At 38.2% G+C, this 144,179-nt stretch overlaps 1 protein-coding gene across 1 annotated transcript; it reads left to right on the plus strand.

Annotated features, from left to right (window-relative positions):
* Positions 1-4,665: 4,665 nt before the first annotated feature.
* Positions 4,666-59,844, plus strand: MTNR1A (melatonin receptor 1A). The gene is made up of 2 exons (XM_009902219.2): positions 4,666-5,110; positions 58,960-59,844. Exons 1-2 carry the CDS (start codon positions 4,918-4,920, stop codon positions 59,826-59,828), a joined length of 1,062 nt encoding a protein of 353 aa, XP_009900521.1. The 5' UTR covers positions 4,666-4,917; the 3' UTR covers positions 59,829-59,844.
* Positions 59,845-144,179: the final 84,335 nt, after the last annotated feature.

The raw sequence follows: 144,179 nt of genomic DNA on the forward strand, positions 1-144,179 counted from the left end.
GCTCCTACATGTGGTCCTCCTGCAGGAGGCTACAGGTGGATATCTGCTCCGCCATTAACCTCCATGGACTGCAAGGGGACAGTTTGCATCACCATGGTCTTCACCATGTGCACCTGCACTACCTTCTCCCCCCCTCCTTCTTCACAGACCTTGGTGCCTGCTCAGTAGTTTCTCCAGTATATTCACGCTCCTCTCTCTGGCTGAAATTGCGATTGCACAGTTTTTTCCCCACTTGTTAAATACATTATCACAGAAGTGCTAACACCATCACAGATGGGCTTGGCCTTGACCAGCCATCAGTCTATCTTGGAGCCAGCTGGCACTGGCTTTATCAGACATAGCAGAACCTCCTAGCAGCTTCTCACAGAAGCCATTCCTGTAGTCCCCACTGGTACTAAACCCTTGCTAACCAGTATAACGATTCTGCCAGCACTCTGTGAGAGCAGCCTGAGAGCCTGGCAGAACTATGATTTTTTTTAGCTAGTGTCCAAGAACCAACAGCACCAAAATTGTTCTTCAGGATAATGTGGGACATCTGAGTCTCAAAATAATACGCTTTACTATAAAGAGCAGCACCAAACAGGATCTGTATCCACATAATTTGATGCTGAGCATTCTCACTACTGCTTACAACAGAAACACACTGCTACGTTGTTTACCTCATCGTTTCTGATTCAACTCTCAGATAGTTTGTACATTTTACTACTGAAATGCTTATTAGGACTGACCAGAATGGAGTATGCAGCTGCTAGGCTGCTCTGCAGAAGGTACCATAACATAGAGAATTTCAGAAGCTGCTGGTTCACTGCCACAGACACCACAGCTTACCTACCTTCTTGTCCAGGCTTCCTCCTGTATTTGTGTCCAAATCAGTCCCTTCCCAGGTATGCTGTGTCATCAACCTCCCCAGCTGCTCACTCTGATGGATGAAAAACATGCAGTACCCTGATGAAGACTTCTCCAGATGGAGACAAGTGTTACAAATTTTGCCCTCCCACTCCATTCTCTGCCTGGCACCCATACCAGCACACTCTCAGTACATGGTCCTGTTATTGACCATCACATATTCTAGTCCCACCTGCCAGACAGGCTCTATTCTCTTACAGAGAGATTTCTTCTCATTGATTTCTTCTCATGCTTTCTACTCTTCCACTTTTAAGATGGATGGATTGGATCCATTACTTCCCCCCACTCATCTGCTTGGTAGCAGTAACAGCTTCTCCACAAAGTAAGGCAAGCCAGGAGCCAATGGAAACCCCAGCACAGTCCCACAGGACATGAGAGCAGCAGGCAGACCTAGATGCTGGCAACAGGATCAATCAGCAGCCTTAGACAGTGGAGAGAGATGAGTCAGGCCCAGCACCCATCCAGAGAGTCCACAATAGGATCAACAGGAGCCAGGACTAAAATCAAGACTGCAACATCAGTCCAATGTCAGCCAGAAATCAAGGCTAGAAATAGGACTGGCAACAGGCACTCAAGCAAAGACAAATCATGGCTCTTCTAAGACAACCCAGACAGGTTCCTTTGTTTCTTCTACATTCACCACAAGCTGATTCAGATCTCCACTAACTTTACTGATTACAGTGAAGTCAATCCTGATTGAAACAATTATAATAAGGGGTGACTGGCCCTAGTGATTTGCTTGTTGTCATGCTTTAATCACCTCTATGCCAGTCTCATGCAAAGCATGATTTAACTTTACTTACTCTTTGAAAATGCCTATCTAGAAAAAAAATGTAGAAAATGTGTGGAGAGACCAGCCCCAGAGATCTAACAGACAGTACCAGACAGGGTGGCATCTTAAAGTCTCCAAAACAGGAGTCAACAGCTTTTTAATCTTATGTGGTACTTTGATGTAATGTTGAGGGTGGTGGTAATAGAATTTCAACCCACCACACCTTAAAATGCATCATGTTTTGTAAGAAGAGGTATCTCTGTCAAGGTGAGAGAATGACAGCCCAGGGGAACAGGAAGGTAGTCCTAGCTGGAGCCTGACCCATGTATTGATGCTCAGTCCCCATTCACCAGGAGGCAACATTGGCACATGAAGCAATAGCATAAGGCTTCACAACATACTTTGGCCCTTGTTGGTGCTTGGGTCTCCCTCAGCTCTTGTAGAGTTTTCTGACAGGACCTCTCCAGTTTCTTTCTCAGGAATCATTCCTTTTCCTAAGCATTGCTTTCACCACCGCAAGCAGCCTTTGTGCCCAGGATATACTCTTGTCACAAGACTAACATGGGACTGAGTGACATCTCCATTGCCCTGTGGGCATAAATTGCAAACATGTGGCTGAATGAGACAAATGACAGCAGTTCCCCGGTGGACCAGATTCCCTTTCTTTGAAGTAAAATCCTGGGCTGATCCTCATTGCCATTCTACCTTCTGGTTAAAAATATCTGACCTTGTAAGACTTCACAAGTCTCTCTCAGCAGCACCTCCCTGTCCAGTGAAACACCCCATGAGGTCTACTGAGGACCAGGCAGTTCTGACTGGCTACACGTGTTCCTACCCTTGATCTCACGGCCTGCTGATGCTGCTCCCCTTAATTTTAACCTTGTCCAACAGACTGATAATGCATTTGTTATGCACCTACAAGGACTTTCTCGTCTTTCTCTCTCTGCAACATCAGCTCGGGGGATGGGGGCGGGGATGAGGGAGGAGGGCGAGGGTCGCTGTGTGTGGCAGAGTGCGCTCGCCAGTTCCTTATGCTAGGGGCTGCGGCGCCGCGGTGAGGGAGGGATCGACTGTAACCCCCCTCTCGAATGAGAGCTGCGTGCCCAGTGATGGGCTTTGCTCTCCTCGAGGCAGCAGCTGGAGGGACTGCTCTGCAGTGCCGACACATCTCCCCAGCTCTGCTCTTCACCGAGACGCGGGGGGAGAATCACGCTGCTGGAATATTGATCATTTTTTAAGTTAGTAAGTGATTAAATAAACCAGCCCTGTCCCCCCCCCCCCCAAAATGCTCAGCAGCAAGGCAGGCTGCTCGCGGTGCCGCCTACTCCGCTGGCAGCGTTGGGGCGGGAAAGCTCCGGGTGCATCGACCCGTGTGGCTGGGGCTACGGAGCTGTCCGGATTGGGGGCCCGTACGCTTTTATCCGTGGCTGCACTGGAGGCGACTGCGGGTTCTGTTCCCGACGGGCCCCTAGACGGGCGTTCAGTCCTGGGGGTATGAACGCGACCGTTGATACCGCATGGGGGTACGAATAGAGGCTGGTGCTTTAGCCGAGGTCCCTGGGGCAAGGACCGACCACGGCCCCTCTTACCAGCGACCGCCAGTTTTCTTCTCACACCCGCCGCTGTTACGTAACATGGAAGTCGGAACTCCCGTTGGCCACAATGGTTTGTAACTGTTGATAACGGTGGGTTTAGTTACTCGTTACCAAGGACTGCCATTACAGGTACAGCCCAGCAGCCAACTGAGCGGAGGTCGCGGTGACTGACCTGGTTACAGCAGCAGCCAGAGCCTCCCCGCTCCGCGCAGAGCCGCGCAGTGCCGCTGCCCTCGCCCCGCAGCGCAAGCAGAGCCGGTGCCATTCCGGGAGGAGCCCTGCGCCCCTACTGCGTACTCCCCGTCCACTCCCTACTCTATTTCCCCCTCCTCCCCCGCCCCCCCCCCGCCCGCTAAGGCTTCGGGTACCCCTAAATTGCTGTACCCCACCGTTTCGGGTGGGATGGCAGTGCGCGGGGTTACCCGCGGCCGCCAGCGCCGCTCACAGTCCTGCGCTCAGCGAAGCAGGGCGTGAATTGTCTTCCCTGCTCCAGCCCGGGATCCCGAGCGGGAGAGTGATTCCCACGCCCAAGTCAGATATTTTAAACAGCTTTACACCACGCGGGCGGAGGGGATTTGCTGCTGTCATTACACTCCGAGGAAAGTGCCTTTTCTCCTTCTCTCCCGTACGACACCGTACGATAGGCTGAAGAGAACCCCATTCACCCCAACGGTTCCTCTGCCGGGCTGGGCAATGGCTGCCTGTTCCCTCTGAGCTGCTTTTTGGGAACAGCAGAGCCAAACCCCACCGTCCTCATAGCTGTGGCGTGTGGCTGGCCCGCGCTGCCGAGGCGGAGGCGGGGAAAGCAGGGAAGCTGCTGGGGCGGTGTGTCTCCCCCCTTCCCCGCCACCACCGTCGCCACCCCCGTGCAGCGGCGGCACGTGGTGCTCCCGGGGCGCGGGTCCTCAGACGCCCCCCCCCCGCCCGCAGCGAGAGCTTTTTATAGCAACACCGACCCGCTCCCCGATGGGGGTTTTCTCGCCGCGCTCACGTTACCGAGCGAGTGCGATGCTAAATAAAAACGGGGGATGGAGGAGGAGGAGGGGGAGGAAGTTCAGCGAACGCCTAATTAAGAGACGGCGTTAACCAGGAGAGCTAAAAATAGCCCCGAGCGCAGCAAACCGCATAGCCGCAGACAGCAAACCCCCATTGATCCCGCTCGCTCCTCTGCCGCTGAATGGAGCGGCCGCCACTGAATGGAGCGGAGAGCCCGGGCGCATGAATGGAAGAAGCGGGGCGCGGTCGGACGCCGCCCGGGGGCGCTGTGGCGCCGCGCCGCCGCCGCCGCGCGGCAGCTGGAAGCCCCGGCCGTGCACGTGCCGGCGCGGGGGCGTCTCGGTGTCACCTGGCGGCAGCGGTGGCGGCGGCGGCGGGCGGGGCGGCTGGCGCGGGGCAGGCTATAAGAGTGTCCCGCCGCTGCACATGCACACTTCGGGGAAACTTCCTCGCTGGAGAGCCGCGGCGGCCATGGGAGAAGCGCTCGCTCCCGCCAGCCCCGCTCCGCCCTAAGGCGGGTAGCCCCGCGGCGGAGGGGCGGCTGCAGCCGGGACCCCCGCCCCGACCTGTCCCCGCGTTAGGCGGTGCTGGAAGGCGTGCCTCCTTCGCCAGCACCTGGCTCTGCCCTGGAGAGGCTGTGGCGGCAGGATGAGAGTGAACGGGAGTGAGCTGAACAGCTCCGACCTCCCGCGGGACCCACCGTCCGAGGACTCCCCGCGTCGCCCCCCGTGGGTGACCTCCACCCTTGCCGCCGTCCTAATCTTCACCATCGTGGTGGACCTGCTGGGCAACTTCCTGGTCATCCTCTCCGTCTACCGCAACAAGAAACTGCGGAACGCGGGTAAGGGGCGGCGGGGAAGCCCGAGGGGATCACCCGGAGCGAGGGAGGGGGCCCGCGGCGCTTAGTGCCGGACCCACTTCGTCTGCCGACGAAACTTTGCCGGGGCGCGCAACTCCAGGGCTGGGCGCGCTCTGCCTTCATCCCTAGCCAGCGGTTATAGGCTGTGACAGATGCCAAGGGCTTCGTCTTTCCTTCCGAGTCGGTGATCGAGCGGGTAAGGGTATTTTTAGCGCCTGCTACCGAACCGTGGTGCTATTTTTAGCTCTAGACAGTCCCCACCTAGCAAAAATGAAAGGCAAGTAAACCTTAATTAAGAATGAAATTTAAACGTGGTTCTGGCGATGCTGCTGTGACACACAGTGTGTGCCTGTGCATGCCGGATGATGTTTTTCTCATTGATTTTCTTTGAGTTAAAGAAATGCTTCAAATAACGTCTGTTATGGATGGAGCTTCAAATCAAGCAAATGCTAAGTAATAGACTTTGCAGGAGTCAGAAAAAAACAGACATCCAAGGCAGCTGGTTTATTTTCTTTGTTCACCTCCTTCCCATCTTTGCGGAATGGGAAACAGCTGTCAGAAAACACGATTTAGGCACATTCTTTAAAAGAAATAAATAAAAATCTTGAATTATTGACAGGCTATAACCTGTGATGGTCTGTTGAGTAAATCCCTCTTAGTTCATGGATTATTGGTCAGGCAGGCAGGAAGTTCTTCAGATTCATTCTGCTTTATCGTGTTAGACCAGCTGCTGCGCACGTGTACCAAATCTGTGCACTCAAAACCCAATGCATCTTTCATTGAAAAAAATACAGGAGCATGTGAAGGGAGCTGTGTTGTTAATGAAAGCAGGGTTTCACTCCATGGAGACTGAGATCCTGCTTTTGGTTGTTTTTTTCGCCCCCCACAACTGTCTGTCAGCTTCTTTACTATAATTCCACTAAGTTCGTTGGCTAATGGTTTAAAAATAATCTGAGAGGGAACCTGAATCCAAGGCTGGTTATAATCTAGCCTAATAAAGATATCTTTTGTTGGACTCTGGCAAACAGTGGCTCTTGTAACTTTCTAAGGTTAAGTCAGGTTATTCAGATGTTTTGTACGTTTCAGCCACAGTGGAATGCCAGCACCAGGATCAAAACAAAGACTAACAACTTGATTTCTCTTCTCCTTACAATTGCCACTCATGTGAAGTCTAAAACCTATATTCTCTTCTTGCTTTCATTGACAAAAAATTTCATTCACTGGAGCTGGCAGGGTTACACACTACAACACTGTGTGTTTGAGAAGAGAATCAGACTCCAGAAGTCCAAGTCAGCGTTTCACTACCCCTGTTCCCTGGGAGGTTTTCAGATGGAGGGAGGAAGGGTTGATGTAGGCATATTACTGGGGTTACTCCAGGGGAAAGGATGATACTGTGCTCCCCCTTAACTACTAAATAAATGCTTCAGCACTTCTGTGGGGAGTTTGCAATATAGACATGTCTGGTAATAAGCCTGAAATAAACATGGTGCCTGTTTTCAGGAAACATAACTGAATCATTGGACTCTATATATGTGTGCATATTCTCTGCTGTAGATCTCACATAATCCCTCTTGAACCCCAACACGTGCTCACTTGCTCACACTTACTGCATTTCTTGTTCTTGCCTTTTCTGTCATAGTGGTTGTTAAGAGCTGCAGCAAACTGGCAACAGTTACCTCCCACAGCTAGGAGAATAGAGCATTCTTCTGAACATTATTTATTTTAGACTGTAACTTGAGCTAGATACTGGTTTAGCCTCCGAAGTTAAGGATTAATTAGAACAAGTAGGTACTTTCTAAAGGACAGGAAATAGCTGATATTCCATTTTAAGGAAAAAAAAAATAGTTACAGTTTCTAAAAGTTGTAAAGTAGTTTTTTTTTCTTCCAAGTAAAGATCTTTGGGTTTTACTTCCAGTATATAGATAAAAGGCAAATTTGGAAAGAACGTAATTAATATGCTTCAGAGGCGTGTGAAGTGTTTTCTGACTAATCCTGCAGAAACCTATGCCTGGGTATAACTTTACTTATGAACATCACTATTAAGCTTGGCATTGAATTAGGGTGGGCCTACTCAGGTGTGTAAATTTATGACAAGGCATAAGTATATAGAAAACTCTGGCCTAGTATTTGTAAGTGTGAAGAAGAAAGTTTCCTAAATCTTGTTGAGACCAATTCAGATTATTGAGGAAGAGATTATGTTGAAAATAAACTGATTTATACTTACAACTAATATGTAACTTGATAGTTATGAAGACAATTACAACTATTTACTGATCTGTAATAAGAGAAAAAACACTTATGATTATACAACAACTGATACTAATAAGCCTTTTGCTGGCACATTTATTGAGAAAAAAGAACGCAGGATGAAAATTCCACTGGAAAATAAGGTCAGGGAGGAACAGAAGATACCTCCTGAAGAAAATGTATCTCACTGAAGATATTCTTCTTTGCAAGAAAGGCCTAACAGAAATAAGGAGTATGTAACACTTTACCAAAAAGGTGGATTTGGTGGGGGAAAACACCTTTCATCTCTGTCACACTCTGTATTATATACATATTTTTCGAAGATAACTACAAATTGAACCCGTGGACCTATGATTTTAAAAAGTGCTCTGGGGAACAGTAGGAAGGCCTAGAAAATCCTTCTCAACAAACCTTCCTGGCAGTCAGAAGGTTAGTAAAAGCCACTGATCAAAGCAGAGATGTCAGTATCTCAAAGAAGTTTGTCTCAGCAAGCGAGGAGTGTCTGATACAGACTCCTTCATAGTCACAAGCATGGCTTCAGTAGATGCTCTTCTAGACACAGAAGCTGATGATGCAACTGGTAGGATTCTCTTTTATTTAATGTACTTGACTTATAATGAGTTTCATAATTCTGGTCTGGTTTGGGGGTTTTATTTTGGGGGGCGTTGTTTGGGGGTTTTTTTTGCTGTTTGTTTTTTTTTGTTCATTTTTTGTTTGTTTCATTCATTCAATGGTGGCTTTGTAATCTAACAGGCGCCTGACACAATTCAGTCCTGATGGGAGCAGCTGCAATTTAATGCTGGCCTTCACAAAGACTGAATTTGGTTTATGATGTCTGTGATCTTTTAACTTTGAAACAAAGTTCAAGGGAAACATTCAAGGCATAAGGATTTTAATGCCCATATCTTGATAGCACATTCACACAGCTTGAATTTTAAACTGATGTGCTTTCCTGAATAATTAATTTAAAGAATGAGAATAGCTCATTTTAAAATGAAATTTGATGTAAACCATCCTAATATGTCTAATTTTCCATATCAGAACAGGTCATTCAGCAGTTCTACCCTGAAACATGAAACAACTAGCCTTAGGGAAGACATATTAAAGAACTAGTAATACTTTTTGCAACAAGTGGAATTTTTAGTTGAAATATTGCATTAAAGCATCTCAGTAAACTGAAGACATCATTTGAAGTGATTTATGTAATATACAGAAATTCAGTGACTGCTAGTGTCCTTATGCCTTTGTTGTTACCCACACCAAGAAAAAAAACAATGCATCAAGAACAAGATGAGGGAGCAGTTGCAGGTCTTTGTGGAGATTAGTTTACCACTTGCTACATTAAAATGTCAGTTAATGTGCACCTGTCATTTTGGTGATGAGAGGGATTTGGGAACTTGGTGATTGCTGGACTGGACCATTCTTCAGGTCAATAAGGAAAGTTCTCTAGGTGCTATTACACTTCTTGCTCTTCTTTCTCTTCCTTTTGAAACTGTTCTCTTTGGCATGATGAGTTGCTTTTTCCTGGGTGCTTTGTGTGCAGAGGTCCAAAGGTGCCCTGACTACAGCTCCAACAGCCCCGTGTTAGAAGGGAGCCTGAAGCAGGCAAAAAGGGAGCCCCAGCAGTCTCACATTCATTCTTCTCTGCCTGTCCTGTCTGCTAACACCTGACACAAATTGGGATAACACAGGGACTTGTGCCAAGCTGGTAACCAAGCACGTGCCACATCAGGGCAGAAAGCTGCATTCACTCCCTTCTCACCCATCTCTGTTCTGTGCTGGATGCGTTTGAGTTTTTGTACTTTTTACCAGTTTCCCCCTGCCTTTCACCCAAATGTTTTGCCACTAAAACTTGTGGTTTTGTCCCTAGTGAAGAAGGCAGAAAGGAAGCCTAACATTCTTGAGGTGCCAGGGTCCTCAGCAGCAAGATGCAGTTAACTTCACTAGGACTGCACATGTGCTTAAACTTACCTATGTGTTATCTAATTTTCTCAACAAGATGGCAATGGAAAATGGAAAACCCAATCTTTGTATGCTAAATCTGCCTTGGCTGCATTAGGTCTGCAAGATCTAAGGAGCACAGCTACTAACTTCTTTTTTTTTTTAATTCACTCTTTGTTAAATAGTACAGACATTGCAGAATTGAGGGATGAGATCTATCAGTAAGAATCTTATTTTAGAGACTTTTCAAATTGACCCTGGGATTTGCTTTGAGCAGTATAAGGATCTGATTGGAGGGTGTTCTTCTCTTAGTGCATTTCCTAGAAAATAAATTTTAAATATAAGAATGGGACTATCTTTTGATAATCAGACTGGGGGGCTCATCAGCCTTTTCAGAATATGATTGTTCTTGATGATGTTTTGTTTTTGTTTAGTTTTAAAATTTTATTGTTAAAGCAATCTTTAATAGAGTATTTATCTAATGAATGAAGCTCCTGTAGTGAATTCAGACTAATGGAATCATTGTTTTTATTACAGGTGAACCTTGGATGCCTTTTTGTGCCCTGAGAGATGAGTAGCCCAACAAATATTTGACTCAAGAGAGATAACGTGTAGAAGACCCAAGTTGTAGCACAAATTCAGGGCTCTGATGAAAACTGAGGTGTTGATGACTGAACATTATTTCAAACATGAATAACTTCCAGTATTAAAATGGTAAGCTGTTTGGGAGAAGTGAAAATGTCTAGTGGAGATGCTGAGCTTTTCCAATTGTTGAATAGAACTGAGCATAAAAATATAGTTTAAATAAACCTGTTCCTCAGACTGGTTTTGATTGAATACTTTACTGAATTGAAGGTTTACTTCAAAAACCTGCTTAAATGGCACTGTCAGTGAGCAAAGGTAGGATGAGTATTTCAAGTGAATACTCTTCGTACTGATGTCTGCCAAACTCACCTACTTATTTCTGCAAGATTCTGCATTCTGAAGTTTTTAGAGGCACTGCTTTTTATAGTTTACTTTTACAAGCAGACAACTGTACACTAGATGCTGTCTCTTTCAGGCTATTCTTTGAGGGGCTGTCCCTTGTCTCCTTAATTTATCTTTAATTTTTTCATTAGCAATTTCTCATCTGCTTCTTTTACCTCCTTACTATTTCTTCTTTACACTATCCACTTTTCTGTCTTGTTATAGCTACTTTCATGTACTAGCATAAGACATCAACAGCAAGTCTAGTTTAGTGACAGAAAACACTACCAACAGTAAGCATCCATTGCTGATGTGGCAATGTTCATTCTATCTGTACAATGAGAATTGTTTTCCTAGGGCAATAAAAATGTTGCAGTGCCAGTTCAACGCTATGTATCACAGTTTAATTTTGCAACCTCTTTAAGAACCTTATTACCCTTGCTGTTGGCAGTTTTTTCCTTATACTCACATCTGTGACCTCACTCACACTCCACGTTTTCCACTCACACTCCACGTTTTCCACTCACACTCCACGTTTTCCACTCACACTCCACGTTTTCCACTCACACTCCACGTTTTCCACTCACACTCCACGTTTTCCACTCACACTCCACGTTTTCCACTCACACTCCACGTTTTCCACATTTCTGTTTCAGGAAAACAACGGTTACTAAGAATTCTTTGGGATAACTGAAAACAATTTGTTAATGCTCTAATGTTTACTTATTTAATGAACAAGTAAGATTGTATTTATGTGTAGTGAAATAGTGCTTGGAACTGTAATAAAAATGCTGCTACTAAAGAAGTGTTACTTCAAAATCTAGCCTTCCTGAAGTCACAAAATGGGCAGTGTTATAGTTCAGCAGGATAATCAACATTGCTACCTTGTGTGACTGAAAAAGAGATCTGATTACCTTCCTAAATTCAAGAACAGATAAAATATACACAAATTTTTTACCAATACACTTACATTCAGATAAGCCTGCTGCAAACTTCTTAATCTTTTTCAGGTGAAGCAGAAACTAAAGTATAATCAGTAAGTCTATTTACAACTTTGAGATAGTGACTTCTGTAGCATCTAAATAATTTTGGGGTAAGGTAAGGGTAGAAAGTTTTATGGCCTATTGTTCTTTTTATATGAAGTTTGTTATCCATGTAGAGAAGGTAAATGTATACCCCTTCTTTGAAGAAGCACCTTGAACCAGATGTGAAAGACTTTCAGCTTATTTTTTTCACCTTATAAATTATCTAATATAGTACTAAGTCATATAGTTAGATAAGACTTTTGAAAAATTGTTACTACTTTATCAGTCATCCTAAAAATGCAGGTCTTGATTGTTGCACAGGGTCCTATACTTGAGTAAGTGGCTCAAATTAGGTTGTCTGGTTTTTGAGGAGGGGAAGTAGGTTGGGTTTTTTGACCATGGAGGGCTCCATCTTTTCTGTTGCTCAAGTTCCAAGAAAATTCTTCAATGCTTTACCAAGCACTCCAATCAACTCTTAACTCCTAAGGTTCCCTGCCCTCTAAGAAAGAGAGAACAGAAACAGCTGATTTCAAATCCCGCTATGTTTGCTAAAGCACGGTAATTCTCTATTCAAGTACATACTAAGCAGTTACATGGATGGTTTTATGTTAATTATATTTTGTTTTTCTGTCTGCACCTTTAAAGAGACTAGCTACTTCTGGTGTGCAAGTTGGGCAGAATATGTAACTTCTCCATTTAGGCTTAGAAAAACACTAATTTGCACGAAGTGTACATGTGATTCTATGTGTGATGCTAAAATACAAGATCTATTTATTTTGTAGCACTTTGACATTTCTTTTGGGGTGGGGGTGCAAGGTTAGTAAAACTAATGGGTCTTCAGGGGGAGTTTACCAAGCAAAAGTACTCTGCTTTGTGTTGACAAAGGCTGGCTTCTTCCAGGGTGCTTGGTATTGTCTGAGGTGAGTCAGTGATATTATTTTTGTTTCTTGGCCATTTAATCTTTACCTGAGCATTAGCTTAGTGTGGCTATGGTGTGCCTGTTAGTACCATGTTATTTAGACAGGTGAGGTGGCCGTCTCTATATCTGTTGGCCAAAGTAATGAATGGGCATCAGCCTTGCAGACAGGTATCCAGTCACACCATACAGAAGTTTCAGCAGATACTTATCTTTGTGTGTGTTTTGGGTAAGAATTATGAATGTTCTTTCCTCCCTGGTAGTAGCTATGTATCCCATTTGATGTTTCTGTTTCCCAGACTGAGGGATGAGCAATTTTCTTCTCCTTAGTCTTGTTTTTAAGGACACATTCAGCTTCCTATCTGTGTCTGGGAGAAAAGAAACTATTTCATTTTTAGAGATAAAAGAATATTCTTACCCCAATACAGTTAGGGTATGGGTATTTCTGTGTTACAAGTATTGAAAAGTGCCTAACTCTTTATGTGAACTTTATTTATTAACAGCCATTATTTGCCCCTTCAGTCAAACATAGAATCATAAAATCAATAAGGTTGGAAAAGACCTCAAAGATCATCAAGTCCAACCTGTCAACATAGACCTCATGACTACTAAACCATGGCACCATGGTGCGACGTCCAATCCCCTCTTGAACACCTCAAGGGACGGTGACTCCACCACCTCCCTGGGCAGCCCATTCCAATGGCTAACAACTCTCTCAGTGAAGAGCTTTCTCCTCACCTTGAGCCTAAACTTCCCCTGGTGCAGTTTGAGACTGTGTCCTCTTGTTCTGGTGCTGGTCGCCTGGGAGAAGAGATCAACCCCCCCCCGGCTACAACCTCTCTTCAGGCAGCTGTAGACAGCAATAAGGTCTCCCCTGAGACATGACAGTGCCACTCATAAAATGGAGAATTGCAATACCTTTTTATACTCATTCAGAACTCTTTGAGATGCCTTTGTTTTATTTTTCTTAAGTGAAAACATCCACAGACTTATTTTGAGACTAGATTTTGTTGAAAATAGAGGAACTGCTGTGTAGCCAGCAGGACCGGAATGTTGATTGTCCCACTCTGCTCAGCACTGTGAGGCCACACCTTGAGTACAGTGTTCAGTTTTGGGCACTGCAGTATAAGAGAGTCATTGAGGTATTGGAGCAGGTCCACAGAAGGGTCTTGAGAATATGTCTCATGAGAAGCAGCTGAAGCAAGTGGGGTTGTTTAATCTGAAGAAAAGGAGGCTGAGGAGAGACCTTATTGCTCTCTACAACTACCTGAAAGGATGTTGTAGAGAGGTGGGTGTTGATCTTTTCTCACAAGTCATAACTGATAGGATGAGGAAATGGAATCAAGTTATGGCAGGGGAGGTTTAGGTTAGACATTAGGAAAGAATTTTGTACTAGAAAGGGTTATCAAAGACTGGAACAGGCTGCTCAGGGAAGTGATTGAATTGCCATCCCTGGATGTATTTAAAAGCTATCTAGATATGGTGATCATCATAACGGTTGGATCTTAAAGGGATCTGCAAGGGCAACAAGGCTGGTGAGAGGTCTTGAGCACAAGCCCTATGAGGAGAGGCTGAAGGAGCTGGGATTGTTTAGCCTAGAGAAGAGGAGGCTCAGGGGTGACCTCATTGCCCTCTACAACTACCTGAAAGGTGGTTGTAGCCAGGAAGGGGTTGGTCTCTTCTCCCAGGCAACCAGCACCAGAACAAGGGGACACAGTCTCAAGCTGTGCCAGGGGAAGTTTAGGCTCAAGGTGAGGACAAAGTTCTTCACCAAGAGAGTCATTCATCATTGGAATGGGCTGCCCAGGGAGGTGGTGGAGTCACCATCCCTGGAGGTATTCAAGAGGAGATTGAACGTGGCACTTGGTGCCATGGTTTAGTCGTGAGGTCTGTGGTGACAGGTTGGACTCGATGAATCTCGAGATCTCTCTTCCAACCTTAGTGATACTGTGATGTAAAGCTTGAAAAACCTCCCCCCAGGCCAGCTCAGCCAAGGACAAATTAGCAAGAGAAGGGCCATGAGGATGATTAGAGGGCTGCAGCACCTCTCCTATGAGAGGGGATTGGACGTGGTACTTGATGCCATGGTTTAGTAGTCATGAGGTCTTAGGTGACAAGTTGGACTTGATCTTTGAGGTCTTTTCCAACCTTATTGATTCTATGATTCTATAAAGGTCTTTTCCAACCTGCATAATTGCAAATTAATCTGTTTCTTCAGTTGCATTTGTGTTCCATTTTGGAAGAAGTATCAATGGGATGTAAATACAAAACCTCACCTGTTTTTATCACCAGTTTGTATATTTCACATTAATATGTTCTGTCTTAATCATAATAATTATTTACATCAAAGGTATGTTTCCATATCTGTTTGTAATTCTGGGGTCTGTCTTCTGTAATTGGAGTATTGTAATGTATTGTAATGCAGGTTCACATATTGTAACTTCACAAAACCTATGTTCTTCCCCTCTTTTCTGTTATGCCACATTACATCTTTGAACCTTCCCTGAATCTCTGTATTTTTTCTCACTTCGAGCAAAGAATTAAGAGGGAGCTTCTCTATCATCAAATCCAATTTCCAGGTCTAGTGTTCATACAAATCCTTTCAGAATCACCTTTCACCCTAAGCTACAGCTTTTTCTCCTTATTCCATCTCCAGGAGGGTGTTCATACTGCCTAAATGCACTGTCTGTCAGTTTATGTACTTTTGCTATTGTACCAATGTTACTCAATATTGCTTAACATCTCTCTAGTCATGTAATTAGAATAAAACCATCACCTCTTGGCTGTCATTAGGCTAGTCCATAAAAGGTGGATATAAAATTCTATTAAGTTATTTAGCAAATAACCTTTCCACTTCTGTGAGAGAGCACTACCCCTAGGAGTATGCCTCATCTCTGGAAATACCTTCCCTAAAAGAGAAATAGGGTTTTACTGAAATCAATAACAAGCAGCTCCTGTCTGTTGAGATTCCCTGCAGTGCCTCACAAACCCATCTTATTCTCCCATCCTGATGATGTGATGCATTTCAATACCTGTTGCTAAGGATTTTCTTAGCATTGGCTGTTTCTTATTTAGGGGATATACGGTAACACATTTATGTTAAAGCATATGTAAATCCTACTGGATTTTAGCATGTTGCAGAAGGTACTCATCAAATTTTGTTTCATTTTGTGGTATACTTTGAGTTTATGAATTTACAGATACAGCTGCATCTAGAAATATTTCCTCTAATTATTTGGGTATTTTTTCAGGACATGTTTTTCCGTTTTCCTTTTTTCGTCTTTTTTTCCCCCTAAAGCAGCATCCATTGGCACGCTGTAACCTGTATTTTTCTATATTGCTTGTGGATAAACACACTCTCTGGAAATGAGGATCTCTTGTGTGAAGGAGAAAAATACTCAGCATGTCTGACAGGAAGGAGAGACAGTAGTCTTTCCTTAGCTTTCCTCCTAGCTACATGCGGTGGGTTTAGTTGGTGGTATAAATTAGAACAGCTTCCATGTTCCTGTAGTTTGTAATCTTTGTATCAATGAGTGTCATGTAAACATAGCTTTCACTGGCTGTGCTCATGCCATTCTAACCTTTCTGCATGCAAGTGTCCAGGACTTCAGAGTTAACCCAGAAATCTTCATCAGACTGGGTAGAACAGCTTTTCATCTCTGTGTACTGGTAAGTACAGAGAAGATAGAACCAAGTTTGTGTGTTAGCATATGTTAAACACCTAATGTAGAGCAGAAAAAAACGCAGGGTTTTGAACATTCTTTTTAGCAAATAATTGGGCATTTCTTTTGCAGCTTCTTTTACAAATTTGTGTACATTCTGCTCCTGTTTTTTTGCAGCCCTTCTGATTCCTTTTTCTCTTGCTTGTTCAGCATATCCCACTACTGAGAATCTCTGCAGTGCCTGGTACGATTGTGAACTCTCAACATTTTGTTGGTGGCCAGAAATCTGCCTTTATTCTCCTAGTTTTTATGGCATAATATTTGTCTTGTCAATATATTGTCTTCTCCCACATAATTTTTGTTCAATTATTTTTGGACATTCCTAGAATTCTGTTATACTTCTGTTCATCAAATATTATGCTGAGTATAGGTGAAAGTGACTACTTCTGTATTCTTTGCTGCTGAAATTTTGGGGGTTTTGGTGGTATTTTGGGTTGGTTTGGGTTTTTTTGTGTTTTTACACCCCCCACCCTCCCTGCATTTTTTCATTGAGGGTGGATATGTCAGGTTTTGCCTGAAAGGATCTTGTTTTAGAGTTGCTACTGACTTGAGTCTCTCCCTTCTGGGGTCCATTACACATTCTGTAAGGCGGTTTTTCATATACTCTGTAATAATAGAATAGTGAGGGGTATTATGAATGCTCGCATTTTAAAAGGAATATTGAGTGCTGGTTTTGCAATTATTCCTGGTAAGAATTTATTATGCATATTTAGTGATAATCTAGGGAAGATTATACAGTTACACAAAGATTGCATTTGCACCTTGTTAATACTGTTTGCAGCAGTAATTACCTAAAATGTGCTGTGAATATGTGGCTGGGTCTGATGAACATGTAAATGCACAGGTACGAATAGGGGGAAAAAAGGAAGAAAATACCTGAAGTTGAAGGAACATAGTGAATGTAGAATTTGCAATCTGCTTGTTGGTGCTTATTTTGTACCTTTGTCGCAACAGTGATTCATCCCTTTGTGGTAAACTTTTCTAGCAGGTTTTCTCTTGTACTTTCCTAAAGCTCTTGCATTGACAGGACTTCCCTGCTAGAATGCTTATTGGAGTATAGCTCCCTGAACACATCTTTATTATGCAGTGAAAACAGCATGGATTACCACCAAAGCAGGGAATGGATTTCTAAGATCCTTTCCTTATATTTGGATATTCATATTATCTCCTGTCCTCAGAAAACTTTCTTCACCAGTTTCAAATTTCACAGAGATTTCACCTGTTTCTCTCTTTTGAGCTGCTGACCATTCCTTGTGATGACTGAAGAAAATGTTTGCTTACTTTACTCAAAAGCATGAAACTTGCTAGTCTTGCAAATAAATCTCCAAATACTGAACTTGCTTGTGTTGGTTTTTTTCCGGTCTGCTCTCTCATACAGGTGTGCCAATGAAGTAAATGGAATTTCCAGTAGTAACACTGGGTGGCAGCTTCAGTATGTGTTTAATTTAACTTGAAAAACATTCTGAAAACATGTTTATTTATAAAGAGTTTAGTTTGTAGGAACATTTCTACATACTCATGTGGTAAGTGCAAATGGAGCATGTGACCAACTGCTTTTTCTTGAAACGCTAAAAAATTGACATTTTCAGTGCATGGGAATGTTACTGGAAATCAAGGACTCTGTAATGATCATCTGTGAGTTAACAAATACTCCCTCTCTATTCAGAAACTCTGAGCCTCTGCTGAGGTAAGAAAAATATCAAATGAGCCAATAAGTTAGGAATAACTGGAAAAGTTAGATTTATGTCAGTTATAATAAGACACTAACTAGGCAGTAATCTTGAGATCCACCTTCCTCTCACAGGTGTCCGTGTGGAATTAGTTACTAGAAGTAAGCTACTTCTCTATATATGTGTACCTGCATGGTTACTTAGGTCTGGAGTCAGTCTGTCCTGCTGGAGACTGTTCTCAGGATTGGAAGCTGCACACCCCACCCAGTGGTGACAGCTGCAGTAAGTCACTCATGGTGGAAAGGACCTCACTGCAAACTTTGGCATTCAAAGGGATTTTTATCAACAGGGTGTCATTCAGTTAGCAGCCTCAAAATGGTGCTGCTCTCTCATACTTTCTTACTTCCTTTTATTTCTCTTGCTCCTGAAAAAAGACATTTGAGCCCAGAACATTTTGGGTTGAGTTTTTTTGCAGTTACTATCGTATGATAAATATCCTGAATTTGGTAAGTACCCTGACTTATTTTAGTTTCCAACTTAGTTTTCAGTTGTTTTTTAACTTCTATTTGAAATAATATCTGTCAACCATATAGGACACTGCCACTACTTCAAGGATACTTCTTTACCATCTCTGAGATGGATGTGTGTGGTACGAGACCCCATCATAATACTTGTCACAAGGAGACTTTCTAGAAGGACCTCCTCTCTTAGGAACATCTTAATTCCACCAGGATTCTGACCGTGTTAGGTTGCAGTATTAAGAGAATACATTTGATTAAATTCTCTTACCTGTTCATTAATAATGGTGTTACATTTTGTTGCCCATAAATAAAACTAAACTATATTTTATCCAGCATACTTAAAGTGCTGAATAATAAATGCAGGTGGGCACAGCTCATTTTGCCATTTTCTCTTGCCCTTTATTTATCTGGAGTTTTCAAGCAGTTTTAGGTTGTTTTACAGCTCATTGACAACAAATGGTAGCAAGCTCTCCAGTGTTGTTATTTGTGCTTCTTCAGAAGATCAGACTTAAAACATCTACCCAAGCTTTAACAAAAGGACATTGATTCCCTTTCCTTATTGTCTTCCAGAACAATCTTCCCAGTCCTCTATAGACTTCATTGACTATATTTGTACTCAATGTTCAGAAGTGACCTTTTCTTCCAGTCTGTGTCAATACATCGAATTTCTGAACATTTGTGTACATGACCTCTATTTCTTGGTTTCCTTGGGACTTTTCCCTTTTACTACTCTTTAATGTCCTTCTATCTTTCATGAGTTTCCTTCCATATTTGTTCCTAGCCAAAGCTTGTAATTCCTTAAATTTCATTAGATTCCTTTATAGATCATGCTTTATTGTTACAATTTTTGTACTGTCAGTGCAGAAAATAGCTAAATCCATTGGCTCCTATCACTTTTTTGCAGTGCTTGGCCAATTTTTTCTGCATGTATCCTCTACATCAAATCTCACAAATCTGCATAATTTTAAACTGTGACAACACTTAGGAAACAATGATTAAAAAAAAAATTACATGTTAGCATTTCATGTTTATTCTGCCTCTACATCAAATCCCTTCCATTTGAAAATCATTGTGAAATGCTAGGAATGTTCAGCTGTGAAGGGGTTTTCTACATGGATAGATAGGTTTGATAGCATTCCAGTTAATAACTGCTACCAATAGTGTCTGAAAGAAATAACAATAAGGTAACTTTAGTAAAAAAAATTTTCAAAACACAAGTATTTTATAGTAAATTGAAAAAAAAAATATCAGTACTGCTCTGCAAGTGTCTGACAAGAATTTGAGGGAAAATGTTCTTTCCTTTTTGCTGTTTCAAGTTCTAGTTTGGATTTGGCTACTGGAAAAAAAAAAATACCCAACCCCCCCACCACCACCACACACAATTAATGAGTCTAGAAATAAGTCTTAGTTAAGTGGAGCAAATGGTAGAATAAATCCGAACCTGCCTCTTTGCACCTGAAATTCCCATTTGGTATTTTTGTGAATCTAGAAAAGAAGAAAAGTTGCTGACAGTTTCTTCTGTCACCATGGACTTTTACTTACACATCTGACTATTGTTTGGTTCCCAGCTGTTTTCTTTGATACACTGGAAAGCTTTTTGAGCAGTAGTGTATACATTATGCAAACTATTTACAATGACAAAAGATGCCAGAAGTATATAATGAAGTAAGATTTAGGCTTTTCTAAGTGTGGAAGAAAAAATTCCAAACGTGTTTTCCAAAATTCTGGTGTTAGAAAAATCTGGACATATCTATAGTTAAAAGTAATGACTCTCTTTAAAGCACCTGTGTATTTCATGGAGATGATTCTGTCCTAACCTAATTGAACATGAGGCCTCTCACTTTGGAACTGAAGATGCTACAGATGCCAAAGGGTCTTGTAAATACTCAGCTTTCAGAGCTTGGCAAGTTTTGTAGGCGTCTGTAATGCTTTGTAAAAGAAACTCGGTGTCAAAAATTAGTCCAGGACAAGAAACCTGTTAGATCACATGCTGATCTAAGATACAGATGGAATAGGCATTTATGTATAGGAATGCCATAGGCAGGGTTAATCAGATATTTGAAGAAGAAAAGGAACTATGGTGACCTCTTTTTACTCCCTCTTACACAAACTGCTTTATGGTCTTTTTTGACCCATATAGTTTATGTATTTGTTGTTGATTTGATGACTTTTGAGTCATATGCAATGGTAAGTAATTTCTTCTCATCTGAGAATATATTTCGTTTTCATATTACAACTGTCAATGTCCTATTGCACCTACTGTAGTATTTCAAAGCCCAGTTCCCAAGCCATTTTGAACTTCACTGTTTCAGTGATACTGGTTTGGGTGTAGTATCCCAGTTCTGATATTGAATTTACTTGTTCCAATACTTTTTGTCCCCATGAACATTTTCCAGCTTCATTCCGGAACAGTGTTTTTGTCTCAGCAGGGCAGTAAGTAATTCTTTATCTAAAATAACTGGGCAGGGAATATAATTTTCCACAGCACCTCTGTGCCATATAGAAGCCCTGTGCCAGACTATGACTGCGGCTTTTTTGTCATCAGCTCGGTTTCCCATGGAGAGAACATACAGTTAATGCATTTGATTTCTTTTGTTGTGTCCTTGATGTTACCTAATCCAACTTACTATTTTCTATCACTACTTCAGTGCTTCCTCAGCCTCTGGGTTTGTACCGTGGCCTCAGCTGTTGCACAGATGCCTGTGATGTCCCTAAATTAGTCTCTTAGTTCTTCTGTCAAAGTACTCCACTATTTCACAGTTGACTTTGTCCCTAAAAGAATATATTAAAAAAAAAAAAGGGGGGGAGGGAGAGGAGTTAATGCCATGTATCTAGTGTGCCCGGTTTTGCTGACTCTTCAGCATTTTTGTTGTCAGAATGCATCTTACTTATCCAGAATAGTTGGTTTGTTTTCACCACCTGTTTGACTATTTGATTTAAATATTTGTGGCTAAGTGCATAAACTCTTCTTATTTATTGATATCTACGTTAGGACCTTCAAGATCAATACAAATTGTAGCTGAAGGCTGCCTTAAGTCTGTGCTATAATGCCAACTCATACTAATTACGGTTCTTCCCTTTTTAGGTGTATCTCTGAATCTATTGACCAAAATTACTTCTTCTGAAACTTGTGCATTTTGAATCATTACAAATGTGCAGTGCTCAGGAATGCCCCAATCCCCTCAAACAATTTCAGGCACTGCACAGTTAGATTGATTTTATTTCTTTTCAGTGATGGATGCATTTTTTCAGTGAATGCCTAATTTGGCATATTTAGCTTTTCAGCTTTGCTAGCACTGCAGAACTTTTTAAGAACAAGTATTAAGAACTGTCCTTATTCTGGACTGTTGCTTCCACTAAGGTCATCTGACCTCAGGCTTTTAGGATCCCTTTACGTCTTAAAGGCAAAATGTCAGATTACCTTATCTGAGGGGCACCTATTATCTCTATAAAGTGAGTATTCCTAATAATGAAACACATTAGCTTAAGTCCCTTAAATCTTTAGAAATACATTCTCTAAATACACTGAAGAATACTAAGTTATGTTATATATGATTTATTCTGTAACACTTTAAAGATGGGGTAGAAAGATGTGAATTTATCTTTTGGGTAAGTAAGTAATTCTAATTATAGCAGATTGTGATCCCCTGCCCCCCCTTCCCATATTCATGACCCATTACTTATATAGTCTGTTTATAGACTTGGTTGTTCAGACTCTTGTATATATAATTACATATATTAATTTCTGAATTTCAAATTTGGTACTCTTCCTGCACTTTTGTGAGTAATCTGTGAGTCTGTCGGTATGTAACTCAGTCTCAATCTTCCTAAACATTTTAAAAGCACTTGCCATGCTGTTTGTGAAATTCTGGAAATGGACCCTGCCTATTGCAGGATTATAACTTTAAAAGGAAATATTTCAATTTTCCCTCCCAAAATACCCATTCTTATAAATGTATTTTGCTCACAGAAGTGTTTTATTCAGAGAATATATGTCGAATGCACCTTCAAAAAATTGCCTTGAAATGAACTGTGTAGCTGGATGTTCTTTCATACTCACACATTGGGGCAATTTCCTACTTATGTCTGCCCAGCTGTTTTTGGATGAGATGATACAATAAAAATGAACATTGGAAAAATTTGGGGTTGTTTTCTCAGGAATGGTTTCAAAAGTTACAATTTTGAGAGGCATCAGTTAGATGGCGTATCTAGTGGAGTTCATGAGTCTCTGATTGCTGGGTTCCACTACAGTATGGTCATTTCAGTATCAGTGTAACTAAACATTTCTTACTGGATTACAGGTATTACAGGTATGAGGTGTCCTCCCTTCAAAAAGTCTTTATTTACAGCATTTTCTTATAGTGGCATTTAAAACTTTTTGAGGTAAGTACATCATGAAGGTCATTGAATTAAACATGTAAGGTGGTAACTAGTGATACAAAGTTCAAAAGCCAATGTGAATACTTTTAGATTGCTGTCCACCCCTTTAGCCATGCCATTTAATTGATTTTTCTGCCTCGTATCGGCTAGCGTCAGTGAAAATACACCTTTTGGATATTTCTGCTTTTCATGTCTCCCCTGATAGTGCAAGTAATGTCTAAAATGTCCCAGAGTGCATATGTCCTTATTTCTTGTACTAGTTTCTGCAGTTCATGATGTTTCTTAGAGAGCTGGCCCTAAATTCTCTGTGAAGTGGTGTCATCTCTTCTACCACATTTGCATAGCTTACCATACTGTTGAAATCACAAAATTCAGAGAAGATACTAGGCTCTGCTGAAAGCAGAAGATGGGCTTGAGTTGCATTTTTCTTCTTGCTAATATGACTCATATAAATAAAGCTAATATATATGTGTAATTGGTGATGAACCCCTCAGTCTGGCCAGGAACCACTTCACTGTAACTGCTGGGAAAGCCTACAGTGCTTTTTATTTACTTTCAGCTTTGTCTGTTTTCTCTGAAGACAAGCATGTCTAGTAGCCATGCTCATGTTCAGAAAAACCTGCAGGTTATCATCTGTGACTGGATTTACAGCAAGACATTCAGGCCACTTTTAGCTTGTAAATTTTAAAACTTCTAATAAAATTGTTTATGTCCTTGTAAACAAGTTGAAATACCAGTCAATGGTGAATATCCCTGTGTGAAAATTCTACTGAGAGCAGAATAATAGAGCAGTCACAAAATACAGGCATGAGACAATTTAAAAATCATTACAAGAGAAGACAGTAATGCCTTCTAATACACTTAAAGCCTTTGCTACATAAACTGCAGTCATCAAAACTTTCCAGAAAGTTTCTGTTCTGCTGATGCACATTTATCCCATTGATTTTAAGAGACAATGAGTGACTTTGACTTAAGTCAAAGTATTATCATCATAGAATTAACATGCTTTTTACATTAAAGTATTAAAGACATTTTACATTAAAGTTCAGGATTAGCAGCCAAATATTTGCTATGACAAAGGAACAGCAAATCAGACAGATCCCTGAAAAAAATCTTGTCCTTGAAGAAACTAAATAGCAAAGTGAGGTTGCATAGAGTAAGCCACAAATTGAGCTGCTAGTGTGACTCAGGGATTTGTTAAGACAGCTGTAAACTGTAAACAGATTTTCTACAAAGCGTTGGAGTGGTCCCTTTGTTGATAGGCAGCGGTTTAAATATTGAAAACATCACTCCTAATATAAGAGGAAAGAACAGATTTGGAAACAGTCTCTTGTTTGCATTTCCATGAGCCTAATTTGAAAATGTATAGGAAAAAGATGAAGGAGACTTATGTTTATGACAACAGAAATGAAATTACACAGCAATAGGAATCATATTTACTGGTTTCATGCTTATCTACACTGCCTCTGTCATCGATTGAACTTCCATGCAGTAAACATTGCAAAAGCACCAGAAAAGATGGCCCTATTAAAAGGATGGCAATCAAGTAATTATGAATTGGGTTCATGCCATTATTTGTTATTTGAGGTCTGATCACAGCAGTTTTCTGGAACTCTTTGCAGATTATTCATTCCAGATGTGTGCCACAGCTGTGTCCCGTATTACAGTTGGGTAAGAGAAATGACAGACCAAAAGGCTGTTTAGTGCACTATGTATATCATATACTGACAGAAATATGTATCCCCTGTTACATGACAATATCTTTGATATTGCTCAGAACAGCACTCCTTACAATAATAATTTAAATTTTAATTAGCATCTGTTTAATTAGCATTAACACCTGGCTGCAGATGTTTAGGGTTTTGGACCTCTCAGTAGTGATGATACATTTGTTAGAATACTGATATATTTATCTTCAAACTTAACTTCAAATGCATAAAGTATCTCAAAATGTTCTTTTCAGTGTCCTATTTCATGTATAGGAGCTGTCTGATTTTTTACATTGAATTGAGAGTTTAACAGTAGATTTTAATAGCGGTAGCATTGCCCATGTTTTGTTTTGTGAAATTGGGGTGTCTGTGCCACCAGAGAGTTTTGTAGTTTCCTCCTTAATCTGCTTTAAATCAAGCAAACAGATCCTTAACTGATGTTAATGTTCTCAGCTCCTACTTCTGTGACAGTGAGATGCAGCTGATGTTGCTTCTGGCCCTCCTCCCTGATGTTATCTTTGCCTGCTTAAATTCCATTTCAAGCCATAAGAAGCTGTGGTACTTTCTTATTCAATACATCTGCCTAGTCAAGCCAAAACAGAACTTCATTGGATACTATCTGGTAGATTAAATGTCTCTCTTCAAAAAGTCTTTATTTCTAGTCTTTCCATATAATGTCATTTAAAACTCCTTACATACTTTCATTGTGCTTTACATCGTTGGAGGGGCTTCCAATAGCACACTGGGATTGGCAGTCCTCTAGGCATCTTTGTTTACAGTTGCAAACTGTGTAGGGTGGATGAGAATCACCTGTGATAAAATATGCACATGAGAAACTTTTAGAGGTAAAAGACTAAGTTTCATACCAGAAGCTGGAACTTTGCAATGTGGGTTATCCATGTGCATGTTCTGCATCACTTTTCATTCTCCCCATCCACTTATCAAAGTCCTTGATGCATCAGGACTCTGCAGTTCAGAACAACTGAGAGCTGGAAAGGAAGTACCAGCTTCCCTACCCTAACTGCAGATCAGAGCAAACAGCAGGAGAGTTGAACTCTGCAGGAATAATGAGATAAACGTTTCAGCTCAAAGGTGTAGGATGCATGTACCGCCTGTACTGTTATGAGCATGCATAGAAGTCTGGACCTCTGTCATTATTACTGTCTTCTTTTTGTCTCCCTAAGATGGAGAGAATTTTTGTGTTATGGGAATTGCTAATGGGGGAACAGTCCATTCTGTCCACTTCAGGAAAACCTGGGTAGGTTAGGAAGACTTTATAGTTTGCTAAGGACCTTTTTAGAAACTTGGTTCCTGCTGTCTTTCAAATATAGTCATCTCACAGAGGGCTCCACTGAAGTTTCTTTTTCTTTTTCACATGACCTTTTCTGTACAGTTGAATAAGGGGGAGGGTGGTCATTGCTGTTTTTTGTTGGTTGCTTGCTTGCTTTTTGTTTTAGTTTGGTCTGGTTTTGTTGTTGTGTGGGTTTTTCTTTTTCTGTGTTCTTTTTCTGTGCATTTCCATTGCAACACAAACATTTTCAGGATGCAAATGCCCCAATCAGGCAATGCTTATCCTTGAAGCTGACTTATGATTAAATGTTTTGCAGGTCTAGGGGCTCAACTGTGTATGTCACTACTGTAATGTCTGAAATTAAAAGCCATTATAGATTTTTTTTTTTTCTGCCTTCCTTTTGTTTTCTTTGTCTAACCTGAATTTCAGATTCAAATATTTTTGAGAGCAGAAACTATACAGGACACTCAAAATCCTGCTTCTGAATTTGCAACAAGTCCCACAAATACTTCAGTTACTTCAGATAGTTCTGTCTTCGTTTTATTGCAACACCTCCACAAAAGCCAAGTATGATTGATGTATTAAACATCTAGGGGGAAAAAATTGGCTTCAGTGCCAGTTACACTTGAGAAGAAGAGACAAATGTATTTTATTTTGTATCCAGATGCTCAAGGCACTTTCTGCTCAAATGAGCTGACTCTTCTGGTAAACAAAGTATTTAAAATAAAGTTCTTAGGACATGTTTTTAGTAATGGTAACTGGAAGATTTCTTATGTCACTGTATTTACGTGCCTAGTATGTTCCAGTCACTCAAATCCATGGGTTTATCTAAAATCAAAATCAGTTCCAACACACTGCATTCCCCTTTGGCTTATCCTTAGCTGCTTGAATTGTCACAAAAGTCATATTAATAGAGGCAGCTGCTTTCCATCACGGTATCACAGTACATTAGAGATTGGAAGGGACCTCCAGAGATCATCAGGTCCAACCCCCATGCCAAAGCAGGATCACCTAAGGTAGTCCACACAGGAATGTATCCAGGTGGGTTTTGAATGTGTCCAGAGAAGGAGACTCCACAAGCTCTCTGGGCAGCCTGTTCCAGTGCTCCATCACCCTCACTGTAAAGAAGTTTCTCCTCGAGGTGAAATCTTCTGTGTTCAACCTTGAACCTGTTGTTTCTTGTCTTATTATTGTGCAGCACCAAAAAGAGCTTGGCCCCCTCCACTTGACACCCACCCCTCAGATATTTATACACATTGATGAGATCCCCTCTCAGTCTTCTCAAGACTAAACAGCCCCAGGTGTCTCAGTCTCTCTTCACAGGGGAGGTGCTCAAGTCCCCTAATCATCCTTGTGGTTCTCTGTTGGATTCTGTCCAGCAGGTTCCTGTCTCTAACTGGAGAGTCCAAAACTGGAAACAGTATTCCAGGTGTGGTGTCACCAGGGCAGAGTAAAGGGGGAGAAGTACCTCCTTAGACTTTCCTGATGCACCCCAGGGTACCATTTGCTCTCTTGGCCGCAAGGGCAACTTTGTGGTGCTGTTCTGTGAGTACTGACAGGCCAAAGCTGTGCACATCAATTGCAATCCAAAGTTCAGAGTGGGCTTTCAGTGCTAAATTTTCTGGGGTTTATTTGTTTTTGTTGTTTTAAAGTTCATTTCCAGGTGATTTTATTCCACAACTTTAGCATCTATTTTACTGCACTGAATGTTTTTCATATGAGAGCTTTCATTGATGTTGTTAACTAGCCTTGTTTTGTTGTTGGTTTGTTTGTTTGTTTGTTTCTGGATTCTAAAGGCAAATGAACAGTTTACCAAAGACAAATGTGACCTTCACTGTTTTGTACCAGTGCTTTCTTTCACTAACCATGTCTTTTAAGCTAAATGGCACTTTTTTTTGCAGATTTTTCCCTGCCAAAATTTTCAAGAGCATGGCTGTCGTAAGAGAACATCTCTCTTCAGAAGAGAGATGAGATTACCTGTTGGACTGTCAAGCCAAATCTGCCTGACATGTATGCTTTGCCAATGATAACATTAACACCTTGCACAAAGCAGGAAGTCTTTTTAGACTCCATTTCTACAGTAGTTATCCAGAATGGAAAAATGTCTCCTATCAGTATTTCAACAATTTGGAAACTATATAGCCACAGTGACTGCTCTTTGACTTCTACCTGCAGATTGCAGTGGCTGAAAAACATTCTGTGGCATTATAATGTCACTTGGATTTTGAATGGGACATGCATGTATGATCTTAAATAATTTAAGGTGCTTGAGAACTTAAAATAGATGTCATTTTTTTTTTTCTAGTTAAAATTTTTGATCTGTTCTACTCTATCTCCCTTGAGCCTCTTTTATGCACTCAGAGTGGACTATTAGCAGCTATCAAAATACTAAATATGTCAAATTCTAAAGATGTGAGGGGAAATAGCTGTTGTATCAATTTCAAGGGGTCATCCACTCAGCTTCCTATCCTACCTAACACAGCATCAGCTTTACCAAAGTTACCCCGAAAAGCATCTACTAGGTCAATTCATTATTGTATTCCAAAATCTGCCTGCTTTTTTTCCTGTGCAGTAAGATTATGGAGTAAAGACTGATTTTGCAGCTATGCATGCAGTAGCTGCTTTCTCATTCTCAACAGAAGGAGCTGCTTTCTCAACAGAAGGTGTTTTGCTTCTAATGGCATGTGGAATTGATAAAGAGAGCTCAGAAGTATTATCATCAGTCTCTGTGTGGCCTGTCTTTGTCACATATCTGTGTTATATACAAAGATTAAAAACACATAATCATTTTTTCCAAGAAAATAATAAGATAAATATTCACTTGCCCTTTATCCTTCACTTAAGGTTTTAGGAATAAAATTCTCAACAGAGTTTGACCAATTACAAACTTTCTTTGGCTCAACATCTTACTGAGGTTTCTGACAAAAATTTCCTGCATGTTAGTGTTCTCAGTTTTGGAAGGCAAAATCTTGAAGTTCAAAATACGTGCGTCAAGGTAGGTTAGGATTTAATTAAAAAACCCAAACAAACCAAACCAACCAAACAAAAAAACCCCAAACAAAACACAACCCCCTCCAAAGGTTTTTAATGTTATTACATCATTTTTTTAGAAGAGTAAGGTTTTTTTAATCTACAGTTTGGTAGTGGTAAGATATAATCTCTTTTCTTTTTGGTTGAAGTTTTCTTTGTTGTTTCCAGCACCCTACTGTTATTAATGATCCATTTTCAGAACCTCATTAGGAAAGCTTTCTAAGTTTGCTATCTTGCCTAATTCACCATCAGATTCAGATTCTGTTTTGGTTTTTTTTTTTTTTTTTCTTTCTTGTGGTTTAGGTCTGTGAATTATATTTTTTTTTCCCAGTCTTTGTAACGATGACAAGAAAAACACCTTGGTCTGTTGATACTTCAGTAGTGATGGTAGAATCCAGCTTTGGCTGATTATAGAAGTCACTGTCTAGAACAATTCAGTGTGCTATTTGCAAATGACATCTAAAAACATGACATTAAAAAAAGGAAAGAAAATAAGTATCTTTTTAATTGCTTTTCATTTTGATAATGATAGAAGGGGTGAATGGTTTTTCTTCTGTTGCTGGGCTTTGAAATATGAATACCTTTAGAAGCAAAACTTTCTTTTCTACCTAACAGGCCTTACATTTTTTTCACTGATTCTGGGCCCAACAAAAGTTATCCACCCTTTTCACATAGGTCTGCTTACAAGTCTTACTTTCATCAGCCTTGATTTTAAATATACAATTCCTTCCTTCTGGAAGGAAAACTGTATAAAAGTACTTTGTCAGATACCTCTTACTGCTATATAACTTGCTTTATCTCCTGGAATCTGATTTCAGGTACTCTGTTTTAGAAAAAGTTTTCCAACAAATTGTGCAATATCTCTTTGTGTCTAACTGAATCAGAAATTATTTCAAAGACAGTGTTAAGATGATGAAGCTAATTTTGTGTGACCCTTCATATTTGGGAAGAAGGAGTGAGTGGCACTATTAAATAATCATGAATTACGTAGGAAGTCATGATACCAGTGTAAAACTTCAGATGCTTGAATTGGACTAACACATCAATCTTCACTAAAGAAACTTCTCCCCTGCAGTTCAGGCCCTAAATCAAATAAATCATTCCTTTTGATCCAGTCTTGTTGGGGTGTTTTCCTGAAGTCTTTTACCTTAATCAGCTTCTGCTTTACAGTCAGTGGACAGCTCAGCCCATTATCTTTGCACCATTCAACCTGTCAGAATTCATTAGCTTGCCATCTACAGAGAATTCCCTCTGCAACCAATCACTTGTTAATTCATCTACAGCAAACTCTGAGGGATTTTGTTAAAGAGCCATTTTAGGCAAAGAATTTGATTTATACTTCCTTTGGCACTATTTATCCAAAGGTTCAGCACTCATCAGGTTTTTACAGATCACTCAAGCTTGGTAAGATTTTTTTTCTTCTTGAGGTTTTGAAAGTAATCTGTTAGCAGTGATTTTGGCAATGGGCAAATGCCACAGCAAAAATCTTGTGTGTTATTGCATTAAACTGTTTAGAAATATTCTCTCTGTAGGGAAATTATTTTCATTGGAGGACACTAAAAATAGTAAGTTGCAGTGTCTTTCAATTTGTAATTCCATAAGGGACATTAATTACTTGATGTATATAAAGCACATTCTTTTGAGATTGCTAGAGGGCATTGAAACTTTCTTCTCTGGGAAGACCTTTTCTTCAGTTTTGTTCAGCCTGATGCATTGTTGTAAGAATGTTTCCATCAGAATTACCAACATTCACTTTAACTGATAACCAGCTATTTTATTTCATTCTTATACTGGAATGCTAAACACTTTAAAGAGCAATGGACTTCAGTATTGTATTTAAGCTTATATATAAAATTTCTTTTAAAATCTCACACCTTTGCTTGTTGCCTTGTGGTGGGCTATGCCCATCCTGAAAACAGGGGGGGGAAGGGCTTGTGAGAGTTTTTTGCCCTCCCTGGAGGGTGTTTTGCCCCCTGGGAAACTGACTTGGTCTCTTCCACTCCCTCCCCACCTCCTTGTCCAGCAGGGGTGTAAAAGGGAGGACATTGCAGCTATTGCTCTCTCTCTTCCTTCTGCTTCGTGGGGATGAAAGAGAGTTGCTGCTGGGTTGCTGCTTCCCTGCCAAGTGGTCCTTCCTGCTGCTTCCACACTTTGCAAAGGACTGGTTCTTTATCTCATATTTCTTTTCCTTTTCCCATCCATCCTTGTTCCTTACCCTTGTGAACCCTGCCTGTCATTGTTACATAAATATATATATATATACACACACACACACTGTGTAAAGAAAGTTCTTTGCCTCTCTACTTCCAAGTTGAACCCAAATTATTTCTTGGTGGATTTGCTCCCTCCCATTTTTTTTCTCTCTCTATTGGGAAAGTGGATGGGGGGAAGCAGGGGAGGGATTCTCAGCCTTGCCTCTATCTGAGCTTTTAAGCCCCAGGTAAGGCTCAAACCACCACATGCCTTCGTAGGAGACTCATAATACAGCAATCAATCAATCAATCATACAGAGGTGTTCTTTTTCCTGAATGTATCATCTTCCATGAATATTTTTAATTCCAAAAAATGTTTAGGCAGTAGCCTGAACAGGGAAAATACAGTGTTGTATCAAAGGATTAGCAAAGGACTAGGCACAAAAAAGTCTACAGGTCTGTGGCATATATGGACTTTTGAAATTTGAGTAATATGTTTAGGAGATTAAACAGCAGTGTAGAAATATTACCTTAGACCTGTATAGTGGTTTTGTTTATTTAATTTCATACTTCTGTATCTCCATTTCTTAAAAAATAATTCTTCTGTATCTCTGCTTCTTAAACAATAATGGGTAGTATTTGGCATTCTTATTTTCTTGTATCTGTGATTTACATCATAGTTTCCTTTTTTCTCGAGCATCATTTAAGTCTTCTGCTATATAGTACCAACACAAGTACCTCAGTTAAGAGTACAGCATCAGAGGCCTCTATAAAATCAGTGAAAATGCCTCAAGAAAGCTGGTCACCAGAGACAGAATTCTCCATCCTGATTTTGCATAAGGCCTAAGAGATTCATAAGAGTGACTGATAATAATGAGCACTATTACGACTTTTCTAAGAGCTCTCTTTCTCATTAAACAAATGTCTGGCTGCTGTTTACTCCATACCACTAGTAATTATTTCTGGTTTTTAGTATTGTTAGTGGGTAACTACTCATTCATGCCTGAATCACTGAGAGGAAGAGAAAGGCCTGTTAATCATAACAGAGAAGGAAGAAGGTGAGAGGTTTCATTAGAAAGGTATGAAATTTCATTTTTCCCACTAAACATGGCAATATGAGGCACAATTACCATGATATCAGAAGCCAGAACAATAAATGTTAGACTTGCACGTTGGAGCAGTGGGAAGAAAGAGAGGAAGATATCACTTATTGCTTCTCTTTTTGCAAAATGAATCAGAAAATAAAATAATTTAAGCTGACACTCTTGTTTTTCACCTCTGAAATTACGCACGCAACTTTGGAGTCAGGATAAAGACTTTTCAGACCTTTTCCCATTATAAAGAAACATTTTTGACTGCAAAATATATATTTTAAAAAAAAAATAATTGGTTTTGACAATGTTCCCCTCAAATAATATGAAATAAATATTAATACCCCTTAAATAATATGAACACTTTTTTCCCTCCCTCTTTATAGATGATCAATTATATTGATCTTTTCCTCCACTTAAAAGCAGAAAAGTGAAAGGAGATAAGTAACAAGGTATTGATAATTTAGCTAGAGGAGCAGCCTGATAAGACCCTCATGAAGTTCATCAAGGAGAAGTACAAGTTCTGTATGTGATTTTAACTCACTACTGCATAGCCCAAAAGAGCTTTATATTGTCTTAGTCCTTTCATCAGTCTGAGAAATGTGTGTGTGTACTCATATTCAATGAAGAAATGCATATTAATACTCTTCAGGTCAGCTGAAGGGTGTGAGTATGTAAGAATGAGCTTGATTTCCTTGATAGTCAGCACATCTTTAGCAAAAAAGCCAACAACAACAAACAAACAAACAAACTCCAAGAAACCCAACAGGAGAAACAATGTTTACTAGTTGCTATTAACACCAATTTGGAGAAGTTACAGAAATTTGGTTAGCTGAGGTAAGATTTATGAAAAGGGATAATCCATTCCACTAAACGGCTGGAGAAAACAGAAAGACTTACAAGCGTACACTGCTCTCATGAGATCTAACAAGAAAGGCCAAAATCCAGGCTAAGTCTCCTTCACACACAAAGGCTTTTACTTTAATGTAGTTATACAATAGATTGTAAGTCTGTGGGTGTGTATGCTCCATGCAGAAGATTAGAAATATTCCATTGCTTAGTCTGATTTCATTTTAGTAATATATACCACTTACTGGAAGTATTCAGAGAACAGGATCTCAGGCCCATGAAAAATTCTGGTCTATTTTGACATTCAAAGCAGCATTTAATGGTTCTGGCTGTCAGTTCTCCAAGTGCCCTACACAAATAGGAAAATGTCATATGCAAAATATCTACTATGGGTCCCTAGATTACATGCCTGCTTTTCTCTTTATTGACTGTATAGGACTCAAATACAACAGATACTGGTAGCAGTCACTTTGAATTGCTCTTGATTTCTTGAATTTAGCTGCTCTGATAAATGCCAGTACCGATCTATGGCTCCACTGTATGAAAATTCTAAAGCCTACAGAGGCAAGCTCCAATGGGGCAGACAGGCTCTGACTGCAACTTAATGTGTTAGCTATTCCCAGATACCATTGCTTTGTACTGCAGATAATATTGATACAATTGAAGGTGTAGAACTTCCAAAAGTTAAAATATAGAACCATAGAATCAATAAGGTTGGAAAAGACCTCAAAGATCATCAAGTCCAATCTGTCACCCAACACCTCCTGACTATTAAACCATGGCTCCAAGTGCCACATCCAATCCCCTCTTGAACACCTCCAAGGACAGGGACTCCACCACCCACATTTTGATTATGAGTTCCAAGCTATATTTGCTATAATTGCTTCTACTCAGTAGTATGATGTTACCTTAACTCATCTGGAATTTCTGAAGATATGTTTCTGACTTTAGTAAGGAATTTAAAGCCCATTGACATCAACAGTAACAGTTCCCTTGATTTCAGTAGGAGAATTCTGTCTGATACTAATTCTTAACTAGGAAAGAATTTCAAAATAACCCATTAGGTCTGACTAACACTTTAACACCCTCATAATTAAAACAAACAAACCAACAAAACCAGAACACTCTTGTAAATGAACTGAAATGTTGTAATTATTTTAAAAATGCACTCAATCAGTTGTAATTTCCACTACCAGACACTAGAGGGGAAAAATGTTTCGTTTTTTTCAGACCACCAAGATGCAAACCAAACTGTAATGTATTCCATTTTATGCATCACTTCTCAGAATAAGAATGCAATTGCCTAAAATAACCTTTGTCAAAGATTTTCTGGTTGTATCAGGAAGTGATTAATTATACTGTAGTAGTGTTGTTATTGAGTCATTGAATTAACTCTCAGATCTGAGAGAACACAGAAGAGCATCATTCTTTACTAAACAGCTGGTATTGAGATGTGATACAGTCTGGTGACTAAAACCTTAGAGAAGTTGAAAATATGTTAAAATACAGTAACAATTTTGTCCAGTTAATGGCAGCTGATTCATTTCAGTGCCATCTGCAGATGAAATTCTCACAAGCATTTTCTAGGTGCATGTTCATTCACAGAAACTGTGGTTCATTTTTGCTAGGAAACATAGTTTAATTTTTATAAGCACAAAGGATTCTTTTATGCTTGTGATTGTTTCTCTCCATGTGAACCCCCAGCTTTTTAAATTAATTGCTTACTCTCTGTGTTCTGCTTTTCCACAAAAACCCAAGACCAACCAACCAAAACCGACCAGCCAACAAGAACAACAAAGCCACCACAAACACACACAAATAAATTTGACATACTTAGACCTTTGCAGAATCCAAATATTTTGGATGTATATCTAAAAATATATGCCCAGATTTGAAATTTTATTTGCAATAATCTAGACATTTTAGAAAAATCAGTGTTGTTTTCTCTATACAGAAGTATGTAACAGTCATGGGTAACGAGGAGCACAAGTGCACTCCTCAAACTAAGCCAAAACCCATCCTAACCCAGATGTTAGAATGTCTCCAATACTGAAAGTCACATGGCATTATGACACTGTTAGAATCAGTGAGATGTTAGCTTCTCTCTCTGTACTGTAAGTTATAGGTCAGTTATCTCCAGAGTTTACAGAACCAGAACTTTTTAATCATAGATGCTAGTTATTTTTTTTTTCTTATTCCTTTTAATTGCTACAGTTTTATAAACTGTCCTTATGGTTGGTTCTATTACAACTGCTGCAGTGTTTTACTGCTGAAAAATGTAACTGAGATTCTCAAAGAAGCCCAAAGAAACTACATTTCTGGTTCCTGATGAACTTCAGTGAAGGTCTGGACACCCATATGCCTGAGGTACATTTTACAACCTCAGTCCAAGATCCACCTGTGAAGACATCTGCCACATTATTAGTTTCATTTCTTATCTTAGATTGACCAAATCTCAGTAGATTAGTTTCAGGCAAAGGTGTAGGAATGCTTCATGTGGGACAGAGATTCATATTAATCTATTTTTTGTATCAGTAGATAACAAGCAATGGAGTTAAAGGGAGGAATGACACATGGAAGTGTTGGCCAGGAGAATCACTCAATGTAATTGCTTATAAGGCCCTTGTCTGAGTGCTGCAGTACAGTGAGAGATTATGCTGTGCTAGCTCTACTAGGTGACAAAAGATGAACCGACAAGTGAAGAATAGCATGAACTTTTGTTTGATACTCATTTGGTAGGTGAGAAGCCAAGGATGAAACTTCATTCAGGTGCTGGGGCTGGAGAAAAAGGTGATCATAGCAAGCAAAAGGCTGAAACCTTTCCCCCAAATGGTTTTGGTTTGTTTAGTTTAGATTTTTTAAAAATAAGAAATATTAAATGGTAAGAATGGCAAGATTTTCAGAAGTCCACAAATTATTGATGAGATTTTATTCTAAAGTGCAAATACATCTGAATGTGAGGGAAAAGAGCTCTACAAACAGATCATGTAATTGTGGTTGGAGGGGACCTCAAGGATCATCCAGTTCCAACCCCCCTGCCAAGGGCAGGGACCCCTCACACTAGATCAGGTTGCCCAGAGCCACATCTAGCCTGGCCTTAAAAACTCCCAGAGCAACCTGTTCCAGTGTCTCACCACCCTCATGGTGAAGAACTTCCTAACATCCAATCTGAATCTACCCATTTCTATTTTTTCTGTTCCATTCCCCCTAGTCCTATCATTACCAGACACCCTAGAAGTCACTCACCTGCCCCATTTCTCCTCTTTTTCCCCTCAAACCCCAGGGCACCTGGGCTCTGTTGGAGTTTCCTCCCATCCCAGGTGTGGCCACTTGGCCCTCCCCACCCACTCCCCTATTTAATCCCCATCAGGAAAGGCAGAAGCCCTAAGCTGAGCCCATCTGGGCTGAGGGATCCTCCTCTCATCACTGGTGAGTGCCCATGGTGCACACTGGGTGATGGTGGTGGTGACAACAAAGGCCGGGGGGCCTGGTGGCCCCCCGGTTGTTAGGACCAAGATTGTTGACTACTCCAATATCATCCACGGGTGCTGGCTGGGCCTCCTTACTGGGGCTGAGCTCCTCTGTGTGGTATCTCGGCTGGTTGAGGGTCTTGCCCCTGGCTCTGGGATGTGTGCAGAAATGGTAGTGGTAGAGCAGGAGCTGTTTAGTCATAGGATATTATGCTAATTACACTGTTTTTACCTGGAGACCCCTTGAGTCTGCTCTCATCAGTCAATAAAAAATTCTGTTACCTGTAAGCAACTGGTAGCACTCGTGGAACCTTTAATAAGGTTCTTCCCTTAAGTTTTCAGGATGTACTTACATGGAGCCGCAGTATAACGGCAGAGGGAGGGGAAAAAACCCCTCACTGACATCTCAGCAAAGCATTAACTCCACAACGTGTGTTCTAGTTCCATACCGGAGCCTACGCTGACTAGAAGTGCCTTTTTTTCCTCTCTCCAGCTTAATTTTGTCCTCTCTGGGTGCCCCGTGACGAGTTTGTCCTACAAACTCCAGGTGTGCATTCAGAGGAGAGATCCAGATCCCAGGCTGGAGGGCAGCCCCTATTGCCCTGCCGGGGTCAGAGTAGCTCCAATCCCGGTGGCTGTGTGGCACTGTCATCGCCTGGCCCGGGCGATGGCAGGGCTGCAGAGCCACCGGGGCTGCACCACATCCCCTTCACAGCATCCTGAAATGGCGGCTAAAGAAGGAAGAAGAGGCTCATCTGGTTTAGTTGTCTGGAATTAGATAACTTAATATTGTGACAGTCAAATACAAGAGTTTAGACAGGATTGTGTACAGCTCCTTTAAATAATTGGAAAGATTTATTACCCTTGGAAAGACTGAAAAGATTATTTATCCTTTGACAAATGTAACTTTAGAAGAGATTTTTCTCTTTCCACAAAATCCCATTCCCACTTACAGAGTAAGAGCTGGATGATTAATCAAAATGTGTAACTAATTAGCTAAACCAAGGCACCACATATTTAAAAGCAATATATCTATAATGTAATGATACAGAAGGACAGCTTTATACATAATGTATAGCAAACATGACTAATTAGCAAGGTTGAAATGTTCCAGATAATGATTTCCAGAAACAAGTATTCAGATCATCTGAACAACACAATTGTTGATGGAATTATTAAATGTCATCCTCAGTTTTGAACATCCATAAATCACTCAAGTGATTAATGAGGCTGAAGTATGCTCAGGAAGGGGAAAATATATCCCTCATGAATAAGACTTCTCAATGAGTTTTCCTAATACATTAAATAGCTTAAAATTGTGCTATGCTAGCACATTGTTTTCTAACATTATTAAACAACTTTGGCTATACTATGGGTTATGATCAAATAAATGTACCTAAGATAATTAAGAGTTCTGCTGAGTTTGTGATAGATTCAGGCCTCTGCCATAAACTTGATATGGACTTGAACTTCTCTGACGTTCACAGAGGTACCTGCCACAGCTCCCTGCATTTTATTTCTTCCACAGTTTTTATACCAGGCACAATTTGGCACTATGTAGAGGTGTATAATACTATATATGTGTATGTAAACATGATTGTGTATATACGTATAACTACAGACTTCACTAGAAGGCAAAAGAGTGGCAACTGTGGAAATGCCTGGAAACCTTAATTTTACTCTGTGACTTCTGATTTTCTGTGTCATTTCCTAGAGTCTGTCAATTGCAAATGCAGTGTTTTTCCAGTGTTGAAGTCATAACCAATAAAGCTTTTGTTACTGAGCCCTAAGATATGTCAGTTATTAATCTCTACAAACATTTCTGTGTAATCTAGAAGAAACAGGAAAATATATTTTGTTAATCTGCTAACACAGATTAAGTGCAATTCAAGATGGATTAACCTGCATTCCACAAAATTGAACTCTGCTGTAGTCAGGTTTAGGCCTCCTGTTTCATAGTACTGCAGAAAGTCCTTGAGGGCACGAATTTGTAGGACAGTAGCTGAGAATCAGTACAAAACTGTAAATGAAAGATTTGGCATAGTCTTAGTTTCTTCATGTTGCTACTACAGCGTTCCTTTCTTTCCTGATGCAGAAATGTGTGCATATATAACACATAGTTTATATGGAAACATTTTTTTTTTTCTCCTTTTCTAATTAAAATGCTTTCTAAAATGAAGCACTTCTACAAAGACCATTTAATGATATTCTAGGAAAGTTTATTTTGAGTCTAGTTCATCTCATTTTTCCAAGAATGTCTCACTTTTGTGTAGATATAACACAAAGCCACTTTGTTAGGTGATGGCTGGAACTGATGATCTGAAGGTGTTTTCCAACCAGGTGATTCTGTGATTCTATGAAATGGTCTGAGAGGAGGAATTCTCAGGATGCTTTCAGAGCTACCACAGGTCCACAGTGGAGCTGGAAGAAAGCTGCTGGTGAAGCCAAGGGAGAGGAGGACAAAGTTTTAAATAGGATGACTGAGGCTGCTGGATTAAGCTGTTGGAGAAGGCTGAGGCTATAAACATCAGATTTGGATTTTTACAAGTTCAGGGGAGGACAACTCCCATTACTTTGAGTCCCTCTAGTACAGAGCTGGGCTTAGAATGGAGTTAGTAATGTTTACTGAAGAGCAAAGTGTCCAAAGAATCCTTCACCCATAACTCCATCATTGATCTAAAAAAAAAAATAAAAATCTGAGTATATGATGAAAGGTCTAAGGAGGTTGAGACTATGGAACTATTCCTGGTTTCTGAAGAAGGCATCTGAAAGCATCTGAGACACTTGGATGGTTTTGCTTTCCTTCCCAAACCTAACCAGAGTGTTGCTCTAGTAAACTACAAAATCCAGATAGAGTGTGGGAGCAGCAGGATCCTCAATTAAACACCTGGGAGGTTGATAAATGCTTCCAGTAGCATCTTGGCCTACAGATGGAATGATTTGACTGCTTGACACATCACAGCCCACTTGCTGGGGGCTTCCCAAGGATCTCTGTGCTACATTAACTTCATCATAACTCCGATCAAAGGCCACAAGAGCCAGGGTGGCTTCTTTTGCAGAGCGCTTTCAAACAGCAGAGATAAACATTCAAAGATTCTGGCGTTTCCCTTCCCTGCTACTAAATGAGAATCAGATGGAAGGCAGCATTATTCACACAAAGATGAGCATGCAAATTCCTTCCAAGGAAATAAAAAAATAATAAACCTTAAAAAAGAGCACCAAAAAAATGCACTTGGCCAATAAATTCAAAGACACAAAGAAGGTTTGTTCAAGGCTGATGGATCTCCATTACAGAGTCACAAAATGGTAAGGGTTGGAAGGAACCTTGAAAGATCATCCTGTCCAACCCCACTGCCAGAACAGGGTCACCTAGGACAGGTCACATAGGAACACATCCAGGTGGGTTTGGAAGCTCTCCAGAAAAGAAGGCTCCACAACATCTCTGGGCAGCCTGCTCCAGGGCTCTGCCAACCATGTTGGTCTGTCCAGTAATCTTCCCCTATTATGAGTGAAGGCTCCAATCATTCCAACTGTTCTGTTACCTAAAAGGGAGCTCCCACTCCTTGCCTTCCCTGCTTGTCTCTCCTAAAGAGCCTGTATACCTCCACTGCAGCACCCCAGCCCTGAGAGCTGTCCCACCACATCTCCATTATGCAAGTGAGGCTTCCAGCTCCTCTTGTGTATTCTCCATGCTTTGTGCATTACCACAGAGGCATTTCAGAGAGGAACCTAGGTGTTGTAGTTCCCCCAGACAGGCTTGAGAACTTATCCCTCAAGGATTTGCTGCAGGCATTCTTTCTTCATGTGCCTGTCCTCAAAGGGATTCCACTCCAGCCTTGTTGACTGTTGTGTCCCTTGTGTTTCTGTGACATTGGGCACTTGGCCTTTTTTTTTTCATTCTTTTAGCCAGCTACAAGTGCCTTAGAGACCCTCTTTCAAATTTGATTGAAAAGTTTCAAACATTGGAAAAGGGGGACATCCAGATAGGAGTGTCTTTAAAGCATTTTTATTCTCCAGTTTTTATGATACCTAAAGATCTTACCTTTCTTAATATTTAGAAACTGAATTTTCTGCTAGCAAATGTATTTGTCAATATTTTTTATCTCCTCTTGTTTTCCTTCAATGTCTGTACATCAAAAGACTGTATATATATATATATATATCTCTCCAGTAATTTTTTTGCTTTGCTTTCTTCATATAGATGGGGAAAATACTTTTCCCTCTTCTTATTTCTTGTGCTGTCATTTTGGTTCTAATCCAACAGCCTCAGGGTAGTATCTGATATAACAGCTAGGACAGTTTAATAGAAGCTACTGGTAGAGCAAAATAGTAACTGGGTAATATGTGTAAAGCCACTTCAAGATGCTAGATGAACAATTCCAGTGAAAACTGATGGGCAATGTCAGTCAAAACATTAAATGCAGCTTTAAAAATCTGAACTGAAGTTACAAAAGAGTGCTATGTTTTAATCTTCCTCAACTTCTTATTGCTGTTGCCTCTACTGTTAAATCACTAGTAAACACACTGTACAAATGTTTTATGTTGGCTCTGTAGCCAGCCTAAATATCTGGCTTTTTATGTACAAACTTAAAGCCTACATTATGCTTAGTTCTAGCACATCTGGATGGTCCTTTCTGAGGTCTGTATTGTTTGTAAGTGCCATTTCATGCAGCTGAATTGCCTGCAGACTGCTTCAAACAGTTCCCCACAGAGTAGTAAGAATCATAAAATCACAGAATTATCAGGGTTGGAAGGGACCCCAGGGATCATCTAGTTCCAACCCCCCTGCCCTGGGCAAGGACACTTTCCACTAGATCAGATTGCCCAGACCCACATCCAGCCTGGTCTTAAAGACATCTGGGGATGAGGCTTCCACCACCTCCCTGGGCAACCTGTTCCAGTGTCTCACCACCCTCATGGTGAAGAGCTTCTTCCTAACATCCAATCTGAATCTACCCTCCTCTGGTTTGTATACATTCTCCCTAGTCCTAAAAAAGTCCCTGACCAGCTTTCTTCTAGGCCCCCTTCAGATACTAGAATCGTAGTGATGATTGTGTCCTGGCTAGCAAATAGGCTGGAAAGTACTTCTTTTATGACACTATATAGTCATCTTTCCACTGCATCTCATGGCACAAGAAGCACATTGACTTGCTCCTTAGAACAGCACAGTGAGCACTGTCAAATATTACACACAGTTTTCACAATACCCTAGTTTAAAAAGTAAAAGTAAAGATTCAGTGGTGCCATCCACTGTTTTACTGCTTGTATACCTGTTTGGTCAGGTCTGGAATAATGGCATACTATTAAAGACTTTTCCATAATGATTTCTTAGATAAAAGAAACATACTACTACTACTTGATCAACTGGTATCCAGTATAGAATTTCTCTTATTAAAAACTGAAACCATTCAGTTACCTGCATACTGAAGTCATCTCTTTTGAAGATGGAATGCATTTAAACTGAAGATGCAGACGTGAGAGGGTTGCACCGTGTTCAAGTCATTAAATTACTACTAAATTACTGCTGTATTATTTTGTGTGGTCTCATTCATGGATGCACATTTAAATTGTTAAATTTAAAGAACATTGCCTCAGAAAAGATTTCTGACTTCAGCTTGGACAGTTTTGTTTTAGAGATGTCGTTACTATACTTGACTTTTCTTTGAGCACTGAATTTTGAGAGCACATTGGTCATTAGTCTCACTTGAAATGAGCTTGACAGCTGTGTAAATATTAGGTGTAGATTATTGCACAAGATAAAAAGTGCCTAGAATAAACTCTTTCTATATATTTTAACCCACACTTGAAAGCTCTCTAGTATTTTTAAAGAACATTTTACAAATGTAAGTGTAAACTTCATGAAGCAACAGAAAACTTCTTTATGGCAAAGTTTTTCACTGAAATGGTGACATCCTTAACTAAACAAAAGAAGTTTCTAATGATGGCTCTGGCTGGCTCATTGCAGTCTCTCATAACTACTAGGATACTACATTAAAAAAAAATATATAAATCAGAATTCTGCTGTCAAATATACACATTTAGACTGATTTGATCATTTTGTCTCAGAAAAACTTGAAAATGAGTGAGGATCCTGAAGTTTGTCTCCCTGGGATGTGACTAATTCCAGATTCATGTTTTGCATATAGATACAACCTGGATCTGAACCAAAGCCTTTATCTGTACACTTTCTAGCTTAGTGGAGAATGAAAGGGTTTTAGAAGCTTAAGTACAATTCCTCCAACCTTGATCCCTGCCTATATCAAATATTTAGGCATATTGTGGTTAATAGACTTCCTTTGCCTTACCTCTACTACATATCTCTTCCTTCTGTACAGATCTTCTTACACTCATTCTGATTTAGCTGACTACAAGGACTGTTTATTTTTTTCAGTGTATAACTCTTGGTTCCAGTTCACAGTTGTCTACCAAGAAAAGCATTATGGATTAGCAATACCAGCTAAGAAAATACTTTTTTTCCTGAATTATAACATAAGCTATCTCCCTATTAAAAAAATAATAATTATCTTTGTTTAAATACATGGAGCAAGATCTGAGCCAAAATTATTGCTGAAGAACAGGATTCCAGCTGTTGATATAATTACAACATCCTCTGAAGTACTGTAGTATTTGTATGTGCATAACATAAATAGCCTGGAGAAGAGAAGGCTCAGGGGAGACCTTATTGCTGTCTACAACAACCTGAAGGGTGGTTGTAGCCAGGAGGGGGTTGGTCTCCTATCCCAGGCACCCAGCACCAGAACAAGAGGACACAGTCTCAATCTGTGCCAGGGAAAGTTTAGGCTCGAGGTGAGGAGAAAGTTCTTCACTGAGAGAGTTGTCAGTCATTGGAATGTGCTGTCCAGGGAGGTGATGGCGTCACCATCCCTGGAGGTGTTCAAGAGGGGATTGGATGTGGCGTTTGGTGCCATGGTTTAGTTATGAGGTCTGTGATTCTGTATTTCACACACCTGTAGCTCAAACTGGCCAGAAATTTCGTATGTGTTGAACTGCTTCTGTTCCCAATAGCAGAGGATTTGTGAGTAACAGAAATGAATAGACCTCTAAAATCTCAGTGTTTCATAAAATGCACAGCTGTTCAGATTATAGAACTGAGAGCTGTTACTCTGGCAAAAATCTGTGACCTTTGAGTTTTTGCTTATTTCAGCAGATAGCATATATCACTATGAATTGAGAATTATACATGCTTAATTTTTTAGTTCTTTTTTTGGTTGTGGATATTCTTCTAAATAGCCAAAGTCCAAGAAAAATGGCTATTTCACAGAATCACAGAATCACCAAGGTTGGAAGAGACCTCAAAGATCGTCAAGTCCAACCTGTCACCGAAGACCTCATGACTACTAAACCATGGCACCAAGTGCCATGTCCAATCAAACACCTCCAGGGATGGTGACTCCACCACCTCCCTGGGCAGCACATTCCAATGGCTAACGGCTCTCTCTGTGAAGAACTTTCTCCTCACCTCGAGCCTAAACTTACCCTGGTGCAGCTTGAGACTGTGTCCTCTTGTTCTGGTGCTGGTTACTTGAGAGAAGAGACCAACCCCCCTCCTGGCTACCACCACCTTTCAGGTAGTTGTAGAGGGCAAGGAGGTCACCCCTGATCCTTCTCTTCTCCAGGCTAAACAATCCCAGCTCCCTCAGCCTCTCCTCGTAGGGGTTGTGCTCAAGGCCTCTCCCCAGCCTTGTTGCTCTTCTCTGGACACATTCAAGTGTCATGTCCTCATTTCATGATGGATGAGGTGAGGTGAATAAAGAACATTCTCACTCATTGTCTGCACATACAAAGAACAATACAGTTGAGAAACAAGCTATAGAACCATTGGATTATTGTATTATCTTGAATTTCTGAACAAGCAGCACACATGGATATAAAAATGCTCCTGGTGTTTTATTTTTAACTTCTCAAGGATGTGAACATAATTTTTAGTCAGAGTTTCAATTTCCACCCAGGCATTATTCTGAAATAATAGGATACTGTATAATAAAACACATCTGTCTGTATTTGGCAAGTCTGTGGGAGAATAGTAGTGTTTGATCTGAGGCCTTGATAAGAACATGCTGTCAAATGCATGCAACTTTCAATTCCAGAAACCACAGAACAATTTCATTTTCAGTGGCTTTGAACCTGTGGTTTCCTTAAAGTTACTGATTATGTTGATTAACTCAAGCAAAACTAATTGGACCTGAAAGTTTTCCTCCAGTGCAACAGTAGGAAAATACATAGAAATGGTGTTTAACAGAATTATCTCTTTTTGTCTTGAATGTACCAAAGGGTGGATAAATATCCAATAGCAATACTTTCCTTTCAGTGATCATGACAGTTAGAATTCCATTCTGACACGCAGCCCTTTTTAGAGACGGTAACATGAATACATACTAGCCCAAACAATGGCTCTATCTTTTTGTTTTATGGCTGTCTGTACCATAAAAATCACTCAGGCTGATGGCTCTAATTGCATTCATTCTTAAACACAATTGAGAGCAAATAAGTCAATTCTATTCATGGAACAGCTACAAATGAAGATGCCAGGCTTGACAGATTTAACTTCAGTGACTGCACCAACGTTACCTGACATACAAAGTATTTGCCACTTATAATAAATAATCACCTGAAAGGTTGGATCTAGGCTTAACAGTAAACTCTTCCTAAAGAACATATGGATTTTTTTGCTTTTTCACATCTTAGCAATTATAACTTTTTTATAGTATTTCCAGTACAACCTCCATGAGATACTGCCATGTGCTTACAATGTCAAGGGCACCAGTATAGGGTATTTAATATATTAGAGTTTCTGAAGATTTCCAGCAGCTAAGAAATGCAATCAAACTCACTTTGGCTTCACACATGCCATTGGCAAAGGCACCTATTTTTCCTTTAATTGCATGACATAAAAACTTCAGCACAAAAAGGTGTTCATCACTGAGTGATGGACTCTGGTGTCTTCTCACATCTACCATCTGCCACAATTTATCAGTAAGAGAAACAAAGGAATCAAAAGAGTTCTTCAGAGAAAGGGTGATTAGCCAGTGGAATGTGCTGCCCAGGGAGGTGGTGGAGTCCCCATCTCTGGAGGTGTTCAAAAAAGAATTAAACGTAGCACATGAAGCCATGGTTTAGTTGTCATGAGGTGTTAGGTATGAGGTAATGGGTTGGTCTTGATCTCTGAGGTCTTTTACAACCTAGTTGATTCTATGATAAGTGTGATTAAGGTTGTTTACAAATGCCTCGTTCCTTGAGGTTTTGAAACATCTGTGCTCTGGAAGCAGAGCTCATCTTCTTGAGCTAGCAGGTTTTCTGCTACTTGTACCTCAAACTACAGGAAGAAGGGGAGAAGCAATCAAAGAATAGACAAGGAAGCAGAAGAATGAGAAAAGCCAGCACACTCATGGAAGAAATGCATTAGTTTACCATCTAATAATATATATTCAATATTTTCTTCTGACCCAGGTCAGGCTGGACATAACCACGCTGCAGCTCTCTTAAGATTACTGGAAGCTCACATTTTGTTACAGCTCTCTCCTTGTGAATACCACTATTCTTTTGAAAATAAAAGTTTTCATTTTCTGATCTTCTTTTTGCAAAATCTGAAAGACACAAAGTTGGATGTACTGAATGCTAGGGTCTTTTTAATTAACCTCATGATCCAGTCTAGTAATCAGGGGGTTTTAGGAAAATGATGCTTTTGCATAGAATAGAATAGAATAGAATAGAATAGAATAGAATAGAATAGAATAGACCAGGTTGGAAGATACCTTCAAGATCATCATGTCCAAGCCATCATTCAACACCACCTAATCAACTAAACCATGGCACCAAGCACCCTATCAAGTCTCCTCCTAAACACCTCCAGTGATGGCGACTCCACCACCTCCCCAGGCGGCCCATTCCAATGACCAGTCACTCTCTCTATGAAGAATTTCTTCCTAACATCCAGTCTAAACCTCTCTTGGTGCAACTTGAGACTGTGTCCTCTTGTTCTGGTGCTGGTTGCCTGGGAGAAGAGACCAGCCCCCACCTGTCTACAACCTCCCTTCAGGTAGTTGTAGAGAGCAAGAAGGTCTCCCCTGAGCCTCCTCTTCTCCAGGCTAGCAACCCCAGCTCCCTCAGCTTATCCTCACAGGGCTTGTGCTCCAAACCCCTCACCAACTTCATTGCCCTTCTCTGGACACGTTCCAGCAACTCAGCATCTTTCCTAAACTGAGGGACCCGGAACTGGACACAGTACTCAAGGTGTGGCCTAACCAGTGCAGTGTACAGGGGCAGAATGACCTCCCTGCTCCTGCTGGCCACACTGTTCCTGATACAGGCCAGGATGCCATTGGCCTTGGCCACCTGGGCACACTGCAGGCTTGTGTTCAGCCTGAACTGTGGAAGCTAGAAGAAATTCTACATCAAGCACTGACTTTATGGTATAGCAAGGCAAATCACCACCCATCAGCAAACAGTATATTGTGTTTAAGAAACACTATAAATAAGCATTTAAGCTGCAACTTTTCTGAAACATCTTCCAGAATGAGGGACAGGTCTCCATTATCCATTTCTCTGGTACTCCATGTTCAGCTTAGAAAGGGTGTAACAGCTTTGCTTTCTGTGATAAGCATCAGTGGTTGCAGCTGAAACACACTATTTCATTAAAAATTTGAGAGAGATTTTTTGCATGTTACCAAAATAGTACTGTATCATGGACTGACTGGTTTTCCTTCACGCAAATGAAAGCTATTACTCTGGGTTTACATATTTTTTGAAAGAGTGAAGAATTTTCAGGTCTTTTGGGGACACCCTTCTGTTGTTATACAAACTGCATTAATCTGCTAAGGCAGATATTGTGGTCATACATAGAAACAGCTACAGTGGCTTTCTGAGGACCTCAAGCTGTCTTTCACTTCCAAAATTATTGAATCTTCTCACCTATTAAGCTAAATACAGAGGTTTCTGAGGCTAAAATAAGGAAATTTAGGAGGCTTTAATTGAGGTTTGGAAGACACATTCTCCCCCTCTCCCTTTTTTAATCATTCAGTGACCTGTAGAACATTTTAGAAGAATAATGTTTTAAAAATGAGGTGATTCTTTCCTCATAGATCAAAGTAAAGCAAGCTGACCATTCAGTGCTGTCTGAAGCTATGTCTATCTTGCCACTTGCTCACCATGCCATCCTCTTCATAGTAAACTTCATGTCAGGTTTTGCAGTACAGTATAAATATATTGCATCTTTGACATACGCTGATTGTACAGAACCTCTTCTTGCTGGCATCCTTTCAGCATAGGAATATTTCTTTTAATGTTAACTCTGATAATTATACTGCCTTTCTTTGGGTGCCTTCTTTATTTTTAGCTTTCAAAATAGAAGTGTTGACTTCTAGCTTGTTAAATTTTATTAAATAATGAAATATGTTGGCACACTAAAAACCTGTGCCTAAAAAAAGATGAAGAACTCAGGAGTAAGGTTCAGAGGGAGCACAGGCAAAATTTTAGCTGAATATTTAAAAGGATACTATCTTTAGCTGTCTATATTTAGCTTGCCAGCTTGCTTAAAAGCTTTCTTGTAAGATTTTCTCTTAACATTTAAATAAAGATAGAAACTACTATAAGAGGGGGAAAAAAAGGCACAAAAAAGTAAAGGACCTTAAACAACCAAGATTTTGCATACATAATATTATGAGACTAAGACTGGTTGTGTAGCTTTCCAAATGTATTATTTTCACACAGGGAAAAGGTTAATATTTTTCACACTGGAGGTACTGAACTTGATTTTACAAATTGTATTTGGATTCTAGGGATGAGCAGTTAGGGTATTTCTGAGTCATAACAGAAATCAATGAGTACAAATGCTTCAGATGAGAGATCATAGCACAACTTTTAAATACTACCATACTGAAATTACCATAATACAAAATCCAATACTTTTGACAGCAAGAATTGGTTTCTGCATTTTGTTTCATTGTACTGGACAGATTTTGCTGTGCTTCAAGTTAAGTAAGAACCTGGACTGATAATTTCTGAAGACATCTGCATATACTGAAAATCAACAGCATTTATGCATTTCTTTGCTATTACCTAGTCCCCATAGCCTCATTATACTTTGACTACATTTGTGGAAAGTTTAGACTTAACCAACAGAAAAATAAATACTTTCTGAAAAATTCCACAGCACTCTTCATGAGAGAAAAACCCAGCAAACAGGTAACTAAAATAAGATGAAGAGGAATAATAATTCAATAATAAAATTATGCAATGTATTCCATACAGACAGCCACTCATTGGCTTACTTACAGTACTTACAACTTGTCTGAAGTCAGTGGAGCTAGCTAAATTATTATTTTAGCCAATTGCTTCTGGTTGAAAGCCTGCTTCTAAGGACATATTGGTCTAACCATTTGATGAACATCCTAGATTACATGATTCAATCTAAGTGAGCTCATGGAAAAGAACTTCATTTAATACTGCTAAGATAAAAGGTAAAAATCCAACCCCTTTTCATTTCTAATAAGCATTAAATATAAAAGTAATGTATTTGGTAGTTAAATAACCAAGAGGGTATTGAAAATTTTTGTAGTTGTATGTAAACATTTACTAAAGGAAAATTCTTTGAGTTGCCTCACTTATGTAAGCTCATCATAATACATTGTGGAAATACCTGAAGTCATCTATGGTGTCAAAGCGCAATCATACTTGACAGTTTCTCTTACCACTTCCTTTCAAATTATTATTGCTTGGAAGTTTTATTATGTACTCTGTGAATAATTCTATCTAGAGCCTTGTTGAGCTAAAGCAAACACCTGTGGAAGTTTCATCATTCAGACTGTTGGGGAAAACCCCCCCTCAGATTATTCAGTTAAGACTTAAGTGGAGATATGTTAATGAATTACAAATATAACACCATATTTAAGCCATCTTCTTTCCTGTTCTGTTGTAAGCAGTAACTATTAGTTGACCCATTTGTCATGGTGCCTGGAGGATATTCCAAACAAAAGGATATTCCAGTCTTAGGTGGGATTATAATTCAAATAAATATATTTTAAATTCTTTAAATAATTTTAATGCTTTTAACCACCATCATGAAACGCTGCAGAAAACTAGCTGTTGTACATGTGCATTATTACTTCTCATATGCTGTGTACTGTAAAGGTATTGGTATTCATAGAATCATAGAATTCTTAGGGTTGGAAAGGACCTCAAGGATCATCTAGTTCCAATCCTCCTGCCATGGGCAGGGACCCTTCACACTAGATCAGGTTGTTCAGAGCCACATCCAACCTGGCCTTAGACACCACCTCCCTGGGCATCCTGTTCCAGCATCTCACCACCCTCATGGTGAAGAACTTCTTCCTAACATCCAATCTGAATCTACCCATTTCTATTTTTTTTCCAATCCCCCTTGTCCTATCATTACCTGACACCCTAAAAAGTCCCTCACCATCTTTCTTGTAGCTCCCTTCAGATCCTGGAAGGCCACAATAAGGTCTCCTCGGAGCCTTCCCTTCTCCAGACTGAACAGCCCCAACTCCCTCAGTCTGTCCTCACAGGAGAGGTGCTCCAGCCCTCTGATCATCCTCATGGCCCTTCTCTGGACACATTCCAGCACCTCCAGACCCTTCCTGTAATGGGGGCTCCAGAAATGGATGCAGTACTCCAGGTGGGGTCTCACAAGAGCCGAGTAGAGGGGAAGAATCATCTCCCTCGACCTGCTGGTTATGCTTCTCTTGCTGCAGACCAGGCTCTGGCTGGCTTTCTGGGCTGCAACTGCACACTGGTGGCTCATGTTGAGCTTCTCATCCACTAGCACCCCAGGTTTTGTTTGGTTGGTTGACTTTGTCAGTTTGTTTTGTTGGGGTTTTTGTTGTTGTTGGGATTTTTTTTGTTGGTTGTTTTTTTTTGTTTTGTTTTTTACTAATCCTGAATAGGTTTCTTGCACATGCTCTAAGAAAGTTACTTGAAAATTAGTTTTTGCTTTGGCATATTTTTAGCTTGACACTAAGTGTAACCAGTTTAGGTTTTGTTTGTATTTCTTACCATGTTTTGACTGCAGTGTGGCAGAGGCATAAACCTGCAATTTGTGTGGGTGCTCACCAAATTACAAAGGCACGTGCCGTGAAAGGGATTCTCCTGGCAGGCTGCAGGTGTACACATGCACAGAATAGTGTAGGTGTTCTACAGTTGGACTGGAACAGTCTATTCTGGTCTGGTAGCTGGAGTAAATATGTCTGGGTTTATAAAACTTTTTGTGGAGGAAAGGAACTATACATCATCTTCTAGTTTCCACTGCTAAATGCATTTCTGAGGCTGAAGAAAAGCAAGAGCTCTTGATACCATCAGTTCTTTCATCAACAAACCCCTCTAATACTGCAATTAAAATACACATTTTTCAAGTGAATTCCCCATGATGCTTGATAATATTTCACTTGCCCTCTGATCTGGGACCATTCAACTTCTACATTTTTGCTGTAGCACATGAAGAAATGAAAGGGAGGAAGTAAGAGCTGGAGGAACCTTATTCCTTGATAATTACATGATGGAATACCTCCTAAAAATCATCAAACTGCTAAGATGGGAGTGTAATATGATAATCACCTCTTTTTAAGGATCATGGGACAAACAAAGAGCAAAAGAGGGGAAAGAAAAAAGCTTCTGTCATAAATGTGAAAGATTTTGGGCAGGCAATAAGGAGAGAGAAGAGGTGGAGATATAATAAAGAAGTGAAGGAAGAAAAGGAATACATAAATAGGAAATGGATAGAGGAAGGGAGAGCTAATACACGCGTTATACAAGTTTATAAGTGATATTTTCTATAGTGCTATTTTCCAGTTTCCTGGCAGATGTCCTACAATTACTGATTTTAGAACAAACTGAGAATACTGTTTTAAGAACTCATTTCATTAGCTTTGCTGTATACTGTGGACTCTGTAGTTACACGTGGGATTGGCTGAAATACCACCTATACTGTACTGCTCCTAATAGAAGGAAAATGGGTTATTTTTTCACTCTTGAGTCATCTAAACTTTCTTTCCCATGAATAATTCTATTGACAAATTCAGACAGAAAATCCTGTGACTTTCAAAGAGACTGAGGAGAGGGATTTCATGTTTGTAATATAAGACACAGTATAGAAGTCTGCTGTCAGTTCTGTTGTGGCACCTTCACTCTCCTATACTTCTTTTCTCAAGAACCTGAAAAAGAATAGACTGTATCTTCCCATTTTCTGACTGATCTGTGAGATTTTGTTGAAATACAAAACATAATTATATTTCACAAGCAATCCTCTCTGCCTTTTGCTGCTTTTCTCATTTGTTTTACTCTTGAAACTGTATTATTAATTACCTGAGCTGTGCTATTACTGTTATAGTACCATTTTTGTCCTTCCATTTATTTCCAGTCTCTAATGCAAATACAGTTGAAGGGGGAAAAGCACACTTGCACTGATTCTGTTGTGATGCAGTTCAGCAGAGTGGTCCTCTGACATCAGCAGCATTGTTATTCTAATCGGTTTCACACAGCCTGCTGAACTGTGATGAAAACCTTAGTGTTCTGTAACATCTAGGCAATACCTTGTTGGAAAACAGGCTGTTCCCCAGCATTTATTTTTTTCTCCCAAATGAATCACAGAAATTAGAGATAGGAAAGATCATATCAGAAGTGATAATATAATTCCCTTCTGTAAAAGTGGATAAGTTATTCAGGCATATCTATTTGGTTTCTGAAATATTGTCATCATGGTAGAAGTGCTGATGTTCAAAGGGAATAGATATCCTAACCTTGAAAACACACCAGCCCAATAAACTGTAGAAAGAACAGTCCAGGTAAATACCAGAGCCAAAACTAGGGTCACAGAACTCAAGACATACACCACTACCTCTGCCTGCCTTAATTTCTAACTTTCACCTGTGACACCGAAAGGTTTGTTGAGTCCCTTCAATGTCATTATAAGCCTTTTTGACATTTTAGTTCATCCTTGTCTGGGTGTACTAATAAAGCCTAAGTCAAAAATTATTTAAACAATATTACATCTGACTGCATTACTTGTCATGACTTTGTGTTTTGGTGAAAAATATCCACAGAACTGAAAAAACCCACGTATTTACACACTGAATGAGACACATAACTACAGCAACCCACAGTGATGGGTTGGACTTGATGATCTTTGAGGTCTCTTCCAACCTTGATGATTCTGTGATTCATTCAGCTTGACAGGATGCTGGCCCATCTCATTCAAACTGTGCTATCACCTAGAAAGGCTGGACCACAGAATCATAGAATCATAGAATCAATAAGGTTGGAAAAGGCCTCAAAGATCATTAAGTCCAACCTGTCACCGAAGACCTCATGACTACTAAACTATGGCACCAAGTGCCACGTCCAATCCCCTCTTGAACACCTCCAGGGATGGTGACTCAACCACCTCCCTGGGCAGCCCATTCCAATGGCTAACAACTCTCTCTGTGAAGAACTTTCTCCTCACCTTGAGCCTAAACTTCCCCTGGCGCAGCTTGAGACTGTGTCCTCTTGTTCTGGTGCTGGTTGCCTGGGAAAAGAGACCAACCCCCTCCTGGCTACAACCACCCTTCAGGTAGTTGTAGAGAGAAATAAGGTCTCCTCTGAGCTTCCTCTTCTCCAGGCTAAACAACCCTAGCTTCCTCAGCCTCTCCTCTCATATGGCTTGTGCTTGAGGCCTCTCACCAGCCTCACTGCCCTTCTCTGGACACATTCAAGAGACCAGACGATCCTTGAGGTGCCTTCCAACCTGGCTTTCTGTGATTCTATGGATATTCATTCTGAGTATAAGGAAATATGTATATGGCACATAATTTTTTTTTTCAGACAGCAATTAAACTGTTTATTTTGTCAACATCTGCTGGAGATTTGTCAATGAAGTTTTTTTAAAATGAAACTGTTCCATTTCAAGACTACTTATTTCATAGCCACTTTCATCTTTTATTTTTGTATTGTAAAGCTACAAAACTGTATGACAGTGACAGTTTCATGTAGTCTTGTCACCAAATTAAATATATATTAGGTAGATAGTACTCTGATACAGTTAAATAGTTTCCATAAAAGAACAGATATCTTGTTCAATTTGCTGCTGCTTCTACAATACAGTATCTTTGATATGACCCTACTATGTAGAGTCTCAAAGCACAATATTTCATGGCACTGCACAACGTAACAGAAAGATTGCGTCCAGTTCAAATGCCTCCAACACAAGAAGGACATTGACCTGTTGGAAGGGGTCCAGAGGAGGGCCACAAAGATGGTCAGAGGGCTGGAGCACCTCCCTTATAGGGACAGGCTGCAAGACTTGGGGCTGTTCAGCCTGGAGAAGACAAGGCTTCAGGGAAACCTTGTAGCAGCCTTCCAGTACCTGAAGGGGGCCTACAAGAAAGTCAGGAAGGGACTTTTCACAAGGGCCTGTCGTAACAGGATGAGGACAAACAGCTTTAAGCTGGGAAAGGGTAGATTTAGACTAGATATTAGGAAACAATTCTTTACAGTGAGGGTGCTAAGATACTGGAACAGGTTTCCCAGGGAAGTTGTGGATGCCTCCCTCCCTGGAAGCGTCCAAGCCCAGGTTGGATGGGGCCTTGAACAACCTGGTCTAGTGGAAGGTGTCCCTGTCCATGGCAGGGGGTTTGGAAATAGATGCCTTTAATGTCCTTTCCAACCCTTGATTCTATGAAAGATGAGTGTTGAGTTTCACTGGTCGTTACAACTGCTGTCCTTTAATGTCCTTTCAAAACCTGTACTTCTGAAAAAAAACAACAGAACACCCAAACCCTGACCACCTCTAGATTTTTAAGTTTGGGGCCAGAAAATATTTTCAGTCAACTCCTTTCTACTCTTACATTAGGTGGCTAAATTTGCAGTGATAGTCTAGGCTTTTTCTTTACTGCTGCCTTTCTGGGCTGATTTATATTTATGTCACATAAATTCATCCAGTAGATAGCACCCTTCTTGGCATACCCATAAATACCCCAGTCTTGCCAGTACTGAGATATTCAACATCCCATGCAACTACTAAATCTAATGCCTAGTACAAACTAAGTACTCCTATCATGTGAAAGGTCCAGTACAAGAGACATTTTCAAAGCAGCCCTGACATGTCATACAAAACTGCCAGAAGCAAGGTACATCCCCAAGTCTGTAGCACTCATCCAGCATACAGATTCAATTTCTTTCTGTGCCTGAGAGTAAAACTCACATCACTTTCCTTTCATGATTGAACTACCTAGAATAGCACTGAAAAATATTTTTAGACTGTAAGGAGAACTGCAACTGTCTCACAAATGTGCCACAGGACTTAAGAAAAAAATGGCAGGTGATAAAGTCACAGAAGATTGTATGGCATGTGACATACATGCAAAACTACTTAACCACATGTACATACTCCTCAGCTACAGCCAGCTTGGACATGCCACCAAAATCCTCCATTTCTTTATTCTGAGTATTATATAATTTCTCACTGCCATTTTCTGACAATTAGACTTTCATGCATCTAATTTTCTTGGCCAGAAGATGGCATAGGTATTTCAAATTAAACTGTTGCTGGAGCTTCCCTGGAAGTTTCTGTCCCATAGTTATTATAATCTACACACAGTGCAACATTTTATTTTCAGAGTACATCAGTATAATTTTTCATTTATGCTGTGCTGATTATGTAAAATTTTCTTCAACTTGCAGCACATTAGAATAAAGAAATACAATATGGAATATTCTGATAACATGGTCCTTTACAAGTCTATTCTTCCACATCTCTCAAATATACTGTTACTTAGTTCTCCATCTGCCTAGACCTGTGAGATTTAGCACCCTGAATTTCTATCAAGTGCAGTTAAAAGTTGAGATTACTTGGGTCATTGCAATGTCTGAACTTGTCTGTGACACTCAGAATTTTTACCTTGGTAAGATTATAAATGAGTATTTAACTCTCTGTCCTTCATACTAACAAGCTACCTGACTGACATCACTACAGCTCTAGGCAGTTACTATGCCTGTAATTACACAGCTGGCTTCATTAGTGTCCCAACTAGATGACAGAGGTTCTGAAAATCCCTTCTATTATGTACATGTGAATGAGGTTTTAAGAAATTCGCTGAATAATACAAGATCTTTTCTTTTCAGCTTAAAAGGAAAGAGAAAGGTTTTCTGACATGTGCTTAAAGCTAAAAGGTTCATTGTGGGCTTTAAGCCGTTCACATTTCCCTGCATCACCACCTGCAGCATCAGGGTTAATTTGCTAATGAGAAGCAAACCCACAGGCCCATTATGCTATTCAAATTTAATGTACACGTGGACTTTTTGATTCAGGGCAAGTTTATAAATAGTACCTTTGGTTTAAAAATAGAGTTTTCAGATCTGGGGGAGTTGATATTATGATCTGTAAAGTGAATGAAGCTCCCAGGAGTAACTGGAGCTTATGCAATATTTATTCCAACATTTTTGCTCAGCTGTTTTGTGCCATTTTGATGGTGAGCTGCAAGGACTGTTAGTTTCTTAAACCTTTCAAATCTTTCTTCAGTGAAGCTGGGACTGTCTGAATGCTTGCTTCCTTGGTAACCTTACTTGGCTTTGGGATTTTGCCTAAGAAACAGCGGTCACTGAACCCACTTACAGGTATTTTGTGATAGTTTTAATTGCCTGTGACCTTTGTGAAATCCCAAACAGTTCTGCCAGTTACAGCAGTTCCCCAATATTAAATTAATCCTGGAAAGGTGATAGACAGACCTTACTTATCTTAAAGTTCCCAGGATCTCCTGTTTGCCTCCAGTGTCCATATGAAACAATCTGCGCATCCAAGACTTTCAGTTTGTCACTCTACAGCAGCTGACTGAGAAGTTACGCCAGGACAATCACAGCGTACCAGTTTAGGGAAGCCTGAAATTTGGCTGGTTCAGAGAAAGGGTGCCTACTCTTCCTAGACTTAGCTGTTTCCAAAGCACAGGGTTGCTAAAACTATTCATAGAAATGTTTACCCCAGTCCAGTCTTCTTTTAACAAAGGGAAAAACCCCACACATTTTTAGCGCTGTTCTTACAGTTGTCTTTTGACTCAAGTGTGAAAATCAAGATAATATAAGCAATATTAATGGAGAACAGTTCTTACAATTGTCTTTTGACTCAAGTGGGAAAATCATGATAATATTAGCAATATTAATGGAGAACAGCAGCAGAAGTTTCTGCGGATGACAGAGAGAGAAGCTTGTGATCGGTAGGCATCAGGTAGGAAAAAAATGTGTAAGCAAATATAAATAGTATTCTTTAATGTATTACATTTAAATACGTGTCTGGTCCTTTGTCTCATCCAAAGTTTATATGGTACCATTTCATAAAGCCTGCAATATTCCAGGAGAAAAAAAAAATTGCCAGCAGCAACTTTTCATTCATTTTCCAATTCTTGATTCATAAAATAAACACAGAGCTCTCCTTATCCATTCTTGTATCGCTTGACACTATGTCAAGGGTAAATTCTGAAAGCAATGTTTTTCAACTTTCTCTTCTGCTGCTTAAAGGAGCTCTGCTGTTTGTGCTGAAGTGACCTGAAATTCTGCCAAAGCCTTCAGGACAAGCCTGTTTTCAGTGGCAGTGAAATCCTGGGCAAAATAAAACGAAACTACAGACAGTATCAAGAGAAAGTTATTTATAAATGCAAATACAAAAAACAGTGTAGTAATGTTTTAACTGAGGATATTTTACCCAGCTGACATTACTATAAATATCAAATGTGGTACTTTGTGCATGCATTAAAATGTAAACAAAAGATAATAAGTAGCATCCTGAGCCAGAAAATTTCTATGTTTTGATTTGTGGGTGTTTTCAGATTTAACATTTTCACCAGGCCATTTAAAGCACAAGATCATCAAGAGAATATGGATCCTTAAATGTCTGAAATTATAGATTTAAAAATTAGTTTGGGGAATTAGTGCAGTTAAAATGCTCTATTGGTCCATAGATACTTTTACTTACTTATTTTTTTAACACTTTTTTACATATTTGCATTTTGCCTGCTCAAAATAAATTCATAAAGCAATTCACCAAGCCCACACTGGAATAATAATAAAATTCTACATGGTCTAAAAGTAGCAATATGTTCTCTTATGAGTTGCAATAGGTGTGTTGTGGTGTAATGGTTTAGCCCAACTGCACCAACAAAAATCACAGCTGAACTCAGCCGGAGAAGCGAGTGAAAGCTGTGTCTTACAAGCAATAATGAAATACAATGAATATATACAAAATATACAGTATTTACAATATTATACAGGAATTTAGAGGAAAGCTAGCAACACGGAAATCCTCCTCTTCAGAGGATCCCACCTCGTGTTCCTCCCAAATCTCTCTCTCCCCCCTTTCCCTCTAGTTAATTAGAAGAAAAAAGAAGACAAATATTAGGGAAATTCCAGTTAGCTCAAAGCAGTTGTTAAGAAGTTAGCTGCTTATCTTATCAGTTTCTGTCCAGGGTCAGCGTGCATGCCAAGAGAAAGACAGAAGCTGAAGTGAGCACAGAATGTGATATCGTAAAACTACATCCCACTCATCTACCAATGAAATTCATTTAGAACTATCTTCCTTTTGTTTTCCTTTTTACACCCAAATGTTCAGCTGGAGAATTCTGCAGCTATCCTTTCTTAAAGGCACAGCCTAAACTGTCACAAGGTCCTTGTATTTCATCTTCAGTGAATAATCTCAGAATTCTAAAATATAATCTCATCAGAATTCCAAAATATAATCTCAAACACACACATGTCTATGTATTTCTGTGCACATATGCACTTCCATGCCTACATGCACGCATGTGTAGATATTCATTTATTGCTTTCTATAAATACAGACATGAACAACTAGAGCAATACATGTGGTAGCTTTTTAAATAAATAAATAAATAAGAGTTATATCAGTGTACCTTGTGATCTTCTCCTTAGAAACTAGAATGGCTGCAAGGCGTTCAGATGATTTATTTAAGCAACTAAAAATATATATATAATCGATGCACAACAGATTAATCCAAAACTTTTAGTTATGATGGGTTCCATTATCTTTGAAGAACAGAGAGGGGTTTTATCAAGAACTAACACAAGCCTAAAATAATCTCTCTTTGTGTTATTTTAAAAAATGAAACAAGAGAATTTATCATTGCTTAGTTTTCCAGTTTGGAGGCAGAGAAGAACCTGGCATCAATAGTGTATGGGAACTGTCTAGGTCACTGACCATCACCACTTCTCTTACTAAAGAATATGTCTCTCAGTTTAGGAAAGACATCTAAGCTTGTGTTCAGCTAGACTCTTAGAAGTTGAGTATAGTTAAGTGCTGGCCAGCAGATTCAAACACAGTCACCTTGAAATAGAAATGTAGAAAACAGATTTTCATTTCGGGCCTGGAAAAGTTAAGGAGTGATGTAAAGAATTAAATACAGAAGATAACTGCAAGTTTTGAAATTTATTAGCAATCATATTATTTATGCTGATTTTTCAAGAGAGACTATTTAAAACCAAAGCAAGGCTTAAAGTTATGAATATTTTAATTTTACATGAGTTCTTAGTCAGTGTAATTGGAAGAATCCAAATCAATGAGATGATATTTAAACTCAAAGATAGTCTTCTTTAAAAAGTTACATCTTTAGCTACTTTCTTTTTAGATTAAAACCGACTGTCTTATTTGTGACAGATGACAATCAATTTTGATCTAGATAGTAAAAACTAATTAGATTGAAAGGGTTCCACTAAGGCTGCTCACTAACATATTGAGAGCAGAAGTAACAGAAAAGAGCAAAAGAAAAACTAATACTTGCCTTTTTATATTTATTTTACAGGAAATGTGTTTGTTGTAAGCCTGGCAGTTGCAGACTTGGTTGTAGCAATCTACCCGTACCCACTGGTCCTCACATCTGTGTTTCACAACGGATGGAATCTGGGATACCTTCACTGCCAAATTAGTGGCTTCTTGATGGGCCTAAGTGTCATTGGATCAATCTTCAATATTACAGGCATCGCTATCAATCGGTACTGCTACATCTGCCACAGTCTCAAATATGACAAGCTGTACAGCGAGAGGAATTCATTGTGCTATGTTGTTCTTATCTGGGTCCTAACGTTTGTGGCTATTGTGCCCAACCTGTTTGTGGGATCACTACAGTATGACCCTAGGATTTACTCGTGTACATTTGCACAATCTGTGAGCTCAGCATATACAATAGCAGTTGTATTTTTCCATTTCCTGCTTCCCATAGCCATAGTTACTTTCTGTTACTTGAGAATATGGATCCTCGTTATTCAGGTAAGGCGAAGGGTTAAACCAGATAACAACCCCAGACTGAAACCACATGACTTCAGAAACTTTGTAACCATGTTTGTTGTGTTTGTACTGTTTGCAGTCTGCTGGGCTCCCTTGAACTTTATAGGCCTGGCTGTGGCCGTCAACCCAAAAACTATAATCCCTAGGATTCCAGAGTGGTTGTTTGTGTGTAGTTATTACATGGCGTATTTCAACAGCTGCCTTAATGCTATCATATATGGTCTCCTGAACCAGAACTTCAGAAGAGAATATAAGAGAATTATTGTCACTTTTTGTACAACAAAGGTTTTTTTCCAGGACAGTTCTAATGATGTGGGAGACAGGATGAAAAGTAAACCTTCTCCTTTGATTACAAACAACAATCAAGTGAAGGTGGACTCTGTCTGAAAATTAAAATCTTTCTATTGTCACTCAACAGCATCCAAATAAAGTATCTGTTTTATTAGACCTACTGTTAAATATTATAGTGAAATATCTCTTCTACACTGAAAGCACTTTGATGCATGGTACTTGGGAGCTCAAGTTACACAGCCTTGACATACAGATCCTGCTATACATTGGTGTATCTCTCATACAACAACACGGTGATATCCTTGAGAGAGTATCAAAGTTATGCATGGATACTTTTTCCTTCAATGGAGATAAACAACTAGAAAGAGATTAAAATGACTAAAAAGGGATTGAAACAGAAGTATCCACCTTGCCTTACTGTGTAAGGGAAATCATAGAACTATTCCCACCACTTTTTTGCTAGCTTCTTTTGGCCAGGTTATAGTCCTGATTCTAAAACCTCTGAGAACTTCTTTTAAATGATTAAATCAGACCTTTATGAGATATAGCAGGAAATGTGAACAGAAAAAATGAAGTTAATTGAAAATTCATTAGTTTTTGTTTTGGTGTGTTTTCTATAAATGCATCTATCTATATTGCTTTGCTTGTAACATGGACAGAATTATTCATCTTTTGGAAATTAAACCTCACCAGCCCTCCTAGGAATGACATTCTCAATTGACTTCTCAATTTTAAAATAGCTTTCAGGAGGAGAAATATACCTGACTCATTATCTTCAAAGCTACAAGGGCAGGAGGATAAACAGCAAAGAAAGAAGAAAGCCATGATTTATCAGCTCAAGCCATCTGGGCATGAAAAATGGTACAGGAGGATTGGGAAGAGATATATAAACCACCATTCTTTCTGAAGAGAGAGTAATTCATGAAATTAGGAGGTGTCCCAGAGGAGATTCCGGGGAAACACCTTGTAGAAACATAAGCAAGGAAGGGCCATTATTTCTCACTTGTGTACATTACAGAAGTTCTAAAGCTCTGTGAGAAGATGATTAATGAATTTAAGAGAAGCAGTGGGTGAGGATGACAGTTTTGTCTGGTTAGTGAAATCTTAACCTCATGAAACACTGGGAAATGGAGTAAGAATTTAATGCCTTTCTCAAAGTGCTCTCCTGAGAATAGCCTGAGGCAGTAGGTTATTTTGTAATTTGCCACAGATAAGCTTTTCAAGATAATAATCAGGTGTTTGCTGCAATGATGAACATAGTGTAATACCTAGAACAATTAGACATCTTTAAATAATAAAAAAGGAAAATGCTACTTATAACCCTGGTGCATGGAGGAACACAGGATTCTCAGGACAGGACCTGCTATATGGACTTTATACAGATAGCAGGCACCTCTTCAGTGATGGGAAGCATACTGTGAAGTGAGGAAGAAAAGCTAGACAGACTGTCTCCTGCAACAGTGCACCTCTGTTTATAATGGAAGTCCTCTGATGGAGAAGAGTAATTCATAACAATAGGGTTCACCTTAAAACTGACCTTAAAAAGAAAAAGCATTTAGTTCAGGAAAGATTCTCCAACTGTTATACCTTTTAATACTCAAGTGTTCATACCTACAATAATGTTCGAGTACACTTGAGCTTTTCCAAGCCAATTCCAATCATTTCAACTGATTCAGAGTTTCTGAATGGCCTTCAGACTTCTGTTAACCTGTATTAAAATGAGGACTTTACCTAAACAGTTAATTTAAACTTTTACTTGCTGTAATGGAGATTTTCTTGAGCTTATACGTCTTAGAAAATCACAGTTGCTCTTTGTCATATAATCCTTTTAAAATGGCATACAGATAAAACGGCATTTCATCTCTCTTGGATCACAGATTAGTGTGCCCTTGAAGTAATAACGAACTACAAGGGAACAAAATCATGTTTACTTGAAAACCCCACTGACGATTCACCAACTGACCAGTTTTTTAACTTAAAAATAGGTGCCTCATATCAAGCAGACAGTGGAACTAATGAGTAACATTATAAAACCCTGGAGATGAACTAGCAAGTCAATGCATTGCTGAGGTGCTTGACTCATCTTTGTTTACATTTGCCAGTCAGAACCACTGTGTATATAACCAGCTCTCTTCTATTGTGGTATCATCATATGATGCGGTATGATACAACATGATTAATATAATAAAGAATTTCACAGCTTTCTTCACTGTGATTTCATCCTTGGAGGATGCTTAGCTCTGTAATTTTATTGCTTTGTGTGTAGTGATTTCAGAATATCAAAGGAGGCATGACCAGTTTATAAGAAAATAATTTTTTTAATGTAAAAAAACCCACGTTATTTAAATTCTTACAAACCTGCCTTATTTAAAGCATATTTTCAATGAAAATAATGTCTTATGATGCATCTAATAAAGTAGCATAGAGGTAGTTTAAGTAGCTTAATCATTAGTGAAGTTAGACTTCTTGAAGACCTCTCACTTGCCATTTCCAGCAGAAAATGTTCATGTCTATCATTCTACATATTAACGAGCCGGTTCAAGATACTGTATGCGATATTGTGGGTTATCTGAGGAATTCAAGTCCCCTGTAATTCACATGTGCTAAAATATATTTTTGATGATAATGAAAATGGTTTGCTATATGCAATAGAACATATTATACCAAAGGTATATATTTTATTGAGTAGGCCTGTAATAAAAAAATGGAGAGCATTTTTTCAGATCTGATATTTTGAAATATTTGTATTAAATCTAAATCACAGAAATGTGCATGCAAGTGATGTTACGATCTGCTAAATAGAGCAATAATTTTAAGAAACTAATCTCTTCTTCTTTGGGGGGAAGGAAAAATATTAGTCTTTAGAATTTAATTTAAATTAACGGTGATGAAAAAAAAAAGGGGCAATATCTATTGCTCTCTTCAAATTAATTTTGCATTTACTGCCGTTCTGAAGTATGATTTAGGTACAGTTTGTAAAATTGAAATAATAATAATGATGTTTAACTATGCAGCAATGATTTCTTTTAATCAGATTCTGTTGCTTCAAAGGAGTCAAAGTGATTCATGTAAGACAATCAGCAGTCTCGTCAGTGTCTCATTGTCAATGAGCATGACAATGTAAGTCAGCACCTCACAAGATCAGATTCTTTATGGCCAACATAAAAATGACTGATGAAAATAACTGTGACTTCTGTCCATTCCGAGGAGACAGGGATGGAAACTTAGCCAAAATTAGTTGCTTCTGTGCAAGTGACATGTATTTTACGTTCACAGTCATTAAATTTTCCTCTGTATGAAAGGCTAGCATAGCACAAATGCATTTTTTAGAGTTCTGTCTGGACATTTTAGATAATGTACTCGTCCTGTAGCAGTCATCCACCCTGGATAGATATAATTCTAAAATACAAGTCTCAGCAGTCTACCACACCTGCAGGGACCCATCCTTATTGTAGTTTCCTATCCATTGTTCGGTTTGAGCCCCAGTGAAACGGAAGGACATCTGTGATGGAGCACTGATCCCCTAGTGTGCAACACTTTGAAGACATAGCCTAACTGACTCCCACCTTATCCTACAATAATTTCTTTCTTAGTCTTGGTTATGCTGACAATCTGAATATGAACTTATGTTAACATATCTTGAACCCTTACAGATAGTTTTGTTGATTGTTATCTTCATTGCAAATTTCACATTAAGAAGGAAGCCTGGCACTATTTCATATTTACCAGCAAAGACAATATTAATAAATATATTAATATAAATTAACAGGGTATTTATTGTAGTTGAACTGTAACTGTATGCAACGATGTAATTTTATTTGGAATAGCTCCATTAAGAGTGTTTTGCACATTTTCTTCTTCCACTGAGCCAGTGGGAGTGCATAGATATGAAGCAAATACATGTTATTTCGATAGGAACAATATATAGCAGCAATTTTACTATTTTTCTTTTTTGTCTTACCTGTTTTAGAAGGCAACTCTTTGAATCGTCCATAATAAACATATTATTATAATCAATCTGTATTTCAGTGTATAGTGCATCCTTCTATAATCAGTTAAAATTGCACCTTTTCCTTTTGGACCACTTTTGGAATGCTATCACGTTAAATCTGATTAATTATGACATACTGAAAGGAACTGTTATTTCCCTTAAACTGCACTGAAAAAAAAACCTGATAAAAAAGCTCCTACAAATGTAATACACAAGGACATAATGAGTATAGGTGGTCACCAAATTTAAAATAGCATTGCAGAAACTCTTCTATGTGAGCATTTTGTTCACAAACTGTAATAATACAGATGGACTGTTAGTCTTAAATTCTTTTCTAATACCTGCACTTTCTAAGTATCATTAATGTGGTTTACAAATAATTAACAATTAGAAATGTCTGTCGTCTCACTGAGGCTTGGGAAATCACATGTGCTAAAGTTGGATTTCTTAGAAGAAAAAAAATAAAAATAAATTATGGCCTGGCTTATGGACCATATCCTGTATCTCTAATCTTTGCCTGTGTTAAGAAGGAATTCCATCCTGTGGTTTAATGAATTTACTCATTAAAAATATTATTCCTATCTCAAGCGTGTCTGAGAGATTGCAATAAAGAATAGGGTAGAAAAAGACTTGCAAGCACAAGTCATTAGACATTACAGTTTTTAATGGAAAAGTAAATTCAGTAAAGAAGTACATAAATTAATAATGATCACAGAAAATATTTTCCCAATTCAATAAAATACTCATCAAACACTCACCCACATATGCACATTTGGAGAAGCACATTACTCATAAATGTATATACCAAGCCTTCCTATAGTTATGCCTAAATAGTATTTCAGACACAGTGTCTCATTTTCAGCTCACATAAACCAGTGCAGCATTACTGATTTGTGCCAGCTGAAGATTTTGGTCTTTTCAGTTTCATGTATTTTAAAATTTTATATTATTACACAAGCAATATGTATTTTATTTCTAAGGAACTCATCAACTGTTATCTGAGAATGTGTTTGCCTGCTAATTATCGATAAAATTAATCTCATCCACTGGAACTCTGGGATTTGGCATTTTTATAAGTAAATAAGACAGCAGTCTTTTATTTCACTTAGTTCTTAACTGCATCAATAGTATCTATTTTACAGAAAATTTTACCAACACAGGGATTTTGTTAATCCAGAGGCAAGAAGTCAATTCACTGTTATTCTTTCTGCTTATATACGTACACAAGGGTTTGATTTCATCTCATCGGAATTTTACTTTGCATGCTTGTTTCCAGATTCTAGAAGTGCACATAAATAAATATTGTTCACTCTTCTTTAATATGTACAAATATTCCATTTTTCACAATGCATATGCAATACAATGAGATTATCAGGTGTGTGATTCGCACCAAAACATTTTTCTGTACAACTGAAGATGTGGAATTTCTGCCAGAAAGCACTACTTATACAAGCCCTAAACAGGTACACAAACACCAATCACACTGATTCATAGAAAGAAGATTGCCTAGAGCTGAAAAGCACAAAAATACAGCTTCAGCATCAGGAAATCCCTAAGACAAGGATTACTGGAGTGAAACATGGAAGAAGTACCACTATATTATTGCTCTTATCCTCATCCTTGGTATAGATACTGGCCCCTACTACCCAATAACTATGATTAATTACTAGTAACTAATCCAGTAAGAACTATATGTTTAAAAGTTAGCATAGTCAGATCCTAGGAAAGTAGGGTAGACTGGCTAAAATGCTAATATGACTATAATTTGTTTTCTCTCTCAGCATAAATCTTACTTAGCTTGAAAGCAGAAGTATTAATTGCTTCATTATCATTCTTCTTCATCATCTTTCCCAAATAGTTTTGATGTTAATGCAATTTACCAGGTCTACAGCTAGAAATACATCTCCTTCTCCAAGCCCATATGACGAGTTTTTGTTTCTCTCTTCTTGCCATGCTATCAGCTTGACTGTTCCTACTCCATCTGTCCGTAGCAGTGAATGTATGCTGTAATGTTCCTGATTCTGAAATATCCCCATCACATCATGATGTATTATGACCACTTGTGTTTACTAAGAGGAGTTCCATTTTTTCATGTCAATCAAAGACCATCTTACAGGCATATTAAATACAATAATTTAAGTGCTACTCACCCTCAAGAATCTATGATTTAGCACAAGAATTTACAACATGAGTAAAATTCAAAGGGACTCTGTTCTCTAAATATACACCTTGCTTAATAATCTTCAAAATAGTTTTATTTCTTTTAAATGTTCACAAATCTCATTATTGCCCCAACTTTTTCTCCACATGTCAGGAACGCAGCTTCTGTATTAAGGGAAGAATTAGTCATCAGAAGAAGAAGGATTACAATTGAAGCCTCCTATGAGTTGTGACAAGAAGGGAAATCAAACTCAGGGTAGATACTACTAAGTAATAAAGCATTTGATTAAAAAAAAGTGTCTGTTAGAAAGATTTCAAAGAAAGAAATTAGACCTCATTTCAGGAACTGCTAGTAAGAAATCATCACCTACGTCATCATCAAAAGATTGTAGTAGGAAAAAGAGAGCCCATCTTGTATATGAAGCCAAGATTTTATTGCTAATCTAATTAATGTTTTAATGCTCTAATGAAAATGAAATTAAAAAAGTAAGTTCTTCTTAGTCAAATTTCAATTAAACTAACACTCCAGGTCTAAATAATGTAACTATTATAGAAAATCCTTATTGATGATATGATTGAAGTCATGTATATGACTATTTGTTAAGTATAGTTTTATAAGTTGTCATTGTTTAAACCCAGCTGTCAACAAAGTACCATACAGGCATTCCCTAACCCCTCCCCTTCCCAAAGTGGGATGTGGAGAAGAATTTGAAGAAAAAGGTAAAACTTCATGGACTGAGATAAATATAACTTAATAGGACAACATAAGGAAAGAGAGAGAAAAATTGTTAAAACAGTATTAATAAAAGAATATACAAAGCGAGCGATGTACAATGCAATTGCTAACCACCTAGATCCTGTTTCTAAATCCGTCCAGAGCTTCAATCTTCCCTCCCTACAGCCAGCTCCCCTAGTTATAGGAGTATGACCTCATGTGGTATAAAATATCCTTTTGGCTAGTTTGGGTCAGCTGTCCTGGATGCATCCACCCACAATTTCTTGTGAAAATTAAATATCCCAGACTAACCCAGGACATACATATAACCTCTTTTTCCTGTTTTTGTGCTCACCCTTCCACAATATGTCTGAGTCAGTTTTACGTGATCTGTTGAAATGAAAGTGCCTATATTGTTTTTTGCAACCTATAAATCCAATGAAACCTTCAAGTCTGAAGGAAACCACCAACATGGGTGCACTTTCTTTGTGTGTAAATTTGTTTATAATGTTCCTTTGTTCTGATTCTTAAGAGTACATCTGATAGGAGCAGGGGAATAGCCACTCCCTTCTTCCCAGCGGAGACAGGGTTTGAAACACAACAGTAATAGCCCATGGTGAAAACACTTATATTTATTGCTACATTTTTTTGTCATGTGACATTGAGGAAAGTGTCAGGGTAGGCAATTTGTCATCTGTGACTGGCTTAAAGATCTATCACTCATATGTCAGCTATTAGTTGGGAAACTAAGGCCTTGGCAGTCAGTCTAGCCCTGAATGAGGCTCTCCCATGTATTTTCTTTATTATTTCTGGTTTAGTCCTTCAAAACAGTTTTCACATTTGACTCACATATTGCTAGAAAACTGTTGCATGGGAAAATGGTACTCAAAACCCAGAAACCAGCTTCTGCAATTACTTCACTTAGAAATCAAGTGTTTTCAGAGCAATTAGGACAGCATCTTGAACAAATTAGCTAATCAGTAAGTTTCCTTATTAATATAGAAAATCACAATTCTTTCTATTCCCAGTTAATTCATCTTCTCAGAATGTTTCCTTGACGTCGAAGAAGTGTTTTCACAATCCAGATAATACTACCTAATGAATTATTCTCAGCAAGTAGAAATATTCAGAATAAAAATCCAACTGGGTTTCAAAGAAACAGTTGAGTAACATTTGTATTGAAACTTGAAATAAAAATGTGATCAGATCTCCAGAATGACTTTCAAATAATGAGAATAATTTTTCATACTCTTCTTATTTGCTTGCATAAAAACACGAATCCACTGATCAAAAAACCAGCTGTTGCTGTTTTTTACAGATGCCTCTGTATGCTCAGAAAGGCAAGCCAAGAGACTGTTGAATGTTCTCAATAAATAACTGTGCAGGGTATTGTTGAGTCACATCTAAAGGCAATTAGGTATTACAAACTAACCATACTTAAGGGCAGAATGATGACAGTGTGGGCAGATGGAATGAAACAAAGTTCAGCTCATAGTAGAAATTCACAAAAAAGGAAACCCAATCCAGTGTCTGTAGCCATATAAGAACATTCTTAAACATGAGTTCACTTTCAGCCTCATTTGCTGCTTTATTTTTCTGTTTTCTACTTCAGTATCACAATCTTTGGTCAGTGTTCCATGATGAGATCAGACATTTAGCATTAGTCAGTTAACGGTGTACTACCCAAAAGCTGAAGTATAGTCTGAGCAGTGAGCATTTACTGAAGAGAATCAGTAAATACGGTAAGCAGCCCATGAAGCAGTGGGTTTCAGCTTGATCAAGCCACAGGCGAGTCAATGGATTATTTGTGGAAATTTCCTGTGATTTGGCATGTGGGGTTCCCTGACAAGAATGTGAATCACAGAAAAGTGAAGGTCAGTCTGTTATGGGAAAAGAAACAGGGGAATTTTTGGTTAAAATCCAGCACATTCTTTCAGACATACCATGGCAGTCAAAGCAAAGGACCTGCTCCTGCTGCCCCCCAAAAGCACTCTGAGGAGCCAGCTGCAAGCAGCATCACCTTGGCTAAAGCAGGAGCTGAGGGTATGTTACAAACAGAAATTTCACTGCTAGGAACCAGGCATAGGTCTCAGCGCTGGCAAGGTGGCCTTTGTTTCCCTGGTGTGTGTCTGCTAACTTCATCAAGGTGAGCATGTCAGTACTCTGTGCCGTTAGCAGAGCTTTCATGACGCATCAGCTCTGCTGCCAGACCATCAGGTGAAATTTAGATACTGATGACACACAAAAGGTGGTTGGACATGACCTAGAGCTATATTGGCAGAGTCCTTGATCTGCATGGGATACTTTAGATGATAAAGGATCTATCTGTAAATATTTGAATTTGTTCACCTCAATTTAGTTTCTAAGTTATTGTGGGGGAATATGGGTGAGTTTGTAGGAGCTACAAACTGCTCAAATAAAACAGGTGGCTGGTTTATCTTGATTAATTTTCATTTTTTTCAGAAAAAACCCATGCACTCAGCATGCTTGTATTATTAGCTTTATGCCAATACTTAGAAATCTAGGGTGAAAAAATTTTGAGGAAAACATACCCCAAATTTATAAATAGATTACTTGTTATTACTTATTATTACTTATTTTAAATATAAATTTTAAACTAAGAGGAGAGATTGAGACACTGTCCAGCATCTTAGAGAGCCTACCATGTCACAGAATTCACCCAGACACCTTGCAGTGGGGGCATATCCTTATGTACTCCCACAAATCCTTGCCTCATCACCATTGATATTTGCATAAAGCTGTCATCATATTTCTTGCAGGCTCAGAATTATCATGATAATAAAATGAACCATCTGTAGAAATAAGGATGTATCTCTGTATTTAAGATGATGAGGAGGAGGTTCATGTTCACAAGCATTTACTGAAATACATACATTTTCTTCTCCTTTCAAAAAAAGTAATTCCCCTTTGTGGTGGTTTGGCCATAGCCTGGAAGCCAGAGGCCCACCAAAGCCTGTCTATCACTTCCTCTCTTAAGTGGACGGTGGAGAGGGGAAAAAATATAACAAAAGCTAGTAATAGGATAGGAGCAATTTTAATAACACTAATAAGCAAACAGCAATAGACCACATGGAAGCAAAAAGCAGAGAGAGAGAGGTATTAGCCTCTACTTCCCATCAGAAGGATGATGGTCAGCCTCGGGAAGCAGGACTCTCTAAGCTTGGTGATTACTTGGGAGGATAGATGCCATGGATGAATCCCCACACTTCCTTCTTTCACTTCATTCTTGTATCTGAGCTGACGTCATATGGTATGGAATTCCCCTTTGGCCAGTCTGGGTCAGCTGGCTCAGCCATGTCCCCTCCCAAGAACTTGCCCACACCTTAATGTACTCTTGGGGCAGGAAAATATTGAAAAGACACAGACTGGATATTCATTCAACAGTAGCTAAACCACTGCTGTTATCAACTACTGCTGCAAAACATAGCTCTAGAAAGATGGTGTGAGGAGAATTAACAACAGCTCAGTCCAACCCAATACACCCTTGTATCAGGGAAGACTGTTGCCACTCAAAACATACAGATGTGCATTACTCTAATATTAAAGGTTATTTATAATATGCTGTGTACTGCTATATATCAGAGGGGCAAATAATTCAAAACAAATATAATTGATTTAAAGCAAACAGGCTTATTCTACAGCAGGTACCGCCAGATGCGGGAGTGTGTGCCAACTTAAATGTATTTTTAGAATTCTCTGGTTTTCTATCTGGTGTACTTATCAAGGGGATATCTGGAAACAAGTGTCACAGTGCAATTATTGATAGCCTAGCTTAAAAAGAAAACCACCATTAGGAGGCCATGGAATCCTTTACTGCATTTGATATAATGATGTAGTCATGCATTTCTGATTTTGACTGAGCTGAGTGAGAGGATGACTCCAAATCCTTGGGGAGATATCTGTGATTTTTGCACTACTTTCCATATCATGTGGGTTTTGGTATTTATTTTATTTGGATTTCTGAAACAGCAGGAGTAATATCAAAATGAAGAAATCACTATGTTTAATTATGGCATGTCTGATGCATTTGCAAAGAATCTTAACTGAGAATTTAGGTTTTTCTTTTGGAACACTTGTGGAGAAAACATGATTCCCTCTGGCCCTATTTTTGTTTTTTTACACATTCTTCTACTGATTTTTCTATTGCTCAGGGAAACATAGTACAGCATGTCAAATTAAATTGTTTAAATATCAAGTGCTACCAAATAGTTACTTCTGGTTGACACACAACATTGAACTGATAAGTTGAACAAGAGGACACAGTCTCAAGTTGCACCAGAGGAAGTTTAGGCTTGAGGTGAGGAGAAAGTTCTTCACAGAGAGAGTTGTTAGCCATTGCAATGTGCTGCCCAAGGAGGTGGTGGAGTCACCATCCCTGGAGATGTTCAACAGGAGATTGGATGTGGCACTTGGTGCCATGGTTTATTCATGGGGTTTGTAGCGACAGGTTGGACTTGATGATCTTTGAGGTCTCTTCCAATCTTGGTGATTCTGTGATTCTGTGATACCTTGGTATTGGGACTACCAGGTTGTGAATGCAGGTAATCTCAATAAAAGTATTCCCTGTGTACACACACACACACACACACACACACACAAATAATATATTTTCAGGATCTTCAGCTGTGCATTTTTCATATGAGATTCTTGTAAATATTCCCACTAGTAGAGGCTGATCAGAGTGTACTTGAAGAAAGTAAACAGAAATAGAATATGGCCACAGCTAACCAGAATTCACTTAAATATTCAGGAAACTATCAAAAGAAAGTGCTGGTAAAAGCTGCCCAGTCCTAACATCTGGATGTCTTGGGTAAAAAAAAAACCCAAACAAAAAAACACATTAAATGCTACTTTGAAATATAACAATCACAGAATGTTAGGGGTTGAAATGGACCTCTAGAGATCATTGAGTCCCACACCCCTGCCAAAGCAGGATAATCTAGGGTGGGCTGCACAGGAACTCATCCAGGAGGTTTTGAAAGTCTCCAGAGAAGGAGATGGTATCAAAAGCCTGGCTGAAGTCAAGATATACAATACCCACTGCTCTCCCTTCATCTATCCATTTGGCATGCCTTTGTAGAAAGCTATCAGGTCAGTAAAGCAGCATTTACCCTTAGTGAATACATGCTGGTTACTCTTGATAACTCTTTTATTTCATGCGGTTAGAGATGGCCTCCAGAACAAGCTGCTGTGTCACGTTTCCGGGGATGGAGATAAGGCTGACTGATCTGCACTTCACCAGGTCTTCTTTCTTGCCCTTTTTGAAGACTGGAGTGACATTGCCCATCTTCCAGTCCTCAGGCACCTCCCCTGTTCACGATCTCTCAAAAATGCTAGAGTGATACAGCAAAAACATCAGCCAGCTCTCAGCACTCCCTCAGCACTCATGGATGCACTCCATCAGGGCCCATGTGATCTCTAATCCACACTAACCATTGGAGAGTCTTTCTCTCTCTCTTCAGTTTTGCTCTCTTACCTCCAGTGTCTGAGACTGGTCTTAGCAGTAAAGACTGAGAAACAGAAGGTATTCAGTAACTCCACCATGTCTGCATGTCTTCCACCTCATTTAACAATGGACCCACTTTCTTCCCCTGTTCTTACCTTTCCTACTAATGTATTTAAAGAAGCCCTTTGTGTTATCTTTCACTTCCCTAGCCAGGTTTAGTTCCAACAGAGCCTTGGTCTTTCTTGTTGCATCTTGACATGCTTTGACACTATGTCTGTAACCCTCCCAACTTCCAAGACCCTTTTTCTACTTATTGTGGACATCGCTCTTCTGTTTGATTTTTTCTAGCAGCTTGTTTCTTATCCATCCTGCCTCCTCTACTAGATTTTTTTTTAAAGGCTATACATTTTTTTTTTTACCTTGGAAGAGGTGGTGTGTGAATATTGACCATCTCTCTTAGACACCCTTACCATCTAGAGCCCTAGCCCATGGGACACTTTTAAGTAGTTGTTTCAATAGGACAAAGTTAGCCTTCTTAAAGTCCAGGGTAAAAGGTTTACTATTTCCCTTGCTTCTTTTCCTAACAGCATTAAACCCTATAATTTCATGGTTACTACAGCTAAGGCTGCCTCCTACCTTAATGTCCTTGACCAGACCTTCTTTATTTGTTAACACAAAGGCCCAACATCACACTTCAACCACCTGCATCAGAAACTTACTACCAATGCATCACAGGAACTTTCTGGACTGAGTATGCCTGGTTGTGTGATTTTTCTAACTAACATCAGGGTGATTGAAGTCACCCATGAGCACATGATTTTGAGGCCACTTCCAGCTGTCAATAAAAGGCCTCATCAACAACTTCCTCTTGGTTTGGTGGCCTGTAGTAGACACCCACAGCAGTGTCACCCATGTTTACATGTCCTTTAACTCTTACCCATAAGCTTTCAACACTTTCTTTACCCCACTGTGGGATAAGCATTCTTAAGCATGCTTACTCACATAGAGAGCAACTCCAACACCTCATCCTGTTGGTCTGTCCTTCCCCATGTCTCTGTATTTGTGATGAGATGATAGCCCTTCATCTGCACTCAGATTTCTAGTTCATCCTGTTTATTCCTCATGCTTCTTGCATTGGTATACAGACACTTCAGAGACTTAGTGAGTGGAGTAAGAATGTGACCTTGGAGAAGAGTAAGAGGAACCACCATGGTCTTATGTGCTACCATTCTTATTTGTCTGTTCTCTTTTCCCATTGGTTGTAATGGCACTCATATTGCTGTGCTGAACCCTGCTCCCTAAGAATCATAGAATCATAGAATCAGTCAGGGTTGGAAGGGGCCACAAGGATCATCTAGTTCCAATCCCCCTGCCATGGGCAAGGACACCCCAAACTAGAAAGAGCTTGTGTTTAAAGCCTTCCTGATTAAGTTGGCTAGCCTACTCCCAAAGATTTTCTTGCCTCTTTGGGACAGCTGTGTTCCATCATCTTCTAGCAGGTTGCAGTCATCATAGGTTGCAGTCATCACAGAAAGTCCTGTTTTTTAGAAGCCGAAACCTTCAAAAAAGGCAACAACAACATAGCTGGAAATTAATGTGCATTATTGCTATATAACTTGCTGCCCCTCTTCCTCTAACTGGCAAGACAGAAGAAAACATAACTTGGGCCCCAATGTTTTAAACTTGTTCTCCCTGGGCTTAGTAGCCTGCCTTTATTTTGCTCAGGTTCTTGCCGTCAGTGTCATTCATGCCCACATGGAAGAGGAACGTCAGGTAGTAGTCAATGGTCTTCACGAGTTAAGGCATCCTTTCAACAATGTTGTGGATTCTAGATCCTGGGAGGCAGCAAACTTCTCGTGATTCTTTATTGGGTCAGCAGGTGCGTGCCTTGGTGCCCTTTAAGAGAGTCTCTCACTACAAGCACCCTTTGTTTCTTTTTGTGATAACCACTGCATTTTTGTTGGAGCTTGACTATATTGTACTTGCTCAGGAGTGTCAAGAGACATTAAAACACCACATCTTTTCTTGACACTGATGCTGGGAGGTGAGGAATGATGCTTGGTCTTGCTTTTCTGAGTAACCAGGGACCAAGGTGGATCACTGTTAGTGCTTTCTGATAAGGGAGTAAATAAAATTTATTAAAGTTACCACGGTATTCTGAGACCTCATGTCAGTTATTCCAGAAACCAAATTTATTACAGAAACATTGGAGGTTCACTGAAGAGGTAAACAGTTGCTGTGATGCCAACCACTATGGGAGCAACTGGGTAGAGGATAGAGAAGTTATTTGTTCATAGTATTTGCTTTAGGATATTAATTTCATGCCTAAATTAAAACTGAGCGATGGTATTTGCATTAGCTGTGCTTTAGTGCAAAAACAAATCACTTTGTTATTACGAGCTAGCAGGTTTTCTTCTAAGAGGAAATAATGAAAAGCCCTATTTCTTGGACATATAAGCAGATGAACCATTACCATAGCAACCGAAAGACGTATCCACCGCGTCATTCTGTCAAACAGCCCCTGCATGTGACTCCAAGCTCACATTCCTTACTTTCATCCGAAAGTAGGTTTTAGTCCTGCCATCGAATAAAATCAATACTCAGTAGGATGTTTTCTGCCTGTCATAGTTTAGAAATAGGAAGCTACTTAAAGAAGCTTTTTTATCTTAAAGGAACAGCAAAGGTTGTTTATCTGTCAATACACTAAAAGTTAATGAAAAAATGGAATTAATAGAAAACAGACCATTTGTTTCCAGGAATACTAAGATTCTTCTTGCTCTTTATTGTGTTTAGTGATTCAGTCATGTCTTTGTTACAGAGCATTATCACAGGTTCTTTGGACAGCTTCCAGCAGTGAATCTGGCTTATTGAAACACCGTGTTTCTCTCCTAGAGTTATGAAAGAGGCTTTGATTTCTTTACCAAAAGGAGGAGAATCACACTGAAAAGATGTTTTATAAATCAGACAGCAGGAACCAAATACAAATTGCGTAGTGTTAAGTGATCATCTATTTTCCTTGCAAATCCTAAAGCAGGATTTTATTTCCCTCTTCTTCCCATCTTCAAATGTGTTACAAACCCAGCTTCCCTCTCAGATTCTTAAAAGGTCATTTTCACCTTGACTCTGCTTTCCTTTTCATCACTCTCAGAGTCTAACCTTCTCTACACCTACCCTATAATAAGAACCAACACATGGCCTCTGCCTTCCTGGTCTAATTCTCAAAACAGCCAGGCTGAGTTTTCTCAAATGCTACAAAAACTGTGGCAATTTATGCTTGTGCAGCTTCTGCGTTTTACCTCCACAAAGTCAACACAGGTTCAGTTTCTTTAAATCAAATGCTACTGCAACACTCTCTGAGAGGAAGAAACAAAATGCTGTTTGTCATTAGGTAGATCTGGAGGTAGCCTTGTTATGCACATTTTGAGCAAATGCTCTTCCCTCGCCAAGTGGTTTGTGATGAGTACTCCAGGATCACTTGTATCCATGCACTGGTATGACAGTTATCAAAGATATGGAACATAAGAGATGAAAAAAATGATGAAGAGAAGACACCATCTCTATTTGCCACTACAACAGAGTCATGGAACAGTATATTCTCTGCTAGAATCTGAACTCTTTTTTTCCCCCCAGTAATGTTTTCTTCTTTTTTTCTTTTTTTTTTTTTTTTTCTGAATAAGACTGAAGGAGGTATATCAAAACTGTCCTGTCTTTCTCTCCCTCCCTCTGTCCGAAATAACACAGTATAAGTTCACAAGAACACAAAATGTGTAAAAATGTAGACAAAACGTAGATTCCATATTCGAATTAATTAACACCTATATGCAAAAGTGATTTGCAAAATGTCAGTTCACCATACCATACTAATGGTCTTGAAGTCCTAGGTAAATTTCTGTCTGTCAATTTCAGCTAAAGTAGATGGGCAGATGGTTCTCCAAGACATATTACGCAGAATGACATCAGTGAAACTGCTTCCTATAAATATGAAAAGTATAGCAAACTCTTGTAAAAAGAAATCAAACAAAGCACTATGTAAACATTTGCCATTAGCAAAATCAAGAAGCAATTCAAGCATGATGTCTATCAGTTCCTTTTTTATCAAATAAAACTAAATACTTGAGTTTTAATTCTGAGCCAGAAACTTTCAGGTGTCAGGAACACCCACTCTAAATAGTTCCTGATGAAGTGAATGCCTCATTGAGGAAAGTAACTAACTGTTCTTATGGAATAAATCAGCACAGTTTGTTGTGGCTCAGCTGCTTCACAGTACAATTCGGAGTGTTCACTTAAAGATGACTCTCTTATTAATTTAGTTAGACCACTTCTATCACCAATACTGATTCTATTTAACTGCCATCAGGTCAAGTCTGTCTAGTTCACGGGTTTTGCCAACAGAGATGCTATTTTTCTTCTCAGATAAAAGTGTTTATCTGAGACTAAGGTGACACTAGTCCTTCATCAGAGACATCAACCTTATCAGTTATCCCGTTTTATAAACATTGCTACTACATGCTGACCTAATGAAGTTTGTTCCACTTGACTTCTCTGCTGACGAGTCTCATTCAGTAAAGCCACGTTGTCTCATTTTATGAGTTCCTGTCATTTTTGTTAAGTCTCTCAAAGTCAAGATGAAAGTGGAAGCCTGAGCTGTCACTGGATGTCAGTTGTGCCTTGTCATTTGCTTGGCTCTTCTCAGTTTGTGTTGATGCACATGAGCAAAGTATCAGTTTTCAAGGTTCCTATTAAGCACTTTATACTTGCAAAACTGTTTTCTTGACTAGATTAGAAAAAGAGAATTATACATACCCACAATGCCTTGAAGAACGGACTGCCAAGTTATCTTTTTAATCTAAATGCTTTGTGTTCAGGAAAAAAAAAAAAAAAAGAAGGATCAGTGGAATAAAAATTATTAGCATCTCAAAGGTCATACAGCATTTTTATGAAATGCTTTGTGGAAGACGTGTATTATATGGAAAGCATCAACTGCTAACTTTAAATGCAGATATTGTGTCTTTAGCTGATCTAATGCTAAGATCTGTATCTGTGTTTAGACAAAGCAGTGTTGTGATTTGATTCAGATATTCCTTTGCTTCCTGTTTTTCATACATCATGCGGACATTGAATCATGTCAGTTTCCATTTGTGAGATTACAAATGTGTATACCCAGATTCAGACTGTAATCTATAATTGTTTTCTATTTAACATTTGGTAGCTTCCAGTGCCTCTATTCAAAGCTGTGGCTTTGCAGTAACAAGTACAGTATCTCAAAAGGTGAATGTAACCCATATACCCGTCATTCCTAAGGGATGTGCTGGAATGTACAGTATACCATAAGAATAGCAGAAATATGGCAGCACCCCGAGATGCTTTTAGCATCTAATCTTAAGAACCTGATAGAAGTTAGCAGAGGCAGGGTTGCTACATGAGTAGCCCATGCTGGGCAGACTTGGGGCAATTTGGGAAGGTCTTCTTTGTACTGCCAATTTAAATCGAAATTAAATGGCTCTGCAAGTATCAAAAACTTGGGATGTGTCACCATGTGTCACTATTGTCTGCACAGGAATTGACAGTCTTCCTATTTTCAAGGGCAAGTAAATTCTTTTAGTAATAGTTTACTGCCCTGCAATTTTCAAGCATCAAACAATGGATTTCTGGCCACCCAATTGCCCAGGTAAGGAGAGATTTTGAAAGTAGAGACAAATGTCTTGTGTACATGTAGCTTGTACATAAAAATTAGGTGATACCCAAAATGCTGATGTTGGTGCCTCTAGTCATATACTACATGTATGTAAACATTCCTGGTTTGCTTTTTGCTAAGTTGCTTGTTTTGTACGCTGAAAACACTTAACCAGATAAACAATTAAAATGTTAATTAATTAGCTTGTTCAGTAGAAACAATATGAGTCACAGTGACAGGCCATAAAGCAATCACTGGTTTTTAAGACAAATTATTTACTAAGAAAAATATGATTAAAACAAATAAACCAACCAACCAATAAAATATTCCAGCTTCTATGACTCAAATTGAGGGGCCCCTATATGACTATTTGACCAGTTCCACTTGGTTACAACGGCTTTCTTTCAAAAATTGACACTTAAAAAAGACTTGGGAAATGTATATATATTTAAACTGCAAGCAAATAAACCCAGGAATTATTATTGTATGAGGTGATTTGTGTTTAGAATTTTCCTGCTGGTATTTGCTTGAAATGTCCTTCCAGAAATTGCTGTAACAATTGCTTTTCCTTGGAACTTGTTTTCTAGATTGGCATTATAGGGTTAACACCTTTCATTTTTCAAGGATTCAGTTTTCAAGGATGTGTAAAATGGGCCATTAGTTTTTATTTATTGATGTCAGTGCATTCATAATGAAAATTCCTTAAACTTTGAGGAATTTGACAAGGATTTAGCTTAATGTATACATGCAAAACACAGCTTTATGATTTCTGTACCTGTCTGTAAAAAAGCCCCTTTTAATATTTCCTTGTCTTAGTCACAGGTCTTTGGCTTAATAGAAAAAAAATAAAAAATTCATTATTGTTTCCAAACCTGACCTGCATTTCAGACCATAATGGCACTGTTGGGGATTTTCTTTTATTCCCTTGGTTCCTATAGTTTTTTTCTCTCTGTGCAAAAACTTCAGTATTTCATTTAACCAGATTTAGCATTAAATTCACAGCCAACACTGGCATTGCCAGTGCCTTTATGTGTTATATTTCATACAATTGTCACCTATTTTTGAGCTTTGTTTCTTATCTGATTTGATTATTTTTTCCAGGTTATTATACAGTCTGGCTAAGATAAGACATTATTGCCTAATAACAGCATACTGACAGTAGTGCCCAGAGGACAAGGTTGGCTTAAAGAGCAGAAGCTAGAATATACAGGATTTCAGGAGATTTCTCAGTGACTAAAAAGCTAAATTACTATTATAGAGATCATACAGAAGAAAATACTTGCTGTGGCCTAAGGACAGTTATATAACTGTATTTCTCTGCAGTTAGCCATAGCATAGTATGAATGAAGAGCAAAACATGCTATCCCTGCACACAGACAGGATCAAACAGGGCACCACCCATCCTTTTGCTTTCTGCCTTATATAAAAGACCATAAGTTGTGAAGGGTTGTCAATTGCACTATAGGGAGACTCAAAAAATAGTGACGTTGGCACAGTGAATAGAAATGTCTTGCGAAGAAGTATACTTCTTTGGACTGTGCATGTCTAGTCCATAAAGTACTAAATGTTAAGTATTCATTCAGAAAAAAATTAACCTAATAAAAAGACCCAATTTAAATTGTCTTAGAAAAGCTTACCATCTTCACACAGCTATACGCTATGGCATATGTCATCCTCTAGGGCTTCTACAACTATGGCAGCAGCTGCTAGGAAAAGGATCTTAACCACAATGTGCAGCATACAAGCTATGTATGCTCATTACAAGTATGGTGCATTGGGTAGTCATGGAGAAGTGACTGAAATAATTAATTTTTATTGCACATCTGTAAGCAGAATTTAGAACACAATTTTATCTTTAAACAGGTTTCTATCTTTGTTTCATTTACCAGCATTGTGTAATTAGTTGAAAGAAACAAGTATGTTACCAGACAGGGAACTCAGTGATTTCAGGTTCAATTGCTTTGTCTGTGGACTCCATAAATCTTGATAATCTCAGCTCATATTCTGCCACCTGACCCCCACCCCCTCATCAATTTGTTTCACATGTACTTTAGGAATGTACAATATACTGTAGCAAAAGAAGACATGCAGAAACGTAATGAAGGAGGGGAAATAATATCAATTAAAGCACACACCGTGGAAATAAACCTCTTTTCAAAAGAATCAGTTTTCTCTTACAGTCCATATATTACTTGTGAGATAAAGTACATAGGTTGCAACATTTTTGCTATGACTTGAGGCTGCTTCCCGTATTGAATATTTTTTGTATGTGATTGAAAGATATAAGGTTTGCAAAAACAAGATGATTTCCATATTTGTAGACAGGAAAGTATGTCAGATAATGCAGAGTATATTCCCCAAAATATATTCAGATGAAGTTTTCTTTCCTGTATATGGGACATTGAGACTTCATCACTTTTGTCTATACTGAGGCTAGGCCCTAAGCCTGCTGCTCCATTTCAGTGTAAGTATACTCTACAAGCTTTCAACTTTCAAAAGCCTTTAGATTGAAACATGCCTCCAATTTTCCATGTCTGTTATACATCCTTTGAACACAGAACCGGCTCACAGTAGTGTGAAGTACACAGCATAGATTATTGTGGGTTTGCCTTGTTTGTTGAGGATGGTAAAGTAGTCTAGCTGAAAGAAACAGATTTTTCCTCTCCTGTCATCTTGAGTCAGAAATTTTAATGCTTATTTGCCATAATTTAAGCTTCAGGTGAAACTTCAGATTACTCCTTTTGTAAAAGAAACAAAGAATTTGCGATGCTACCTGTTTGTCTGCCCATTTGCCAGGACTCTCTTTCATAAGACTGAGGTAAAACTTCACAAGTATTGTCATTTCAAATCTTTTTTTTCCCAGTATGCATGTGTTTCATCCCAGAGCTGTAAAGGTTATATGTCATTTGCTGTGTACTCATAGCTAGTTTTAAGTGTGATTTTTTTTTTCTAATGAACATCATTTTAGACTTGATTTCCCCATGCTTATGATGCAATTTGATGAATTAGAGTTGTTTCCTTATTTTTATGTTGTTTTTTTTTCATCACAAACTGAAAATATATTATTGGAATGCCTTCCGGTTTTTAAAGAGGTCTGGAGATGTGAAACAGCTGGCAGTGCAAACAGCTGACAAATTACAGCCTTCTTGAGGACTTTGGAAGAAGGCCACCTGGTGCAAATAGGTCTGCCTTGGAGTTCAAAGCAGTAGGTAGTTAAATGCATATATACCTCCATACCTATCTTCCAAAATGAACTCATCCTGCAGCAAGGCATGGCATTACACAGAGTATCCAAAGGGCTTGCACCAGCATATTCTGCATACATTTTCTGAGAAAGAATTAGTTTTATTTACAAAACAAAATATCCCTTTTATACCAGCAATGGTACCAGCTTTCAGAGACTCTCCATTTCCAGGCATCATGCTCCATTGATACTTCAGAACACATTTGCATTACAAAGCCAATGTTAGCATAGCAACGTTGGCATAGCTCCTGCTGAAAATGCAGCATAGGCTGACAGGAGAACCTTTTCAGCTGTCATAGCAACACTATCTTCCCTGCATAGCATAACCTAAAATGGCAAAAGCACCTTTGTATCGACATGAACTGTGACAGACACCAGGGGAGTGTCAATACACTGTTTACTAAATACCCAGATATAATGCACAATATCCTAGTTTCAAATATGATGAATGCTTCTTACACTGACATTTTTTCTGTGTGGTGGTCATCTGAAATTATCATACAGATTATTCTGAATCAGTGCTGAAAAACATAGTCCTTATCACAGAATCACAGAATGATTGGAAGGGACCTCTGGTGGTTGTCTAGTCACTTACGCTAGGCATAAACCTCAGGCCAGTTTCCAGTCTAGATCACAGACCTGCAATTAGATTTTGAAGCTCAGAGGACGAATTGTATTAAGATGGAAATGGCAACTAAAGCAGTGAACTAAGCAGACGTCCAGATACAGAATCGTCTGTATAGAAAGCAGATATAAACAGGACTTGTCATGATGTTCTTCACACACAGAGCTGGCTTTCAAAAGTGCAGGTTTGGTGGCATGAGAAGAGTGTAGGCTTCAGTCTTCCCTGCATACCCTCACTACCAGAAAGAAACTGGGACATGCTGAGATTTTGCACAGGACTGAGAGACAGAAAAATATTCCACGCTGCCTCGGCAATCAAAAGGATGTGGTTTGCTTTCTGAGGCTTTTCAGGTTATAAACAAGAAAAAGGGTAGTGTGATGAGTTTCAGAGCATGATATAGATATCATGACAGAGAGACAGGTGCAGACATCTTTTAAGAGAAATAAACTTTTAGTTCTGTCCACAAAAAGCTGATTTTTCGGATGTGGAGTAGATTTCCATATATCTCCAGGGTTTAAGTATATCCTTACAATGATGTAAATTGCAGACAGGTTTGCCTAAGCTGACTACATGGCGAAAGAAGTTTCCTCACCTTTTGCAAGTATTTTTTATTGAAAGAAATGTAATTCAAACAATGCCAAACTCACGTGGATAAAGTTTCTGAACCGCTCATTAAGCCCCTTTTAAATAACATGGTTTCATAGTTCTGAAATTAATCCTACTGCTGTAAAGTGTCTAATTTCTCAAGTAGAAATATTTTGTAACCGTACTATCTGATATATTCCTTCTGTTTGAGAAGGCATATAATCACAGCCTTCACAACTCTGTCTTCTTGCTAGCCTTGGGATTGTGTAAATCTGGAATATTGAGAAGTTGATTATGGGAACTAGTTTAAGTAAAGAAATTATTCTTTTGTTCACAAAAAGAGACTACATGAAAGTGTAGTAACAATGAAGGAAGCTATTAACCATGCACACATAGAACCTTGATTTAGATGAAAGATTTTGCGAGAAAGAAAATCACAGATCCTGAAGAGTTAAAGGTCGGTGCCAGTCAGGATGAGGGGTATCTAATTGATGTAGCTATTAAAAAAAAAAAAGAAACTGTACTGACAAAATGTCACTATGGACCTTGAATCACACAGGTTAGGTAGAAGCTTCTTACATCTCTGATATTTAGACAAGCTGTTGTTGGGGATTTAAAATGAGTGATGTGTTCTTTTGGATATTTGAAGTAGGCTCTTTATTTGCTTCTTCAATTGCCTTATACATTAGACTGCTCAGGAGTGCTTGTGCTAGTAGCTGGACTTTGAAGAGAAAGAGCTTCTCTACCGGAGAAGAAAAAGAGATATTTTATATGTGACACTTAATCACTGTAGTTCTCAAGTGCATCAGGCCTAAACTAGGCAAACCAGCAGTAAAGAGAAGCCTGTCCATATAGGTAATTATTTCTCACTCACTGCAGAAGTCAGTCCACTTAACTTTTTTAATGATGGGAATTGCATGCATAATACAGATTTATACTGTATGTCGATGTGCCTTTTTTTTGGATTGTAAAAGTAGATTGTGATGGTTCTAGCAAAGTATCCAACCTCCTGAAGAGTATTTTGGCAGCAGTCTTAGTTGGAAATGTCATCTCAGCTCTGCTATTGTATAGTTGTGTTTTATGTGTTATTTCCTTTTATTTTGCTTCACCACATTCAGTTCTCTGGCACCCGCAGCCCACACTAGACCAGTCAGAAGCTTGCAATCCCAGGAGTTGTTTGATATAGTCCTTATTTCAGCTTAGATGCTAAATGAGGGTGTGCTTTGTCAGACTTTGTAGGTGAGATGCAACTTCATTTTCAGTTTTGTCTTCTGATTGGAAGCTATATCCAAGGTAATTGAATTCTACATTGTAATTTAAGTACACTTCTGGATTTTTTGAAAAGAATTGGTGGCACATAGTACTTTTGCATTGCAAAAGTATCCTCAGATTTATGTTAACATCAATTTAAAAACTATTTTACAGAATGAATACATGGTATTTTTCTTTACTGCCACTGCTTCTGTTGTATATGTTTTTGGGTTTAAATCTAAACAACATTTATTTATGGTTTCTCTTCTGCTGCGTGAAAAAAAAAATCATTACAGCACAGAAGTAAAACATAGTAATTCCATCTAAATCTATTGTAAAATTATTTAGTTTATTATTTTAAATCATATTGTAATTGTTATGACAAAGTTAGCACAGACAATATCTCTTAAATGAAGTACATTTCAAAAAGGAAAGTTTTATTTCTGCTATTTATTTCTGCCAAGCCTCATGATTTCCTTTAGTACTGCACTATGTGTAAATTGATTTTCTAGACTTAGGAGGACATATTTAGTTCCTACAGTGTAACTCTCAATCAAGCTGCCTTGTTCTCGTAGCTGGCAGGACACCGAACACCTCTGTCAATAATAGTTTAAAGAATAAAAAGGAAGGGAGGGACAAACTGGAAGAGACAGGCCACCTTTAAATTGTCATGACCTGCATATAAGTACAGAAACATTCATTCACTCATTTGCATCATGGAACTGTTTTGATTCTTTTGGGATTAACATTTCAGGAAAATATATTCCTGGGTTTAAAAACAGTGAAACTATGTCATATTCATATCCAAAGGTTGAATCTTTAATAGACTTAGTGTAGGGTTACTGCTGATGAAAGTGCAAGTGGCCTAATTTATACTTATAAGATTTCTATGACTCTTCATTGTTCTAAGTGTTGGGTTCTACACATTGGACACAATAACCCCATGCAGCACTACAGGCTGAGGTCAGAGTGGCTGGAGAGTGGCCAGACAGAGAGGAATCTGGGGGTACTTGTTGACTGGCTGAACATGAGCCAGCAGTGTGCCTAGGTGGCCAAGAAGACCAATGGCATCCTGGCCTGCATCAGGAATAGTGTGGCCAGCAGGAGCAGGGAGGTCATTCTTCTCCTGTACTCTGCACTGGTTAGGCCACACCTTGAGTCCTGTGTCCAGTTCTGGGTCCCTCAGTTTAGGAAGGATGTTGACTTGCTGGAACGTGACCAGAGAAGGGCGACAAAGTTGGTGAGGGGTTTGGAGCACAAGCCCTGTGAGGAGAGGCTGAGGGAGCTGGGGTTGCTTAGCCTGGAGAAGAGGAGGCTCAGGGGAGACCTTATTGCTGTCTACAGCTACCTGAAGGGAGGTTGTAGCCAGGTGGGGGTTGGTCTCTTCTCCCAGGCAACCAGCACCAGAATAAGAGGACACAGTCTCAAGCCGCACCAGGGGAGGTTTAGGCTGGATGTTAGGAAAAACTTCTCTGTGAAGAAGAGTGAGTAGCCATTGGAATGGGCTGCCCAGGGAAGTGGTGGAGTCACCATCACTGGAGGTGTTTAAGAAGAGACTGGATGGGGTGCTTGGTGACATGGTTTAGCTGTTAAATGTGTTAAATGATAGGCTGGAGTCAATGATCTCAAAGGTCTTTTCCAACCTGGTCTATTCTATTCTATTCTATTCTATTCTATTCTATTCTATTCTATTCTATTCTATTCTATTCTATTCTATTCTCAATGATTTTTCTACGATATGCCTCTGATACTGCATATATATAGATTCATAGAGATATTACATTGTTTAGTTTAGAGTAATATTCATGAGAACTTTAATTAAATTAATTATACACAATTTGTAGAATCACAGAATTGTTTTGGTTGAACATGACCATAAAGATTATCTAGTTCCAACCTCCCTGCCATTGGTGGTTGGAACCACCTTCCATTAGACCAGGTTGCTCAACGCCCTATCCAGTCTGGCCTTGACCCCTACCAAGGATGAGGTGTCAACAACTTTTCTGGGCAACTTGCTGCAGTGTTTCACCATCCTCACAGTGAAATGTTTCTTCCTGAAAGCCAATCTAAATCTACCCACTTTCAATTTGAAACCATTATCCCTCATTTTATCACTACAATCCTTGATAAAGAGTTCCTCCCCATATTTTCTGTAGGCACCCTCTAACTACTGGAAGGCCTCTATAAAGTCTCCCTGGAAACTTCTCCAGGCTGAACAAACCAAACACTCTCAGCCTGTCCTCACAGAGGAGATTTTCCAGCCTCCTGATTGTCTTCATGGTCCTCCTCTGGTCCTGCTCAAGAGTGTCCATGTCTTTCTCATGCTGGTAGCCCCAAAGCTGGGTGTGATACTCAGGTGGGGTCTCATGAGAGCAGAGTAGAATTCCAGAATCACCTCCCTCAGCTGACTGGCCACACTTCTCTTGATGCAGCCCAGGATGCAGTTGTATTTCTAGATTGAATGCACACACTGCTGGCTCATATTCAGGTTTTCATCCACTAACACCCCCTGATGTCTACTTAATTAGTCTTCTATTTCTATGCAGTTATTGTATTAGTTTTAGAAGTACGTCCACCATTAACATTGGTGTCAAACACAAAACCTTACCTAACAATCTGGCAAATTTTTACCAAACAGCTACTCACCCAAAGCTTAATTAAGAAAAAATTATCCTGAATAAGAAAAAAAATGTGTGAAAAAAGGCAATCTGTTCCTGGACAAATGTCAGAAAGAAGCAAGCAAGTCAGCTAATTAAATAGCTCATTATGAATTATTTCTTCAGCTTGAAATATCATACTTTTTAATAATTATTTCATAGCAGATATTAGTTTTCCTGAGGCTGTTTTAAATGGAATGATTACTAATAATATATCTCATTTCAATGGAACCTTCAATTCTACTTACAACCAGAACTAGTTACTGTTAGATAGGCAATAATGATTTTGTTCCATGTCTTGGGGACAATCAGATTTATTTTTATGTTTCTATAGGATGAAAAGATCCTAGGACAGTTTTCAGTTTGTTCATGGAGATAAATATTGTCCCTACTGCATATAACTTTCTCCCAGGTTAATTTTCTTGTGGGGGAAGAAGTGAGATTGATCTTATCAGATCTTATACACAATTAATGATGTATTTATATACAATTAATAGAGATAAAACAGCTGATAAAAGTTGAAAGATGGGCAACTTCTTATGGTCATAATTTTGAAAACAGTAAGATGTTTCAATTTTTTTAAAATGAAAAACCCCACACACTTTTAGTAACTCTTACTCCTCAAAAATGGCAGAAGTCCTGCCAAATCTCCATCATCTAGCCAGAATTTGGATCTCGCTCTGATGAAACCTGTAGTTCTATGGTCTCAGGATTGATTGTTGCAGTGTATGTAGCTTTGACCTTGATAAATTATACTGCACTATGGGACAATGTCTTCAGAAAGGCTTCTAGTAACCTTGGAACACAGGTGGAATGATACAGGCATCACAATGAGTACCTGCAGACATCCCCACGGATTTTGGTAGTGTTTGTTTACTCGCTAGATTCAGAGGTGTGATTGAGGCTGGTGAGAGGTCTTGAGCACAAGCCCTATGAGGAGAGGCTGAGGAAGCTGGGGTTGTTTAGCTTGGAGAAGGGAAGGCTCAGGGGAGACCTTGATGCTCTCTACAACTTCCTGAAAGGAGGTTGTAGCCAGGTGGGGGTTGGTCTCTTCTCCCAGGCAACCAGTGGCAGAACAAGAGGCTACAGTCTCAAGCTGTGCCAGGGGAAGTTTAGGCTCAAGAAGAGAAGAAAGTTCTTCATAGAAAGAGTAAGTGGCCATTGGAATGTGCTGTCCAGGGAGGTGGTGGAGTCACCATCTCTGGAGTTGTTCAAAAAAGGATTGGATGTGGCACCTGAAGCCATGGTTTAGTTGTCATGAGGTGTTAGGTATTAGGTAATAGGTTGGACTTGATGGTCTCTGAGGTCTTTTACAAGCTTGTTGATTCTAAGATTGTATGATTGCTCTTCAGGCTTGACAGTATTTGAGCAACTATGTGAAATGCTGATATCGGGGATGGAGGCCACAGCTTAAGTGGAGGTTAAATGAATTTCAAAGATATATGATAATGAGATGTAATCTTTTGACAACTAAGAAACTGCTGTACTTCTAAAATCTCTGGGTAAAAAAGATAACAGTAGTGAAGTGGTAATTTCTGAAATGGCAGAGACACAAAAGTCACGTAAGAAGTGTCTTATGTTACTTTCTCGATTCACTTACTGTGTGATTGTGGTATGATCGATTGCAGAGCTGAAACAGCCCTAGAGCTGAAATGAGGGCCTGAGAAATGTTTGGTCATGCTGCTGCTCTTTTTCAGCTTTTGTGGCAATGCAAAGGAGTCCTGCCAAATGCAGATATTCTAGTGGCAGGGCAGAGGTGGAGAAAGACTCATCTGTAGATCTTACTGTAGATCTCAAGTGTTGCACATTAAATGCAGAAGAATGCAAGTTACTATCCTGCGTTTTTGCAAATCCAAAGTGCTTAATTATGGGCATAACACTTTAGACCATGCATTGTTCTGTTTAGTGTAGATAGAGTAACAACAAATTATCTGGCAAAAATGCAGTTCTTCTAAGGGGCAAGTTCATATGCTTTGAAATGATAGAAATGTTTCCCTTACTCCTTGCACAAAGTGTCATGGCTGTCTGCTTTAATCACTTTTTTTATTCATCCTGACCATAATCTGTAGACAAGCATTTCACTATTTCCTGTGAAGAGCCATTCCCATGCTACCTAAATGTCTGCCCTCTTTTATGCACTGTTTTTATTGATTTCCTTTTGTGAATAAGTAATGATACAAATTTCTGTGGCATTTACTTCCTTTTTGTGGCTTGTGTGAGGTTTCCTTAATACAAGACATTGAAGTTCCCACGGACCACAGCAAAATATCTTTAATATATCCCCCAAAGTCTTTAATTGGCTGAACATCTGTATAGACTTCATCTCTTATTGTTGGGAAGATTTGTAACAAGTTCTATATGGCTGTGCTATGCTCTGAAACCAAATGCACAGAAATCAGAAAGGTTCTTGACAGTAAAATAATTGCCATTGCTTCTAAGCAATTTCTTGCATTAAGGGATATGCAGAAAGATTTGTGTGTGTGTGTGTGTGTGTGTGCATGCTTACAAGTTCATAAAAATTCAGCATCAAAAGTTAAGGAGTGGTTACAGTTAGCAGCCTGAAATAAAAATCAAATCAAATTTATTAGGTCTATAATATATCTTAAAAAATAAAAGCTTCAAAAAGTTTAGAAGAGTAAAAGAATTTTTTTAGTAGTATAGAGTAGAGTAGAGTAGAGTAGAGTAGAGTAGAGTAGAGTAGAGTAGAATAGAATAGACCAGGTTGGAAGAGACCTTCAAGATCATTGCATCCAACCTATCAACCAATCCAACCCACCTAATCAATTAAACCATGGCACCAAGCACCCCATCAAGTCTCCTCCTGAACACCTTCAATGATGGTGACTCCACCACCTCCCCAGGCAGCCCATTCCAATGGGCAATCACTCTCTCTGTATAGAACTTCTTCCTAACATCCAACCTAAACCTCCCCTGGTGCAGCCTGAGACTGAAGCCCTTCAGTATCTGAAAATGATATTGATCTCATTATAAATATTTAGAAATATTTAAGTCCCCTTTATAAGGTCTATTACAGAATCCATTTTTTATTTGATGACAAAAATATGAAAAAGGTGTATTTTCTTTTTTCTAAGACCCTTCTACACAAAACTCAGTTCAAAGTCTACGTAAAACTAGACTGAATATTTTAAAAGCATTTGAAGGAAGGAATGCCTTGCCTCTGGAAAAATATTTTTTTTTTCTGGATTGTTCTTACTTAATTGACTGATGTACAATTTTGGTATCTTTGGGTTTTTTTGTTTGTTTTTGTGGTTTTTTTTTTCTGTTTTCAGCTTTTGTTGATAATTTTTTTGGGGGGGAAAAATTATTCATCAAGAGTCTGTTCTTTTGCTGGAAATTCTAGTTGAAAATACTGAATCCATATTGGAAATATTTATAACCATACTTAAAATGTTTATAACCATCCATATTGGAAATGTTTATAACCATACTTAAAATTTATTAGCATTATAGTTGCAATGAATACATTGAATTTGATATATATCTATATTCTATACTTTTCCAGAATTTAAATTATTTTCTTTCTTTTTAACTTGAAATGAAGGTAAAGCACACTTTTTCACACTGTGTCTGAAAATATATTTAATGCTAGTGGTGGTTTAAAATGATTCCCTCAATTATGTTTCACTTTTCTTTTAAATGTTGCTGCAGACAGATGTGAAATGAGCACCTAGAGCACAATTAAAAGAGATAAAAATTCATTTTGTGCAGTCTGAAATGGGAAATACTAATTTAAAGTTTTATCAGATGAACTGGTATGGATTTAGCTCAAGCAGTTTTCTTGCCCTTTTGCCAGGGATCACTACCACCCCAGCAACTACAGGAGAACTGAGGGTTTGTCAGATGGTGCACTTTGACATATAAAAAGTTCCTTATACCAAGGTTTGGAGATTCACAGTCAGACTGTGAACTGAAGTAACTGTAAAAACATGCAGTCCAGTCTTGTTCTCTGCTGTCTCTACAGGGCAACCTCTGACAGAAAGATGGTTCAGATAGGTTAGGGCAGTAATGTCTTAAAACACATCACACAAGATAAATCTATCAGAGATTGTGCAGTTATAAATCTTCCTTTTTCACTTGTGGATTGAGATGAGACTCCCCCAGGCTCAGATTTATCTGATTACCATCTAATTTTCACCTGTATTAGAATGGTATATGCTTTGTATCAAAAATCATTTGATGTGTCTACATCCTATAATGTGATTCACTAACCTGAATTAGTTTGATCACAGTATATTTTCCCTTTCTTCACCATTTTACATTCCAGGAAATTAAACCAACAGAATTAACTTTGATTTAGAGGTATGCACTTTTGACTATGCTGATCTAGCTTTGTTTTCCCTGCACACACTCTCCCTGCCAAAAATGTTCTCCACATGATGGATAAAAATCGTAGTGCCAGTTTTAACAATGCTTCATGACATTTAGAGAAAAGATATGGGGACATATCTGAAGCTTGAACAGATCCATTGGATATGTAACATTATCAGCAATTTTCTGCAAATCCTTTTAACCATTCAACTTTCACTTCTGGAAAGGAGTATATTAGGCTGTTACTAGAAATATCTGGACATTCAAACATAGATTTCAAAGTGGTAAAGAAGGAAACCCATTATGGTTAGCACTGTTTATGTTACAGATAGAGAATCTGAGGCACAGAAAGAAGTTCTTGAGTATGGAAGATCTTGCTGTATCAACTTTTCAAAGCACAGTGCTTACTCTCATTTTGAAACTCTTCCAGTTGTGATTTATATTTTTTAGAAGCCAATTCTAAAAGGTGTTTTGTTTTGTAAAATAGTGCCAGGTATTTTACAGAGTTGCAAAAGCTTAAGTTGCAACATAATAAATAACCCTTTTAAACTCAATATAAAACAGTATAACTGCCACAGAACTTTCTATGCTCAATTTTTTTCTATTTCACCAAGGCTATTTACATTTTCTTCCATTTCCTCACCTCATTATTCCTGTTACCTATTCTAGTTCAATGTATGTTTTGGATTTATTTTCAATTTAATTCCCATTCAATTAAATTCAAATATTAATTAATTGAATGCTATTAATTATTTTGTATTACCACTGGTTATACTGCTCAGTAAAATTCACCAATCTACTATGTTATAATCCCATTTATCATATATATATATATGTATATATATATATTACAGTTGCATGTGGCTTAAGTCACCTGACAATGAAATACTGTTAGTGATTTAAGGAAATTAATTGGCAGAGATGGCACGAGATCACCTAATTTAGTGAGAGTGTCTGGCTGGAGTTTAAGGTATCATTTTTGATAGTTGTGATCATTAACATTCAGTTGTAAGGAATTACTAACAGTATATGTTCCAGAGTATATGAGTCTGCTCTGACAGAATAAACTGATTTGCATTTGCTTTTACTGCTTTTGCACTTGGAAAAAAAAAAATATATAATGGAGGTGTTGTACTGGAAAATCATGAGATGTATTAACTGCTATTTCTAGATGTTATGATAAGCCTAAGAACACGGAGAGAGGCCAGAGACTGTAATTTTATTTAAGGTGTACATCATACACTGAACAAACCCCTGAGTAATAATAATTTTAAAAAAATAAAATCACAGAGCCTTTGCAATATTTGAGATTTTTAAAGAGAATTTCAAATTGCAGTTGTTCTGGGAAAAAATAATAAAGCCAGTGACATAGATTGGTTAATATATCACTTAGTTGCCTTCAACTCGATCCACTAAAGAAGGAGACAATAGCATACTCTCTTGATATCTGACTTCAATAATTTGTGTTTATTTCATCAGTTTGAAGTACTGGCACATTATGAACCACTTGAATCATGAATGACACTTTTTGTTTATCTCTTCATTGCTGAAAAGCGACTAGACAACATGTGGTCTGCCAAGCTTGTGTATGTCACACAGTTCCATGCATAATGCAATTAGATGAAGAATCAGGAGAATCCATAAATTGCTGCTTTGTTGTTCTGTCTGAATTTGAAGAACAATTCTCCCCTAGTATTTAATGTTTGGGACTCCTCTTTAAGCATCTCCAAGCAAGTAGTTTTGAAGAAAAATTGTGAAAGACTAAAGAGGTAAATCAAAACATGATTCATTCCCTTTCATGAAAACAACTGTGAGCAAAGCCATGAACAACATCAATTTACTTTTCTATTCTTGTCATAGGGTTTCCCTGGAATTACTTTAACTGGTCACATATTTAACATCTCTCCATGTTGTCCAGTAAACACCATTACCAAAAGGTGTTGGACTTTACACTGAACTGGCAATGCAATGTTTCAGAACTTGCCTTCACTTGCCTTGGCCTGAGCTAGCTGTGGTTTTAACACGCTGCAGTGGTCAGCAGCTGCTACCTGACCTGTTTTAGCTTGAACCCTGTGAATACTTTGATTAAAGCATCTGCCTCATTCAAAAGATGAGAAAGGAGAATTCCCTCTCTCCACTCAGAAATTAGCTGTCTCCTGACAGCTTCTGACATAAGCATTTCCATACATTTTAATTGATGCTGATTAGTTATTTTAAAGTACATTAACTGTTATCTCTAAATCAGCGTCTTCAAGTGATGCATTAAAGGGCATCAGCATTTACATTCATGGATGTCTAATCTGTATTTGACACTAACGCTTTGTCAAATACTTATTTCTGAATTCTGACTGAGTTGTAATTATTCTAAATATGCAAAAACAACATTTATAATCTACAGGAAAAAAACAAAGGAGATCTAGGAGGTTTTTAGTAAATTGTGGTTGGTGTTATTTAGAAATGTGCTGAAGTTTCTAGGGCATCCAAATTAGGAAGATAATCATGTACATTAGCTCTGTCTAGATTATTTTTGAATCTACAGCAGGTAAGTGCTTAATCTGCATTGCGAACTTTTTGTGTCAAGTTTTGCATGACGTTGGTCCCAGACCATGTTAAAAAATCATACCTCATGCCATGTATGTGCATGTCTTGCTTGGCTTGTAACATAATGGCACATATTTGCTAATACTATGATGTTATCAGTGTGTAAGAATGCCTGAGAAATTCAGGTGAACTAAGGTGCTTCATCTTTTACTGAGACCATATTCCTAGCACTGCATCATGCACTGTCCTTTGTGACTGTATGCTTCAATTCCTTGTCTAAAAATTTGAGCAGATATCTACCCCGAGGCAGTAATTCTGGAAGGGGAAGTGCAGTCTTCTTGCATTATCAAAACTTTTGCAACAATTAACTTGTGCAAAATGACTGAAGAATGAAACCTTTTCTATCAGTCCTTTTATTTCAAGTGTTTCACTGGAAAGAGAGATGCAAAAGTGTTATCTGAAAATCAGTAGAAGAGAAAGAGGCTGCTGAAAATCCAATCCAAAGCTCTGCCATAGGATCACATCAGTAAGCAACAGAGTTTACAACAGTCGTTGGTCTTTTCTGTTATACATTGTTCAAACACACATAATCTCTGTCCTAATGAAACAAATGTAAGAATACAATTAGCCTGGTTACCTCTTTCTAATAATTGGAATTTGTTCAGTATAATTCTTGCTGAGTGCAGTCACAAAATATCAGCTGATTTTTAAATAATTATTCTGACTTGCATATTAGGTTTGACAAACTTATTTGCATCTTTATTCCTCTTGCCATTTTCTTGTCTGAAGTGCTCATCTGAATAAAAGGAGAGAGTCTATGGCCTTGATGATTGTTATTTGGTGTACTTTACAATATCAGGGAAATCTGTGACACAAAATCAGGAAATTAACAGAGCCCAGTAGTGGAGAGCAACAGATCAGTGATGTTAAGCAGGTTTAAAGTGTGGGAAGGTATACAGGTAGGAAAGAAAATCAATTAATCTAAATTTTAAAAAATATCAAAAAGGTTGGGTGAACTAACTTCAAAAAAACCCCTCTGAAGTATTCTGTGATTTGCAACGGGCAAACTATGCATAGAAGTTATGCAGTAACTTTTTCAAAGTCAAGCACACAAGCAGCAGATGAACAGAATGATGCCTTTTCTTTCAAAGTCTATTTTTATTTTAGTCTAGGATTTCTGGACTCTAAGATCCCTTCCAATCTAAACCATTCTATGATTTTATGATTCTATGAACTGTCTGACCAACCTAGTGGCCTGCTATGATGAAGTGACTACATCAGTGGCCAAGAGAAGAGCTATGGTTTTCATCTATCTGGTCTTATGTAAGGCCTTTGACATAGTCACCCACAACATCCATCTCTCCAGACTGGAGAGGGTAGCAGCTGTTACAGGTTGAATTAGATCCCCCCCAGTAACTTAATTTTTCCTTAAATCTGCCCCAGAAAGCAAATTTCAACATATTCAGAATTTGGAAGTGAAAATGGAATCATATTTACAAAAAGAAACTAAATGCAACAGTTTAAAAAGCAGTAAACATGTACAGAGTGTATTTGTGTGTGTGTATATATATATATATATATACACACACAGAGTTTAACAACAGCACAGGACCCCCCTGTACCTTTGATTCAGCTCTTTGACCCCTCTTGGGGACAAAGGGCCCCAAGACAGCTATACAAACACTTTTGTCTGTTGGGTTGGATAGGGCTCTGAATTACCAAATCTAGTTGAAGATGTCTCTGCTCACTGCTGGGGGGTTGGACTAGATGAACTTTAAAGGTCCCATCCAAAACAGGAATTCTACAACTATTTTGTAATCAAGTATATTTATATTCTCCTCATAATGAAGACAAAAGTAGTATTAATCAAAAAATACATAATTCTCTTTTTATTTTCTTCCCAACAATACATCAGATATTACCCTGATGTCTGTCTGATAACTGCATCAGTTTCGTTTCTCCATTTCTGCTAGGGATCTTTTGTGGGATGTTTATTTGTATACATCCTTATTACCATGCAATGTCCTTTTTGAATTAGATTTATATCTTGTGTAATATAATACAGAGCCAGACAGCCAGGCCAACAGTATTTACCCGTTGTTTTGACTTATCCAAGGAAACGTCCCTCAGCAATATATGCCTTTTTGTTTTTACAGATGTTCTTGTGAAGCAGACTATGCGCTAATGTCTCGCTGAAAGACAACTTGATCTATTCTATTCCTTGAATCTTTTGATACAAATCCACAAATAGAAACTACTGTCAAATAGTAATTTAGAATTTCTTAACCTTCCTCAGTTTCTCATATCTCATATCTTGGTTGAGTCATTGCTTGAGGAAGAGCATGTATTTTTTATGGTACCATGCAATTTTTTTTCACATATACATAAACCCACCATGGGTTTTGGCCCTGCTGTTCCATATGACATATTCATCATCTGTATTTTGATTTAGCTTCTTTGAAAGACAAATCTGACAGCTTTCTTCTAATTTCCTTTCATGGGTTAGACCAAAATCCAATTTCACGTGCCCCCACCAAGACTGATACCTTTCGGTAAGATTTGTGACCTCAGCTACTCTGATTGCTTCCCCAGAAGATCCAGTTTGGTATTGCAAGCTTATTTATTTTAGAGCTGCAGAGCTGTTTTGCAGTTTGGTGTATTTATCACCAGCAATCTTAAAGAACCTGTACATGTTGCATATGAACAAACCATTTGTGCACCTGATCACTGCTTTTGAATGCATCTAGCCCTACAGCAGACAGGCTGTTCCTGCAGCTGGTGTCAGGCCTCTAGTCACAAGCAACTGGCAAACTTGTTAAGTGATAAACCACCCTTAGACCCTCCAATCTCTGATGACAATCTAGAATACAAGAGGATTCATCTCTTACTGAATTCATTAATATCTTCACTAAATGCAGCAAACCCAGCAAATATAAGAACTCAGATGTGCCTTTATGACCTCCAATTACTTACTTCAATTGTATTTTATCTATCCGTGAAACCTGCTGGCACAAAATGCTTAATTCTTAATAAAATTTCATAATAAAACCCTGTTGCCAAAAGCTACCACAATGGTCTTTTTTCTCTGCTTACTAATGTCCTGAAGGGTCAAACCCCCAAACATGCCCTAGCCATGGCAATGGGCTAAGCACCTCTGAGTGTGCTTACTTGGACAGTTCCTGGGGTCCAGATGGTCAAGGTAAATGCATAGCACATGTGATTAACATTGTAAGCACCCATGAATGTGTAAACCTGGACACTTCCTGGGGTCCAGATAAACATGTATCATGTGTAATTAGCTTTGTGACATAGCTGTGAACTGTGTGTGCCACATGCCATGTTTGGATATGCCCCACCCTATAGGTCCAGTTGTCAGGGTTCTGTGTTACCAAAGGGCATTAATTGTCTTGGGACAGTATTTAAACTAGCCAAGAAGTCAGGCAAGTTGCCTTGCTCTCACTCAGACAGCAACAGGAGACAAATGTTTCCTGAGTAGCAGCTGAAGAACCTGCTCTAGCAGACTGACAACTTCACCCAGGCCTTGCACCTGGACCAAGACAGAAAGGGGGAAAGCTCCAAGGGACTTGAATATCAGAAGAGGCTAGAGCCCAGTGGCTGGGCATGACAAGAGAAAGGCCCCTATCCCTCTTTGAGCCAAGGACTGCTCAAATTATAGCCACATCTGGGAAGATACCAGACAGAAGAGCAAGTTGTGAGTACCTGGGTAATCTGCTACAGAATCCCATTTGTGGGAAACTCACAGATAACAGCACCTGTATTTCCAATTTGAATTGTTATATTGGAAATGTAAAATCTGTGCTTAAATCATTTAACTGTCTTTATATGTGCAGTGTAAAACCCACAAACGAATAATTGAAGCTGTGAATAACTTTTGTAAGTAAGTTACAGTGGTGTTTGAAGATACCTCCACCAGGAAATGTTAATTATAAAATTTATAAAAATATACATTTTTGTCACAACTAAACCCCAGATTATTCTTCTCCCCATAAATCCCCACCCTAATTCTTAAAACCTTCTGAGGAACCTATTCAAATATTCTGTTCTAATTATAACTAGGATTATCTATGATGGTTTTTTCATATCAATACCTGAAACATCAGTAGGTAAGGGAAGCATTTTGATTAGAGCTGAATGAAGATGTGCTAGAGATTTGTTATTTTATGATTTTGACATGCAAGTTTATCAATAGATTAAATAGGAACATGAAACTAGAAACACACCACCCTTTGAAACTAATGATCTGCTCCTTAGAAGAAAGAAGATTGATGCTTGCAGCGTTATTAAAATTATCTTCCAGGGAAGTATTCATAAGAGAAATGCTAAAAACCCACTTGATTTTGTGGTTGATTGTAACAACAGTCTTGCAAAGACAATGATAAATAATTAATATATCTAATCCAAGATCATGAAGCGAGCTTTCTTTGCCCTGCAATTTTTGGGAGAAAGATATCTCAGATTCTTAAAGAGGTTTTTATATGCCCTACAGTTTAAACCATGAAAATGGACAGAGCTGTTGTACATGAAGAACATAACGTCACAAAATAATTATGTGGGAATAAAAAATAAGTTTTTAATAAATAGATAAATTAAAAAAAAAAATTAAAATCATTCAGAAAAAGATTAAGCAGGGGCTTTGTTGGGTAACAATTTGTAGCACTGTGTAGGCAGTTCCTAGTAGGCCTGACAGTGTTGCAGTTTCCAACATTGTCAGTGTTGGAAAGATTAAACTATATTAAAAGTGCAACCTGTTCCTGGATACTGGGTTTAAAATTTGTCTCTAACAGAATAAGATCTGTATATAAAAAGAGATATTTTAAACTCCTACACATGAGCACTGTATCCAAGTTTCCTTTGAGAAAACTCTGGAAGCTGTGGGTCTGAATACAGAGGGGAAGAGAGTTCTGTTGGTAATGCTGTTGCAGTTTACTATCTCCTCTGGTGTAAATTTACACAGTGCAATGATACAACAGCTGCTACCAGCAGATTAGTGCAATCACTTTCAGTTGTACTTGTTTCTGTCCTTGGCATGAGATTACAGACATGTGCCAAATATTTTAGGGTTATAAACTAATGACTTAAAATTGTCCCCACACTTGTCAGAAGGTGTTTCTCAAAACCTTTTAATCTTAACTAATAAAAATTAACTGCATAATTACAAATTATGATAAAGTAACCTCAGATACAAAAATATATAGGAATATATATTTAAAAAGTTGTATAAGGAAAATGAATCTTTTAGGGATGAATAACACTAATCATTAATAAACTTTATTTAAAATTTATCTTATATATATTCATTCTAGATATTGCTTATAGTCTCTCTATATTGTAATTAGATATATACATATATACACATATACATTTAAACTGCACGTGACAAATCTACCCAGCCTCAATGTTTATTAGAGTTATTAAAGCGACCATGAGAAATGACACCTCTTTATTCAGCAGACATGTTCTCTCAGGGGGCATTTCTCTACTTTTATAGTGTCAGATAATGATAGGACTAGGGAGAATAGGAAAAAAAATATACAAATGGGTAGATTCAGATTGGATGTTAGGAAGAAGTTCTTTACCATGAGGTTGGTGAGACACTGGAACAGGTTGCCCAGGGTGGTGGTAAAAGCCCCATCCCTGGAGGTTTTAAAGGCCAGGCTGGATGTGGCTCTGAGCAACCTGATCTAGTGTGAGGTGTCCCTGCCCATGGCAAGGGGGCTGGAACTAGATGATCCTTGGAGTCCCTTCCAACCTTAACAATTCTCTGATTCTATGAGACTGTCCCTGGATAAGTGAATTCTGTGATAGACAAGTTTTCTGGGTTTGTGGGGAAGTATCTTTCTGAGGCTATTAAGAAAAACATACCACAGTAATTTGTGTCATATGGGAATGTCATGCTCCCAACAGTCAGCTGTTCTTATCCATAGTGAATACCTACTAAGGAAGCTCTACAGAGAGATTCCCAGCTAATATTTTCTTCTAGTTTTCTCCTACAAGATTCTCACACCATCCCTATACACTTTACAGGGTAGAAAAACTAAACCCACACATGTCCCTGTCTTCTGATCTGCCAAGTTTGTGAACCATTGTACAAATTGCTACATAAAAACCTAAAGAATTTCTAAGCCATAGGAAATGCCTGGCAGAGTTCCTAATGAAACATCACAAATGTTGTATTTTGGGGAATGTTTTTTTTATACAGAACTATATCCAACTTTTCCATGTTCTGCCAAAGGTAACTGGATGTGTATGTACGTTTTGAAATCAGTTTAAATCAGTGAGTGATTTGCTCTCATAGGACAATTGTTTGACTTGCAATGCTATGTGCTCTCTGTCTGTAAAGGAAAAAGATTCTGGACATGCATAGGATGCAATTTTTTTCTTAATTTTAATAAACTGAGACAATTTTTCTACTAAGAGAATTGAGGATTACGGACAGCAATTTTAAACATTACCATGAGCAGTCCAACTGAAGTGAAACTAAAGTTCTGCATTCCTGTAATGTTTTTTCATTTTCCCCCTCATCAGTACAGGCAAAAAGTAGTCCAAGTTTTTGAGTGCATAACTATAATAGGAAAAGTGTTTGCTGTGGTTTTGGCTAAGAGTATGTTTTTTCCATACTCTTAGATCACTAAGTGCAAAACTGTGCTGTTATACATTATTATTGATATAGTTATTGCCATAATAATAAAGAAACAGTCTGTTTAGATGCTAGAGGGGACAAACTTTGGATGTGATGATCTTGAAGGTCTCTTCCAACCTGGTTTGGTCTATTCTATTCTATTCTATTCTATTCTATTCTATTCTATTCTATTCTATTCTATTCTATTCTATATTTCACTTAAAACAAATGTTTTAATTAATCATGGTGGATGAGTCACTGGAAGTGTTTAAGAAGAGACTGGATGAGGCACTTGGTGCCATGGCTTAGTTGATTAGATGGTGTTGGGTGATAGGTTGGACTTGATGATCTCAAAGGTCTTTTCCAATCTGGTCTGGTGTATTCTATTCTATTCTATTCTATTCTATTCTATTCTATTCTATTCTATTCTATTCTATTCTATCTTAATCACTTATATCATAAAAGCTTCCTGTAGGATGATCCCAATAACACAAGTATGGTTCCACTGCTGTGTCTTTCTTTCAACCACTTTAGCTTTTTATTTGATCTATTTATTTCAAAGATTGGTATACATGTCTATAATTGTTCTCATTTATTAATATACCTACTGAAATAGGAATTTTTAGTCTTAAACTCTCACTGTAACATCATTTAAAATTTTTTTCCCACAGAAATCAAGGCTCTGGTGTTAATTTACCTCAGGAACTCATCAGTGATGAGGGCACTATGTTGCTCTGGTAGTGAGACTAAAATATCACTGTGTGGGTGATATGTTGGCACATTACATTTTACAGTCTACACCCTTATGATTAAACAAAGCAAAGAGTAAAAGGAAGTCAGAAGCAATTTTCTGTTTACGAGTTCAGATTTCACTTTTAAAAAGTCATATATTTAAAATCAATACAAATTACAAATACATAATATAAATTAACCTCCTCTCATACCATTTTGTTTATGTACTCTGATGATTTAAAGATTATTTACTCAGCAGAAGAAAGTCAGGATATGAGATGTGGTAACAAAACTGATTGGTTCTGGGTTTTTTTTATATAGCTCTAGGTCTGCAGCTCCTAGTAGGTTGTAAAAACATTATATGGCTCTTAGAAAGCGTGGCTTCACATATTTATATCTATATCTCTGTATATGCCTGAACCTGTTTAAGTGTAAATGTGTTTCAAGCACGAGCATCCCTCTCTCCTTGAAATGGAATCATCTGTTGCTATGACCACTGTTGCAGTAAGTCGACAACTATTTAAATCTACTAGGTTAGCAACATACAGTCCATCACTGGATTTCATTGGCTGAATATTCCTAAGGGTTTTCTAATTAATAGACTATTCCTCTCCACTTAACATGATACATAATTTTTCCAGGCACGTACTGCTAATTTGAAACACTCTCTCTTTTTCATTCTCTGACATTTATAAAAGAATAACTTTCTCCTCTAATGTCAGGGATGTTGTTAAATAAAAAACCTGTTGAATATATGAGTATGTGAAATGTAGGTACAGAATTGTATTTTAGGATGTACATGATAACAATGAGACAAAGCCACAAAACCTTTATCCTGTGCTCAGAGAAATAATCTTGGAAGAGACACAATGCAATTAAAACATCCAAACTCACTTCCAAGCAGCTCCATCAATCAGCACTGAAGGGCACTTGAGATTGTTAATTGACACTCTAGCACTATACCAGAGGAAATTCAATGTTTGTTTCTTTAAATAAAGTGCTGGCAAGTACTATAGACAAGAAAACGATGTTCTTGCAGAGGCAAATAGATCTTTTATTTCAACCACCATAGGTATCTTTTATGCACCTGCTGATGAAGAAAGAAATGCCTGCCAACATTTCATGAGACTCAGCTGGAGGGGTGGAGGTCTCCAGATTTTTTTTTCTGAATTCAGATGTGTAATGAAGCACCATCAAATAAAAAGATGGAAATGTAGAGTGATGAAATGTCTCTTTTAGGACATATGAACTACATTTAGAGTACATGATCCAGGTGCACATCTTAGGCTCTAGGCCCATGTAAGTGATCCAGGCATATTTTAATCCCATGTCAGAATTAGATGAAATCTGCAAACCACTCCATCTATACTTCCCTTTCTCTGGCAACGAAAGCAGTCAACATAACCCTTGAGAGAACCACTGCATACTGCAGCTGAACCTTAAAGTCCAGGATGTGCCTTCTGCTGTGTTATCTCTTGCACAGCCAGATGATCTCTTGAAGAGATCTTCTCATATAGATTCCCAACCTCTCTGTTCTAAATGTCAATATGTAAGCCTTTATTTACAAAAGTGATTCTAGGTTTTAAATTGCTCATGTGCATCCAGTTTTAAAAGTGCAATAACCTCCTTCACAGAATATTACCTCCCTTCAATGTGCCTAAAGCTGCTACTGTGACATCAATAAGATGAAAATATGGTCTGATTTTAAAATGTAGACTATAGCCTTTGCTTCACTGTTTGTAAATTATTCTTGAATCTTTCTTTTTATTATCCCAAACTTTTGTTTTCCATTTTGCCAATTTGTGTTTTCCATTTAAATCTTCCACTATATTTGCAAAAGAAATGAAAACAAAAAGACTGATTTCTGAATTTTATATTATTAATCCTAGACAGGATATAGCACATACCACAGAATCAACCAGGTTGGAAAAGACCTTCAAGATCATCAAGTCCAACCTATTACCCAACACCATCTAATCAACTAAACCATGGCACTAAGTGCTTCATCCAGTCTTATTTTAAACACTTCCAGGGACGGTTACTCCACCACCTCCCTGGGCAGCCCATTCCAATGGCCAATCACTCCTGTGAAGGATTTCTTCCTAACATCCAGCCTAAACTGCAAAATTGTTTTAGAATCATGGAATTGTCTGGGTTGGAGGGGTCTTCAAGATTATCCAGTTCCAACCACTGTGCCATGGGCATGGACACCTCACACTAGATCAGGTTACTCAGAGCCACATCCAGCCTGGCCTTAAAAACTCCCAGGGCTGAGGTTTCTACCACCTCCCTGGGCAAACTGCTCCAGTGTCTCACCACCCTCATGGTAAAGAACTTCTTCCTAGCATCCAATCTGAATCTACCCATTTCCATTTTTTCTGTTCCATTCCCCCTAGTCCTATCATTACCAGACACCCTAGAAGTCCCTCACCTGCCCCACTTTCCCCCTTTTTCCCCTCAAACCCCAGGGCACCTGGGCTCTGTTGGAGTCTCCTCCCATCCCAGGTGTGGCCACTTGGCCCTCCCCACCCACTCCCCTATTTAATCCCAACCAGGAAAGGCAGAAGCCCCAAGCTGAGCCCATCTGGGCTGAGGGATCCTCCTCTCATCACTGGTGAGTGCCCATGGTGCACACTGGGTGATGGTGGTGGTGACAACAAAGGCCGGGGGGCCTGGTGGCCCCCCGGTTAGGTAGGAAGACAATTGATAACTACCCCAATATCATCCATGGGTGCTGGCTGGGCCTCCTTACTGGGGCTGAGCTCCTCTGTGTGGTATCTCAGCTGGGGAGGGTCTTGATCCTGGCTCTGGCATGGGTGCAAAAATGGTGGTGGTGGAGCAGGAGCTGTTTAATTGTATGACATTATGCTATTTACCCTTTTTTAACCTGGAGGCTCCTTGAGTCTGCTCTGTATTTGCATACTTAACCCTGTCCATAGGAGAAAACCTCTTATGTATGTCATGATTTAAAACAACTTATTTAGCCAAGAAAGGCGAGACTTGAAGGCTTTTTCCAAGTGCATTTTATATCCAAGGATGTGTGCACACTCAAATAATAAAGTATGCAGCCACAAATCAGAATCTTTCTCTCAGGTCTGCTTATTTCTTCTGTTGCTAAGATAGCCATGGGCAACTATGTCTAAAAAACGGGGAGAAATGGCTGTTGCTCTTGTAACTTACAGCTGGATGCATACTGGACCCTAGGCTACCACAGCTACCTCATTATGATAACAAAAACTGAATTAACATTTAAAAAGTCAAAAACTGTCCAACCTCCAAAAAAAGGTAACAAATACAGAAGGTCATATTTTTTTCACTGGAACTAACAGCTGGAAAATGCTGGTTTAGTTCCCAACTCTGCCACAGCCTAAGCAAGCCATTTACTCACTCACTGCCCCAGTTTCTCTGTCTATAAAAATCTGGATAATCTTATTTAATACACTCTCAAACAGTAATTTCAGATCCCAAACAGGAAAGAAATGTTAAAGAAGTATGAATTACACTTTTTTTGGAAGAACACAATCGTTGCCCAGACAGAATATGAATTTCCAGTCCATTGTGATGTCTTTTAAGTGCTGCAGTCATCACCCCCATCACCTGTTAATACCTCAGCATCCTGTTTTCACCAATTGACTAGTACTAGATGCTTTCAAAAAAAGATTTAACAACCCAATTTCAACCAAGATGAAAGAAACAGTACTTCTAGAACGTTTTTTCCTTCTCATCCATAGACTGTTCTGTTGTTTCTTTAGAGAATTTGAATTTTGCTTTAAAATGAAAAAAAAAGAAAGAAAGGGAGTTTGGGTTCTATCCTATTTAGATCTTTCAATATAATCTTGTGGTTGTTTTCATCTTAATACATGAGCATTTTGCAGAAAATAAACCAAATTATTCTATCATTATCTCTCTCTTCCTCCTTTACCCTTCTCCAGAGGACCTTCTCCAGGTTTTTGCCTCTTATCATCACAAAAAAACAAAAAAAAAGAAAAGGGGGGGGGGGAAGATGTTTCATAACATTTTATGAGACTTCAAGTCTTAAAAATATTAGTCCCCAAGAGCCCCCTACAAAGCATTGTTGGTGCAATAATTTCCAAATTGCATCTGCAAATCTGAGTTACAAAACATTCTTTTCCAGTCATCTTAACATTATGTCCACATAATTACCGATGACAGAATTTGGCATACCCTTACCACAAATGTGGGTCTGTATTGAGGTATTCAATCATAATGGATGATGACGGTCTTTTTTCCAAGGCTTGATATCCTTAAAAGGGGTAAAAATTTCACACATAATATTATCTTTTTCAAAGCTGTTTCTAATTACTCACAGTTTGAAGACTTAATGAAAATCCTTGGAGATGAAAAAGCATAAACTGAAAAGAGAAATGAATCAACCTTTCCCTTCAATTTCCAGGGCTGCTACTCATTATTTAATGTTTTTCATCTGGAAACAACCAACTCCTTGAAATTTTTACTATTGATCACACAGTATCTTGTAGCTCTTTGGTATTTCAACTTAAAGTGCTCTGGAATTATAAAACAATTTTCCAAGCCTAAGGAAATTTGCTGAAATGTCATTAATGAAATAAGAGATTGAGTTGCTTTCTTTCACTTCTTAGTTTTGGAGCACTTAAAATATTTCAGATAATGTTTCCCACCCTTTTTAATTTTTTTCCCCCAAAATTGATTCATGTTTTATCTTTTCCCCTCATTCATGAGGCCAGATACTCTTTGTAGCATGAAAACATTTCCCATATTTAACACTTCTAGAAAAAAACCAAAGTATAGTATAAACCTGCAAATTATTGTAACATCTTCATTATACTTTATTTCTCCAAAGCTTCAGTACTCCATGATATGAAAGAAAAAGAGCACAGATTCTTGCATGACAATAAGAGTAGGTAAGAAATATACTCATAAGTCACCACAGCTTATGTGGCTGCTGAAGGTTCTTTAAGGCCATTCAGAATCCCTTTTTGATACTCTACTTCAAGTGATTACAATGTCCTCACAGAGGATTTTCAAAAGAATAATATTGGAGGATGTTAGTAGCTTCTTGGATCTAAATTTTGTTGTACTTTAAAATGACAGTCATCTGGAAAAGTGCTACTGGCATCTATCCCAATATGATTAGTATAAGTATAAACACTGAGATACATGTGGGAATGCTGTGGAGGAGTCACTTTCCTATCCTTAGCCAAAAGGGGGCTCATATGTAAGTATTTAATCTTTAATTTAGGAACATTTTAAATCTTAAAGATTTCAAACATGTAATGGTCTTTCCATTGAAAATATAAAAATATGGAAAATAAACAGTGTTCATCATTTTAAAAAATATAAAATGAATCCCTTTTTTATCAGAACACATCACTTTTACCCATAGCTGTAGAAAGAAGAGTTCCTACACACATGAAAAAAACAAACACAAAAAAACCAAACCAAGCCAAAAAAATCCCCCCCAAAACCCCACCATAAACCAAACACACACAAGCAAAACAAAAACCCAAACCAAAAAAAACCCAAAACAAACAACCCCTGACCAAACTTGTCCCCCCTGAAAAAATCCAGAAGACAGTGACTCTACGCCTCTTCAACACATGATATATTAAGTACAAATTGCTACGCAAAGCTGTCATCTTCCCATAACAATTTTCCTAGATTACAAGATACATAGAATAAGATCCTGGTTGATTAGTCCTGCAGTACAACAGGAGGATTATTAGTTATGTGTAGGAATTTACACTAAAATATAATTTATACAGTAAAGTGTCTTGTAGTTAAATAAGAACCTTATTATATCCTTTTTATATATATGTATGTATATACACACATGTTTTTATTAACCCTTGAGAAAAATGTTGGGGGTTTCTTTGTGCCCAGTTTCTAGCTATAGTGCTAGCTGGTGTAGCTAGCTGGTTTAGCCAATACTGCAATTATTGCTCTTAAAACCTGTAGCTGGAATTTGAGACATTCCAAACTGACCACTCTGGCACATAATTTGTTTCTTCTCTCACACTCCTCTTTATAAATTTGCCTGTTACTGTCTCAGATGAAATCATTCTGTATGTAAAAGAATAAAAAAAGGGAATAGGTTGTGTACCACAATGCAAAGGCATTAAAAGTGTAGTTTTGTTGTTCCTGCTTCTTTGATAGAATCCAAGCTAATGTGTTAAGGATCAAAACCCCTCAATATGATGCCTGAAGAAAGTTGCTGGACTAGCACCTATAGACGGAAAAAGCTGAAACAAGCTCATATGTCTTTTCTTTGTAGAATTAGGATTCACTCTTTCAACAAGGTAAATACTTCCTTGCAGGGCTGACTGCAAAAGCTTCTCTATAAGGCAAAGGTCTATGATTTTCCTTTGAAAAAAAGGAATGTGTTTTTCTTTCCTTACAGGACCATAGGAATTTATAAATCATGCTAGAGATGGTGTATTTTGAGCTCCCTTGTTGGTTTACATACTTGAAATATCACAATACATGAGTCTGCCATAACTACTAAATGGCACACATAATTTCTGCTGGCACAGCAGGTTTTTCTCCAGAATTACATGTGTTCAACAGGAGGAGATTAATTCCAGATCACAGAGGCAGGTGATCTGAATTCTTGTCTCCCCAGGGAAGCATGAAAACTGAGCCCAGGTCTTGTGACCCTGAGTGAGAACTGTAGTAACTGAGATGCGGTAGCTTAGAATGAATCTTTTATATTCCCTGTGAACTATATTCCTTCCTTCTTAGGTCTGTACAGACAGCCATCTTAGCAGTGTGTGTGGGAATGCATGCACAGCCTTTGCCATCTGGGGTGTGGACCTGGGGATATAGATCCACAGCAGCCTCACTTCTATAGAGCTGGGACTTGGAGAGGGCCACCTGGATCATGAAATCTACCAGATATGTCATCTTACGCTATACAAAAACAAACCACAAAAACCCAAAACTAAACCAATCAACCAAACAAACAAACCCAATAAACACATAAACAAAACCACAAACAAACCCAACAAAAATAACAAGAAAAATATAAAGCTGTTAATGCTGAAATATCCTTTTCTCAGGAAGAGAAACTCAGAGTGCACTGCTGACTTGCAGGCAACTCTCCACATTCTCAATGTTTCAGGGAGACTAAATTGTTTCACAGATTACAGACTTCAGATAGTTCAGCTGACATCTGAAGACTATGTATCTCCTCCTGGCTACACTTTGCATTCTTTCCTAGGGCAAAAACCCTGTGAAGCTGTCTTAAATGCTTAATGGAGAATTACCTGTGTACATGGTTTTACTGCCTGTGTTGGATCCTAGAAATATGCATAAATCAGACTGAAACCTGCATTATTTATAACAGGAGGTGGCAGGATAGATTACCATAAGTATTTTTTTCCCCGTTTCCTTATCTTCAGTAGCTACAGCCAGAAAAAGGAGAATGCTTTCCTTGAAGTCTCTGCCATGAAAGAAAGCGGCTGCCCACAGACGTAGCTCACATAGACATCACTTTCCTCCCTGAGGAAACAATTAGTGTAATTTCTAGAAGACAAGCCGTTCTTAATCTGTGGATGTGTCAGAGAGCTAGATTTACTTGTGAGTAGAGTTTTACTTTTTCTGGAATCATCAGACTGTGCCAAGGCATGGACCCAACATATTTAATTTTACTTTGTTTCCTTCGCCGGTATTAACTCCTGGCTATTACTTCCGCTCTCCTTCCAGTTTGTCAAGTACCAAAAAAACCCCAATAAAATCAACAAAGAATAACCCTGAATTACTGAAATCTTCTGTAAAAAAAGCAGCCTAATATGTCTACATGGAATTACAGATTAATATGGAAATTTTTGTAATGAATGGATAGGCTATGAATAGGAGTTCTTCAGAAAGAAAAACAAAACCAAAACACAATTTGAAAAGGCTCCCGTGTCTCAGAAGCCCTTCTAAAAACATAAGGTAATGGCAGAAAAGCAGAGTCAAGGCAAAGTATGTAACATGCAGTGGATATCCTCGAAGGCAGTCTGAGAATGTCCCCTTAAACTATTCCATAACAGGAAATCCTATTTGGTATAGAACAAATTACTGATACTTCTTGTCTAAACAAATTCATTGTGTTGTGAAACAGTTGGATGTGAACTGATTCTGTTTGTTTGTTTGTTTTTGTTTCAAAACATTTAATAACAAACAGTATTCTCTTCTTACGGCAAACTCTATGGAAAATTGTGGCTTGAACCATTTTTCTCATGTGATTTCCAGGAGTACTTTTTCTCCTAAATGATAGGGTATCATTTTTTTAATCATAAAGTGGGCATAGTGAGTCTAGAAAAGTATAATTCAGACAAGGACTGAACACATCAGAACAGAAAAAGTGTTCCCTATGTGATGACTCTCAAAACATTATAGGAAAGTGTGATTTAATCTAGAATTGAGTACAAGTGAAATTTTAAACTTTTTTTTAATGCCTGTATTAATTTATGTTGATAATTACTGAGTTTCTCAGGACCTTGTTGTCATGCAAATGTTTCCACATTTAACTTTACGCTCTGTTTAACCCAGCAACAAGTGTTAGCAAAACACTTTCCCTCAGGATGGAAATCTCAGTATTTGTTAAATTTACCTATAAGTTTTGTAGGCTTATAATTGGTATCAAATAATGTGGTTTGATTGTAATCAAGTGTCTATGCAATTAAAAAAAACAACGTAGTTTTCAAGTGAAGGATCAGCAATTAACGGTGCCACCACCATCTAGTGGGGATCTTGGTCGCTGCACGGTGTCTGCAGTGGTGCTTTGGAATAGCAAAAAAATTCCTACTTGAATGACTTCAAGTATATTTGACAGTAGAGAAACATACATGAAAGTTCACAGCATCTTATCTTTTAAGATGTTTTCTAACACCTCTCTTTTAGTATAGTAAGTAATGTATGTCATAATATATTTCTCTTGTCCAAAACATATTTTAAAACATGAGTGAATGTTTCTCTTTAAATTCCTTTTTTCTCCTCTTTATTCTAGCTCATCTTGATGAAGCAAATAGGTAGTTTGGGTTTGTTTGTTATATTTTTTACCATTTTTTCTTTTTATGACATGATCATACAACCTGTATCTTACTTAGTGTCCTTTATAAGTAGCCCAAACAATGCCTTTTATAAATTACTCAATTACACACACACACACACACCCACACCCCGGAATGTAGAACAAAAGATAGGACAAAAGCAGTTCAGTAGGCCTTTTGAACAGAACACATAATCTTCCTGACACTTTTTCAATAACACTTTGGTGCAGTGTAGAAAAGAAATGCTTGCCAGTCAGCTGTCACAAAGTATGATCAGAAATATATGTGTCTTCCAGCTCCACCACTGGACAGGAACCACAAAGAGCTGGCTTTATTTGCTCCTGACATAAAACCAACCAACCAACCACCCCCCACCCCCCCCCAAAAAAAAAACAACCAAACAAACAAAAAAATAGCTTCAGAAGAAAATCAGACTCAGTGTAGGAACAGCACAACCTCATGAGGTTTACTCACTGTACAGTATAGTAAATTCTCCCCTTTATAAAAGTAATGCACCCAAAGACTGCAATAGCTCTTTTAAAAAAGAATTCCATAGAGGGCAGTTACTGTTTAGCAATGCCTTGTTCAGAATTTATTTTCCTGTTAGCTAACTATTACACTCTGCCTAAAAGCACTTATTGAACCTCTGGGCTTACAATAAAATAGGATATATTGGAATAAAATAGTGTTTGGTTGTTTGTTTTTTTTTTAAACATTCTAATTGGATGTTCAGGAAAATATATTTCATAGCATTTTCAAGGACAAAAAGCAAACTTTCTAAACATAGAATATTTGATGTGTTGACCATTTAGTGAAATGGAAAAGTGTCTGAATAGGTTTCAGTAGTTTTCCTTTTAGAAAGAAAACTTTCCCCAAGATTTACTGTAAACGACATTTTCCACTCTTATTAATGTTTATTACTCCTCCTCTTTGCCTTCCTTAAAGGCAAAATGAGACAGCAAATCACTAGATTGTGTGACTATATGGAAAAATTTAGACTGAAGTTACAAGCTTTTAAAATGTTCAACATCAGAATTCCTGGCACAAGAAATTCATTGATCTTAATAAAAACGTCTCATATTCCTCATACTGCACATATATTTCTTGAAACACTTTTTTCGCTTGTAAATCTTCCCTGACATACTCCTTGACAGTAAGGACATCAGCGATAGTGTGAATGCCATCTCTTAACAAATAGCGGATGGGACAATGGACAGCCATGAACAAATGAGTAAACCTTGCTCTCACAACTTGAAATAAAGTACTTATCTTCAGAGGCTTAGGAGAATAGAAAGGGAAAATATTTAAGAGAAAGAAAAAACAAAATCCTAGTGAAGACTTCTGAAAACAGAGGTTAATTCAAGGGTGGAACAGCCAATATTTTTCGTCACTGGGAGGAAACCTTTGGTTGCTATGTCAGCTGAAGCTGAGAAGAACTTGCTGTACAGGTCAGAGAGGAGACTGTATTGTCTACAAGAGTTACCTAAATAACAAAATAAAATAAGGTTCTGAACAGAAGCCTGTAAAATGACAGTGCTCTATTTCTAGAGTACACAAGAGCACTGAGGACACCAAGGTAAGTAGCTGTAGGAATAGGTTTTCTGAAATTCAGTGGTGGCCTCTGTTATGGTCATCTCAGTTAAGAACAGGGACCTTATATTATTGGATGCAGTTGGCCCCTTCTGGTGACAGATCCATAGATGTGAGTCTGCTGCAGTTCCATGTCCCTAGGCCTAGCCAATGACCAGGACAAGCACGTATTCCATGTAGGGTACACATATAGTGCTAACACATCTGGCCACACAAAGGAGCACCAAGGGAAAGCAGTGCTTTTGGGGGCATGCACAACATGGAGGTAGCACACTCGCACAAGCATGAGCAGCATGGGTTATGATGCAATTGCTTTGGCTGCTCAGAACTAAAAGACGCTGCTGGGTGAGAAAATCATGGTGTTGTGCAAGCAGCACTCAGCAGCACCCAAAACACTGGTGTGTTACCGATGCTATTTTAGCCACAAATTCAAAATACAAGAACTTATAGGTTTCTATGGAGAAAGGTAACTCCAGTTCAATTAGAACCAATGCAGCATCTCATGATGTTCACACAATCCCCTTAAGCCATATCAGAAGCTTTACACTGTCCCAGAATGCTCTTCCTCTAGCACCTGTACTAAGTCTTACAGACACACTCAAGCAGTCATCCCTTATAGCCTGGATGGTATTATGGAGAGAGAGGTTTTGGTTGACTCATCTTGGTGGGTATCCCACTGAGGGCTACAGTTTAGTTAGCCTCCTCCAATGGCCTTTGAAGAGGCTGATTCTGTAACATAATTTACTTATCAGATCACTAGGGCTTTTCTGCTTGTGCTGTTTCCATGATCCTTGCTGGGTACATGTGTTGCCTGTGATTAGCTTTTAATCACATAATCTAACACATTTTGAATGAAATATTATAAATATGGTTGAAATACATAATTACAATTAAACAATAATCATAATAATTGGTGGTCTAATTAGTATCTTCAATTTGTTTCAACTAGCATTATTACAAGTCAATCTTACTGCTATATAGAAGAGCGTATGCTAATGAGTTGAAAGGAGCAGAATGAAATTATGGAGAATGAACTATTTCATGACCTGTAAATCAAACTATGTTTATGTTTTTCACTGGGAAATTCTGAAAACTTGTTTTTATTTTTCCAATTCAAAACCTCAGAATAGTTTTAGTAGCTTTCAAAGGGCTTCTATTATTTAAAATTTGCAAGAGCAAGGAAGGAGTGATTAAAAACCTCAATCCTGTTGTGGACTATGTACTGTTATTTACACAACAGTAAAAAATTGCAACTTCCATATCTCAAGTTTCTGAAAGAATTTTTAAAAGTTAATTTCATTGCAAATTGCTGAAACTAGGAATCTTCCAAAAGTGCTTCAAACAAAAAGAAAAAATGCAATGAAATGTGAATTACATACAAAAATCTCCTAAAAAATGATAGTTCATGGGTTTTTTTACATGACTTTTGACATTGCCTTATCCTTCTACAATATCATGCTGCTACAGAGGAGTCTTTGTCGTACAGAAAATGAATATGGCACAAACCCAAATTTTATTAAAGCTTTGGCTCTGTTTCTACCATGAGAAGCTTTAAAAAGACTTCTGAATTGATGATTCAGCTTTTGTGTTTCTCCTTAGATTTCCCATACCTACCTCATGCCATATACACTGACAATTTCAACAAAATGCTGAACTTTGCTTTTGCCTTCTACTTTTGGATCAATTAGATCAGGTCAATGTTGTGATAGGGTCATATTAGCATAGGTGCTGTGCCTACATGGCTAGAGCCACATTTGGTTCTAGTGACATAGTATTTAATCACTTTTTTGTTTTGTTTTATTTCATTTTTCAATCACAAACAATGTAAATGAAACAGATATGCATAGAGTCTGATATCTCATCTTCAACTCTCTGTTCATGTACTAATCCTGCCTTTTGTGCAAATTGTAATTAAATGCACAATGTTGAGTGTAAGATAATTAACTGATCATAATATGCTTGTTACTCTCACAGACTTTCCTCATTCTTTATTTTCTACTTATTGAGTCAAATTTATCATCTAACACTCTTTCTGCTCCCTAATTAAATGGACAGAGGGCAAATAAATAGTTTAGAAAATGATGCACTTAATTAAGGGTGTTATGACAAGCTCTAATTCGTGCTAGAATTAAATAAATAGCACCTTGTTAATATGCAAACATTAATAATGCGAACAATGATTATATGTATATTAAAAAAGAATAATCAATAGCCTAGCTCTCTGAGAAGCACAGAAAAATCTTGAAAAATCTCTGTAAATAATGTTTTGTATTATTCAGATGAACATTGTGTGTAGCAGTTCCAGTACTGTGCTGTTCGTCATGTCACAGATGTATAGTTGCTTTATTGTGTGTTTAATTACATTTACAACAGTCATCTGCTTCAGTCCAGCACACACTATTGTCACAGTTGCTGTTTACCAACTTTTTTTGGACAGATTAAACAACAAATTTATGATCTATAAATTCACATATAACATCCACAGCAGATTCTGAACTTAATTTTATTTCCCATGAAACCTGTGATATTTATTTTACAACAGTTATCATTAGAGTCATGGTCCCTTCAAGACTTTATATTTAGCACTAATTTATAATATTCTGCAATTTACAATCATATTCCACTCCTTAAATATATCCAGAAGAACCAGAACTATGGGAAATTCTCTATACCTGTAGTAATAAAGTCAGTGCAGATTAAATGCTTACCAGGCTCCTAACAATGTGATTTTACAATTAGAAAAGGTAGAAGCACAAATTACATCTCAGATAATTTCTTCATTTTTTTAATCAAACCAATCACCATTATGGAGTTTATCCTTACGCATATCCAGTGGAGCCTATTTGTTGCATGGAAGTATTCAGTGTCAGTTTAATTTCAGGTCATTTTCTGGTCATATTGTCCCGAGAAATGTCAATATCCAGAAGATATTGGATTCTAAAACACTGATTTTCTTTCCTTGTCAGGATCTTCTGGTTGCTTATATGGATTTACAGAGTATTTTCAATACATGTCAGATAAGGCCTTTTATAGTCCCAAAGTGTAGCCACAACTATAAAAATAAGTAGTACAAGCTTCAAAAATAAAATCAAGTTTACATTTGTGCAAAATTGCTGTCCATACAGCTCCAATTGTCTAGTTATTAAAAGTACACTTGGAGCTTCATATATTAATTTGCTCAAACCAATTATTTCATGTGTTTAAACCCTATAGCTAGTCAATATTGTAGCTGCTGCCTGGTGGTGTCCTATTATTTGAATCCCTAGCATAATTACTTTTCACTTCTCTCTGCTGAGCCACTTGAGAGTAATCCATGCAAATTAGTTTGTTTACTTTATTCCTGTACATTCAGAGAGGTTTTATCCTTTTCTGATTTTCTGCCATCAGTAAATTCTACTGCCTCTGAACAATGTTCTTCACCATACCATTCAGATTCTAAGTATAAAATTGAAGTGTAAAACTGATGTTTACAGAGCCCCTCAGGTACTCCTCTCAGCCATTCCCTTTCACATTTTAGTTGTGTAACCCCAAGTGTTTAGATGGAAGGCATGTAGAGCTTGTACATTTCGGCATACAAGAGCACCCAGCTCTTCAATCTTTACCAGTCATATGAAAAGTCAGAGTAATCAGTCTGTGTCATGAACGTTCTTCAGTTTTTATGCTGAATTGCAGGACAGGGTTAAAATTACTCTCTATTCCATCAGAAGTCAGCTTAATTATGCTGTTACCTTATACAGCATGTCCTACATCTCAGTAAGAATATCTCTATCAAGAGGTCAATACAACAAATACATTCTAAGTGAATCTTATTTTTTTCAATACATTTTGTTTACTATGTTTTTCTTCTGCCTTCAACATCTTCATGGCCTTCCTCTGCACCCTCTCCAAGAGGCCCGTATCTTTCTTACACTGGGAGACCCAGAGCTACAGGCAGTATTCCAGATCCCTGATGCAGTCTCACAAGAGCAGAGAAGGGCAGATTTACCTCCTGTGACCTCTTTGTCACACTTCTTTCGATACAACCCAGGATGTTGTTGTCTTTGAGTGCACATTGCCATATCATATTCAGCTTTTCATTCACCATCACGCTCAAGTCCCTCTCTGCTCTTATATTCTTACATATAGCAGTCTAGGGGGACAAACCTCACAAAGCTCCTTTGGATACTGTTACTTGTTTAGCCAAGCAAAGGCTCTGAAACTCCTTCACTGACTGAAAAGGGGTTCTTGGGATACTGCTTTTCTAATTTATGAGTCTATAGTAAAATTTTAAACACATACTACACCATAGTCTTTCCTCAGGATTTTTGAAGTGAGGATTTGGACAAACTGCTGAACTGATGCTCTGATTTATTTGTGGATATAAAGCAAACAGTTAATATTTTTATTGTTGAGTGTTCCTCTGCAGTGTAGGCAGTGATATTTATTTTATACACCGAAGACTATATTTTGAGGAGACCTCTAGGATATCAAGTTGTTCTGTTCCATTTTTTACTTTAGCACATGCACTCTTACATTTTGCATCTTATCTGCTATCACTTTACTAGTTTTACAGTACATGAAAAGGAAGCAATGGCTTTCTGGAATTATGCCTATCAGCTGATAAAAGTTAAGACCATCTTTGATTAGTATAAGAAATACTTATCTGCCTATTTTTAATTATGGTATTAAATTATTGCAGTTGGAATGAGTTCTTTTAAGAACCCACATGCAGTTACCTCAAAAAGTAAGGAAAATTCATACCAAATAGGGAAGAAGTTTTAGTTCTTAACTCTACTACTTAAGTACTGAGTGAGGAATTAGAGGCAGTAGCCTCATCTGATTGTTGGCAGTTTTGTGTCAAAAGAAGACCATATATAGGAGAAAATTGCGCCTGACTTTTCCCTTTCAAGCTATATCCTAACCGCAAACTATGCTTAAAAATAGAATTGATTTAAACTCAGCCCTTAATGAGTAGTCAGATGGAACAACAAGAATTATGAAATATACCTTGACATAACCATCATTGTGTATTCAGGGTACAATCAGCAAATAGACTCAGCATGGAGAAAGAAATGCAAGCAATTATCTAGTCTGTGGATAACTTCTTATCCAAAAGTGCATAATTGGCGTATTGTGGCGGTGGGAATCCCATAACTGTAAAGAAAACTTGTTCTATATTAATGTGGTAAGGAGTGGACAAGCATTTAAAAGGCTGACATTCTATAAAATGGTAGATAAGATGTCCCTTTGTAGCAGTGCTGCTAGAAACAAATGACACACTGTGATTAAAAACACCTGCACCTTGTCATTTATTTTAGCAAGCAATAATTTTTTAAACTATTTGCACAACTTGGTAAGAGTTGTTGCTCTTATTCAAAACCAGATGGTATCTACCGTAGTTTCAGATACATTTAAATTCAGGATTTTAATATTCACATAAGTGTTAAGAGTTTAAGAACCACAGAGAAGTCCTCCAGAGACTAGATAGCCCAGGAAGTGGACACTGAAAAATTGTAATCTTTCGTTATTTCATCCCACAATTTGAGCATCTCCCCTTTGTAAATGGACAGCTCAGGCTATTTTTCCCTTTTCTTCCCTCTCTTCTCCCAGCACACGTGGGCTCTTATTTCTCTAGTTTGTGGGGGAGTGGGGGCTGGTGCAGGAAAGCTGATTTTCTGGCTGCGCAATGCAGCCTGGTTTGTGGCAAGGCTTGGGGCATCGAGGCTTGGCTTTTTGGCCTGGTTTGGGGGGTGGTCTTGGAAAGCTTTGGCCTCTTGAGGTCTGTGGTAAGCCTAGACTGGAGAACTGGGCCAAGGTTCACTGTGGATTTGTCTATTTTGTATGTTTTTGTGCTGTTGTATACAGTTGTGAATGGTACTTCCATTTAAATTTTCAGTTCTTTCCAATCCTCTGTGGAGTGTTTTTATTTCACTCTTCTGGGGAGGTGTGGTGGGTTGAAAATTCCCCCTCAATATTAACTTTGCCAGACCAGCTCAGGTGGAAACAAAGCTGTGCCAGGGGAGGTTTAGGCTCAAGGTGAGGAGAAAGTTCCTCACAGAAAGAGTTGTTAGCCATTGAAATGTGCTACCCAGGAAGGTGGTGGAGTTGCCATCCCTGGAGGTGTTCAAGAGGGGACTGGATGTGGCACTTGGTGCCATGGTCTAGTAGTCATGAGGTCTGTGGTGACAGGCTGGACTTGATGATGTTTGAGGTCTTTTCCAACCTCATTGATTCTATGCTTCTATTAAATGGAAGCCATATTTACAAGCAAAACTACAATCTACAAGGGAATGCAACGACTATCTACAAAATACACAGTAAAAGGGCTTCCGTCTGCTCTCTAAAACCATGACACGTAGTGACCCTGCTTTGACACAAACACATTTATAAAAGCATCGTCTTGATGGTGTGTATTTCTAAAGAAAATTAATTGTTTTCCCATTACCTTGACACTTTTAAATATGAAGTCTTAAAATATTTTCAAAAGTAGTAAAAAATATTTTTGTTTTAAATTTGGAATCAGAAGAGAAAAATATGGAAAGGATTAAGAAGAAAACTCTTTTATTGGAGGTCTTTCTGAGAATAAGCATTTCCATTGCAGTTCCACCTGCTATTATCCTGAAAAAGCATGAAGCTTGAGATGCACATTTATGTGATAGATTATAATGTTTGTGTGATTCATTAATTATGTAACATAAATATGTCTGTGTATTAAGAGTAAAACCAAACATAATTTAAAAGAGCTGTCCTAATGTAAGTATTATAAAGGAGATCATAAATTGCAGAAATTGACCTAAAAAAAACCCCCTATTTTTAAAAATAATAATATTTATTGCCTCTGAAAAGGCAAGTTTATGCAAACTATTTTTCTTGGTACTCTTTCTCACTCTGTTGGGGCATGCCTGTTCAAATGTTATTATTATTATTGGCATTTTTTAAACTCCTAGTCATTGATTTTGTCACTTTAAGCTTTTTGTTAGAGAATGCAAGTGAAATGTTTACTACTCTCAGCACATACTCTTTCATTTATCCCTTCTTTGAGGTGAAAAAAAATCAGTAGTTTCAGTTTCACTTCAAGGGAGATTATTCCATGCCCTTGTTCTTTCCCACTAGTGCTCTGTGAGTCTCCACTCCAAAGCCAAATTCTTTGAGAGAGAAAGGAGGGCAGACCCCTCCTCTCCAATATTCTAAAGGAAAAATAACGTTCTCCATCATGCACTCATGTATCCTCATTATTGGTTCAACTGAAACTGCTGTAGCATTCACTGAACTACCTGCAATGACACCCAGACCCTCTGATAAATTAATACTAACATTTTATAACCCTGTAAAAGGAAAGAATTAATCTATTTATTCACTCTTCAGTATGTATTTATCTACATATTCTGTCTTCATCCTTATTCACCTGTCACAAAGCACCCTGCTTGTATCTCAGAAGCTCTTGTGGATTTGGCTAATTAAAATAACTTCAAATATGGTTACTGGACTGTTTTTATCCCTTTTTTGGGCGTTGTAATGAGTTTATAATTTTGACCACTGAAAGCATTTTGGGAAGTTCATTAAGAATGTAATGATCAGTATATTGATGCTGTTCTTTTACTGTTGAACTTGGGCTAATCTTCATACAAAATTAGGTAACTTTCATAGTGAGAACAGCTGATCACTGGGACAATCTCATCAGGGACATGTAGTCCCCATCACTGGAGGTTTTCAAGACACAGCTGGGTCAGGTGCCAAATAATCTCATCTATGCTCCCTTTTCCTTCAGAGATTTGACTAGATGATCTTTTGAAGTCCCTTCCAACCTAGGCTGTTCGATCATATCCATCATAACTGAGCTTCTCTATTTGCTTGTGGTGTATCATTTCCTCAGAATAGTAGTTAGTATTCAGTTCAGGACATATGTACCTTTCTAAAGTGTGTTCTACATACAATAGGATGACGAACATCTGCTTTTTGCTCTTTCTGCCTCTTGGAGGGATACCTTCAGCTGCAGCTTTATGCAGAGTCCTAAGGAGATTTTAACTTTCCTGAGCTTTCCTCCTTCCTCTAGTTAATCCTCTTTTCTTCTTACCCAACATCACAGTGGAAAATCAGAGGATCTCAGCATCTCCATAACACTGTGGGCATTGACTCCTCTGAAGCTACTTGACAATGTCTGAAAGCGTGTTCAGGTATTTACATATGATGCTTCTTATCCCATAGTCTGCCCATATACATATTGGGCCATCCCAGTAATATGATTTCATTTAGGAACTTTAGTCATCTCAAATCACAGGAAGTGCAGTAGCTGAATCATGTAAAAGTTGGTTATCACCTCTTTCTGCATTCCAAGGGAAGTCCTGTTTCTGTCTCCAGAGATGTGTAACTGTGAGACCGCTAAGTGATCGTTATATTTGCAGGAAAAATAAACCCAGAAAGATTCCATGTTCCAAACACTGAAGGTTTTTATAGCAAGCAACTCTTTAAATGAGTAGTGTGTACTTCCCCTTGGAAATTACTTCAGGCTGAAAACATCTTTAGTATTCACAAAAAGGTGTCAGTGAGACACTTTGTACTTTGCTCATAGAAAACCAGACTATCTACTTCAATTTGCATTTATTATACTTCTTAAAGCAGAAATAATAAACTGTGTCTCAGATTAGAAATCAGATTTAAGTTTTAGGAGTATAGGCTTGATTTCCTGTGTCCTAACCTTTTTCAGAACCAACTGATGTGTAAATATCTTTTCTGATATCAAACGTCTGCTCTTCTGTAATCTACTTCTGCCTCTGCTAACAGAGACGGAAAGTTTTCTTTAAAATGGCATTGAGAAATACCAATTAATTTCTATGGACAGCCTTTCTAAATTCAGTATAAATAATGTCTCTTCCAAAAGTATGCCAGAAATCTGTTACCCAGTACATTGTTCTTTCTTCTTAGTCTAAAGTGAAGGAATAGTATCTTTTACTCCATCACTTGACATAATCAATCTCAGATTAGTTTTTCATTTGGTTGGGGTTTTGTTTGTTTGTTTTTTCTTGGTTTGAAATATCACTGAACATTAGACACTCTTCTGCATTTGTTTCTCTTTTTTTCTGTCTTTTTCTTTTTTCTTTTTTTTTTTTTTCCCTCTGTCCATATCTGTTGAAGGTGAAAATCTGAATTTGGCTCCCCTGTGTCACGACATCTTGCAGTTGCAGTCTGATTGACATGCATGGAAGTGGGTTTTTCTCAATAAAACCAAGCAACTGGATGTTTAATATCCAGAGGAGAGTGACAGAAAGGATCAGGGGGCTGGAACATCTCTTGACAGGCTGAGGGATCTGGGGTTGCACAGTGTGGAGAAGAAAAGACTCCAGGGAGACCTAATAGCAGCTATCCAGTACCTGAAGGGGGCCTACAAGAAGGCTGGGGAGGGACTGTTTACAAAGGCCTGTAGTGAGACAATGAGGGGCAATGGCTTCAAGCTACAGAAGAGAGGATTTAGATTGCATGTTAGAAGGAAGTTCTTTAGCAGGAGGGTAGTGGAACACTGGTCAGGCTCATTAGGGCTCTGGGCAACCTGATCTAATGGAGGATGTCCCTACTCATTATAGGGGGTTGGACTAAATGACCTTTGGAGTTCTCTTCCAACCCAAACCATTCTATGATTCATTCTTTCCCATCACTTTTCAAGTTCCTAAATAACAGAGAAAGCAGTTAATTGCTTTGTGTAAGTGCTAGAGCAGCAGCTTTATACTTTGTACAAATGCTGAAATATATTAAACCTACTTCAGTGGTGAATAAAGGTTAAACATAGGGAAGCTTTAAAGGAAATCAAGTTCCCGTTGAGGTGTGATAACTCCTACACTCACATTCTTGCTTTACTTGAGATATACTTCAAACTTATCTGAAGACACCATATTAGACTTTCAATTGTAAGTCATGCCATTACTGTTTCATATACTTCAGTTTGCCTAGAGTAAATTAAGGATGTGTTGGTTTTTTTGTTATTGAAGAAGAAAAATATAATTAAAACACTTCAAAGAAAGAAACCCTAGATATATTAAATATAAAAGTACTATAGTCTTCTACAATGATGTTGTTAAGAACACAACTGGACTACTACAGATCTAGAGCTTTTGAACCATAACTATAATCTGATCTCCACCAATTATTGTTAATCCAAATTACTGATAAAAACTAGGCTGATGTCAGGGGAAAACAAATTATGTTGGAGATTAAAAACCAAGAGCTGAGTCTTGTACTATCTCCTCCACCAAAACTTTCTGCTTTCTGTTATTTGGAGAGTATTGTCTGAACACAATTGCAGGATTTTGTCTCAAGGCAGCATTTTCATAAACGACAGTTGATTGATAGACAGAGACATAAAATTAGATGCTCCACCAGGGAATAGCTTGCAAAACTAATGAAAGTGCAAGGAAAAGCCCAGGAGCAAAATTTAACAGACTCTTACTACAAATTGTAATTTTTTTCCACCCCAGTCTGTAGCTCCATATTAATAGGCTTTCTGTCCTAGAAGAAATCTGCCTCCTGCAAAGCCCTGACTACAAGGTAGCAGATGATTGTGGATGTCTGCCCTTTCTCACACCCCCAGACTCTGTTTCTGAAACTATTCTTGTTCTGCTTCCCCTCACACTTGACTACCTTTGATCAGTTCTCTGTTTCTCTATTTTCCAGAAGAATCTGTCTAAGCCAGTAAAGAAGACAGTGTGTACAGAAAGCACATGAACAGATAATAGGTCTCTAGGTCTGCCTGCCTTGTCAAAAATTAGAACATTAGTCTAAATTGTTCTACATGAAGCCTAAACATTAGTTCTCAACATAATGTCTTGCAGACTGTAAAAACTATATCTTCACTCTTTTTAGATTAGTAACAAAATTCCTAGTGGGTCCACTACTTAGTGGAACAAAGATTTTTGGCTCCCATTAAGATTTTTTTGAGTGGTTTGGGAGACATTGAGTGAAACAGAGCTGTTTAAACCCATCTGAGGAGTTAGTATTATGCCAGAAGTTTTCCAGGGTTCCTCTACAGAGTACAATTGCAATTTGCTATCCTAAAAGTAATCTTAGTAAAAATAAGGGCAATAGTAAACACAAAAGAGCCATTTAACCCTCTTCTAGGAAGCTGTCCCAGTTCCGAACCCCGCCCAAGCACACATTTAATCCCTACTCTTTTAAGGAGATGTAAATAAATATCATAGTATAGTTTTCTCATTCCAGTAACTACTAAAAGATATTTTTGGAGATAATAAATGTTGTCATGTTGCATGTAGCAGAATTGCTTAATTACTGACAGTTTGTCTACTCTGAATTAGATCAATAGAAGGACATATTTACATTGTTAGAGGATTGTCTGGAGGTATATAATCTCTAATGATAGATAGGTAGTGCTGTTTTAGCACAGTGCTTCCAGAAGCTTATAATATCTTAAATAATGCAATAGTGAACAGCAGCTCTTAAATGTGACCCTTTCCCCTCCCCACAACAATCATCAGGGTTTGGTGCAGGAGATATTCATACAAAAAAATGAAATCTGAATGCTTTGTATTCTATTTATTAAATTGCTTATCTTCAGAATTACACAGACAGGACATGGCAAAAACAATTGCAAAAAAATTGGGTAATGAATCTTCCCATGGAAAAGAAAAGTATCCATAAAGGTAATAATTGAAATTCAAAGGAAAATTCATGTAAAGAGGAAAAAATTCTTTCATAGTATTTCTTCATTTTTTTTCTCCCACAAAACATTGTGTTAGAAGTCCTCAAACAGCTGCATTTACAAACAAATAAATAAATAAATCTTTGACTAATTTTCTTCTTCATTTTGTCCAGAAAATGCAATAACTATCTTAGCTGAAATATATTAACAGACTTCTTTAAAGTGATTTTAGGGTTTGTCAGTTGTATACTACAAAAAATTCCCCCTTTCCTCAAAATTCGATGCAGTGAAACTTCTCTTTTACCCTTTTTCTCCCTTCAAAATCAACTATTATGTTCTATTATACAAAAAAATTTTGATCTACAAAATCAAATATTCTAAACTTCTGTGTTCTAAAAAGCCACTTGATGTTTTTGTCTGCAGTGATTATTGTCTATGAATCCATGAGTCTTTCCTAAATACATCAACCAAACTAGCCCATATATAAATTACTCATGAAGCTCCACTGGAGATTTGGACTATCTATTTACTGTCTTTACATGTATATCTATTTCACTTTGATGGTGTTATTGCAATTGCTCTAATAGTTGCAATACTATTGCTTTAAAAAGCAGTGTGTAGAAAGTCCAGTATATTGACCTGAGTTCTTTGTTTAAATTTGTGCTATTGGTTTCACCCAAGAACAAATACATTGTTTGATAGTTTTAGAATTGCAAATGTTTGCCTGCTGAGAACATCCTCTGTAGACCACTCAGCAAGAAAAGATATGTGCAACAGCTTTCTGTTCAAAAATTAAAGCCATTTTAGATCACCAGAGTACTGAAACATACCAAAGAAAAATAAAGACTGCTTTTTGCCCTTCACTACTTGCACAATATTTTTCAATCTCATCTTCTGATAAGCAGTTCGTGAAATATCAGGCTGAAACATTAATGCAACCTGAGAAGATTGTACAAAGGAGAATAGTTTATTAGTGTTTATACTGACTAAAGATGTTTCACAAGTCCTGTTGACTACCCAGTTGTGCAAAGTGAAATGTAGTTGTTACAAAATTCCACCATGCAGTTAATATTCTATAGGAAATAGGAAAAGATACTGAAAAAATACTCAGACAAGGTGGTGAATATGTAAAGGAATTTGTTATTGATTTGAAATGACAAAATAATGTGTAAGTCCACTTTAGAAATTTCAGTCTAGTTCAGAAGGGAGAATCAAAGGAAAAAGAGAAAGAATTGAATGCAACAGAAGTAAATTACAATTGATTGCAGAAGGAGGGGGGGGAAGGAAACTTTGCACCATAAATTGAAGAGTTTTATAGGTCTGAATTTCAGTCCACAGGAACGTCTATTGAGACAACAGATGAAGCTTAGATTCTAGGAAATTGACTCATGTGGAATGAAATAAAAATGAATGTAGCACTATAGAAGCTCAGTAACTGTCTTAACTGGATTATGAGAATTACTTGGCTGTAATATTTATTTAATATTTTCACAGAGGAGGTCTCTTATTCCACTAAACCTTTTACTCGGTTCAATGGGATTATTTTTCTTTTCCAGAGCACTAGCATAAAAAACATAAAGCAATCAAGAGAGACGTAAGGTCAGGGAAAAGTGGTGATATTTTCTTTTGGAACAGCTGGTATACTCCCTCGATCCAAATATCTGAGTATCTTTTTCTTATTATTATAGTTTTTCATAATCAGAAACATTAAAGTACAACAGAGAATATTTTCCTCATGAACATAAAACTAAACAGGAAGATAAATTGTTTATAATCAAAATTTAAATAATCTCTGCAGTCCTGTGGCAAACAATTGGATAAATTCCATCCATGTGCAACAGGCCACACTGTTAAATAATTAAGAATACAGATAGTACACCCACAGCAAAGGAATTTTAATTCTTGCTAAGCTTTAAAACACAAATTTAACCAGTTTGACTACCAATAAAATCTGTATTTGTAGAATTACTTGCTGGCTGACACAGGAGATTGAGAGCAACAAAGCCAGTCAATAGGAAATTAAGGACATATTGAATTACGGAACCCTGTTGTCTTGCAGTGCCTGGTACTGACTTTGCCAGAGCACAATCAAGAGAGGCAGCTCACATTTTAAACAGCTGAAGGTTTTTAATGTCCAAAAAATTGCTACAATCAGTTAATTCAAGAATTTTCTTACCAGGTACAAGCTTAGATATAATAATTCAAAAGAGTGTTTGGTTTTGGTCTTTTTTGTGTTTTACATAATAAAAGAACAATTTTTAGTTATTGCTGCATCAAACACTAATCCCTGATATTTTGGTAATTATTGGTCTAGTAGAAAAGACCTAGAAAAATGACTAATTTTCATCACAGTGTTTCAAATAGTTTCAAATACAGCAGAAGTCTGATGTAATACACTTTGATACTGCTGTAAATATCCAAAACTCTTAATATTTGCTAACAAAAAAACTTATTAAATATATGTAGATTTGGCAACAGAAATGAAATGTTTACTTCAAGTAACTTCTTTAGTAGTTTTCGTTGTGTTCCTTGGCAGCACTGAAATAGACGTAATTGATTCACCTCCTTATTCAGGGTTGACAAGTGCTCACCTTAGGGCTTTTATAGCTGTGCTGACTCAGTAACCTGTATATGCTGCATGCAGAAAAGAGTAACATCTTTACCAGCAACATAAGTACTGACAGGAAGGCATGTACAAAACAAACAGAGCAGATGTCAGGAGGGAAAACGGGATTTATTCCAATCATAAGTAGGAGGGAATGTGAGATTTAATCCAACCAATAATTACCCCACACTCTAGTAGACCAAAAAAAATTTAAAGTCTGGATGTCAAGCAGGAATATAACACTACATATCTAATTTTTAACTTTTATGAATATTTCTTTTTAGAAAGATGACCCAAAATGTTCACACACTCATGAAAGAGAAAACCTCTCACTCAAGGGTATTCAGAAATGGGATTACTTACCCACAAGGGACAATGGTTCATTCAAGGAGATATCCAGAAATATTCACTCACCAAAGCTGAAGGTAAGGGCTCACTCAATCCTGGGAGTTTCCTTGAGCATTGTCCTGGGCCAAAGGTCCTTGCCTGCATACCAGCTGTTCCAAGGAGCACTGGCATAAAGTGGGTCGCTGGTGGCAAGGGGTGGATGGGACACAGACACTGGTTGTCATTTATACCCTCGTCAAGTATAACTTGTGGTCAGTTCTAGTGGGCTGGTGGCAAACACATGAAAAGCAAAATAAATATATGAAGAGAAGTAACCACATCTGAACGGCAGAAAAGCCCTGATTGGATCTTTGCATCTTTGTCAGGCAGGTGCATCTGCCACAGGCCTACCCCAGATGTTTTAATTTCTTTTTTCATGAAAGCCAGCAGAACAAATTGCATGAGTAGTCTTCATAGCCACTCAAATTAGCCCTGTTAGCTTAAAATGTCAAGGTAATGTAATTCTCATAGTTTGAGGGTCTGTGTCCACCCTGTTGAATTTTCACAGAAGTGAATGAGAAGCTCTCACCCCTTTATTCTGATTCCTTGAGGGCTGATAGAAAAAATACTGACATGAAATGCTATGTCATGTAATTAGCATGAGACCACTTATTCAGGTCTACTATGTGGGGCACATGGCTGAGTCCTTCCCAAATAGTTAACCATTGCTGGCAAATATTTGAATCATGCAACAAGAGAGAATTTTGCAGTTCCATAATTCATCTCTTCAAGAATGCATGATCAAATTAAATAGGTATTTAATTCTGAAAGTGCTCTGAAATTGCTTCAGAATTAGCGTATTTCTTTTTAGGCAGCCTCAGATTAATAGAAAATTAGATAAAACAAAGGCCAACATACATATATGTATACACGTACGACATATCCTGTATCAGCTTCCTTTGTGAGTAGTTTAGCAAGCAAGTTTTGTTTCTCTTGGTTCTTTGCTGGGAAAGTTTCTACTTACTGAAGACTTAGGAGCCTCACACAGACGTAGATTCTACTGTTTTCGTACCTTGCTGTTTAGATAGTTTTCTAATGTTGTAATTTGTACCTCTACCAGCTATCTCAGTATCTGACAGTTTGATACAGCTATAGCATTGGCTGTGTCTCTAACATGCCCCCTCTTCCTAAAGAAAAAAAGAGATTATTTTTTGTAATGTTTGTTTTGGGAGAGGTCAGAATTTATGAAATTTGTAGATCACAGAATTATTGAAATTGTGTTTGGCAAGATGTTCTCAAACAGGTATCAGTCTCAATGGAATGGGAGCTTATGTGAATGTCCATCCTTCCATATTTTCATTTTCCCTTCTGCTTATCAACTTAGTATAGTTTCATCCCACACAAATAGGCAATTCCATCCCTGTTCATGTGCCTTGTGTTTAAGCTCAATGAACCTAGCACCACCTACTCTATATCCACAAACATTCCCTATCTTTCAAACTATTTCTCTAGTGCATAGATGTCCATGGTTTTGTTAGATATTCCATTTTTTATTTCACAAGAAACTCAACATCTTTCCTCTTTTGATTATAAGGAATTAAGAAGTAGCTCTCCAGAGAAAAGAGATTTGAGATGTATTAAACTAGGCAGAACTGTAGCAGACTCTTTCCATAGCCCAAGAGCAACAAGTGCACTAAGAAATAATCAAATGTCCTTAATCAGGTGGTTTCAAGAACAATAATAGCTTTAAAGCCGTTGATTAAGAAACTTATTAACCAAGTGCCACTAATGTTACAAGCAGTTACTGTCCTTTCTTTTCTATAGCTGTGCTCAGCTCCATCCACCAAGCAAGTGAGAAGGGGAGGTCATGCTTGACCCAGCCAAAAACCTTCTCTGGTGGCAGCGTTGGCTGGGTGGATAGTGGGAGAACAGCAGATGATGTCTTGTCTTCAGCAAGGCTTTGGATGCTGTCTGTCTGATGTAGCATCTTCTTTGGGATGTTTAGTAAGTGTGGAGAGCAAGGCTGGGAGGAGCCCTCACTTGAAAGACACAATCTCTCTAACACAGGAGTAAATGACCCATAGGACTCTAAATGAATCACTGTTGCAGTCTGCAGAGTTTTGAAAGCCTCCCCTATGGGTATGAGGGGATTACCTTTTCTATTTTTATTTAATTTTTTTTTTTGCATCTATTTTATGGAGGGATTGAATACATGTTATCTTTGTTTGTATTGTGATTTACAGTCTTCTAGGAAAACACAGGGAAGTATATAATGCAGCTTTCATCGGCCAACTAGACAATAACAAGAAGAAATATATTTTGCCAACTGACATTCAGGAATGCATGCCTCTGGGTAGTCAAGCAAAGTCTTATGCCACTGTCTTTCTGTGGACACTCATCTATGTCCTTGAAGTAACTGAGTTAAATCTGGAATAATGCAACTCACTACTCCAGATGTGAACTCTCAGATTGGAGCATTTTTTTTGTATTCTTTAATCCTTGGAGATCACATACATATTATGGAGCAATGAACTCTACAGGCAATAAAGAATTAAAACTGACAGCAATGGAAGACTGCAAGAGGGAGATCAGAGGAGAAATTGCAAAGTTATGTACCTTCCAGGCATTGTCATATAAATGTCATTGTATATCTTACCTTGTAGAAAAGGACTTGAAGAGGTTAGGACAGAGGCACTGACAAACAGCAATTGTAGGCGCAATGGATTTCTCATAGAAAACTTGAAATGTAGAAATACCCTTTAATTACCAATAAACAACACACAGGAGTGACTTGAGTGATTACTAAGGAATTACCTTTCTTTACCCAGTAAGTTCAGCTTGCAAATAAAAACAATCCACTCATAAAATCAAAATGTGAATTAGTGAATGGGCAAGGACTCCCAAGTAGTGTGAGTAGTAGGCTACTAACAAACATGACTTCTGCCACTGAGATTGAAGCTGAAAGAAGTATTTGAGCCTCACTGTCCCTAGAGTCCCATATGAAATGCTACACCTAACATCTGATCAGTGGCTATACACAATTCAGGCAGTTTCAAAAGAAATACTTAATTTTTTTATACAGAGGCATATATATGCATGTGTGTGTATATATCTATAAAATCATATATATAGTGCTTTTGTAATGGTAGTGATTGTCTAATTTAAAGTGAAAACCCTCTCAATTCATTTGATTCTCCTTGAATCATAGAATCATAGAATCAATAAGGTTGGAAAAGACCTCAAAGATCATCAAGTCCAACCTCTCACCCAACACCTAATGACTACTAAACCATGGCTTCAAGTGCCATGTCCAATCCCTTTTATAACACCTCCAGGGATGGTGACTCCACCACCTCCCTGGGCAGCCCATTCCAATGGACAAGTCTTTCTGTGATGAACTTTCTCCTCACCTCAAACCTAAACCTCCCCTGGCACAGTTTGTGACTGTGTCCTCTTGACCTGGTTCTGGTTGCCTGGGAGAAGGCCCGCTTGAAACTGTCAGACAAACTGACCACCTCTCAGAGTCCTCAGAATGAATTCTGAAACAACTATAAACAAGGAGATGTCTAATGGATAGTAAAAAGCACAATAACATGTCAAAATTATTTTAGGGACTTAAATAAAGCCAATTTGACCTGAAAAACAGAAAACTGCCGAACAGAGTTCTAAAGTGTTACAGAGCAGTGGTTGCCTCTCCAATCTTCTAACTCTCCTGACTGTTGATTATGGTGGGAAATCTATTAATGTGTAGTGGTTGGATAAGAAATTCTAGCCTGCTTCTTTTTTTTCTACCACACTAATTAATCTACCTTTACAACTAAAATTTATACCGCAGGAAGAAATTTTACAAAATTATTTACATAAAGGTCTAACATCAGTAAATTTTAGGATGACTGCAACCTCTTATCCTAAACTTGTCTCTAAAGGTTTAATTTCCTTGATTCTTTTCTTTAAAAGACTGTCTAAAATCAAGTCCCTACACTACACTTGCACTGAAGTTCATTTTCAGCTTATCCTTGACTTGACTGATAGTGAAGCTCACTCTCCTGTGTAGTATGTGCATTTTCTTTTATCTAGGTCAGAATGAACATGTCACTTTACAAATATTTCAGAAATTTTGCTTTCTGACCTAAATGACCTTGGGTTATTGCTTGTTTTGAGGTAAACAGTTGGATGCAACAAACAGACCTTTATCATTCACTACTCTGTTATTATTTGAACGGCAGCAGAAAAATAATCTGGCACATAGAAAACACTTCAGTGAAACAGCAAGCCAAATGTTAGTGGTAAGAAAGAATATTGAAACAGGAAACACCAGCAAAGATACACCGAAGTACACATCTCAAAAAAACCCACCCCTAGAAGTTTAGGAGGTCTGTGGTACTCAGCAGTAGACAGTGTATACATAGTGGAAAACATCAGCAATACTTTATCCCAGTGAAATAGGTAGTTCAATTCTGTTTGACAAAGAAAAGTAGAGATGGATGGAATAGTCATGAAATCAAACCTCATCTTTTGAGACCTTGCCTAGATTAACATTAAATCAATCCTCATCATGTCATGTACTGGTATCCCACTAAGTCTTGACAGTCTATTTCTCCATCAAGGCCATGAAAGACTTGAAACCACCAAAATCCGAACACATCCACCTACAAAATATCCATCCACTCCTCCTCAACACTACATTTAAATTCTTATCATTTGTCTTTTTTTTTTTTTTTTTTTCTGAAAGGGGATTTTTGATCTGAGACTTGTCATTAGGCTGTTTCTGAAACTAACCTCTGTTGAGCCTCTGCCATCAATAGATATGACCAGCAGGATGACTAGAAACAATATTGCATGAAGACATGTGGTCTTTAGCCAGTATGACTTTTTTAAAAGTTATAACTGACATTTTCACAGTTGAAAATAATCATAGCACAGTTTGATCCAGATGATATTCTGCATCACAGTTGAGATAATTATAACTGAAGATAAGACCAACACAAAGAAATCTGAGAGAGATCATCCGTGTAATATCTGCAGATTTAATATTTCACTGAAGCAGAATAGATGGATGTGGATTAATAGAATAATGGCTGTAATTTCTTTGTTTTCTTTGTATCTCACAAAAATGTTGTGACAATATCTCACATATTAGACAAAGTGAAAAAAAAACACCCAACCAAGCAGCCTTGCAGTGTTACTGATTAAGATTCTGACATGCTCTCAGTGAGCCCTGACAACTTCTCATGTAGCAATATATGCTAATGGTTTTCTAAATTATATTTCATTCTAGGGGGTTCAAGAAATTTCTAAATCTCTGTCTCAGTGTAAATTCACTAAATGACTAGTGGCAGTCCAGCAGAATAATACCTTTTGGAACAAGAAGGGGGAAAAACAAACAAACAAACAAAACCCACAAAAATTTCAATTTTCATGTTTTGTTAGTAGTAATTGAAATAATTTTAGACTCCCATTTTCCAAGTTAATCTACATATCAATTCACATGGCCACGGGTAATAGTGTCTTTGTTTTCCAGTAAAATGACCATAAAAAGGTCTTCTTTTTTAAAGACAGACTAATTAGCAAGGTTTATAAGAGCTGTAGATATAAGGTCATAAATAGATCTCTTGTTAAATGGAATTGTAGTGAACTGGTTTGAATTTATTTTGTTTGTTAGATTTCAGTGTTCTTCAGATAGAAGAGTGACACTATTCATGTATCTTTCCCTTTTCCTTTCTGTTATACAACAGATTTGATCCAATGCCTAATCTCAAAAGCAGAAGAATTCAGATTTCCTTATGATACTGTGGCTTGAGCTCATTTTGGAGCAGCATATTAAGGAAAAGTGCAAGAAATTCAAATAGTCTGTGAGGTAAATATCAAATATATCTCCTTTCTTGTATGACCTTCCTCAGAGCTTTCTAGTTCTCATTTTTATAATACACAGCCAATGACACATAGCCCAGTGCTGCAGGCCTGTGCCTTGGCAGCAAGTATTTTAATCACTAAGCAATTGAGGTATTTTGAATCTATCTATAATAAATATTCTGCTGTTTTCACATTGCTTCATGGTTTATTTGTGGGATTTCTGGATTTGTTTTTCCTTTCTTTACAAACAAAACTTCTAAATCCATGGGTTTTTTTCAGCTGCTGATTCCTAGGGTCTGGAGTAGGGACTGGGGGTAAGGAGCCTCAATCTTAGCAAGGACAGTAAGCAAGTCTTGAAGGCTTATACACGTAATACAATATTCCACACTTCAATCAAAACATCTACATATCCATCACTCAGAAAAGACCCTACCTTAAAGGAAAAGTGTCTCTTCCTCATATGTTTTTATTAAATATCAGAAACTATTCTACCCTATTGTCATTTTTGGATATGATTTGTAAGGATAATGGTTGCAAACCAGACTAGGAGTAATAAAAATAGGATGATAATTGGGGTAGGATTCCTGAAATACATGCCCAGGTTAACTATGTAAACCTATTGCCATCAGCTTTTATTTATTTTGCTACATTGTTTGTTGGTACTAGTGACATTATGCAGAAATTAAATGTTCTTTTTCTTTGATATTTAGTTGTTGGGAATAAGTTTCCTGTAACAGAAAGGTTGTCAGAAATTCCATGATAAAGCCTAGTTATAGAATCATAGAATCAATAAGGTTGGAAAAGACCTCAAAGATCATCAAGTCCAACCTGTCAACCAAGACCTCGTGACTGCTAAACCATGGCACCAAGTGCCACGTCCAGTCCCCTCTTGAACACCTCCAGGGACAGCGACTCAACCACCTCCCTCGGCAGCACATTCCAATGGGTAACAATTCTCTCTGTGAAGCACAACTCTCTCTGTGAAGGGAGAATTGTTCCAATCCCCCTGCCATGGGCAGGGACACTTTCCACTAGATCAGATTTCCCAGAGGCACATCCAGCCTGGTCTTAAAAAATTCCAGGGATGGGGCTTCCACCACCTCCCTGGGCAACCTCTTCCAGTGTCTCACCACCCTTATGGTGAAGAACTTCCTAATGCCTAATCTAAATCTACCCTCCTCTAGCTTGGATCCATTCCCCCTAGTCCTAACACTACACAACACCCTAAAAAGTCCCTCACCAGCTTTCTTGTAGGCCCCCTTCAGATACTGGAAGTCTAAGCGACTTCTAGGTTAGAAATTTACATCAGACAAAACATCTGAACAACCATCTATCAGTGTGAATTTTACATTTTATTAAGACCCTGTTTGCAATCTTTTAGTATGGTTTGGAGAGTCTAAATGTCTAATGTGAAATTATATGGGTTGGGAATCAACTTCAGAATATAGAATACATTATTCAAATGATAAATATTACCCAATAAGGCTTTCCAGAGATCTTATCATTCAATGTCATGATGCAAAATGGGAACTAACTCAATTCTTTTATTAATTGAAATGGTGGGTAGCCTTACAGAATGCTTAAGATTCAGTTAACATAATGCAAACAACAAAAACAAGGGTCGGGGCAATCCCAGGCACCGATATAGGCTGGGTAGCGACTGGCTTCAGAGCAGCCCTGAAGAAAAGGATTTGGTCTCTTGTCCCAGGCAACCAGCACCAGAACAAGAGGACACAGTCTCAAGCTGCACCAGGGGAAGTTTAGGTTCAAGGTGAGGAGAAAGTTCTTCACTGAGAGCATTGTTAGCCATTAGAATGGGCTGCCCAGGGAGGTGGTAGAGTCACCATCCCTGGAGGTGTTCAAGAGGGGTTTGGACATGGCACTTGGTGCCATGGTTTAGTAGTCATGAGGTCTTGGGTGACAGGTTGGACCTGACGATCTTTGAGGTCTTTTCCAGCCTTGTTGATTCTATGAGTCACTCTTATTTTATATATTCTGTTATGGAAAATATTTTTAAAATGTTATTTTCATTCCAAACCTTTTTTTTGAGGGTTAAATGCACTTGAGTATTTCATTACAGTAATCGAACTTTTCAGTGTCTGTGTACGGAAAATTCTGATAAAGTTGCATTTTGCCCATTGAGATTATTCTTGGAGTTGTAGTGGAAATTGCACTGTTCTGTGACTCCTCTTAGGGTAGCATAGACAATGGTGATTTTTTTTTTTTTTTGTGCAGAAAAAAAGAAAGCCAGATGTTTGTATAACTTTCCATAAAGTTCTATGATTTTCAAATACAGTTATTTGCCTTGTAGGCATAATGCTTCTCTCCTGTAGGTTGCCAGAAGGGATGACACAGGGGCCCTTCTGTGGATCAAAACACACTGAATTTGTCATGTCTCAACATTCTGAAAGCAATGAATTTCCTTTCAGTGGGGTAAACAGGTTTGCAGTCATACACTTTTACTCCTTCCAAAAAGAAAACACAGTTTGTCTTATGAGAAATATTCTTGAAGAGGGCAAATGCTGTGATATTTTTCACTTTGTGTTGGTTGTATAGCGCATAGAACAGATGTTCTTCAATCCAAGGCTATAATTAAGATAGGAGACACTCAGTATGTCACTGAGGTTGCAAATGCCATTAATTTTTCTGTCACAGTGAAGAGTGTAGACAGACTTAACATACAGGGAAATCCTAAAGCATATGCAACTACTTATCTGTTTGGTCTTGGACTGAGTTCAACTGCATAATTTCCTATTACTCTCTGTTTTGTCGATTTTACTGCAGGCATAAATAAATGAATTCCAAGAGATTTAATTAATGTGTTCTAATGTTATACAATAAGCATCAATGGATCTACTTTTTGTTACATGTTTCATTTAATGAGCACATCTAGAAGAGTAGATCAACAGATGCATATATATAAATGCTCTGCTAATGATGCCAACAGATCAAAACTTCTCAGTTCCTTAACTAAAGGCATAAAGCCTCAAGAAAAACAACTGTTAGGAATTTTTTTGTCTGTGTATCATGCACTTAATCCCCATATGAATGAATTCACATCACTTGAAGGTGAATTCATGTTCCTTATCTGTCAATGGCCAACTCTTAGAACAACAGGACACAATCACCAGGTTGGATCCTTGCTTGAGGACAAATATATCAAGAAGAAGCTGGTTTAGATGTATAGCCTGTAAAATACTTTAAATCTCTTCTTTATGCAGAAATACCTTAGAGTTTGATGTAGCCATTCACTAAATCATTCCTTTAAACTCACATGCCACAGAAAGAAAATATATTTGGAATAAGATATAAGGAATATGAAAGAGAGGCAATAGCTGTCAGAAACTTAACCACATTGAAAGCTAGGAAACCAAAAAGCCACAACCACAAACACAAATTAGCGGCCTGTAGTGTCAGAATGGCTAAATGCAATGCAGGGAAATAGCTCTGTGGGAATCCAATGGAAATAAATACCATTCAGGCAGTTTTTGTTGCCTACAGTGTCCACAGTTGGGAACCATGGCTAGACAAAGGTGACGCTAGGTAAACAGATCTGTAGGGAACAGTTACTCATAACAACAGGCAGAAGTATCTAGAATCTGTTGGTTTGGTAAAGCAAAATTAAAGCAGCACAGGATTTTGGCTTCGTTCTCTAGAAATACCAAGAGTTATCTAAGTTATGATAGAATATTAATGCAAGAAGAAATCTGACTATGAATTCATTTTGGAATTTGGAGAATGATTCCTAGACACAAGGGCGGTGAAGTTCAGTGAAGTTTCAAATACTTTAAGGACTAAGATTATCTTACCCCTACTAAATTGGTGTTTATATTTTTATGTAAGGAAGTACACAAAGTGTGCTGTCATAGGAGGAGCTGACAGGATGGAATTTTGTAATCATATGTATATGTTTATATTCTGTATGGTCATATTTAATCATATTTAAAAGTGCCATAGTACAGACTAATTAAAAACCAAACCAAACCAAACAACCAACCAACCAAAAAACAACTGCAACTTTTTATTTTAGGAACTATTAGATCTAGCAAGCCATAATGCCACTGCCCTTATCATCAAGGTGCCAATGCTGACAGTCATTATGTCGTACTATTTCAATTTTGCTTTTTATCCTATACAGTCATTTTTGCATGGTAGTCCATAACAATAGTGCATTACCCTTCTTTAAATGCCTTACTAAAACTTATGCCATCTATAAAACATTTAGAAATGTCTCACTAATTAATGTCCTTCTGCTGTAAACTACTGCTTGTTATGCTAAATGTCTTTACTTCTTGATTACCTTCTTCTTCCCCTTCTCTCATTTGTTTCATGAACCTATCTGCTGTCTAAAGCAACAGTTTGAATTTCCAAACACATGGGATGGCTGTCAACAGTTTGCCCTGACCTCCTTCATGCCACATGTTTTCCTCAGGGTGACTTACCTTTCCCCATCCTGGTGATTCAGCCAAAACTTGTAAGCTATTTCTGCAAACAAGATGAAGGGAAAAAAAAAATGGGTTAATTCAATAGGTTAAGAGATGAGTCACACGGAGTTGTTACTGATGCATAGCATGCTACTCATATACTAACAGGCATCATCTGCACTAAACACAGTAGAGGGTCAAAGGAAAAAGGATGTCTAATCATGCATTTACAAAGTATTGTGCCCTTACATGGCAAAGACAAATTAAGACTGAATGAACCACTGTAATTTTCTTTCACCAAAGGCTTTGAAAAGTAAACATTTGCTAAATTGAAACACAAAACACAATTAACAGTAAAAATAACCTGCAATTACAGTAAGCCAAGTGTTTAGGGAAAAAGAAAATCATGGGTACATTTCTCCCAAAATCCAATCTAACCTTTTTACCTGACAAAAGAATAATGAACTACTGATTAGTCTGAAAAGTAATGTTATGCAGAGAGTAACTTTCCACTGTATTATGCCTGTTGTTATGAATATTGAATTTCCTGGACTGACCAGAGTGAATTCATCAGATCTTTTTCAGATGAGTGTCATAAAAGGTCTTTTAAACTTAACAACTCCACTAAGTACAGATTCAGTCACCATATGTACAATATAAAATGTAAATTATTCTCTTAATGTGCTGCACGTGACCAACAAGTGAATGAACTGAGATACCTGGGGTAAGAGTATTATGGAATGATATTGTGCCACTGGAGACAGAATAATGGAGAAAGGATGTTGCCTGACTATTTATGGAAATGAACCAGAAGGTCATAAAAATAACTTTAAATGTTTGAAGACATTAAATTCTTACTACAGTGACAACCAGCCATCATTTTTCAGTAAATTCTAATAAAATTTGTACTGCTTATTATCCTCAAAATTTGAATCCTATGAAACTTGTGTTTGCTTTCTATTTAAGTTATTATTCTATTTCTATTCAAATTCTTCCTTGGACTGATATCTCTTACAGCATAAGACAGTTAATTTGATTTTTAGAAACTTTTGGCTTTTTACTCAAAGTACAATTTTTAAGCCTTTTCAGGTCACAACATTTAATATGTGAGAGGCAATTTAAATGCTTCAGACAGTAACAGACAATGCACTTGCACCAACATTTCTAAGCTGATAAGCAGTTGAGCAGTAGTCTATTATTTCCAGTGTAGTATGTTAAACCTTGCCATTCTGATGACTCAAACTGCCAGACTGAATTTAGTTACAGACTGTGGGGGATGTTAAGATACAGTACAAGATTTATGCCTTATTGGCATAGTGATTTCATAAACTTGAACCCACAGATTTCTTACTGTGCACAAGATATAGAGCACTGCATATGCACAGAACATAAATATGCTTTTAAATTACGTGTAGAACCACCAGAATTTGTAAGGCAGTCATGCTATAACACAGTAAACACTGCTGCTTAGGGAGCTAGGTTGACTTCAAGTATTATGTTATATTTCTGTAAACAAGATTTTCTTTCTTACTTGAATTAGGATTGCTGAGTTTTATTTTTAAGCTATTTATAAGTGCAATCATACTATCAGTAATTCTCTCACCTCTTGTTTATTGAATGTTTCAACTTCTTATCTTAAAATCTGGATTGACATTTTCAGGATGAAATTCATCCTCAGTAAAGCCCTTCAATTCCTTTTTTTTCAGAACCATTTTTAGTTCACATTAAATCTTGCCTTCATCAGCATAATTTTGCTGCTTGTATTCCTATTTTGATCTGTTTGTTATTCCTATGAAAAATTAGTACTGACCTTCAAGATTTTTTTTTTTTCCTTATCATAATGGGCAAGTGGATAAGACAGCAAAGTACCTGGTTCAACCCACTGGTTCAATATGATGGAACTCATACTGACATCCAAACATTTGGTTGGCAGGGGGTCACAAATAGTAAGTAAGATCTTCCAAAAGAACTTTAGCAGGAAACTGCAGCATAATTAATCTGTCAGTTTCAAATCAGAGCCTCTATTTCTGTGCCTAGACTGCTTGTTCCAGGGCTATGTGGAACTAGTGTGTGAAGCTAGTAGGAGACAGAGTAGTACTTTCCCACAGCAATTTATCTTGTGGGTAAAGTAAGTAACGCTCTGTTCTATGATATTGCAGTGAAAATTGTCAGACATATTTCTGTCCTTTGAGATGCCTTGAGGTGTCACAATGTGACATGTAGGCATACCCTCATTACTGTGTTTGCACTTCTAATAATTCTTAGCTGTGTTTTGTTCTCACAACAGCTTTTTAGACTCAGGCAACACTTGCATCCTTCTGCTTGTTTTTGTTTGTTTTGTTTTTTTTTTTTTCCACAAAAAATTGTTCTGTAATTGTATAGCTGTAACTCATCAACATGCTACTACTTCTTAAATAGTAAAAACCAAACCAAACCAAACCAAAAGAATAGAATAGAATTAACCAGGTTGGAAAAGACCTTTGAGATCATCACGCCCAAGAGCTTTGAGGAGCAGAACACTCAAGATGGAAACTACAGACACTGCCTGGCTCTTGGTTCCTTTACGGTCATTTGATGATATCTGCCACAGAAATTAGGTAGGACATAATGACTGAAAAACTATGCAGAGTGTGTATGCCTAAATATAAGTAAACCTTAGCTCTCCTTCTCGTGCTACATCTTTAAGGGCAAACGGTTCTTAGAGCCTCTATTTTTTCCAATTGTTCCACTATTGAGATTACATTTAAGCTTTTGAAAAACACAGAAATATTCTCATGTTTATTGTTTCCTGCTTCTTTTGCCTTTTTTGGTAACAAAAATCAGACAGCTTATTGCTGTAGAGAGATCTGCTTCTCATACTGTTCTGAATTCTTGTTCTGATGAGTGAACTTCACCAACACTATGCCCAGATTTTTAGGCAAAGGACTGAATCAGTTTCTTTAAAAGGGAAACCATTGGCAGCTTTTGACACAGATTCAGTGCTAATGCAAAATTGTGCTGGTACAGTCAGTATAAACCAGTGAGGAATCATTAAGTTCAAGGGGTGGCACATATAAGGTGACTAACATGACTGCATTCTTAGTGCAGGGGTAGACTGACAAGTTTCAAAGTTTCAGAGAAAGCCAACTTTTCCTCCTTCCCTCACTTTCAGTTTCCTTCCTCTTTATACCTCAGTCTGTTTGGGGAAAAACTATTGCTACTGTTACATCTAGTCATCACTACACTACTGAGTGATGTTTCAGAGAGGGAGGAAAAACTGCGTCAATCAAGAACATATCTGATGACTTGTGCCTCTAGGAATTGTGTGCTTCTTAACCCCTGTGGGTAAGTAGTTGATGCCTCAGGGCAATACACTTTTCTTAAAGTTCAACAAAGAAGGAACTGAATAAACCAAGACACAAATTCACAGCTTTATGCTTGAAAAGAATAATCCCAGTGAACTAATTCAGTTGAGCTTGGAATTTCTTCAAAAAATATAACAAACTTAAGGGGGAAAAAATTAGTCTGATCCAAAACACAGTAAAGCATGGTTAGTATACCATTGTCACTGGAAAATGTTTAATTGCCCTTACAGCCTGGAAATTACTTTCAGTTTCAAGGTTGAGTTTGTCCATCATCAACTTCCAACTATTAGATCCTGTTGTACTTCAACAAAATTGAAAAGTACTCCATTATCCATATATTTTTCTCTTGTGCATAGGCAGATTTCCATAGTTGCATTTCATGCAACTCCCTGACCAGATGAGCTCCTAAAGGCTTATTTTTCATCTTACACCTAATTTTGGGAGCACTAATTTAACATGTCCTCATGATCTCAACACTATTTTCCATGTATGGATCCCAGAAGGGGACATACTACTTTAGCAGTAGGTTCATCAGTGTAATGTGCAGATGCAAATCTCAATTTCTGTCTCCACTGTGACATTCTCCTTTTTATGAATATAGCAACAGATTGGCCACAAAATTGTGCTGAGAACTTGTCCTTAGACAATTCTCTACGCTTACATTAAAGTCATCTATGTGTCTCCTTCGTGGAAGTGATTCTTGGATGTCAGCAGGTCTTGAATTCCCAGCAAATGACAAATAAATTAAGTAGGGTAAATTAGAGATTTGTTCTCTAAAAGATCCTACTTGAAGAGCTTTATTCATTTGTATTTCTCACATTTCAAAACTTGTCAATGAGCCTGTTTCTAGTCCATTTAGATTGTGAATTCCACCTGTGTATGTCTTCTAATCAAAATGAATGTCAAGAGCTTTGAAGAAATCCCTGTCTTTAATCACAACTGTCATCACTTTCAGCTAGTCCCTAAAAACATCATTGAGTTTGTTTGAGGAGATCAACTTCCCAAGAAACTCTAAGGACTGGTGTCAATTAGATGTAAATTAGGATTTTTCTGAGTCCTAAATTAAACACCCCGTGAGATATTCAGCTTTGAGTTGACACCAAGTGATCGCTAACTTCTTTGTTTCTTTTTATTCTTTAAAACACTAGAATTGCATAAGCAGTCCATCTTTTGTTCAACATTGTCATCACCCTTTCCCTTTAGGCTGGCAATTATAGAAAAAGCAAACAAACAAACAGGCAACTCAATTTTTTTTCTAGTGGTGCCCTTTGTCTTACCTTAGTTTGAAAATTTTGCTCTGTTCTTGAAGAGAAATGCAAACTGTAAAAGGGCCTCAGCTGGAGATATGATCTGTCCAATTCCCAGGAGACAGATAAAAAAGAGATGCAAAATCAGCAGTTTATGGCTTAAAATCACCTGGAATATAGTATTATGTGACAGATCACCTGGAAAACGATCAGTTTCACTAAAAGACTGCAAAAAAAGGTGTTACACTGAGATTTGTTTTTACACAAAATGAAAATTAATACTTAGCTCCTGGGATAGTGAAACTGAAAGAAATAAATTGCAACATGATTTGAGTTATTGTGGCTATTAAAGATTTTGTATGTGCATGTTTAACAGTAGCACTAAGTATTCAGTTCAGATGCCAAAATACAGATATTCAGTGGCACTTGGGTTATGTCAGGCCTATTGCTGACTTTCAGAAGATGATGTTTTTCTCATAAACCCTTGGTCATGTCTGCCAGAAGCACATAGAATGTCCACTTGTTACCATTACCATTTCATGGTAATTTCAGAATTTCTGGCCTTTGAACTTGATACTTAGTACTCCATTCCTAGTTCACTACAGGACATACCATGTGACTGAAAAGTGATTTTCTCTTCACTGCCATGAATGTGTCTCTCACATAGTGTTCTTTTATATTACTGTGAGAATGTGTGGTGGGTAGGCATACGGTTTAGTCAAGGACTTGTGTTAGGTTAATGATTGGACTTGGTGGTCTTAAAAGTCTTTTCCAATCTAGGCAATTCTGTGTGACCCTGGCTAGATACCAGTTGTCAACCAAAGATGACCTGTCACTCACCACCTCAGCTGGACAGGAGAGAGAAAATGTAATGAAAGACTCACAGGTCAAGATAAGGACACTGAGAGATCATTCATGTGAGGGGGACAGCCTTCTTTCCTAAGGTTTTCATCATGAATTGCAGTGGAAACTCTATTCCAGTGCCTAGAGCCCATTCTCCTTCGCTGACCTTGGTGTCTGGCAAAGTTCTTTCTGTCACTTACTTTCCTCTCTGTCTGCAACTGCAACATTTTCCCTTCTCAAATATGTTATCACAGAGGTGCTACCACCATTGGTGATGTGCTTGGCCTTGTCCAGCTGTGGGTCTATCCTGGAACTAACTGACATTGGCTTTATTGGACATAAGAGAGGCTTCTAGTAGCTTCTCACAGAAGCCACCCTGTCACTCCCCAGCTACCAAAACCTTACCATTCAAATCCAATACATAAGGATTAGCATTTATTGAGTTAAAGCCAGTATAAGTTCCTACTGAAATCTTGACATTTCCATGGATAATATCTTAGACAAGGATGATTAGGTCCACATCATTTTAGTTCTTCTGTCCCTGCAATCCTGTCCCCTCACCTCTCCCTCTCCCTCTCTTCCTCTCCTCCTCTGCCTTTGCCTCTGCCTCCCCCTTTCCCCTTTCCCCTTTCCCCTTTTCCCCTTTTCCCCTTTTCCCCTTTTCCCCTTTTCCCCTTTTCCCCTCTCCCTCTCCCTTTCCCTTTTTTCTTTGGTTGGTTGATCTGGGTTTGGTTTTGGTTCTTTAGTTCTTTCTTTTCATCCCTTTCTCCTTTCCTTCCTCTCTGTAAACATTAAGGCCCCATTCAATGTTCAGTTGGCATTCTAGACACAACAGACCAGACTTGTCAGACTTGTCACATATCAGAAAGCAAAGTAAATTATCTCAAAAAATACATTTAACAGATTTCTGCCTTCAGTGTAAAATTGGCCTATGTGGTCACTTGTGTTTGGTGACCCTTGCGATAGCTGCGTTGTGTCACACACAGAAAAATGAAACTGTGGTCCCTCAAACAAGTAACCTAATGGGAATGCCACTCTGAAGAAGTGTTTCAACTTTCTATAAGTAAAAGATGCTTGGGAGTCACCTTACCTTGGAGAATAGCATGTACTTGTGAAATGGGAACAATGCATAGTAATCATCTATATATTACAAAAGTTTTGCACTTATGTATGTGCCAATAAGTACTTGGGGTTTAGTTGAAAATTTTTGAGCCACTGTGCTTCTTCATCTAGTAAGGCACTCCTTCCAAAAGCAATATATTTCTCCCCCCCAAACATACATGGAATGGTAAGTTATTATATGTTTACAAAAACAAAAAAGCAAACCAAAAGCTAATGTTAAGAAAGGTTTTATTGCATATTCTTGCAAAGAATATTCATGTAAATCACTCCTAAAAGTACCATGTCAAAAGCTTCAATGAAGGATTCCTGATCCTGTCAGATAAACTAGACAATGAGAGAAGAAGTGGAAAAACAAAGTATTGTAGAACTGGAAAGTAGAAGACCTTCGGGACATATGCTGAATTGTCCTGCTGTCAGAGTTCAGACAACTGGTTGAATCTCTCCTACCTTTACAACCTGTAGCCATATTAGCCAGAGAGCCCAGAGCAGGCTGTAAAAAAATTACTAATGAATTGCTGAGCTGGTAATTAGCTCTTACTGAGATTTTTGCTGGTCTAGGATGGGGTTTATCTTACTCTATATTCTGGGCATTAACTCAGCTCTTAAGATTGTAGCTCGTACAAACTTACTGAATCAACCTTTTAGCTGACTAGTGCAGATACACTGCAACTAATATTGGATTGGAATCAATTTTTGCTTGCAAGCTGCTGAAAGTTAGGCATGCAGAGGGAACTGGACTCTTATGTTCCTTTTGTCATCAAAGGAAAGGAGGAGTGATGTCTTTTCGTAAGTTTTTACCTCTAGAAAGCATGAGTCTCAAACTGTGCCAGGGGAAGTTTAGGCTCCGGGTGAGGAGAAAGTTCTTCACAGAGAGAGTCATTGGAATGGGCTGCCCAGGGAGGTGGTGGAATCACCATCCCTGGAGGTGTACAAGAGGGGATTGGATGTGGCACTTGGTGCCATGGTTTAGTAGTCATGAGGTCTTGGATGACAGGTTGGACTTGATGATCTTTGAGGACTTTTCCAACCTTATTGAGTCTATGATTCTATGACTTGTCCTCTGGAAATATCTGCGTCCTCATTGCTGAGGATGTCTAATCTTGGACTAAATTTCAACTTCCACACTGCTGAGTTGACTAGCATTAATCTCATTCATTAATCATTGCAGTTATTTGAACTAATTGAAAAGTAGATTCAGTATTTCTGTGCCACTAGTGATAGTGGTCACAAAAGAGTAAATATGGAGCAGGATGTTGTCTTAGAGCAGTCACAGGATGAGAAGTAGTTCAGAATCAGTGAATTCATTAAACACTGTTCTCACTTCATGTTGTAAAGCATGTAACTATTTTTTTAAAAAACAAATTACTAAAATATGTGAAGCAGTTTAAAGTACAAATTCTCACTAAGGAAGAAAAATGGTAATTTAAATATGACATATGGGATTGCCTAGAAATTTTTCTGTAGAAGTCTGATTATTCTTCCATGCAGCAGATCAGATTAAATTACAGAAGGCTCTAGTGTCTTTAGTATTTGAAATTATTCTTTCAAAGGTACCCTAATATGTTATTGCCAGTAAGTAAACATCAGAAAGAACAGCACAGCATGGGACAATCATTCAACAGTGTGAAGTACTTCTGATTCATTGTGATGCTGCTATGCCAATCAATTCTGTGTGCACCAGTCATTATATCTGAAAGAGAAGATGATTAGCAGAAACTGGTAGCCTACTGCTTCAAGTCACAAATAGTCTTTCATTATACTTGATGTCAGGGGAAAAATTGTACACTGGTGTGTAAAAAACTGTGAAATATTTATCTGTTTTAAAT

Source organism: Dryobates pubescens, chromosome 1 (genome assembly GCF_014839835.1).
Source record: "Dryobates pubescens isolate bDryPub1 chromosome 1, bDryPub1.pri, whole genome shotgun sequence".
Taxonomy (NCBI): Eukaryota; Metazoa; Chordata; class Aves; order Piciformes; family Picidae; genus Dryobates; species Dryobates pubescens.

Bases quoted from the DNA above. Each gene is read 5' to 3' on its own strand.
- MTNR1A (XM_009902219.2), top strand. From the start codon at position 4,918: ATGAGAGTGAACGGGAGTGAGCTGAACAGCTCCGACCTCCCGCGGGAC. The intron at 5,111-58,959 runs GTAAGGGGCGGC...TTTATTTTACAG, and splicing joins CAAGAAACTGCGGAACGCGG to GAAATGTGTTTGTTGTAAGC.